This window comes from Macrosteles quadrilineatus, unplaced genomic scaffold, assembly GCF_028750875.1.
Source record: "Macrosteles quadrilineatus isolate MER2022 unplaced genomic scaffold, UCM_ALF_1.0 Scaffold_9__3_contigs__length_116548681, whole genome shotgun sequence".
In the NCBI taxonomy this organism is placed as follows: domain Eukaryota; kingdom Metazoa; phylum Arthropoda; class Insecta; order Hemiptera; family Cicadellidae; genus Macrosteles; species Macrosteles quadrilineatus.
This window is the reverse complement of record NW_026542602.1, coordinates 56,431,035-56,555,766: the sequence shown is the minus strand read 5'-3', so window position 1 is coordinate 56,555,766 and position 124,732 is coordinate 56,431,035. Positions and strand designations below refer to the sequence as shown.

At 33.6% G+C, this 124,732-nt stretch overlaps 2 protein-coding genes across 4 annotated transcripts; both read left to right on the top strand.

Annotated features, from left to right (window-relative positions):
* Positions 1–4,342: 4,342 nt before the first annotated feature.
* LOC129003826 (ubiquitin carboxyl-terminal hydrolase 3-like) lies at positions 4,343–23,514 on the top strand. The gene is made up of 11 exons (XM_054432146.1): positions 4,343–4,537; positions 8,705–8,849; positions 9,088–9,231; positions 10,324–10,512; positions 12,300–12,533; positions 13,549–13,708; positions 14,273–14,411; positions 14,922–15,040; positions 18,647–18,834; positions 20,305–20,345; positions 20,829–23,514. The coding sequence occupies exons 1-11, from the start codon at positions 4,459–4,461 to the stop codon at positions 20,945–20,947; spliced, it is 1,557 nt and encodes a 518-aa protein (XP_054288121.1). The 5' UTR covers positions 4,343–4,458; the 3' UTR covers positions 20,948–23,514.
* A 2,865-nt stretch (positions 23,515–26,379) lies between these two features.
* LOC129004150 (ras-specific guanine nucleotide-releasing factor 2-like) lies at positions 26,380–121,284 on the top strand. Of its 3 annotated transcripts, none has more exons than XM_054432590.1 (29): positions 26,380–26,440; positions 38,007–38,194; positions 45,520–45,651; positions 84,675–84,781; positions 86,571–86,718; positions 90,423–90,679; positions 92,254–92,483; positions 94,488–94,681; positions 94,821–94,946; positions 96,050–96,152; positions 97,975–98,098; positions 99,198–99,286; positions 102,300–102,481; positions 103,058–103,207; positions 104,647–104,849; positions 105,599–105,693; positions 106,390–106,491; positions 106,832–107,002; positions 107,579–107,846; positions 108,060–108,219; positions 108,830–108,981; positions 112,153–112,173; positions 114,736–114,955; positions 115,141–115,320; positions 116,145–116,242; positions 116,452–116,536; positions 117,118–117,315; positions 117,866–118,063; positions 118,591–121,284. In XM_054432590.1, the coding sequence occupies exons 2-29, from the start codon at positions 38,036–38,038 to the stop codon at positions 118,801–118,803; spliced, it is 4,365 nt and encodes a 1,454-aa protein (XP_054288565.1). In that variant the 5' UTR covers positions 26,380–26,440; positions 38,007–38,035; the 3' UTR covers positions 118,804–121,284. The 3 variants fall into 3 exon arrangements, with proteins under 3 accessions (XP_054288565.1, XP_054288564.1, XP_054288566.1); XM_054432589.1 differs by having other exon boundaries at positions 99,198–99,304; XM_054432591.1 differs by lacking the exon at positions 112,153–112,173 and having other exon boundaries at positions 99,198–99,304.
* Positions 121,285–124,732: the final 3,448 nt, after the last annotated feature.

Below are 124,732 nucleotides of genomic sequence, written 5' to 3'. Positions count from 1 at the left end.
ATTATAAATTAGGATAGTCTATAACACCTTTTACAGTAACTTGAAGCTTTGCTAGTACCTTTTATTTAATGATTTAGCACTTTTTTTTAATAGTACATAAAGTTTCTAAATAAGCATGGAGTTTCGTGTCTTAAATCGAGGAACATCAGTTAAATTTAACTTACCGGTACAAAAAAATAGTATATTAAAAAAGGCTGTGGCTATTTCAATTTTTATCATTTTATAAATTTATAACCAATTAAATAACATAGACAAGATTATTGTTGAAATTCATTTTCATAGCCCCAGGATTGCGTTAATATGACAAATAATGGTTAAACATACCTTGTCAGACAATCCTTAATATGTAGTGTCGAAATTGCTACATATGTTTTGGCGGCTTTAAGCATCTCCGCCATTGTCAGGCAAACAAAAGAATCCACTTGATGTGTCGTCAGCAGAATAAATAAAACACATTTTACACTAAACATAAAAAACTATAGTGATAGGCCTATCAACTACAAGCACTGCCGTGGACATGACAGGAAGCAGACTAAGAAAAAAGTATTGACTTTGTGTTGAAAAGTCACAAATAAACCCAAAACACAGTAGAGTCAAATGATTGATACTTTACAAATCCATCGCAATACAATATGAGTGTGTTAAACAGAAATTATTATCATCAAAATTTAAGATAAAAGACCATTTCATTGCGAGACAGGGTGTTTATTTATACAGAAACATCCTGTAGAGTTTAGCGTATTGTTCCGATTGCCAAGCGTGGGAGCAGAAATGCCGAGATTCCTAGAAAATTTGGTGAGCCAGTTGCGCATTGTCAGATTATCGGTTAATGTAAGGTCGGATAAGATGGGGTCTACGTCTACTGTAATCCTACTCAGACTATTTACGTTTTTTAGCCATTATTGACCACTTCCAACTCAATATTTGAGCGGTTGTTGGTATGAAGTTATTTTTTTAAGTGTTCAGAAACATATAATAAATATTCCTAATTTTTTTAAGAGGTTGGCAGCTTTTAACCACGCATTTGCTTGTCCGCATATGCTTGGGTCTGTGTGTGGGACGTATCCAGCAAAGCAAGGAATGAACCAGTTAAGTACAAAGGTGAAATAAACTTTAAAGTAGTGGCAGGTACCAGGACATGCCTTGAGCCTGAAGTCCGTGAAGCTACCATTTTTATTAAGCCATTGACTTGTCTAATGATGAACCTAACACTATTTTCTTACATTAACAAGTCTTCGTCAAACCTCTAACAAAAAGGCAAAACATGTCTTTTTATTAAGATGTTAAGAATACTATTTATGCAGACTGAATTTGAAAAGAGCGTTTTCTTGCAGTCAAACCAATAATTACCTCAAATGTAATTTTTTTTTATGTATATTTTTATAAAGCTATAAAAACGATTTGGAAATAGTTTTAATCAATTCAAGATAGTGCAGCAACTATTTTACTACATGGTAGAAACACCATGATTTTACTAAATGATAAAAATTAAAATGATTCAGTCAAAATGTTATTAACAGCTGAATAAATACTATACTGTACCTTGTTTCGGCCCCAAGTGACCAGCTGTGTACTACCATAGATAAAACAGAGGAGTAGCCTATGTTACGTAACAGAAACTTTTTTTGTGACCGGGGAAGACATTTTCCTTAATGACAATATTATTGGTCTTATAACCACCCAATAAAGTATTCAAATCCACACACATAAATAATTGGTAATAGTATATTTCATTACTAGGACCAAAAGTGGCATTTCCGGCGTGCGCTCAAGATTCATGTGTGAGGAGAAGCCGAGCATAGGAAAGTTACTTACGGGGCAAGTGTCGGAAAATAGCTTAAGTTTGAGACAAAGTCGAAAACTTGAAACGATCAAGAGCTGTAAAACTATTTCGGTCCTCGGTACGAATGCTATTTTTTATGCTCACTAGTGCTAGTGGATAAATGCAGAACAAATCAAGAACGAGGGGAAAATAAGCTGATTGATAGTTTTCCCTTTTTCTCTAAATTAGAGCTTGAGAAACTACTTTTTTTAATATCAGCTGTTTTCAAAAATAGTTACTTTTGTTAAGGAGTGATGAAATAAAAATTTCCCAGACGATTGTTAAGTTTTAAAAGTATAAATAAACCACAGGAAGATGAATGATTGGACAAAGTAAAAAGGTAGACTTTATTTGAGTTTGAAGCGGGAGAAAAAGGAGAATAAACCCTGGTCTAGTGAACCGATGACAGATCATGGCAACATGTAAGAATTAAAAATAACCTGTATGAAATTTGGGCATACTGTATTAAGTCGGGCCCTGTTTCATCAAAGGTGACAGGTATATTTGACATATCTACAATTCTACAAATTACTGTTTCATATAAGTTTTAAAATTTACAATTTTATGTCAACAATTTTTTACAAATATGTCAACGGCTTGACAAATTTGTCAGATCTCTGTTTCATAAAACTTTTATTGTGACAGGTGAATGTTCACAAATTGTCGAGAAATGTGTTGACAATTATGTTTATGAAACTGCTCAAAATTAAAGTTTATTTTACAATACGACTTTTTTGTCAAATTGTCGGAATAAAATTGACATAGGGTTCCGTGTGTATCAAGCTATTGTCATTAGTGCTTAGTAGCATTAGTAGTATGAGTATGAATGTAAAAGGTAATGTTACAGAATCAATTTTAACTTTAGTGTGGATTTGTCATAATTCAAATTGATGCACCCCATGAAAATGAGGCCCCATTAGTGGATATGTATGATAATCATTCAATACTATGGTTGTTTGTGGCCCAAATTTAGATTTTTTTACGCATATAGGCTACCCAATTTTCATCTTGTCATTAGACATCTTGCACTGGAATATGTTACAATAAATAATCAGCAATAATTGTAAATGTAGCTAATTCTTGACATGTTTTCATGACAATTGTAAACTTTATTAAACTGAAGTTAAAACATAAGACAATTTACAATTTTAAAATTGTCACCCTGTCAAATAGTATTATTTACAAATAATTAATAGTTTCTGACAAATTTGATTTGTCGGAATTGTCATACCTGCCACCTTTTATGAAAAACAGGGCCCTGGGGCCTGTTTCATAACCTACTGTACAAACTAATATATTATTATTATTAAATCAGCTGATCAACTAATGTGAATCTATAATGGAATAACAAGTTACAGCTTGTTATGAAACAGGCCCCTGCCTGGAGTAACTAAATCAAAGTTCTTATAAAACTAGTGCACCTGTTGCTCGAATTCGAGCAATTGCAAAGTATTACAGGCGGTTTTTTTTTATTTCAAAACTAATAACAATCATAATTTCCGATGACCTAAAAGAGTCAACTCAAGATAATGTGTAATCAATCACTCCACTACAGTTATCGACGAACTCACTCTGAAAACGAAACGCTCTTGTTTGTATCATGTGTTTACTATATGTTCAGCTGTAATTAATACAAATTATTCGTCTGTAAACAAAATCTTTTTTTTTATAAGAAATACATTGGGATTTTGATGGCCTGCGAGGCAAAGCCTCAGGACTTTTATTACATGAACTAGCTATTTTGACACATAGCGTATGTAAAAATCCGTCCATTATTAACGGAGGAGTAGTGTTTCGTAGAAATCGCCTTCACGTATTATATATAGGGATTCATTTGAGGTTTTCTGAAAATTAGATTATGCAGTATCCATGTCAAAACTCTATTTTTTAGAGTTAATAGCAAAAGCAATTTTTAAAAGGCAGGAACAATGCCCAAGAAGGAAGAAGACAAAGAACGTAAAACCTTGAAACTCTGGTACAATTAATTATTAGACTTTCTCCTTCCTTGCGTTCTTTTACATGAATAAAATTGGGAAACTAATCACGCCCAATCACGCATTATTTTTTTATGTCTCGATGTTCAGAAGTAAAAAATGCAACATGTCTTCATTATTAATTGCTTTACTTAGGTTAAACTTAGTCCCAAAATTTCGTTTAAAGAAATTGGGAGATAAACTCGGAAATCAAAGTGCGTCGTATTGATTATGAATTTTCCCTGAGGTTAAAAAACCTTCAATTATCAAAGCTGAGAAGCTGACATACCATTTCTTTGCCAGTAGACTATATCAATACGTTATTTTTTTGAAATAATGTTGTTCTCTGTTAATGATAAATAATAACGTATAAGAAATTGCAAATTAACGAACATTTTCTATTCTAAAAGCTAAAACTCCCTAAGATAACTTTTTATTTTGGACTGCGCAGTGATACGACAGGCTGAGCTGAGCCCGAAGTGGTTCCGAGACGGGACGGAGTTTCCGAGTTAATTCACTCGGATTTCGTAGCGGTAGTTGTCAAGGGAGTAGGAGGTTGGGGTTTCAAGTTTGTTAGTACATTATCTAACTGAAAAGTATTTCTGGTGGGTAAGGATTAACTTAGATTTTACTTGAATTAGAGGCTTTGCTTAATAAAGTGAGATGGAGTGTCCTCATTTGTTGGAAAATGTCAAAATATCGTCTCCTGCCCAGACGGCAACAAAGGAGTTGGCCTGCGCAGGTAAAGTATAGATCTGGTTTTAGATTCACTTTCAAAAATTGAAACTTGGCGACATTGCGTCTTTAACACTATAAACTAAACCTCGCACAATTTGGGTTCGGCTTGATTAGTTTACTAACTTTTAATTGATATTTTTCTGGGCCTCATAAAAAGTATGGTCAATGGTCTGCTTCTCTAGAGATGGTTACTTGACATCCTTGGTGGGGCCATTGACAGGCCTTTGGCACTGAGTCACATGAATCGTAGAGAATTGATTAATCTCAGCTAGGCATATTTAGCTCGATTATTTATTTTTTTATTCCCAATTTAGGTTGCAGAGCTTGTTGCTTTAGGAATAGGCCTAGGTCCAGCCTATTTGGCTGCAAAATATTATGTGGACGACTAACTTAGGCCTAGGCTAGGTTTTTAGGGCCTATTCTTTTTTTCCTTTTTAAATAGCCTATTATTGAAAGAATTCTGTTGATTTAAGTTAATTAGGCCGTGGCCTAACTAGGCAAGGCACTAGTAATTATTGATTTTTCATATGAGTGAGTAGGCCTACCATAGCTTAGATTTTCAATTCAGATTTTGTAGCTGGTGAAACTAAGTTAGGCCTAACTGTTTTTGGATAGGGTAGGCTACTTATATGTTGTCAAAAACAACCGAATGAAAATATTGATATTTTATTCTAGCATTTGGTTAGTTAGCCTAACTTAACCAACGGTATATCAAATTAAATAATTGATAGCCTTAACTTATATCGTCTAAACTCGTGTAAACTTACTCTTTGGTTAAGTTAAGCCTAGTTTACACTAGATTAATTTATTAGGCTATTTTGATTATTAACAGTCAAGCATTCAGTTTTGTTTTCCCTCTATTTAGGCTGATCTAAAACCATAACTTAGTCATCGCTCAATTTTTTCAAATTACTAACTTAACCCTCCGAGTGTCCCTTGTTTTGGCCTTAATGTCTGCCTATTTTTTGCTCATTTGCAAGGTTTTATTAAAACAGATCTGAGAAGCTTAAAAACAATGTTAATTATACTTAGGCCTAAGTTACTGTTCTATACCATTTTGTTTGGAAAATCATGGGCTTCAATATTATATAGGCTATAAAACATAAGGAACATTTGTTAAAAAAAAAAAAAATTTAGGTAAAAAAAAATATTTTGGAAAATTTGCAAAAAAAAAATAAGTTCGCGCTCAATGAAATTGTTTAAATTATAGGCCTTTTCAAATATTTGAAAATAGCCACTTTGTTCTAAATTTTATGAGGATTACAAATATATAATCATATAGTGAGGTAAGTTATCAAATAAATAAGTTAAGTTATGAGTGAAAAACAGATTTCAGTTCATAGCGTTTAGCTAAGAATGCATAGCCTAACCATAGCTAGGAATCTGGCTGATAATTTACATCAATATCACTACCTACTTCTTCAGGATCATCAACCAGCCCTTCAAAATCACTTAAATCTTCTTATACCTAATGCACCACGTATATCACTAAGTACTTTTGATTTTTAACACTAAAACAATGATAAACGTAATAAAACACATCAGTCATCGGTAACCAAGCTGTTTACAAATACGCACGTCAGCTGTCTGCTACAATATTTTCAGAACTAAAATGAAAAGCCCTTAGAGACAGACCTCCGGAGAAAGCTCTGAATCTGTCAAATAAAACGATACCTAACTCTATCCAGTTTATTTTATTTTATTTTATTTTGCTTCCAACGGTCCAAACAGACCAATTTACAATTATTTTTTTTTATAATGCTTACTCAATGTTCCTATAACTAAGGGTCAAGCCAAACATGCAAAGGGGCTTAGAATCTACTTAATGAGAGAACTTGACAAGACAACAAGAACAACAACTAAATCTGAGCAATGTTGACTAACAATGATAAATCTTTGATATAATTAACATTGAATAAAAATGTGTAGCCAACAAAGATAAAGCCTCGTTCACACGGTGCGAGTTTACACGCTACTCGCCAGCGTGTTTAAGAACCCGGCGAGTTGGCGAGTCTGCTTGTATTCGTTCACACGGAGCTTGTCCACTCGCCATCTCGCAAACGTGTAGAAAGACGTCGGCGAGTGCACTTTTAGTCGTTCACACGATGCTTTTTCCACTCGCTCAGTAGCTGGCTAGAACCAAATCCTCCAACATCTTTGAGTAACATGCGCACAAGCACAAGCAACTGTGTTCACACTGGGCTACTTTACACGCCTACTCGCTCAAAAGCTGGCGAGTTGGCGTGTAAAGTAGCGGCAGTGTCAACTTTTTCCAGAGATTTTTTACAAGCAGCTTTTGAGCGAGTACGTCGTTCACACTGAGCTACTAGCTGCGTGTAAAAAAGCCGACGTGTAGCTTGTAAACTCGCCCCGTGTGAACGGGGCTTAACAAAAATAATAACAACAACAACAAACAACAACAGCATAAATTACAATAGCAACAATAATAAATAACAACAGGAACGAATAATGACAATAGCATATAACAATAATAATACTACAATAGAAAATATAACAATAGTAATAAATAAATAAACTGATATTTTACTTAAACAACAAATCAAGGCAGCGCCTCACAGATCAACAAGTAACATCCTTTTTTTCAACGACTCGCCACTGATGGAGAAGAGGTCGATATCTTCTGGTAAGCTGTTGGCCAAGAGTTGGATGCGGGGAAATGTACTGTTGAACATGTACTGGGTTGAGTACTGGCGTCTAGCGAACGGATGAGTTTAGCGCAGGTGACGGGATGTGCGGAAGTTCAACTTATATAGTAGATCAGGTGCATCAATGTCTGAGTTAATTAGCTTCCTCAGGAACAGAAGGTCATTGATTTCACGTCGTGCAAGTAGTGGCCTCAAGTTTAACTGAAGTTGTAAATTCTGGATAGGAACGGTGCGGTAGTCATAACCCATCAGCACACCAACCAGACGAATGAAACGGCTCTGCACGTTCTCAAGACTCTCAATCTGCCCAATCAGGTAAGGGCTCCAAACTGGTGATGAAAACTCAAGTAAAGGCCTGACTAGATGAATGTAGAGGATTCTCAATGCATTGATAGAGAACATGTTACGACTGTTCCTTATAATGAAATATAGGGCAGAATTTGCTCTCTTGCAGATACAATTTATATGCTCTTGAGGGTTTAAATTTGGTGAAAGTATGACGCCAAGGTCCTTGATCCTGAAAGAACGTGGGAGGGGTTGACCGTCAAGTAAGTAGGGGAAGATAATGGGTGTGCTAGATCTGGAAAAGGATATCACAGAGCATTTTGAAATATTCAGAGTCATTTCATTATCACAGCACCACTTCATCAGCGAATCAATACCGTTCTGCAGAACTTGGCAATCATCCAGGGTTTTAATTGTTTTAAAGAGTTTAGCATCATCAGCAAAGAGCAAAATGTTCAATCCGATTTTGTCAGTCACAGAGCCTTCGCCGTAAACAGTGTTTGTGAGTCGCTGCAGCGACACAAAACACTAATGTTATGTGTCGCTGCAGCGACAAATAACACTCGGAGGGTTAACCCTATAGCTGGCAGTCATTTTACTCTGTAGTGGCAAGGGTTTTTTAGGCGCCGCGCAACCATTTTTTAAAACACTTAAAAAAATATATAAATAACCCAGAAAACACATTATACTAGGCCTATATATCATTTTTTTTCAGCAAAAAACAAGGAATAATATTATATAAATTTTAGATATGAAATTTTAATTTACAAAAAAGATTTTATAGTACCTATATTTACTAGGCGTAAACTTGTTTTATTTATATGCATATATAGGCTAATTCCGTAATATAACACAAAAGACTTCTCTCCACTAGTAGTGTAGAAAAAAACAAGTTAATTTAATTGCTGCATCTAGAGGAAGACTTTGGTGTAAACATGGCTTAACTTAAGAGTTATATAACTTTGTTTACTCCTCTCAACATTGGTTAGCTTTTAAAATGTAATGACTTTCAATATATAAAAATCCCCTTACAACAAATAGTAGCCTCTCTATTCGGTTGTCGACTCCTTTTTTGTAGGTAAATCTTAGCCTAGAGGTAATTCTAGGTATTCTATAGGCCAATGGCTAGAGGAATAAAAAAATATAAACATTTAAACTAATTTCCGGTAACTGGTTCTTTGAAATGTTTTTGTTAAGCAAATAAATGTTTTTTTTTACAGTTTGTTCTGCCACTGATAGTCCTTGGATGTGTCTTCACTGTGGCGTTCTACATTGCGGCCGTTACGTCAACGGTCATTCACTGGAACATTCAAAACAGCAAAATCATCTTGTCTGCATCGACTGTAGTTCACTTTCAGTCTTTTGGTAAGCATGTTTATTATTGTTTTTCATACCGGTAATTCTTTATTTTCAATAATAGTCTAGCCATCCCGTTCCCTTGCTTTGACAAGAATTTATTTTAGGAATTAATTGCACTATTTAGCCTACTCAGTAGGAAGTAAAACTGATTAATTGTTTTAAACCTAACTTATTTAATTTGTTCTTTGGGGACTCAAAAGAAAAGTATATTTCAGCTGAGTGACTTTGTTTTGTGTGATTTCAGCTATAGCTGTGATGATTTTGTCGTGAATGATACGGAGAACGGTTGCCTAGCTCGTATTAGACAGCTTATCAAGGTCGGTGAGACATCTCAAGGCTCTACTGCACATGAAAACAGACGGAACCTACGCCCCCGATCTAGGAAAAGGTAAATACTTAGTAATTGATTTCATGGAATTATTTCCCTAAAACACACTTTCCCTATTTTGTAAGGATTTTACCACAAGGGATATTTTTATTTTAATAGTGCAATTTTGTAACCTTATAACGATTGCTAGTTTTTCCTTGTTTTTTTTTTTGTGTCCCACCTTCACATTCTAGGCTGCTAGTTCTAGCCCGTAACCGTTTAACACATTACAAAAGCCTAGTCCTAGAGGGTTGCAGCATTATCACATGGATAAAATCTATAGGTAATAGACAGGATTTGAACCTAAGACCGTGGGCACCAAAGCCCTGCGCTCTTCCACTAGACCAGCTCTCTCCCCATGATTTATGATTGCTAGTAGGATGTGTTGATTCTCAGTACGGATTCTCGATACCACCAATAATTGGACATTGGTATATTTCTGCAAGGTTGCGCAGTTGAAAAAGCCGTCTTTGGCCCATGATGACAATGATACGATGATAATGTTTACACAACCGCGGGATATGTTCATGATTTTGCTGTGACTGCAAGAGACAGTGATGATTTCTACACGAACGCGGGACATGATCCAAATTTTGCTGCGATAGTGGAAGACCTTGATAATGTCCACATGACCTGGGAGAGGAATGATGTCAAAACAGACGTGGAAGTTGATCATAATTTTGCCGCGATCACGGCAGACTGTGATGTCCACACGACTGCGGGAGATTTTTATAATGGCGTACATTACAAATAGGCCTACCGGTACTTCGAGATGACGAATAGCAACTAGGTATGTGTCTGACAACCTTTAGATTGGAAGGTGATCACATTAATTGTTACACCATTACAGTTACACAAGATTAGTCATAATCGATGGTGAAATTTGAATCCAAGGAGTAGCCTAAATTTCTACTAAAGATCTAACATATAATATTCTGTTATAATTCCTGTTAACAGTAGGCCTTCACTACCACATTAACTTTGTAGAGTTAATTAAACCCTTTACATTTAATGATAAGAAACAGAGGCCTGTAAATAAAATCCACTAATTATGAAAAGCTCCACAAAACGATTGCAGATTGTGTTTATCTTGATCACTAATGGTTGTTCTAGGTGTCACTCGGCTGACAGTAGTACAGGGAGCACTGAAAATGGAAGTGTAGAAAACGAGAAGGCCTACCCTCGAAAAAGACGGACAACCAGCAACACTTACCTCAAAACTGTGAAACGTGAAAAGAAAGTGGTAGGACTTCGTAATTTAGGGAACACTTGCTTCATGAATGCAGTTCTACAATCTCTCAGGTAATACAGAATCAATAATAATGATTAAAAATGATAGTGTGACCTGGCAATTGTGTTATGGATTCACTATACCTAATTTTTAAGTTTCAATTCTTTTCTATATCTATATCATCTAGTCCCGGAGGTGTGTAATAGAGTAGGCTACAATAGGGTGTCCACCGACCTGAAAATCCGGGAATTATGCGTGAATTTCGTATTTCACCAGGAATTTTCAATTTTCCGCTATCAGGCATGAAAATTACGTGACCGTGGGAGACTACGATCACGATCTGTGATCGTGGGAGATGACGATGGTGTTTCCGTGACCGCGAGAGACGACGATGACTTTTTCATGACCGCGGGAGACGACAATGACATTTCTGTGACCATGGGAGGAGACAGTGACGATTCCGTGACCGCGGGAGACAATGATGATGTCCAAACTCTTAAGTGGCCACGGGATTTTTTAGTGATTTTGCCGTGATTGTGCATGGCGATGATGGTGTTTCCGTGAGCGCAAGAGACGATGATGATGTCCAAACGGCCATGTGATTTGTTATAAGAATTGATGATTACTTTTCTGTGATCGCGGGAAACAATTATAATGTTTCCGTTACCTCTGAACAATATCAGGATTTTGTCACAACCACGTAAGACAGTGGTGGTGTTTCCTGTTACTGAGGGAGATATTCAGGATTTTTCGGTTATCAGAGAAAACGATGATAGTGTCTGTATGACAGTGGTAGATCAAGATACTATAACCTTCTAAATTTTAACAATTTCTAGAAAGTTTTATTTTTATATTTTTTGTAAAATCTTCATTTATACCTTTAACGTGATATTTATTAATGTGTTTAAAACCTAAATTGTGGCTATGTGAAATTTTTGTAATTTCTGCATTACCTAATTATTTCTGTAGGCCACTTAATTCCATAACTCCATAAGAAAAACAACCCACAACTCCAAAATTACATACCATATGAAAGTACATAAAGACGGTTTGGTGTAGTATTCCTTACAGAAAATTTGGTAAAATATAATTATCAGTAGCCTATTAACACTATTCGTGCTATCGACATGTTTGAACATAAAAGTTGCATTTATTTCAATGTTAAGCAATTGCGGGAATTCCCGTCATCAGCACCCAACGTGTTAAGAATGTATTTTTCAGGTGTCGGTACGGAGATTCGATAAATTTTGGTATCGACATAACACTATTTCAAAGAAGTTATTGATAAATTGCAGGATTGAGGATTAGTTTTAAATTTTCTGATTATTTAATCAATAATATATACAAATTGAATACTTCTGTCATGCAATATTACAGTAGGTACCGGTAATCATAAATTTTGTTTCTTTAACTGAGAATGCTTTTTTCGATAATTAAAATAACAAACTGTGTTAGCGCTAAAACAGCATGGGAGTTGGCGCAAAAACGTGTTGGAAAGTTTGGTATGAAAATTAGGACCTGAACTACCTGGAATTACCATGCATATTTTTTCTGGTTGGCCTGGTGGACACCCTGTACAAGATACTTAGTGAAACCCAAAGAGAATAAATCTTGATTATGTTAGATTGTGTGCCTGGACATGATGTTGAACCATATCAACCTCAGAAAGCAGCCTTACATTGATTGTGTACAGTACCCAGTTACGCCATGTGAAATTACTTAATGGTACCAGTAATTAACATTCCAGTTGGTTTTTGTATTCTTTAAGTGCAATTTAATGAGTTTAATAAATTGTTAAAATCCTTTTTACTCTGAAATACCTGTATTTTAGCATCTTAGTCAATCATTTTAATTGCAGCAATATAGAAGAGTTTCGCGTGTACTTCAAGAAGCTGCCGTCACTAGACAACATCAAAGGAGTGGGTCGGAGCAAGGTTTACCAGTCTCGCAGTTTCCGAGAACTCAATGACGCCATCATGGCGGAGGAGCTGCGTAAGATCATCATCAGCCTGACGGATAATGGAGCCAGCAAGTCTGCTATTTCGCCAGAGTCTCTGTTCCTCGTCATTTGGAAAGTTGTACCTAGGTTCCGGTAGGTTTGGATGTTTTCTGACTTTATTTTTGAATCATTATCATAAGATTTTTAAGCAACTGGACACTTTTTCCTTGTGTTTTCAAACTTATTATATAGGCCTAGTGTAACTTAAATTTCTGTGATAAAACTTCAGTTGCAATCTTTTAGAAGGAACTTCAATTCAATAATATTTATAACTCACTGGGAATACAGTCTAGAAATGGTTTTTACACCCTGACTAATATTTTACTTTTCTGATATAAAGTTACTTTTCTGAAGCAAAGTTGTAACATAGCCTACAATAGATGCCTAATTTATGGCTCTAATGCCATTTTATCGTACATTTTACTTAATCTTGGCTTTAAAAGGGAATCTACTAAGAGTAAAAACTGTGTGAGCAAAAGCACGAAAGATGAGACTGAAAAAATAATAATGGTTTTTATAATTTAACTTTGCTAGTATTTTTGATCTAAGTTTAGATCAAAGTGTAGTCATATGTATATATATAGGTATATTTTTTTGAAGCATTAGGGGTTACATCATTTTTAAGCAGTTTAGGAATACCCCTCCTCATGCTTCCTTGTACTGAATAGTATGTTAAAAATACCACTTAAAAACTCCTCAACTAAGCTCACAATAAAAAAAATGTATTAAGGGGGGATCGCTGGAAATAATTATTGTTTCGCGATCGCAGGAAAATCTTAAAACATCTCCTGCGATTGCAAAGACGTCATCATATTCGTCTGTGATCACAGTCAAATACAGAATATCTTTTGTGATCTTGTTGATCCCAACATCGTTTTCATCATGATCTTTGTTTCTCACGTTTCGCGGAAAGTGTGAATGTTTGCCAAGACATTATTGTAGCCAGTGATCGTGAAGACCTCGCAATCATGACATATGACTATGTCAAGACTGAGCAAAAACTAATAAACCGAACCCAAAATTTTCAATAAATTCTTGGTTTTAGTTTTTGCTAAAGTATTGTAAAACCGACAACCGAAACGGACATGTCCCTTACTGTTTGTTACAGAGGCTATCAACAACAAGATGCTCATGAGTTCCTGCGCTACATGCTGGACAGACTGCACACAGAGTTGCTACATCTACTGCCTGAGTCTCCGTATTTGCTGGGACACAAAGGGAAATCATCCATCGTCACTAGTGTCTTTGGAGGCACACTACAGAGCGAGGTACTTTACAACAAGTGTCTAAAAAGCTAGTTTTGTTCTAGAATAGGGTCTAGGCCAGAATTTTGATCTGTTGAATGAATCGATGGCAGTTAGCTTATATTAGAAGTACTTGAAGACCATATAAATCACAGAAGAAATAAAACACAATATTTTGTCCCCTGGGGTAGTTTTCGAGTGTAGACAAAGAGACATAAACCATTTTGAGACCTCCCTTTGGACCTACAAAATGTATGTTTGCTTACCAACTTATAGTCCTTGCAATCCACAACCTTCAACACATTAAAAATAACGGTTCTAAAACTAATGTTAATTTTATGATTTTCCCCAAAAAATCCTAAATATCTCAAAAAAAACAAAAAAAAAAAAAAAAAAAAAACTACAGACTTCACCTGTGATGTGATTTTAATTAAATTCGGGATGTTAGTAATAATCCAAGGTATTTTCTTGCACTTTTTTAAATTTTAATAATGGACAATTTTTAACATTTTTGAAGAGAACAATGACCAAAAGCAAACCGATAGGAAGAAGAATGTGTCAGTTTGTTGATAGCATTTATTTTTTTAGGTCACATGCTTGAACTGCAATGTTGAGTCGAAGAAGCACGATCCGTTTCTAGACCTCTCTTTGGACATTCCAGAAAAGTGTTATCAAAAGAAAAACAGAGATTCTAGTGATGAACCTATTTCTCCGTGTAATATTCTAGGTAAGTTAATATTGGGATATTGAATATCACTGGGATAAGAGTTACATTAGGCATATTTGATTTTACATGAATAAGATTGTTGAGTTGTTTAATTACACTACTACAATTACAAGATTTTTGTGAAAGGTTTGATAAAAATATTTGTAAATTGTGATGGTAAAAATAAATGTCTGAAGGAGGTTCTACAGTTTTGTAAGCCAAACTCGATTTATGCAACTTCAAAACATGGACCATTAAAAAAACCATAAAGATTACCAATTACCTAAACACACACAAATCAATGATTTTTTTTAAATATTTGTCTTTTCTATCCTGAGGTTGGTATCCATGGCTGAAAGATCTTTCCAAATTATTATTCCATGTTGCATAAATATGGAAGTTATCCTCAAGGCTATGATGGGTATTGAAGTATTTTTACAGCAGCAATTAAAAGCTAAAAACAAAATAAAATTTTGAACTATTTTTTCAGGATGAAGTAAAAGACATTTGATCATAACTCTTAAATTACAGACTGTCTCACAAGCTTCATTCAAGTAGAGGAGTTGGCGGAAACAGAGCTTTACTACTGCAACAACTGTAAAAGCAAACAAAGGTCTACCAAGCGGTTTTGGATACGCAGACTGCCAAATGTAAGTTTTCGATACGCATACTGCCTTCTATCCAAGTAACTGTTTCAATGAGGATTGAGGAAAACATTTGTCCCAATCCAAGATCAGGATGACTGGAGAAACAAGAATATCTGAGAGTTAGATTGAATGAATGAATGAAAATCCTTCTTTATTGAGGCGAACTTAGGACCTCATGGTCCTTTCTTACAGTTAACCTCTCAACAGAAATTGTTATGTTACATCAGCACGCTCTTGAGGATTTAACTGCTTTTCTTGAATAGTAGGGATGGACGAGATTGGATTTATAGTTAGAGATGAGACGAGATGGGATATTTTATTTTTCATAAAATTTCGAGACGAGATTGAGACTGTATTTCCTTTCTCATACACATCAGAAAATGCATGCTCGCCATTTTAACCTGATTTTGTTAAATTTTAAATACCTACTGATTTATGAGAGACTGGTAAATTATAAAAATAAATGTGTAGGATGAAGTTTAGCTACATTTAGCTTGGTTTATTTAATCCAAGCTAGATGCTTTTTTTCTAAAAACAAAATATAAAAAAGAATTAATAAGCAAGAATATTTAAAATCTTTTAATACAAAACATCAATAAAAAACATCAGTATAAGAAAACATATACCATTTAGGACTACCTTGTTAAAAATAACTATTACACATAGGTAGGAAACATGGTGATATCAGTTAGGACATAGTTTAACTTTGATAAATACAAAATCTTTTTGTCTGAAACATCAGTCTTACGTGTTAAGTATTAATTTACAATAGTAGAGCTTTGAAAAATACTAGTGGTGGGCAGATCCAAGAAAATGTCGGTACAGGATCCGGATCCAGATCTTGAAAAATTTGTATCCGGATCTTCGAATCCAGGTCCAGATATACACTGTCATAAGGGCGGGTTAAAAAAACCGTAATTATAAAAATGTAAATTTAAATCATACTGTTTAAAATTAAATTGGTAATGTGTAAAGATTAATACATCTTATGTACAGAGTAATCTCCAGTTGAGCCCATAATCCCTAATTTTTTCGGGAAACTTTTCAAAATCATAAAATGAAACTTTGTCCCAAGTTTGCACGACCACCAAAAGGATATCTGTGTGTATTTTACTATAGTTTGATTTTGAGTATGCTATATCGAGGTCTTTGAATGCAGCACCCAATTTATCTGTGCCTGAATCACCTCTTGTTAATCTCTTCCTTAAGTTCGTTCCAGGTCCACAGTACTCATAGACGGGTATGTGAAGTTCTACAGGTAAAATACCCTGTGTCTGTGTTCAAGAAGACTGTACTGTGTTCTAACTTAGAAAAATATTAGATGGGGGAGTCTTGACTTTTTTATTTACCCTTTATGGACACAGATAATCTTCTTGTACTCAGACACAGGGTATTTTACCTATAGAGTTTCACATACCCGGCTATCAGTACTGTGGACCTGGAACGAATAACAAAGAGAGATAAGCAAGGGGTGATCCAGGCATACAAGACCGATGTTTTCCCGATTTTATTAGACCGATTAACCGGATAACATGGTGGTAAACATTATTACCGGTGTAGGGCCTAAACATTACTACCGGTTATTATTACCGGTTTGGTAAACATTATTACCGGTGGAAGTGCATTTGCCCAGCTATCATTACAGTGGACCTGGAACAAAATTCGGGGGTAAAAATTATTACCGGTTGAAGTGCACATGCCCGGCTATCATTACTGTGGACCTGGAACTAAATTCGGCGGTAAAAAATATTACCGGTTGAAATGCATATGCCCGGCTATCATTACTGTGGACCTGGAACTAAATTCGGCAGTAAACATTATTACCGGTGGAAGTGCATATGCCCGGCTATCGTTACTGAGGACCTGGAACAAAATTCTGTGGTAAAAATTATTACTGGTGGAGGATGCATATGCCCACCTATCATTACTGTGGTCCTGGAACAAAATTCGGCAGTAAAAATTATTACCGGTTGAAGTGCATATGCCCGGCTATCATTACTGTGGACCTGGAACAAAATTTGGCGGTAAAAAAATATTATATCATTACTGTGGACCTGAAACAAAATTCGGTGGTAACAATTATTATTGGTGGAAGATGCATATATGCCCGCCTATCATTATTGTGAACCTGGAACAAAATACGGCGGTAAAAAATATTACCAGTGGAACTGCATATGCCCAGCTATCATTACTGTAGACTTGGAACTAAATTTGGCGGTAAACATTATTACCGGTGGAAGTGCATATGCCCGGCTATAATTACTGTGGACCTGGAACTAAATTCGTTGGTAAAAATTATTACCGGTTAAAGTGCATATGCCCGGCTATCATTACTGTGGACCTGGAACTAAATTCGGCGGTAAAAAATATTGCCGGTTGAAATGCATATGCCCGGCTATCATTACTGTGGACCTGGAACTAAATTCGGCGGTAAACATTATTACCGGTGGAAGTGCATATGCCCGGCTATCGTTACTGAGGACCTGGAACAAAATTCGGTGGTAAAAATTATTACTGGTGGAGGATGCATATGCCCACCTATCATTACTGTGGTCCTGGAACAAAATTCGGCAGTAAAAATTATTACCGGTTAAAGTGCATATGCCCGGTTATCATTACTGTGAACCTGGAACTAAATTCAGTGGTAAAAATTATTACCGGTTGAATTGCATATGCCCGGCTATCATTACTGTGGACCTGGAACTAAATTCGGCGGTAAAAATTATTACCAATGGAAGTGCATAAGACCGGCAATCATTACTGTGGACCTGGAACAAAATTGAAAAAACGGCCATATACAGTATTTTTTAGTGTGTATTTGCTCGACTCTCGATAGTCCGGATTTTTCGTAATCCGGACCGGACGTCCGCCACTTTTAGTCCAGATGAGCGTACATGGATATTGACAGCTTTGTGTTAGTATAAAATCGGGAAAAACTGGTCTTGTACATGGATACAGACAGCTTTATGTTAGCAAAAAAATCAGGGAAAAATCTGATCCATCAAAACCGGATCCAGCCCAAGATCCGGAATTTTTTGGATCGGAAATGGTTGTCCGATATTCGGATCCGACCATCACTAAAAAATACTGTATCAGCATAAAACATCAGTCTTACTAGTTATTAAAATGAATTATTAAAATTATGGTCAAAATCAAATCTTGTCTTGTAGAACGAGATTTTAAATTTTCTAACATTTCAAGACCTGTCCATCCCTACTGAATAGGTGTACTCAGTCAATTATTGTAAATAGATGATCTTCTGGTGTCAAAAGCGACGAAACACTATCATTCTCTGACGTTTGGCCTTGTTAAAGAGTGATTTTCTTCCGTACAGTTGATGTATCTTAATCTTAATACGTAATCATCGTTCAATGAATGAAAGTGTTTATTCAAATAGTTGTTGCCCGAAGACATAAAATTTATGCTCTTTTTTATTCTGAAACTGGCTTCTTTGACAAATGGAATGTCCACTTCTATCAATTGTGGAAGATAATTTAAAATGTTTAAAGCTGTGTCAAATTACACAAAATTCCATTGCGAAGGATGTGTTTTAAGATATTTCCAAGGTTAACACATTACCCTGGAATGTAAGTAATTGATTTGTTTCAGGTGCTGTGTCTACACTTGAAGCGGTTTCGGTGGAACAACTTCTGGCGAACCAAGATAGACATTAACATCCAGTTCCCAGTGTCGGCTCTAGACATGTCGCAGTTTGTGCTCAGTGATCTACCAGACACCCGCCTCAGTGGTTCCAACCTTTACGATCTCGCTGCTGTAGTAGTCCACCATGGGTCTGGGTGAGTTTAAAGTATAGAACACCCATGAGTATCCACGATAATGAGTGGCAGAGTGAATGGGGATAGTGCAAACCTAACCTAAAATGCCCGGGAAACAACTAATATTGACTTTAAATATATACCTAGTTAAGCTACAGTTAGTTAAGGCTTTGGTAAAAATTACGTTTTTAATGCAGTTTAGTGTAGACCACCTTATAACTTAATTTCAAAGCTGTAACTTATCAATTCATCAGTTTTGTAGTTGGTGATTCATCGGTGAAGTGAACAACGACATTAGGGCCCTCATCACGCTAAGCATCTTGATTGTCCCTGTAAAACATACATACAACTTCAATAATAAAGGTACAGTAGAACCCCTCATATCCGGCCACCACGGGACCAAGCCCCTGGCCGGATAGTGATTTGGCTGGATAAACCAACCTACTACAAAAATGAAAATGATTCATACCTATAATAATATTTAATCAAAACATGCTGTCAAAAGTATCATTTAAGTCTATTCTAGGATTATTTTTTGAAGAATTAACATGTTTGTACAAATAAAAAAAATTATTTGTAGGCTAAAGTTGTTAAAAAAACCCTGAAATTAAGATTTCAGGTAACAAAAACTATTAAACGATGGAGGTAAAAGTTACATTAAATTAGCCTTGAAGATTTTTAGGACCTTAATAGTAAATATAATTCTACTCAACTTTCTTATCCTTTTTTGTGAAATAAATACAAAGATTAATTTCCCAACCCCCAACTGTTTAGAGGTTAGGCCTAGTTCAACTGAGTTTAGTGAAACAGTAAAATGTATTGAAACAAACAGATAAATAGTTCAGATAAATAGTTTAGCTCAAACAAGTCGCAAAGACTAGTGCTTGCATCTAAACGTCTGTAAGCTTTGAGAAAAACATTTTGATATTGGCTTCCTGGAAGTGGCCGGATAAACAGAGGACCGGAAAAACCAAGGCCGGATATCAGGGGTTCTACTGTATTGCCTAAACATTAAAATGGCTGCCGTTTTGAAACCAAAAATATTTTTTTTTTTTTTTCAACTAGTTAATTGCTATCTTAAATCGTATAGGTTCTAACTTTCACAAAAATTTTCTGAATATCTCAATAACAAGGTGTTTCTGAAATAATGATACTCTAGATTTTATTTTTATTTTCATCCATAAAACCTATTCCCAAAGTATTTGTACTTACATATGGAACACCCTATATCATTTTTCAGCTTTTTCTATGTGTGTTGGCTAAACTGGGAGTGAGATGTGGCCTGTCCCGCAAAAAAATAACCAAAACGTTGATAAAATTACATTCTACAGCCTTATTAATACAAAATTTGTGACTCCTCAACAAACCTAAATACCCAAGTGAACAAATATATATTTAGAAGGAAAGCCTTGTTGCTGATTAAGGTGTGTTTAGGAAAAAAAGTGAAGTTGCATCACTATTAATTGTTTAACTTGTGTTTGTATGTTTTAGTGCTGGATCAGGACACTACACAGCATTCGCAATAAATGATGGTAAGTTTCCAAATCTGTCCAGTGTTTAGTTATGGGGTTTATTACAACAATCATAATATCGATTATTAGCAGGTTTAATAGTCTCAATACCTCAGATAAAGATAAGTTAAAAGTATCTTCAGACTACAAGTGCCGTTGTCTATCAGTTTTACATATCATATCTAACATTCAAACCCATTTAATCACTAATCCATTTTAAATGTTTTATGAAACAAACTTTGAAGAAAACTCTGCTCAGACTGTTAAAATGTGAAACCAATCCTAAACTAGTACTCGTACTTCTTCTAAGGTAATCTACCTGCTATCTCTTGATTCTACAAACAAAATTTCTGGCCTACAGCCTTCCTTGAACAAAACTAACCTTTAAAGACCTAATCTTTCACTTTTTTTCTTCCTTGTGTGTTTCTATCCATCTTTTGTTAAGGAACCACTCCCATTTCTGGCTCAAAGGTAAGCTCACTTTGATACATGTTGTGTTCACAGGCCAGTGGTGGCACTTCAACGACAGCTCGGTCCGTCAGACACAGCTAGAAGTAGTGGCTAAATGTAAGCCTTACATTCTCTTCTACATCAAACGAGAGTTCAGCGTCCACTCCTCGTGAGGTCATTCGACTTTCCTCAAATCATAAAGTATCAAATTCGTTTTGGAAGTGTGCTTACAATTCAAAGCTAACTAGGCTTTTGTGATACTTTTTTTTAATAAATAACACTCCTCGAAACGTTATTTCTGTCTGCTAGTCTGAAATCTTATCTTGGTGTACAAGATATGGTGATAATATTACTTAGCATTTATCGTTTATCGTCTCGATTGTCGCTCGGAATCCGGATAGATCGATCTATTTTTGTAATCGACCGCATATTTCAGGATCTAAGCCGAATTAGCTTTCCCGGGGTTGGTGGGTAGTTTCGGTATCTTAGCTCAAGTAGAGTTTTATGTGAATGAATTGAGCCTTACTGTATGTAGCCGCCCATTTTCTGTTAAGCATTTAGTTTTGTGGTAAACGTTCATAGACCTTAAATTGTCACTAGGAAATGTATTATTTTCATCTAGTATTTTACAGTTAGGAATTTCTTGTTATTATATATTTATTTTATTACATTTTTGTGCAGTGTTTGTTTTTATACTGAGATTCTAGTTTAATTTACAATTAAATGTTTGCATCGGTTATTTCAGTTGTTGGAATTTATTTGATAGCTTTAAGTTATATTATGTGTTATTTTTTGGCTTCTTTAAGGCTAAACAATGAAAACTTTTATTTTTGTGTTTAGTTTCTCGTCATTAAATATTTTCATACAGAAATATAAACATGTCTGCGGTTTGAGTTTGATCATTTTCATAAAAGTAAAAGAAATCAGTTTATTTTAGCTGCAATCTTAAAATAAGGGTGTCTTAGAAGATTAATATGCCACTCAAAAAATGTTTCTCTATAATTAAGATAAGCGCTAAGAGTCTGTTATAAAAATATATAGGGCTTTGTATCTATGGACTTGTAAGTTCAATAATACTCTTATGGATGTTAAGCAAGCTCTTAGATGTTTCCCTAGCTCTTAGCTGATAATTGATTAGGTAAGAATATAAAATTTGCATATATTTGTTTACACAGATTATGTCTCACCGATTCAAATACAGATGTACTAGTTTAACTAAAAACATTTATGTAGGCCTAATGTACAAAATTTAACGAAAAGATCAATACACAATCTTATACCTGTGGTACTTAAAATACATGTTCAATAAATACATGATATAAAATAGTTATTAATAAGAACAAAAGATCCGGATCACAATTTTCCACATATCCAACTGACAAACTTTTAACCTCAACGAGGGTGTTTATGTGATTATTATTCAGAACTAAAAAGCTACAATAACTCCATATTAACTGGCCAAACATTTTATCAGCCCACCCTGACAAGAATATTATATTTCATTACAAGTACAAGGGATATTTTCTAATGCACATTTAAGTTTTGTGTGTGATTCAATACCGGAAAAATCACTTTTGTTTCAAGTTATGGACAATACTTATCACTACACAAAAAAACATACAGAATAACAGAACTCAGTAAAAGTAAAACTATTTTATTTCTGTGGTGGAAGGTTTTCTGTCATGTCTGAATCTTTTCATAGAATTATAAGGGATGTTAGATATATTGGAGGCATTTTTTTAAGCACACTATGCTAAAAATACTGCAAAAATTTGCTTTTGCCTATTTAGTTTACATTTAGATGAATGAACAGTAAAACCGGCTGATTTATAATAGTAGGTGGTAAAGAAACATTAATGTTTTTAGTAAATGGCGAACTGATTGAGAGCAAGAGAAAGTAAATTTGGAAAGCAATTTGCTTTCTTTGACAACAGCTGATATCGGAAAAATAGCTTTTTTCTGTACGAAGTGATGAAAATATTATTACCTCTTAATCGGCTATTTTAAAACAAAGTACTGCATTAACACTTAAAGTTTATTAAATTGTAACGTTAAGACTGAAAAAAAAAACATTGTTTATCAGTTATTCAAATTCAAGTAATAATATACCATTTTGTTAACCAAACTCTTAATTTATCAAATTTGTGAAGTTTTAATGTTAAAATCATTATCAGGCCTCAGTCTTGTTCCTGAGGTGGCTGGTTGACAAGAAACCTACTAAATCAAAATGTTTATAAATTCAGTTTTGTTTTTTCAATTTAATATTGAATGTATTCTTTGATTCCAACATTGAAATAGTTTCAATTCTAGTAATTGTAGAGATAATTTGTGTGTTGATAAAATCATTGGAAATACAGTAAAATTACAACCAATTGTGATCTTAAACTAAAAAATTAATTGTTTTGGATTTATTTATTGCATGATCATCCTAACTAATTTGATTGTATTTTGGATGTATCATAATTAGCTGATCTGAAAATTGAAAGTCAAGTTTTGTTGTGGCGGTTAATTATAAAAGGTTTAAGAATCATCTGCATAGTTCATGTTCATGTAAATAATTGTACAAATACTCAGGTTTCCAATAAAGCTTTCATACTAATTGGTTGGGAAGTCAACATTCCGAAAATCTCCAGTGGTTAATTTCACTAGATGTTTATTTGGGCAATTCATTTACATTATAGCCGTAGTACATATATTTATCATTGTACATATCTCAAATAAACTATTGTTTATCTAGAAAGTGAACTGTTCTTTTACATCCTCGTCTTGAAATTCTTTGTTTTAGAGAAATATTTTTGTTTTTAAGCAGTATTTAATATACAGAGTTTTAACTTTGCTAATATCATTGACTATTGGATACAGAAGAATATCATGTAGACAAAATATGTTTATTTCTATCATTAGTTTGGATAAAAGATGATTTTTAAACCAGAAATGTCTTTATACCAACAGGTTAATGTAGGTAATGTCTTGTTTGTAGGTACCAGATATAAAATCAATAATGTTCAATCAAAATGAGGCAAATATAAAATATTTGATGGAATAATTTATATTTGGTGATATATGGTGTCAAATATAAAATATTTGACAGAATAATGTTCAGTATCTCAGTATTAAAAAGTACAGTTGATACAAAAATCCATCTAAATTCTTTAGACAGAATGGAATTCAGACCTTATGAAGCAGGCATTTGAGGTACAATTTTCCTTATACTTGTATATTGTGCAACTGTCAAACATAATAGTAGTTGTCCGGACCATAATTCCCTTTCCAAAGGGAATCAGGAAAGGTCATGAAAAAGTTTTCCAGGAAATAAAGTTATCTGCAAATCCAAATGATGTTTAACAAAATACATAACATTTTCAAGTCAGTCATCTTCATTCAACATTCAAACTAAATTGGTATTCCAATTAAACTTTCTGAAAAACTTGGTTTAGATTTGTTATTTGTTTATTGAAGTGCAGTAATTTATTGGTTAATGATGGTTTCACATGCTTTTTGGAAGCGGTCCAAGCTAATACAGGGTGAGGCAATGAAACGGTGTCCTTAACAGCTGGTATCGGAATCGTGTCGTTTCACTGCCTCACCCTGTATAGTTTGTGGGTATGCTCATGAATATTAGAACATGAGCTGGGAATCAAACCCGTCCCTCCTGCACCAAGTTTGATACACTAGTAGGCTAGCAACACACATCTTCAAAAAAACTTCTCATCTTTTTTCTCAGAATAGAACCGGCGACCTTTTGATTACTAGGTGAGCACTATAACCACTCAGCTACATCTAACAGTTGCTTTTAAAAGCATAGATATTTTTTAGGGTAGTGTAGAACAAATACTTCTTTCCTCTTTGAATTTATTTAAACTAATTTATGACTCGTAGTTTTATATTGATCAGTATTTATTTTAAGGCAAGTTAAAATTACATTTTATTCAGGAACATGTTTTGGTTTTCTCTTAGCTGACCTTACCACTTTTCATTTTCTACCCACTCGTCACTAGTAAAGTATCTGTCATATCACAAAGTATTAAAATAGCAATAACAGTATTGATACTCTAAAAGTAGCCGGCCGGCGTAAAAATAGGTTGCCGTAACAATAAACCAAGCATCAAAAGGTTACAAGTTCTTTGTCATACAGCCTATCCACTCTTCAAGCGGTGGGTGGATAATTGTATGCTAGATAGGGGGGGGGGGGGGTATGCAGTTCATAAAAGTTTAAGTATTATCGATTCTGTTTTAATTTACATTGTATATCTGTAAAGATGTAAAGACTGCAGGAGAAAATATTCTTGCTAGAGAAACGTCCAGAATTGATTCAGGAAAAATATTCCCAAAAGAAAAATACCCAGAACTACTACCGGTAGTCTATAGGAAATATACGCATACTAGAAAATGGCCAGAGGAGAAAATATTACTGCTAGACAAACGTCCAGATGATACAGAAAATATTCCCACTAGGCAATCTTCTAGAACTGTTATAGAAAATATTCCCATACGGCAAACGTCCAGAACTGTTACAGAAAAATATTCCCCTAGGCCAAAAAATGTCCAACTGCTGGAGGAAAATTACATCTTATCAGGATAAACACGTTTAAAATTGATGAATATGGTTCAGTATTAGCAAATTGTTACGATGGGGAAATGTCGAAATCCACTACCAAAAGCTGATTCCGGTAACACCATCAGTTCCGCAACACAATTGATTTATGTAGGTCGTGCAAAGGCAACACTATAGAATGATTGTTTTCGTTATAAATATTCCAATGAGACGACATAGGTAGGCTATGTCGCTAGGACTACAACAGGAAATTCATATTTTTTTCAACGAATTCGACTAGAAGTGTTACAATACGGGAATATTACTAATAAGCCAAATACATTTCACGGGATAGCCAAACCAGTTAAGTTTGAACAAGTTAAGTGATCACATTATGTGATATAGAACAGCTTCAGGAGGATAAAATTTATACTAAAAATATTAACAGAACTAGAAGAAAGAATAATGAATAATTTTACGAAGCTTATGTCCAGAACAGCTTCCGTTAACGCATTGACCTGTGAGACATTACACCCAATAAGAAATATCCCTATAAAAAAGAATTTGGAATCGTTTCTAGTTTTTGTGATCAATATCCCATCCCTCTAAGATTATTTGAAGTTCAGGACTCCTTCTGATGATGATGAATTTCATGAAAAATATGTGAATAACCATCTCCAACAAATATCAATAACGTATATGTCCGTAACCAAAATCCCTCACATAGCGATGCTTAGGTCTATAACCGACCAACTACAATACAGTAGGTTGTTAATCAGTTGATGAGACTTGTCGATTCAATATTAAACTCAGTTCATGATTGTAGCTGATCTTTCAGAACTAAAAAAAATTCTATTGACATTTTACCCTCCAAATTTGAAAACCAAGAAATATGTGGCGCTTCAAACGAAGCGTATCAAAACGACATTTTAGACAGAAACGTACTTGTTGCTCGGGATGATTTATTAAGCGTGTATTATTGAGTGGCGTAGGTGCGACGGCGCGCTGTCGACCAATCAGCGAGCAGGGCAGTTCTGACGTCACGGCCGCCACTACCTGTTGTGCGCCTTCGGAGGTCGGAGCTGCAACATGTGATACGGCCAACGCCGACCACGGTCGCTGCGTCCCCCTGGTCAGTAACTTGCACTTTTGTAATACAAAATAATGGTCAAAATGATGACACTAAAGTATTAAGGTTAATTGTAACACTAGCCTCAAATTTGATAACTGATTGGTAATAATAGTGGAACTTCTTTCGAGAGGGTTTTTGTAGGTGTCAGTTCCTGACCCTGGTTAAATATTAATCTCACTTGCAAACTAATTTGTACCAGAAGTAGGCATAATCATATACGTTAAATTTCGAGTGGCGAGTCTAAAGGTTGATAAAATGTTTATAATTATTTGGGTATTTGTATCTTTTGATCTTTGAAGGAGTCTTGTGAACAATGGTTGCAAGTAAATCTAGAAGTGATCATAATTTTGCTATCTAGTGTTTTAAAGGTAATACAATGTTTGTGTTTATAGGGGCTCTGGAGGTTTTGTATTGGTAGGTTTCGTTTTGTAAAACTGATCGCAAATCAGGCTTGCAAATGAATTTGAATCTAGAAGTAGTATTAGTTTGATAAAGTCTCAAGGTAAGATATTTAGACTTACGTGAGTTCCTTTAGCACTTTTTGAACTTTTAGTAGTGTTAATTTCACCAGGTGAACCCTGGTCAGCACTTTGCAAATTGATTTATCTATAAGTGATCGCAGTTGGTGAATTAGGGCTTGCTTGAGATTTTGGTTTTGCTATGAGGGAGTCAAGGGCTTCAAGTTACACTATGAGGTCAGGAACCTTCTCGATTATTTGTCTCTGCTTGTTCTGAATTAATTCAATAAGTAAACAGTAAACACTCCTATTGGGATCTTAAGATGAATTAACAGAGTTTGTGGTATCCAATCACCATTGTCAGGCTATCGATCTAGCAAAAGAAAAAAAGTCATCTCTTGGTTTTGTTGAGAAATCTTTGGGAAAGCTTAAAAGGAATTAAATTGTTTGCATATTAAAAATGTTTATGACTTTTTCTTTGAAAGTTTTTTGTGAATATTAAATCTGCCCTCAACCATTTTAAATACCTTAATTGGCCTACTGAAGTGGTTTGAATTTTATAATAAACTAATTACGTAAGTGCCTTCGTTCAACTTGAGTTCCCAATTTTAATCTCGACACTTAAAATTATTTCTCAAATATACGAGAAACAAGAAGTTTAAAGCTTAGACCCAATCAATTTAAAAATCCCAAATATGTTTTAAGGAAGGTATGGTAAATTTAATATAAAAAAGTAAGGTTTAAAAATAAATGTTTTTGATATTCTGTTTAAAATTCAATAAAATATAACAGAAGTATTGCTCAAATATTGGTTTAGAGCGCAGAATTTGTGACTTAAGGACTTGGGTTGGATCCCTTCAATCGGCAGTTTGTCGATGTCCCTGTGGTTCTGAACCCACTTTAGGTCGAGGATCCAATGGAGAAAGCTGTATGTTTTTTGAAGATCTCTGACCACATTTCACATGTTTATTTTTTCCTACTAGTTTTAATTTTCGTGACACTATAACGCATACTTATTCACTTTTGTGAATCATTAATTCAAGTGTAAGAGCACAGAACGGCGCAGGATTCAATGACGAATGAAACTGTGATAAATGGGAATGGTACAATCCTTCATTGTAGTCTCGTTTTCCAAATGGATGTTTCTCAGGACGTTTTCGAGGATTGACGAGATTTAAAATGGATACTTCAGCATTTGCTGGCGTAAATATGGGTGTCAGCTTTGTCAATTTGGTTAACTTTTGTTATATTTTTAACTGTAAATAAATGTTAAGTTCGTATGCTATTGGAGGGACTCTTTCAACTCCTAGTCTTTTTACTACCTAACGTCGACCTAATTATTGTTAAATAGCATCATTAATATTGATAGCCTAATAATAAGCAATCTGGGTTTAGAGACGATATTTTTTCATGTACTAGAAATTAAACCAAACAGCTGTTTTTTATAATAGGATGTTTAATAGATCCTTGTTAAATAAACAGCTGATAGTAATTAAAAAGCTTCACAGGTTATTTCACACCATTCTATACTCTCCTAGCTTTATTCAGCTAAAATACGCACTTTATGTGTGCATCGCTATTTCCAAGTAATAACACCACATGACGGGATTATATGTCACTAAAACACATCAAGGTAATGTTAGTTTTCCAGCACAATGTGTTGAAAGTTGAAACATAATCAGTTCAACGCAAACAAGCTAATCTATAAACTAATGTTTACAAAACATTGCTAAATCAACAATGGAATTCAATCCTAAAGTGCAGTATGATGCATTTGCTGTACCTCATTATACCTAATGTTATTAAATAGCAGAGGACGCATTCTTTGTACGTATGGCATTGTATTTTTTTTCGAGAGGTCGTCCAGTGGTCGAAACTCGACCAAAGTAATGTAATGTACTCACTTCTCTATTTTAACTTAACTTATAAAGGGATTCTGCACATCTATTATCATTACGGATTATCACAGACCTATATAAAATATAAAATATAAACATATAAAATATAAAATAATAAAACAATAATTATGCATACCGTTAGAAAGCTATTTTCCTGTAGGTGTGCAGAATCCCTTTATAAATTAAAATAGGCTCAAAAATAAGCACAAAAAATTAATTTGAAATTTTAAAAAATTAACATGGGTCTTATGGGTTGCTATGGTGATGACGAAATAACAACAAAATATAAACAGAAACATAAATATAAATAAACAGAAATATAAATATTGACATGTTTTTGGTGTCATTGGAAAGAGGGTAACGTGAAGTTGTGCAGGAAACTTTCTTTTTAGGGAAATAATGAGATATTGAGGCCCTGGAGCCCTTTAAAGTTTCGTATTTCTCCATAAGGATAACATGGGAGATAATTTTTATTTACAGAAACATATGTTTGCTACTTGAAAATAGTCAAAGTCTACTACATAATAATTGCTGTGTATTATGACTCTTAATGTATACCTACTACATTTCAATCAAGGATTGTGTACCTTAAAGTTTACCCATAATGGATCTTAATACTTTATTTTAATGCTGGGAATAGTAAAATTTAGTGGAGAACAAGTTACCATGATTTAGAAAACTTTACTATAATAATTTATGTATTGAAATCACAAATCTTTGACATTATTAATTCATTTGATACTAAACAGCTGATCGACAAATCAAACAAATCATCTACTTCATGTGAATAATGTTATTACACATAGTTTTTTTAACCATTCTTTTTTACTTGTGGGTGTATTTTGAGTTTGCAGTTATGAAAGCACCAAGCCAAGTAACTTTTATCTAATTTTCTTTATAAACTAACAGTATTATTGAATTACTACATGAACTTGACAAGTCAGGTAATTAATTGTCAGTATACCAAGGGGAAGAAGAGTGGGTCCGTAAAAACAGACGAAGGCGGAGACACCCATCTAGAAAATCCAACTGAGTTTTTAAATATAGAGGTCAGTGGATTGCCAAGAAACAGATTAGACTAATAAAAGGGGGCAGTGGTTTTATTGATGAGGAATATTAATATATCAAAAAGGGCCTTATTAATGGCACAAGGCTTCATGTGATCAGAATCAATGGTTAACAACTTAATAGAATGTAAAGTCTTAACTGGAACAAGTGAGTGGAGACATATTTTGATTTCGAGGATAAAAATGTACCCGTCTGAAACAAACTTACCTTTCAAAATGGAAAGATACTAATTTCTGTTACCTTTGGCATTTGCAGCGCTGTTCTTACCCAGACCAATTGAGTCATGAGCAACTATATTATATGTTGTTTTAAGTAAGGCTACATCTTTTAATAGGATACGCATATTCGTTACGGAAAACTCTGACCAGGGTAATCTTTCTGAAGGTAACTTTAAGGCTAAAATCGTAAAATTCATGGAATTGATTTTGTGATAAAAAATATTGTTTTTTTAGTGTTTATTTTTAAAAGTGTGTTTTCTTCAAGCAGCATTTTTATGACCCTCAAAATATGCTACATAGGCCAATTGGTTTGATATGATAAAATGTTTTGTTAAATGTGTTTTAAAAATCTTTAAAAAATAACTAGGCCTACCCTATAACCTTGCTCACTGCCTATAACATACTTGAACCTGAACACTTATTAATTTACTAAATATAATACACATACAGCTAGAGAATGGCTGAACTGCTTCCCTTCCAAGGCTTCATTATTACTGCATTTAATTTTCGACGTCGAGTCAATATATAATACGATGAATTTGTTTTCTAGATTCATATGTCATTTTGCGGGGCATTGAACCGCACAGGTTCACTAGTTAAATTAAAATACACACCATCAAACCTCCAGACTAAACTAGTTTCTAGTCGCTTCATAAGTTTTATTCAAATGTGTTTCAAAAAGCAGTCTATTTAGTATTTTTTATATTTATATACTCTTACTCTACTATGGATTGGTATAGAATCAATAAGCAATTTTGGTCCTCATTTAAGTTAGACTGCTAAAAAGACCACAAAATCGGGTTTCGATTAAATTTCAAATCCTATATGAAATGAAGCAATTGTATAAATATATACAGTTTTTTCAAGTAACTAATATAATGATCGATTTTTTATTTCGATCTATAGCTAAACAATCTTTTTATCCTCTATAAGGATCAATAACTTTTAAAACTAAATATTGTGTTTATCGTTTGTAAATATCTGTAACCAATAAGCTTAGCATAAAAAATACCTTTAAGTAAGTTTTTTTTTATTTGAACAAAAAAACGTTGGGCCCCCTACCCAAACCCAATTTGTCATACCGAGCTGAGAGATGAACATTAATTTAATTGTTGATTTTCCCGTTTGATCCAAACTTCAGAGAAAACCTGGAGAATTTTCTATTGTAATCTGGTATCAAGTAGCTGTAAAATGAAACACGTCTGTTAATCAGTTTCCAATTAACGTATGTTTATTTCTGCTTTGGTGAACATTCCTCTTATACATCTACTGAATTTAACCCCGTTATACCCCACTCTAAATTATATTCTACTCAGAGCACGAACAAAAGGTCCGTCATTATTTTAACAAAACAATCAGGTTACCATATTGGAAAATTTCCCTTTATATCACATTTTGCATGACCCCCCCCCCCCCCCATCCAAATCAACGATTATGCAACCCCCACTCCACAAAGTAGATCCATTTGACTACTAAAACTGAGCCTTTGATTTGTACAACATCTAATATAGTTATCATAACTTTACTCAGTAGAAAAATTACACGAATTTTCAATAAGAATCTTAAAATATCCTTCTCATTCTCGTTTACATGAATCCCCATATGGTAATGAGAAAGGATGGTTCAAAAATTTGATTACCTACCAGTACACCCAATTCTACAGTATAAGTTCCATAAATAATTTCATTTTTTTCATTACAAGTAAACCTTTAATCTGTAGACTAATAAAGTTATCGACGTTTTAGACAGTAGAAAAATGACACGTATTCTCCAAAGTCCCAAGTTTGTTTCATGAGACACTTCAGAGTTTTCCTTTTTTAGAGGAATCCAACTTGATGTTACTCAACTCCAGTGTCTTATGTCGAAAGTTGATAAAAAGTGACAACTTTTAGGAGCCATCTACACTCGGTCTTACCTCACTTTGACATCGAGACAATTTTGACGCAAACTGTAAGACAACCCTGACATCAAATTTCTAGAATTAATCAAACTTAACCGGATTAAAAGTTGTTGGAAGTTTTCCGCAAATAATTTTCTTTATAGGCTAACTTTTTTTAAATTAATTAGCTCTACTTTTTTCAACCAGTGTGATAATTTTTTGTAATTGGTAAATTTTGAAACGTTCAAACTGATCGTGTTCTTAAATTAATCTTGATACTTTCGAAAATCATTTTTTTATTTTTTATTTATGCCACATCAAGATTTATCTACAGCCGCGGATTACTGTTAAATTCAGAAAAAAATTGCTAATACATTTTACTATCAATTTAATGCATTCAACTATCATTGTCACCGAGAATATTCTATTTTGAAATAAGCATATATTGTAGCCTGTAGCCATATTCTACTTTCTCGAAAGTGGCTAAAAGAATGCCAGAATAGAGGCAGATTCAAGAAGTATTCAAACGGCTGCCATTTTTGACTCGGTTGTCCGTTTAAGTTCGGATTTGTGGCAATGTGTTATACTAAGACCTTTAATTTGATACCAAACTCGACCTATGCTGCTATTTAAGAGTGTTGTCAGACTCATCGTGGGCCACCCCTCCCCCCCCCCTTAAAGTGTTAAAAAGTGACAATAGCTTAAACGAGTAGCCATTTATGGTTATTGATATACCAAGTCTCATTACTTTTTACCTATAATGGTAAAAAATATATTACACTGTTCCTGAACTTTTCAAACACACTGTATACAGTAAATCTATAAGATTGAAAGAAGTATAGCAAATTAGTAAAATAATTCAGTATGGATCACGAATATTTGAACAGTAAAAAGTATGGATCAATAACATAAACAAATGATGTCACTGGCCATAATATGAAAGTAAGCATGTTTGTATATCAAATTTAAATGAAACTGGTCGAACCATATCTTAATGTCTTCAGTATATTATTTGGACCAGTGACATCTTTTATGATTATGATCTATATGGTATGAATCTATCACAAAGTTTAGGCCTATATCAATCTTAGTTTCAAAGTTTAACTTTTAAACTACTTCGGTCAAATCCCATTGCTTAATAAACATCTTGTTATCTTACCTATAAACAAATCTAAAAACATTTACAATTAATAAACTAAAGCTGTCAAGCAAAGACAAGTTAATTTCCCTGTATGATTATGACAGGTTCTATACAAAACGCTGGATTGACGTTACAAAAATAAAATATAAAAGCAAATTTGTTCTAATGAATTGGTAAAACCAAAATATTCGCACAAATGCACCCAATCAGCATCAAGTAATCCTGTGATGGAAACCTGAGCTTTTAATAACGCAATTCAGCGCTTCACGGACCTGGTAAACATATTACATTAATTATATACATATTTTAACACTTTTAAACCAGTTTTCACTTATTTGTGTAAAAGAGTTTGCGTGCAAATACTTTTGCAAGCTTCTTCATCAAGTCATCAGAGATTTAGTGCTTTTATTATGACAATCGATGGAAACATATCCATTTAATAGATTAATTGATTTCACGAAGAAGGAAAACAGCTGTCTTACCATAGTGATGTAATTTGATTTAATTTTACTACATTGAGTGATATACATTTGAACTAAAAAGATAAGAATATATTGTGTTTTTAAATATTTTGTCAATCAGTTATCCATTCTGATTTCAACTACAACTAATTTTGAAGGTTGTATGGATTTGAATATTTAAACACGTTCACTTACCTTCAAAGCGAAAATTATATAATATTAGGATTAAATAGAGCAATATATAGTTGTTGACTAAACATAACTGGACAAGAATTTCACTTCGACCGGGCTCCAGATTTTAATTATTTATTCAAACGGTAAACATAATTTTTACAACACCATTTTGATAAATTCACACAGTGTTAACAAGTTGCGTGCAAGTTTGAATTCGAAAAAAGATAATACAACGGCAAAACACTTTTCTGTTATGTTAAGAGTAAATATACACTAACATTTATTATTGATTTGTATTACATATGAAACAAGACGTACAATATTCGAAGTGATTGGTATCAGACTTGCCTTCTAAACCTAAGTTTGCCGGTTCAACCCTGACAAAAGGCAATAGCTTTTTGATTGTTAAAAACTGAACCAACTGCCAGATTATTAGGCTTTTAAAAATAGTCTAAGCAGAAGAACCAGCTGATTTTAGTAACTAAGCTACTACTTGCCTCATTCAATAGTCATCCTTATTCATCATTGCTTAATAAAAACGCGTCCTGGTACGCCAGTGTCAGTAACATAATCCATCACCCTTATTGATGAGGAAAATTCGTCCATAACCGCGGAGAGACAAAAGTGGCAACACCGCAGCCCCGGCCTACCAAAACAGCTGTTGCACTAATAATGTAGCGTATGTGAACGTTTATGTTTACACGTTATTGCAGTTACTATGACAACAGGCCGGTGCGACGTTTTTACACACCAACACCACGGCCCTGTATTTAAAGTGATGCCAGAACCCAGAGCACGTGAGAGCTTATACAAAGAAACAGATGAACTTGACTGACAATTTGTGTTCGCACGCGATATAGCATTGCCGACTCTCCTCTAGGAATACCACCTCTAGGAAATATCCTAAACAGCTTAACAAGGATATTGGATATTTTTAAACTATTGTTATTTTGCATATCAATAGTGTTATTATATTACTAATCGATATTAAATGTAACTTGGCGTATTTCTACCTCAAGACGTGGAAGATGAGTGTGGAATTGAGTGCACCTTGTGTAGCTCCTTTAGTGAATAAGATCAGCTGTTATTTAGTCAAATCAAGGACAGCTCGCAGCTGTTTAGAGTTTCGAATTGAAGAAAAGTTCTGACTGTCCTCAGGATCAAGCGAGATGTTGTTTGTTAGACGAGCACTTTAACCAATCAGCTATATTTGGGAAGTTGCATATAATCTATAAGCTTGACTTATGATTGAACTACAAACGTCTATCACATAGAATATACTCTACTTTACTCAAAAGGCAGTAACACCATTTTTTCTTTTGTTGTGTTGTAGAGATGTCATACTTCTATACCTAAAAGACGTTTTGAAAAAGCTTAAGCCAAACAAATCTACCGATTCTAGAGATATCTAGGTTGTTCAATTCAAAACAGCAAAAAAGGAAGGACTGAATAAAATCTTTCGACAAATTATTATTTTTTGAAGAGGTGCAATGATGTGAAGAGGTATAATAACTCGTTTTAGAAAACATTGTTTCAATATAAATTCATGTAGACGAGGAAACTAGAATTTAATTTCAACATTAATTTATGTTCTCTACTTGAAAGAAGCATAATATCTGCAATTTTATGTTGGTTTTTCTAAACATATAACATGACAAAATAACACTTTTATTTCTAGATGAAGACAAGATAAATTATAAACATTAAATAAGTTAAAAATTTAAATTTGTTTATGGTTTACCTCAACTTCCTAAAATAGGAATATAAAATTATTTTAAAAGGAAAATTGGAACTCTACTTGAGACTTGTATTGTTCAAGTTTGTTTTATATAAGTGTTTCTATTTCTATGAGATGAAGAATGCACTATGTAGTTTGTTTTAAAATAGAAATACTCGAAGCTATATTGCTACGACTGTATTAACTTAAACAGATGATTTTATTGTGCTTTTGCTATGCAACTATTGTAAAATAAGTTCCCTTATTCAAAAAGTCTGTATGTAAAATATTGATAAACAATCATTGATTTGCATGTGTTTTACCCAACAGTAAAATGTTCAGTTGATTAAAACAATTCTCTAAGGTTATAATTTTAAATGGGGATGCATGTTAATCGTCGTACTTAGATTTACACACAAATATGTTCGTTCTCTCTCTATACATGGTATTTGGAGAAAGTACTGTTTTCGTAAAAATTTCTAGTTGGGGTTTTAAGTTTAAATACCTCTTTGGGCCCCCAGAACTCTGTTTTAGAAGTGATGGTTTTGGTCTGTGTATGTGTGAGTGCATATCTGTGTTTAGGTGTGCACATCGATGTATAAAGTTTAAGAGCTAGGTACACCTGTGGTCCGTCTTTGGTGAAATTTGGTATGTTATCACTATATATCACCAGGCATTTATTTTCCATTTTCTTCGAAATTCTCATTATTAATAGTGATTTCTCCATACAATGAGTACAACCCCCAATACTTTATTAATTAATTATGGTTCAAAAGCTAGAATGAATGTTTTAGTTTTCTGATACCCTTTAAATATTTTGAAATTGCAAGCTATGTAGCATGTAACATAATTTTAAATGTGTCGTTTACTGAAATCTCTGCATTTTCTCACAATTCAGTATTTTTTCCTTAGAATACGGCCTAGGGTCTTTTTTAATAAAAATGTAGCTATAGGCCTATTAACAAAATGAACACTTTATAAAGACTTGTTGCAGGTCTACAACTATTAAAATAGTGCCTTTTACAACAAACGAAAGCATTATTGGACGTAACAAAGAGAGAAATTCTCAAATAACGATTCCTACCGCTGAAGTTTCACTGTTTTGTTTTTGATATTTTCAACTTTTTGCGTCTAACAACTCTTGACAACTTTATTGGTTCATTCTTTCCTTTATTGTTTGAGGTATTTTATATCAGCAGTTTTCCGAAACACAGAGCTTTCGTCAATATTTCTGCATTGTTTCGTGAGAATGTTTCTAAACATTATAGCTCGTAGAATGCTATTTCTTCTAATACAGAATGAGCAGAGAGTTGGAGTGAGATTGCGTTTGTAGCTGTGTTACTAGTTAGGAAGAGGGGATCTGGACCTTCTCTCGATCAATCTAAACAATTCTGATATCTCAGGATCGAACCAGTCACCTTTTGATTGCTAGGCTAGCACTATAACTTCTCAACCGTCCAACCCGTTGTATCAAGGAAAAAACACCCTTCCTCTTCCCTTAACTATAGGTTCATTGACTTTTGTGTACTGAAGTAGACATACCATTATTATGGACGGCTGACACTAATTTTGTATCCAAAAAAGAACATGGTTGAGCGAGCCAGTCACAGATTGCGCTAGTGTCTTCTATTGTCTACCTTACTTTTCGTTCCTATTGAGATAGTTGAGGTGACATAAAAGATGCTGTACAAGTCGTTCTATCAGTCTGTCTTGGTTAAAAAGTCCGAATATTTGACAGAAATCAGTCATTTACATCAACGCAATCTGTTGGTGACTCACTTCAACTATGTCTATTTTGACAAGACATTGGAATGAAACCTTCACATATTAAAGCAGACTCCTACTTCATATTATAATTCATCAGTTCTTAAAAGGGGTTTCTACAGGATGATATGTCTTAACTATCAAATTTCTGATCTTGAAACATCCTGGACACCCCACAGTTTTTTTAAAGAACCAAATTATTTCAACAAAATGCAAGATTACATTACTGGAAAATTTCATGCTTAAAACAAGAAAAAGGTACAAGGTTTCAAACCAATATAAACAATTTCCTGAAACAAACATAGAACAAACATGCATAGAAATAAATGAAAGAGATCAAACAAAACCAGCACTTTTACTAGGTATTTTTTTTATAAATCTACTTACATAGGCTTCTTCTAAATCAAAAAATGCTTTTGCCCTGTACAAAGGGTTTGCCAAAAGGAGCCCCTCAACCCCTTTCCCCAATTTTTGGACGCTCCGAACTACAAAAGGAAGTTTATTAAAACACTTGTAACTAAGACCATCATTTGACATCTGAACCTTAGGTACTTAACCTAGCATGTTGTCATTTCAGATCATTTCCCTACGTATTGTAGAAATGGATGTCACCTCTTAGCTCGAGGGAGTCCCCCCCCCTCTTGATTTTGAGCGAGGACTGAAAAATATAAACGTTATAAACCGTAATTATGTTTTCAGCTACTATTGTCCTACAATAATCCGAGTAGTGAGCACCATTTTTCTCAAACATATGTCAAATATACTAATATTACACTGACTGTTCGCAGGTCAGCTGAAGTCTGGCCGACGCAGCGCCATGTTGAGCCCCAAGATGCAGCGGACGGTCCGCGTCAACGATATACAGCTGATCATGCTGTCGGAGCGCGCCAGCTACGACCATTCTGTCAAGGGTTATCTGCACAAGAAGACAGCTGACAGCACCAAGTGGCAGCTTCGCTACTTCGTCCTCTATCAGGTTGGTAGACCTGGTTAACATGTTGATGTTGGGTAAGAGTGAAAATGTCAAGATGAACTATCCATAGAGTGCGCTGATTGATGTTGAATGTGGTAAGAAAACGACTGACTGCACAAAGTGGCAACTGTGCTATTTCGTCCTCTATCAGGTTAGTACATCCATAGACCATTAACATGTTGAAGTATGATAAGAATGTAAATGTTGAGATGTACCATGGTCTGAGTGCGCTGATTGTTATCAAATGTGAAAAGAAAAAGGTTGACTGCACAATGTGGCAACTGTGCTATTTCGCCCTCTATGAGGTTGGTAGAGCTGATTAACATGTTTAAGCAGGATAAGAATGAAAATGAAAGTTAAGATCGTCGACAAAGTGTGCTGATAGTTGTTGAATGTGGTAAGAAGATGGCTGACTGCACGAAGTGGCAACAGTGCTATTTCGTCCTACACCCGGTCAGAAGGGACTTTGACTATGGTGGTTAGAAGTAGATATCCCATTCTCATGTTAAAACATTTTGTTTTAACGTAGGTAGGAAAATAAATCATTATGGTATATATCTACAGTCGCAATCTTTGTTAATTAGTTGTTTTCATTATAAAATCTGCCTTTATAAATTCTCTTCTGTGATCTCTGAAGCCTATAAATTTGCTCAGTTCACACACGGGTTCCCTCGTTTTATCAATGCTATCAAGAGAAAATAAAATAACGTAGCATAACGTCATCAATGAACACATGAAAGACGGCGTTTCTTAAAATCTGAATAGTTCAAGAAATCTATATGAATAAAATTTCAATTTCATAAAACACTTCAGATTGATTTATTGTTGACTACCTGAAGCTTTAAAGCTAAACTAAAACGCAAAGAGTAAAGAATTCGTTTTTTGAAAGTCGGCATCACTTTTAATCGTATTAAAGTAATATCAATTCAATTCACCGATTGGATTTGATTTAAAATTGTCTATTGAAATCCCTTATAAAGGGGAACATTCAGAAATATCGGTAGCTCGGTACAGTCAGGTCCGCTGCAAAGAGACTGATTAACATCTCGGTTCTATTGTGTGGATAACAATAGGGACAGTCTGTGCACAAACACTCTAGACTCGTCGATTGCAAACTTTGCAAATAAGAATTAATAGTGTTGAAATGAGTGGAAGGTTTAAAGTGGTTTGATAAGTTTAGGTGGGGATTGTTTAGTCACCAATTTTTCATATGGTGTAAAAACATGTCTCTAGGACGTTGGGATGAATACTTGAAGTATAGTACTGTATAAACCAACAGCGAGATTCACTAATACATATGAAAGTGGTAGACCTTACAACTTTAAAAAGTATAGGGGTGGAAGAAATGTTTCTTTGTCTTTAAGATCTAAAGAGGTAAAATATATTCCAGGATCTTCCAATTAGATGTTCCTAATAAGTTTAAGCTATGTTTAAAGTGACGACAAATCACCATAATCACAAGAAGGTCTACTAAAAATAAAATGGCTCATTTGAATAGTTGATAACTGAAACTGTAGGATATATTAATTTGAATATATGTTTTTGGCCTCTGGGAACTCAAAACGAAAAAGTAAATCGGTTCCGGGTCTTACCATAAGACGGTAATAACATTTTCCCTATATGGGAAATTTGCTAAAAAAAACGGGAAATTGTTTTAGATTTTTTAGCGAATTTCCCTATAGGGAAGTAGCTATTACCGTAGGTGGCACGGTAAGACCTAGACCCGGGACCGATTTACTTTTTCATTTTTATGTCCCCAGAGGCCAAAAACACCATTCGTTCAAATTTTATATATGTATATGTATATATATATATATATATAGACTTCTATATATATATACGTCCGTGAACGCGATAACTTTAGTAATTTTTGTCCGATTTTGATGAAATTTGGTTTAAGGGTGTAAAGCGGGACACACTTGAATGAGTTCGCGAACGAGCATGATCGGACCATGGGAACGGGGCTTTACTGGGGGTTTTATGGGGTAAAAATTAGTTTTTCTCACTTTTGACCCTCAAAACACAAAATTTCCCAATTTCTCTTTAGACCTTTTTAAAGAGCTTAAAAAAACAATTAATTTAGTATATAAAAGTATATTTGTTCGGTTAATAGTAACGGAGAAAATTAAAAAAATTGTAAATTAAAAATTCCCACGTTATTCTTATGGAGAATATTGTCAAATGTTGTAGTTTGCTTGCTTATGGATATATTTTGTATTTTGATCAAATTTATTTATTTTGTACTAAGCTATCAATATTTTACAAAAAAACAAACTTTATTAATTTCCTTGTAGCAGCAAACCTAGGTACTCGTTAAACCTAATGTTATTAAAATATATTTAATTGAAAATCAATTAAGACAAATGGAAATTCGCTTAGTCGGCAGGTTTGCTGCGGCGGGGGTATTTTAAATCAACTAGATTGTCAGGTGAAACCTCAGGTAAACATATTTGGGATCTGTGAAGAATGTTTAAAATATGTGTACATCACAACGTCTGAATCCACCATGTGACATTCACACTGCAGACATCATTAACATCAACATTTAATTGCGATAATGTTCATTAGATGTCACAAATCAGCTGTTATGACAAATCAGCTGTCCGCAATGTTATGTGAATCGATATTTGAAAACCATCCATATCACATGAACTAATGAATTCTGAGGGAGTGGAAAGTGATATTGACATTTGACATCGCATGATATCACATTGTAAGTTTGATGGCATGCGACGATGTTAAAAGGTTTTAAGTAATTAACAATATTTAATTGTCCTCTGTGACCTCGCTTTGCCCTGATGACTCAATGGTACTTATGTTACGTTTTAATTCATGGTTAAATATTAATACAACTTTATAGTAAAATCGAAGCACTCTGACCGTTGCTATTGTAAAGAGTTTGTAGTAAAAATTCCATATCGACAACTATTATTGGTGTTATAACCATAACTATATTATCCTTATTGAATAGTTCTTAAACACAAATATCTCTTTTGGCACGTCAAAATTTTATATATTTTTAAAAGTAATGTTTTTCCGTATAAGAATACTACATCAATAATGTAATTCACAACAATCATTGGAAGACCTACATATCAAAATGCACCTTATGTTTCAATATTGGAAGAGATCATATAATACATTCTAGTACAAGAAAAGAGGTCTGCACAGAAGAGCTATTTTTCTTCACTTATTGTTTTTTGCTCTTCCAATATATTGAGTTTTTATTACCTTAAAATTCAAATTAGGGCATGAATAAACTTTCTTTTATCATTTTGAAACACGTTTAATTTGCAGGGAACTAATTGAGATATACTCTGATATATTTTTGATAGTGTAATAATTTAAAAAGGTTTTTTATATTAAAGTTGCATAGAGTGCAATTATGCAATATGTTAACAACAAACCTTATGCGTTGGATATTCTATAACTCTTACAAGAAGGAATCGAGTAAAAAAATCTCGGGGATGTTTGGATTTATGAGGAGAACATTTTTCGAATAGTTATTTTATTTTCGTATTTCAGAAAGTATCTTGTAAAAATATATTTTAATGGCTTCAAATTACAGCTTAATGTCCATTTCATGCCTTTAACTTCCCCGACTATACATAGTGAAAGTATCGTTTTCGTCAACATTTTCGAGTTTCAAGTATTGGGTTGAATTATCCATCTTACGGTCCCTGAAACCCAAAAACTGATTTCGAAGTTATGTGTAAAGTGTGTGTGTCCTTTTAGTATGTTTTAATAATGTTTATTTATTGTAAATATATATGTTGTGGCTCTTTAAACTCTAAACAAAGTTATAAAACTTTCAATTTTGTAAGAAAGGTTCAAAAGTCATTGCATTTTTTGTGATTTCCCTTATAAAAAATCAAGTTACTCCCACTGCTTACCCATTCATTATAAGGGTTGTTGACAAGCTAATTGGAGAAAGTATGTGTCAATTTGCTGATACAATTGTTCATGATGTCATCGCACCTATGTATAACTTACCTATGTACACAACTTACATTGTGTATGCATCATCCTTCCAAATCGGTATTTTTCTAAAATTACAATTTATTTCCGCCGAAGTAAAAGATTTTCTTCAGAATCTCGTTCAATGTGAATTTTCCGAGCCAGCTACCTTGAGGAGCAGCGGGCCGGAAACGTAGTTGACAAATACCTGCTTTTGTACAACCCTCTTTCTCGTACGGCTCCTCTGGTGTAATAATATTTTCTATAAAATCCCTTTCATGTCCAAGTCAGCGTATTGACCAGACTAGGTGTTGACAATTGTTGGTGTTAAATCTACAGAAGTATAAAGAAAACTGCAAAAATAATATGTGACAATAATATAATAATAATATTTATGGCTTTTTGTATGTTTCTAACCATACAAATTTTTAATAGTAGCATACATCTTACAAGACTAAGGTTGGAATATTTTATTCACTGCTAAGAATAGGAACAAAAAATAAACTACTTTATGGATAAGTATCATAAAAACTAAGTAGGCTACTCGTGAAAGATCTAGATGATTACAAAACACAAAATTTATATTCTCTCAAGGCTTGCTGTCATTTAAAATATACAATAGCTATAACTGAGTTAATTAGTTAAATATGCTTTTTTGATGAATAAATTTAGAAGTGTTGTGTTGATAAAATTAATTGAACAATGTGTTTGATATATTAAAATATAACTTTCGAATAAAACAATTAAAAAAAACTACCTAATGTAAAGAAGTCAAGTAAAGAAAGAATTTAAGTAAAGTAAAGAAGCTTATCATTAGTGTGAGGTAGTGGAGAGAATAATGGTAACGAATAAGAATACCCATAGGGCTTCGCCCACTTGCGTTTCATTTATTTCTAAGGTTCGTTTAAAATTTGGTTTTTAGTTTAACAGCTGGTCTATAAGTTGAATGTTTAGCCACAGGTTGTAAAAAAGATCAAAGAATTGAATTTTAAATAGGACACAGAACTTTTTTGAACATGTTAACCTGATTGACATAGGTCACTCTTTATGGTAGAGATATAAAAAGTCAACAAATCTAATTTAATATGAAATATTAGTTATTTTCACACTAATAATTATTGCCTTAATCAAACATCACCTTATTACCTTAATTACCTTAATTGTTAATGCATTGAAGGTGTTTGCATTGGGTTCGTTTTACCTCGGAGTTTAGCACTCTATTAGAATGCTAAATTTACACATGGTCCACTTCGTTTATAAGTCTCAATAGTTAAACGACAGCTGATTTTAATTTCTCACCATCAAAAACCATCTGGGTTTGCTCGTTTTCCAATATCAAAACATTGACAAATCTGTGTTGTACCACCACAAAATTACTTCGTCTTTCTAAATCATTACTGTACGTTATGGAATGATTCTCATTTAATTTCTGTCAACTTCAGGCGAGTATTTACAAAACATTTTCCTCTTGTTGCGTCAACAAGTAAACCTTTCCGCAAAGCCGACACAAATCTCATTTAAGCAATGTCTTATGCGGTGGCAAGTTTTTGCGCAAACAGCGAATGTTTTTAAAAACATGCCAATCTTTATTAAACAAAGCAGCTTAGTCTAAATAAATTGCATTACGAATGCTAAAACTTAAAACCTTTGCTGATGTATAAACAAATGACAATAATACACTTAACAAGATATTAAATCAATTATATCAAAGAATTGGATGCACCATTATTTTACCAAACCTAAATATTATTAATTTGTTTTAAGCCCGAGAAATATGTTGAGTAGAGATTGCTCAGTAAGCCTTTATTTGATTTTTTGTTATTCCTTGATCTTCCCTTTCTACAAATAGTATTTAAACTTTAGTTTGAACCATCAATTCATCTTCACCTCCTGCAAGAGAATCTACTGTTTTACTAAAATGCAGAATATTTCAACGATTATTATTTAATCTCCTGTTTCTTGACCCCATATTCTTCAATTCTTCTAGCATGTTCATTGTAGTTGTTATTCCTTCCAATCCAATCGGCAGAAGAAGAAGCAGTGAATCTTGCACGTATCTTCTAGGATGCATACTATTGTAATGAATGCTTATGTATCCTGTCCAAATACCGGTAGATTTACTAGAATAAAATATCAAATCAAATCAATCATTTAATTTTGTTTGAGGTTATTTAATTATTATTAGTAAACCGCATTATGCACCGATTAAATAACTTCCGCAACTTAACACCCAGCGTCTATAAACTAATATTATTAGTTAATCAGCTGATTGCCCAATGCAAATCTAATGGAAATTACAATTTACAAGTTACAAGTTACAACTTGCAGCGTGTAGTTTATTACGAAACAGACCCCTGCTTTCCATGAAAATCTAATTCGTTTAAAAAATAAATTTTAACTATGTTTTACCGTGGTATTATTTTGAATTTAAGATCTCGGTAGAATTAATCGATTTAATTCTACCGAATTAATCGATTATAAGAGCGAGAAGAAAATAAGTGAAAAATATATCTTTTGTGAAGATTTCTTTTATTGCGATATTTATTTATACCATCTCTTCCATTGTTGGATCATGAAGTTTGTTTTGGTATGTCTTCCATTGATTGTGGGGAATGTATTTTCGAAGCTGTATTCTAATAAGGAAAATGGTACAGATCTTACACATACAAAATGTTATACACCTTAAGAGAAAATTGTATTTTTAGCTGCATTTGTAAGTGAATAGTTATAAAAGTATTAAGTTACCCAAATATTTGTTATCAAACCCTAGTGCAAATTTTACATTTTAAAGAGCTCAAAACTCGTCTCAAATGCATGCCAAACACTGTATACCATTTTATATTACAAATATTATGCTTGTTTAAGCCAGCTATCATGCGAACATAACTCCTAATTCACCAATTCCTGAATAAATTTAATTTGTTCCTTGTGGTTTATACCTCAATGATTGATTTACCAACCCCAATCAGGTTACAAAATATACAATATATACTGTATATACTGTATATATAGAAGCCGGTCTTATGTGAAGTCCGTTCTCACAAACGTTTTGTCTCTTGTGTACTATCTGTGGTTAAGAATTCAAAATAAGTATCAGGGGGTGAAGCCCTAAATTACATCACCATTTTGGTTAAAATTCCACACTAAATCACAATGTTTAAAACAGGAAAACCCGTATCGTATTAAGTACGAAGTGCATACTACATATTTGTTAAAAAAAATTTAAACTGGTCTCCAGTTTCAAATATGTTGCATAGTACCACTACAACGAATTTTCTAATTACTATTCATAGGGTCTTGTCTCAAATCCTGTTATTCTAAGCAATATAGACGTAAGTACTCGTAATAAGTAATTCCTCGTCTTGTTTCAGAACATTCTTTTCTACTACGATACAGAGTCCTGCAGTCGTCCTTCCGGAGTGGTCCTTCTAGAAGGATGCTACTGCGAAAGACTGATCGCTTCAGGAACTGGCAGTAAAAATAAGGACCTATCTGAGAATAAGGTAAGTGACCCTCTCATGCAATTGCTAAACTTATTAATCTTCGAAATGAGGAAGTTATATTAAATTTAGTCTTGAGGAATGTCTTAAGAGGCATATTCCATGAGATATCTTTTGGTTCTTAACTTTAATCTTTGGTTACTTTAGGAAATTCTTCTCTGAAATTACTTATTGTGTTATTTTGTCCTCATTCAATTTAGTACATGTTAACTTTTAAATGATGTTTCTATTTAATATTTACTTATTTTTAAGGAATAGTCACCCAGTATATTAATACATGTTTACTTAGACAAATAAAATTATTGTATATCCAGAATGTAACCGATATTGTTATAGCAGATCTAGAACTCTTTTTCCGCACACGGGCTTATGCCTATGCGGAAAAATATATTTCTTTATAATTTGTATCTGCTTACTGTTTTGTTTAACTTTTGGAAATAAACGATTTGACTTTGACTTTGACTTTGAAAAGGTTTCTAAAGTATGAGTAGACGCCATGAGAGTTGAGGACAAATTTACCTTAGAGGTCAATGATCTTTGACCTTGGAGGTCAATTGCCTGTGACCTTGACATTGGAGGGCACTTACACGTGACCTTGACCTTAGAGGTCAATTACCTTTTACTTGACCTTGGAGGTAAATTACCTTTTAACTTGAGCTTGGAAGTCAATTACCTTTGACCTTGACCTTGGAGGAAAACAAAGCTATTCCATGCAGTCCATGGTAGGTTATGTCTGAACCGTCCAGTGCATAGAGAAAATTTGTTTTAAAACTTTGGTTGGTTGATTATTTCGAGTATGAAGTGATTAAACTATTCTTGACACTATTTGTGGAGATTTTAATGTGAATCTGTTACACATATTGATAGAACAACATCCAAAGAATGGAGTTTATGGATTAATCAGAGGCTGAAACTAGATTTTGTTTATTTAGGATTATGATTGACTTGTCAAGGAGTTTCAAACAATATATAAATCATTGAATAGGAAAAGTGTCTCTGAGCTTTCTATACGAACTTCGTGTTATATTCCATGGTATTTATAAAATATAGCCCTTGCACCAAACCAAGTAAAAGTAATATTTTTTTCTCATTTATCGTTACATTCAAATTTGTGTAAAACACGAAACAAAATATACTCAAAAAATTACACAATTGCGTTTCTGAATAAGCTGAATTCCAATTCCTTTAATTAAAAACAATTAACATTATAATAGTTCGTGAACCATTAGTCTCTGCAATATTTTTACAAGCAATGACGTTACATAGATTAACACAGATTTGCTGTTTGTATTCCTTGGTAGAATTTTGGAAGAATTAATAAACCTCATAAAAAGAATTTAACAAACACAACCTGGGAGTTTTACACTCTAAAAAGTTATCAAAGTATTTTAATTATGTTGCACAAAGTTAATGTATTACTTCGGAGAAAACCAAGACCTCAGTGAATTCAAGGCGAGTGGATAACTTTAAACGAGTTAGAAGTTTTGATTGGTTTTCTCGATATATTGTTTATTTCTGCCGCGATATTCGAGTTATATCGAAAATAAACTGTCGATTCCTCGCGGATTCTCAGTACTCTTCTCTTTGAACCGAATACTCAGTATTCTTCTTTTAGTTAGGATTTAATTCAAAAATAGAGCTTTTGTCTATTTTTAAAGTCAGTCAATATTTGAGAAAAATTTAAACATGCTTTACTATGTGTGAAATAAGCTTAACTTTATGTGTGTTCCTGATTGGAACGTAAGTGCGCGTATGTTGAGAATTTGTTATTAATTTATGGTGAATCTCACAATTTGTTCTTTACTTAATGTCTGGAATAAAAAGCCAATGCAATGGTATGCGAAAGTTACGTTATTTTATTTGTTTGTGACACTAATAATTTTATAAGACTTTTCAAAGAAATAAAAGGCATCAACACAAAGATCACCAAACATAAACACACCTAAATATTGTCTTGATCTAATCCATGATAAGGGGAGCGACCTGGTCTAGTGGTTAGAGCGCGGGACTTCGGTACAAGAGGTCTCGGGTTTAAATCCCGCAACCAATGGATTTGATCTAAGCGATAGTGCCGCAACCCCTAGATCTAGCCTGAAGTAATGTTTCAAAAATCCCACGCTCGTGCATAGCAAAAAAAAATCCATGATAATGACAAAACCAAAAGGGAGTAGTTTTCAATCTAAGATTTTTTCAGTATTGATACATACGAGTATATAAAATTATAATAATCTAGACTATTTAAATCAAACTACTGTATGAAGTTTAATTCACCTGATTTGTAATTGTTATAGAAAACATTGCAACTATATGAATTGCACTGTTTTGCTTTTGCTTTCAATCACACAGCTGATTAACATGCTCAATGTGTTAAACATCACTGTATCAATTATAAAAATCAATGTTCATTACCCTGCCATGAACTTTTTTTTTATGAGTTGAAAATATTTTGTAACAAGCATTAGTTTTGGAACTTTAAAGCCTCATAGGTTAAAATATGTTTTAAGTCTTTACACATTTTAAAGAGAAATCCTCTAGGAATTATAAATGTAAATACATGAAATAAAAAGTATGACTATCTCCAGAACTCAGGTTTGAATTGTAATTTTCTATCATGATTAAAATGATTATTTTTAGACAGGTATTGATGTGAATAATATATAAATTGAGCATATTGAATTGATATCCCACAAAATTTCATATACAACGCAAAAACAGGAAAATAGGTATTGTGCTGGTTTTGTGTTGATTTCATTTCCAGGAAGTAATATAGTTCTTCTTTGAAATTCGTTGTCAAAGGATTTTAGCTTTTGATTAATTCCATGTATTGTAGCGGTATGTTTCTTTCAACCTATGAATAAGTTCACACGAATCGTACAATAATAATTAATTAAACTTTTGTATTAATGAATGAACGGCTACAAATAACTGAAAAATGTACAACTGCTTTTATAAAATTAATGGTCTCCTAAAATTCTAGTAATATTTTTAAACGAACAGAATGCAGGTAGTTTTAGACTTTGTCTGACATTTTATTCAACTTATGTAAAGCAATCTCAGAACAAATATACTTATTTTGTTGTCAAGTAGTTAATGTTAAATTGTATCTCAAACAACTTTTCAAAGGTTGCAAAGGTCAATTCTTTTTAAAGAACAAACTATATGTTTGGTTCTAGTTAAGGGGATTTTGAAGGAGTTTTTATTAGATTTGTTTACTAACAAAACAGAAATGAACGTAAAATTGAAAAAGGTGATGAAAAATAATGGTATGTTTCGTTCTGTTCATTGTATTTGTGTACATGAAGATTTGTTTCTTAATGCCATTTGGTTAATGAGCAGGACTTTTGCATACTTAAAATGCTGGTCCATTATAAACTATGAAAATGCGTGATAAAAGAACCTTAATAGTTAATTTTCATAATAATTGTATCTGTTTTCAATCAACAAATAAAAAAGAAAATTAGTATATTCCACGTTGTATAAGAAACTAAGTGTTTGAGTACCTGTTAACAGATGTACCTGGTAAGTTTATGATTGCTACATGGTAGATATGACTGTAAAAGTTATGTTGACAACAAGGGTGGTTGTGGGGGAGTGGGGGGAGGGGGAGGAGGGGCAAACACCATAAAACACCTCTCCCTCTAGATCAACTACAACAGTTTCACCCCCGTGGAAAGGTTAACAATTTCCCATATTTTGAGAGAGGTCATTTTATTTTTGAAATGTTAGTTGCATCTTTGATTATTGATAAAACTAGATATTCCATCTCCAATACTGCCGTTTATTTCTAAATTAATTGATTTAGTTGAAGTTATCTTAGAAATATTATAAAAATATGACGATTTATCGGCTTAAAGAGGGAGATTTATTTCTAGAGATTATTACAGCCAAGTTATTCGTTAGGTCTAACGAGGTAAAACCTAACGATGCTGTGTTGTCTCTGATGAGTTTTCAGATTTTTACAATATTACTTACTTCACTGGCCTCAAGTTTTTAGGATTTTGCCACTAAAAGATTATAAAGTACCGAATTTAATTTGAGGAATTTGGACAGTTGATGGTTATATATTTCGTTTATCAGTGGTGCTGTTATTTTAATTTTTTCAAATGAGGACAAACACTGTTATAAAATACTATTGTTGAAAGTTAATTTAATAGAATGAATTTTAAATAAACTAATAAAATGGTCGATTTTTAAAACAACAGAAAACCCTATGCACAACAAAAACATGTGAATTCTCATAAGGAATTCATAGAGCTCTAAATATAATAAACATTGTCCAATATTTATTATATGCAAAAAACGATCTTTTTTACCCTCACTTGAGCAAATTCGACTTTTGAAACGGACATAAAAAGCTTAGTATAGTACAATACAATCTGCATACTTTGGGTTTGAAAAATAAATAATAAATTTTCTCAACCAGCTTAATGCTGCTAGAGTTAAAAAATAAATATGTGTAACAAGAAAATCTTATTATTGTCTTAACAACATAGTTGATCCAGGTACTGATTAATAACCAAATATTTTCTGTCATTTCAAAACTGAACCAATACACTGTACTATCAAAACCTAATTACTTTACCAATGCAAATGTTTTAACTCATATTTGAGATCTCATAGCAGCAAATGCTACAAAATATTTTCCTCGACTTGTTTCAAATAAACAAATTAATCATGTGGAAGTCATGAACTATAAAACGGTAGAAACTGTTTCACCGCTCGCAGCAGTGGCAGGGGAGGTTTTATGGTGTTTGGTCTCTGACCCCCCCCCCTCCTAACCCTCCCCCCTTGACATAACCACCCGTGTAGTCGACATAACACGTTTACACATTAAACTATGTCCAGCTGACCTGTGGAGGGATATCTCAACTACAGGACTTGGTACACTGCAGAGTTCAAAGTTCAAGTTGTAATTTTTAACACTAGCAAATTTGATGCTGTGACAATTTAGGAGGTTTTCTTGATAACGTGAGTTTTATTATTTTTTGTACTTCCATATGGTAAATTTACAGCATTGTAGGTATTAAGATAAAACATAGTTCCTTAGTAGATTTCCCATCCTCATGGAACAGCTGAAGCCAATTTTATTGCTAGTACTGTCCAGTTTTCTATAGATGTCGTGTTTTGTTTACAACTTGGTTCTATTATTTTAGGGTTAGTTTCTCATTATGTGTGTCTCACTGTTTGGTTATATAGCTAGTGGACAAGTTATTGTTTATGATTAGATCGTTTTATTTGGTTAAACGAGGTTTTAATCGACCACAACACGAAACAAATTGTAAACAAAACACGACCTCTACAGTGCACCGGAAGAAACTAACAATAAAATTGGCTTCAGCTGTTCCATAAGGATGATAATTCTACTAAGGGAGTATGTTTTATCTGCGGTTTGATTCGCAAGCTTAAAATATAGAACTTACAAAACGCTAAGTTGATAGTTGTTTCACAATAAACTCCCAGTAACACTAAAACTCCTAGATAACTATGCAACGATGCATATCAGCTGATTGACAATTAAATAAAGCAGGGATACCAAAATGTGAGCTTAAAATAACGATACAATATTTGCGTATCTCGGTAGTAAAGTTCAATGAATATCCATTGGAAAATATCGCTGTAAGTTTCTAGAGCTCAAAAGCTCCACGAGATCTAAATAAAATAAATATTTGAAGATAAAAGATATATCTCTTTGAGTGAACGAAAGCCGAGACTGACACATACTGTATCGAACGTGGAGTCGCGTGCTTGTAGTAGACGTTTAAGATTTATTTTTCTTCAGAATTCGAAGTATTAAATAGTGTATTGTATTTCTGATTACTACATGTAGAGTGAATTTTTAAAATAATGTAGGAAATATAATACACAGGTATGGAATCATATAATTTGAAGACAAGCTAAGCGTCGACTTAGGAGGTTTTACCACATGAAATGGTTATTTTAACTCCCAACTCCTCAAAAAATAAATTCTTTATGAACAAATTTCTTAATGTGATTTTTTTTAGAAATAGTTTCCACTATAGTTAGCATAACACTAGATTCAATTTATAAGATGCAAGACACCATGGTGCGTTTTTTAAGGAAATATGAAGGATAAGTGTTGAAATAATTAGATGAAAGCTTTGTTACTAACTAGATCAGTTTGCTTCTAGATCACTGCTAGAACAGAACTATCAGTTAAAATCTCAAAGAACAATTTCAGCTGAGACCAGACCATTGAAAGCTAGTGACTGTTCATAATCGAACTAGCAACCCATTGATTACAAGATGTGAACTTTCTCCATCCAGCTACTCAGCTAACTAATTAAACCAGTAAAAAAAATCTTTACATAACACAAATTTCAATTCCTCATTTGTATCTAATCATCGATTGAATGCACGAACTCCCTATTCGTTTTCTTAATTACGTACCAAAATGCATTTTGTCAATTAAAAACAATCGTAGTTTACAAATACATTTGGTTGATCAATAAAGCTTGATAAAATGTTGCCAAGGATACGAAACACTTTGGAAAACTATACAACTCTGTTGACCAACTCAAAACTCCCCCCTTCCCCGACTGATTTTTATTTTTAGGTTGAACTCAAAAAACCAGGATGTCATAGTTAAGGAATTTAATAATAAGGTTTGCAGGTTAATTTAGGATTTCTCCAATAAAAGGTTTTTTAAGGTGTTGGTGGTCACTTGACCTTGCATTTTCCGGTGAAAATGGGCATTTGGCCTGGGCCTTATCAAACAAAGCAAAGGGTGAGCCGGGACATCACAAGAATACAGCTTACATCTAATAGTTACGTCGGAATTAAATACGCCGATGCAATATACTTCTACTCGTGCTACCAACTGATTTTCCGTCCATTTAAAAAAGTAATTCCCTACCATTTCAGATAGTAATTGTAATTTTCCTCATTTACATGTAACATACTTACCGTGCTCAACACGAGAAATTGCTCAAAGGGAAACTCAGCAAGCTTATGTGTAATTGAATCCCTTATGTTTAAGCTTCAAGATGTTAAGCAGCTTTCGCTTTTCAATTTATAACGAAATATCCTGTTAAAGCATGGTTCTCAGGGCACAATTTGTGTTAAGAATCGACTAACAATGATTTAAATACTAAATCAGTCAAAAATGTATTATGTTTCTATGGAAACGGTTCTTTTCCCTGTTAATAATCTAGCCAATTATTTCAGGGATTACGTACAACGTTATTGATGTTGGTAGTATTTTTTAAACTATTTTCTGGCGTTTGACACAAATATTGTTTCATGAATACATAACGTGTTAACACAATCTGACAGCAAATTGCCTACATGCAATCATTGTTGTTTAAGATCTTTGTATTCCCATTGCTTCGATTTAGTAGGGTGGTTTGAGTCTTTTTTCTACTAATGAGAGGCTGTTTTTGTATTCCAATTAAAAATCATCAAGCCTTATGATGGTTCGAAACTTGATGTAAGTAAATTGAGTTTAAATAAATGATTCTTGGTAAAAAAAAACATCAGGCCTCAACAATAAAACAGCTGATTTTCGAAAGACGTAACAATATTTATTCGGGAACAGTTTGGTAAAGGAATATGCTTTGAACTGCTTTCAGAATAATAGTAGCTTTGGTTAAATGCCACGAATGAAGATTCAAAATGAGTTATATCAAAACAAAACTTTGGACTTGGGGCAAGCCGCGAAGTTTGACAGCCCCCGAGGCGAAGAATCTTACAAGTTTTATTACAAAAGATGTATTTCTTGATTAAAGAAATACAAAATAAATGGCGCCTTGGGACTCGAGTATGAAACTCATTCAAGTTTCCAAGTATATCATTGGTATCTTAAATATAGAGTTGCTTACTTAGTTGTTCCGGTGTTTGTGGAAATGTTTTGTAGCCTAAAGTCATTTTTCAGGAAAGTAGTTCGGAATTTATATATAGATAACGTATCAGAATAGTAGTAGATCGCATGGAAATTTTACGAATAAATTTATAAATATTGTATAGACTGGTCAGCATATTACACCAATTCTCATTGAATTAAAAATATATTAATGTCACAAGATGATTATCTACTAAAAAACTATTTTAAACTAAATTACCTGAGTGTAAACAATATTAGACATACCGGTACATATTATGGACAATTAAATTTACAGTATATAAATTTTGATTAGCCTTTTTCGTGATTATATAGCAGTCAATGGACTAATTATCAATTAATAACTACATATTTATAATACTTCATATGATAAAACTAACTACACGGAAATAAAAGACAATTTCTCCTAATAAAAAAAAAATATTTACTCACTATTTCAAATTAGATTTAGGCCTGATGTATTTAATAAGTTCAGTCCTTACCAAAAGATAAAACTGCTTACACACTTAAACAAATAAATTAAATTCCAACCAAATGTTCAAACAATTGACACGCCAAACTATATTTTCTCTTCGTTATGAAAATTTATTCAAGGAAAAATAAACCCTCTGCAGCTGAGAATTAAACAATATTGTAGCAGTGAGTGTTGCTCTCTCAGTTGTAAAAGATTCAGACATTTTACTGTGCATTCTCTGTTTTCCTCAGGGAGAAAAGGATTCAATCTGAAAGAGGCCACATTCTTCCCTCAGTTATGTCTCAATCTTATCCAATTTCATGGCTGTTTGGGTATAAGATGTCACTTTTATTTCGCTATTGATTTGTGTCCTTTGTTTTCGATTGAGAAGTTGAAATGTATTGATATTGCTTGACTCCAGGTATTGTAGAGAGCAAGAGTAATAGTGAAGACCAGACAATAAAATGTTGTGTTAAAGTTTAACCTCAAAATGTTTTATCTCCATGAATCTCCTACAGGCCCTGACATACCAGACATGAAACACGTTGAAATATGCTTAAGTTTTTACAGCATGAAAAGTGTACTTTTTCCGGACCTTAACATCCTATAACATTAGGTTCTAGCCCAAACCCGTTTAAACATTACTTCAGGCTAGGCCTGAGGAGTTGTGGCAATTAGGATAAATCCAGAGGTGATTGGTGGGATTTGAACCCGAGACCCTGGGGACCGAAGCCCCGAGCTCTACCACTTGAACAGCCCACTTTCTTTATGTGTACTCTTAAAGTGCACTTTTAGTGTATCTTCTGTGGGAGCGAGCTGGTGTAGTTGGTTAGAGTGCCGGACTTCTGTTCCAGGGGTCCCGGGTTCAAATCCCACCAAATCACCAATGGTTTTTTTTTCTATTTGATAATGCCACAACCCCTAGGTCTAGCCTGAAGTAATGTGAAAAAACAATTCCGGGCTCGTGCCTAGCGTCCTAGGACAAATAAATTGTAACTTGTAAATTTTGCTACGAGAACATTAAAAAGCAATCTAAAGAAAAGGGCATTAACATGAACAATTACACGTTTATTTTCAAGAACGTAATATTGAAGTGTGGAAAATAAAAAGCCAAAGCTAGTTTTTCCAAATTATTTTATTGCGAACATCGCAAACTATACAGCCTATTTCGGTGATTTGTGCAGCTTTGTGATTACAGTAAACATTGTTTTGACACACTTATTGATGGAGGACAAAATGATTGTGCTCTAATTAAATAATAAACTTCTAGCGATATTATTTACCTTCTGATTCTCACAAGAGAAGTAATACAAACTGCTAAGAGTGGTAAAAAAAAACTAGTTTTTGTCCTCAAAAGAGATTGTTAAACCATTTAAGAATATAAAATATTTAAAACGAGCTATGCTTTCCAATGACCCATTAATATAAAAAATCGGTCTAGTAGAAGTCTAGGTTCAGTTGTACGAAGTTTAACAAAAATACCTCTAGCTCAGTATTTTGTCACCACTATAAATTCGGAGGCTGCTTAGCTTATTTGCAAATAACCTTTTAAATGGTGAGGAAATTTACAAAAAATGTGATTTTCTGAAAGAGAATAAAATTGTCTACAAATTGATACTATTCGATTCTTGAAAACGCTCAAAAAAGGGAGTCAAAAGTTGCCTCAAAAGAAAAAGATTTAAACCCCTTATTTCAATGTATTACTTAAGGAAAACCATTTTTTTTATACCATAAATCTTAACAAAAATTTTTTTTTCTATTTGCAAATCTCCTGGAGAAGATGGTATAGTAGCAGAATTATTTAAAAAAGGTGGCAGGACTACACTAGAAAAACTCCATGATATAATATGTAGAGTATGGAACGAAGAAAAAATGCCAAAAACATGGAAAGAATCTATAATAGTGCCAATATATAAAAAAGGAGACAAAGGAATATGTGGAAATTACAGAGGAATATCTTTGCTCAGTCATGGATATAAAGTTTTATCAAAGATTATTCAAAAGCGACTCGAGGAATACACAAGTAGTATAATAGAGGATCACCAGGCAGGATTTGTAAAAGGGAGATCTACAATGGACCAGATTCACATACTTAAACAAGTTATTAGTAAGCACTGGGAATACAATAAAGAAGTACATGGGCTTTTCATTGATTTTTCGAAGGCCTATGATAGCCTTGACAGGGGAAGAATATATCAGCAGATGGAAAAGTTTGGGATCCCCAGAAAACTAATAAAACTAGTAGAAATGTCCTTGAATGAATCAAAATGCAAAGTAAAAATAGATGGAGAGTTATCAGAAAGCTTTGAAGTAAGAACAGGCGTAAGGCAAGGTGATGGAATGTCACCTATACTATTTAACATAGCCTTAGAAGAGGCCCTCCAACAAGTAAGACAAACAAATATAAGTTTAGAAATGGGAACAAAAATAAACATCCTAGCTTTTGCGGACGATGTAGTAATTCTGTCCAAAAACAGAAATGACCTAGAGGAGCTAACCAGACTGTTCATAAAAAAATCAGAAAAAATGGGCCTAAAGATTAATGATGAGAAGACAAAATATATACACTTCACGAGACAGCCAAATGAAGTGAGGACAAATGAAATTAGTATAGATGGACATACTTTTGAAGTTGTTGAACAATTTAAATATCTAGGGGTAATTATATCAAGCAGCAATAGTGAAGAAATGGAAATAAATTATAGGATTGCTCAGGCCAATAAATGTATGTATTCTTGTAAGAAATTGTTGACTTCAAAGATTCTCTCACATAAAACAAAAATAAAAATATATCATAGTATAATTCGACCAGTATTAACATATGGAACTGAAACTTGGATTTTAAATAAAAAAGAAGAAAACAAAATGATTGTTTTTGAAAACAAATTTTTAAGAATGATATATGGACCAATACAAGAAAATGGGGAATGGAGGAAAAGGCATAATAGGGAGATAAGGAATATGTACAATGATTATGATGTAGTTGCACACGTGAAAGCAAGGAGAATAAGGTGGGCAGGACACGCACTACGGAGAGAACGAGGTTCACTACTAAAAGAAGCAAGTATAGGAAAGCCAGAAGGGAAACGACCATTAGGAAGGCCCAAGAAGAGATGGTGGGATAGTGTTTCCAAGGACGTCAGAGAAGTGGGGGCAGAAGTGCAAGAGGCAGAAGATCGAGAGAGATGGAAAGCAGTTGTTGGTGCGGCCAAATCCCGCCTTGGGCATAAATGGCCATGGGAGTGAGTGAGTGAGTGTATTTGCAAATCTACACGAATTAAGTTTTTTTCCAACGACCCATTAATTAATAAAATCGTTCTAGTAGAACTCTAGATTTAGTTGTACAAAGATTTGTAAGCTGAGTTATATAGATAGACAGATAGATAAATGCTACAAATTCACTTTTCCTTGAAAGTCCTATAGTGTTTGTAAATAAATCACTACGGTCAACCCCAAAGTACAATTGTGGTGGTAAGTTTATGGTGTGTTAAACTTTACTGCTGTATAAAGATGTCATGTCCGGTGCAGAAGTGGTGGGAAAGTGTCATAAAACAGTCAGTAATCCCACTTAAACCTCGCCAACAGTGTTGCCACACGAACAACATTGTTACTCATGTTGTGAATTTTGAATGGTGACTTTGGTAACAATGGACCAGGAAGATTAGACAAGTGTTTAAATAGCTCTATAACTGTACGGGGATTGTATTCTTTTAGGATTATGAGGAGAGAGTTAATAGTTTTGATGGTTTAACTGGACACGGTTTACCATCGGGATGAAACTCAGATGTTCCTTACTTAAGAAACAGCTGATTTTAATAAGTAACAATGCTACAACAATATTATCACTTTATGAATACACCTCCCTTTGTATTTATTCAGCTTCAAATTCACACCTAGATGCATGGCGTTGTCTTAAAAGTAATCATTATGCTATATTATGATATTTAATGCTATTTTGGCAAAAACAATACTTTCTTCATATACCAAGTAAATGAACTCGAGTAAAAAAAAAAATAATTGTTCTGTATATTGTTAACTGTAGGTATAGGGGAGAAAGCAAAAAAATTATAGTTGGAGGTTATAAACCTATATTGTATAGGAAGATACTCAGGCCATGGCAATAAAAGTCAATTTCCCATGGGGAATTCGTTAATAAACTTCTATTTTCGCATTCAACGTGTAATAACTTGAGTGTCAAATAGTTTTGATCGATGAGACAGCAGCCAACATGTCTTCGTGTCACCGAGGATGTTATGGATTACACTTGAATAACTCTTGCATGTATTATCGGTATAAAAATACGAGATTACTCTGCTGAATTGAATGTTAACTTTATACATTTTCGATTTTACAAGATTAAATAAGTGTATAAAACTGCTGTAAAATCTTGTATGACTCCTCGCTGAGGTATATTTTTCCAGATAGGACTAATAGAAATTCATTTCCAGACAATTGGGTAATTGTTATTAAATAGTGAATGGCCATCGGAAATTAGAGAACTACGTAAAATGAAAGGGTAGCAACCTAAAGTTTTTATTTTCCAAAATAAACAAAGCTAGGCTACATAAAAATATGTCTATCACGTTTAACAAATTTTACTGTCTGCGTTGTTGTGTATCTTCTTAACTTTTAAAACACGAAAATGTTACGGCGAAGAAACGATTTAATGATTATAGAAACCTATAAACTATTATGTATCATTTTGAATATTTTATTTATTTGTATCGGTATGTTATTGTTCTATACATTATTCTGTACACTGTTGGATCATGTGTGGCATTCACCTCTACGTTCGTGTTTGCGTGTGTTGATTATGCACGCGTGCAAATGATGTCAACAGGTTTAGTGTAATCAAGACAACGGTAGGCCTGTTGGAAAGTAAATCCAGTTTTCTTTGAGGGCTTAAAAAATAATCCTAGCTAAACCAAGGCCCCACTAGAAAAGCTGATCTTAACCAGTAACGAAACATCATAGATCGTCCAATACTGTCTACACTTGCCATGATTTCATATTTAAGGTCAATCTCTTAATTAGTTTAAGTTAGTAGAATGTTTGGTTAGAAAATAACGATTCCCCAGGAAGTTGTTTTTATACAATTTCCCACTGATGACGGTTATAGTCCTGGATATAGGTACGAGGGTGAAGGGTTCGATTCCCGACAATATCCACAACTTGTGAGTTTTTACCCTTCCCCGAAAAAAGGGTTTTCCCCTAAATGTCTGCGGCGTAGATACAACATTTAAACTCATTCGTAAAAACACACAGTTTTAGTACAGTGCTTTAGTATCTTCGGTGAAATATTCTCCCCAATAAATCATTTGGGATCCAAAAGAATTTAATATAAAACAAAAATCAAAGAAGTTTCTTCAGGATCTCTGAGGAACCAGGAAACAAAACGTAGAGAAACATTCCTTCAGGCAAGGGCAAATATTTGTTCTTTGATTTGACAAAAGTATCTTTTAGATGAAAATCAAAGAAACTGGTGTTTGTGATCTAAGTAACCAAAATAATGTTTAAAATTGCATAAGATTTGAGGAGTACGTTTAATATTAACATAGTGGCATTAAGTTTGAATTTTTGTGGATGCTAAAAATATTATATTATTGAAACAGTCGTATGGAACTGGTGTTAAAATTGCTAAGCTTGTATAGATTAATTTGTTTTTGTTTTCTGATATTTCATATGCTTCTAAATTTGCGATTTTGTTATATAAATACAATTTAGGATACTTAAATCGCTTATTTGTATTGATTCAATGAATCAAAATAGTTATAATATTGAAAGATAAATTTAGCCTACGTAAAGTGTCTAATTAATGTCGCAGCTACTCAAACTAATAGCAAAATAAACAAAATAATTTTTAGTATAGAATAGGTTGTAAATAAATACTTGTTAAAAAGATTTATAAAGTCCATCAGTAACAGTTCAGTAAAACATTGTAATATTAGCATTCTTAATTTATAACCATCCATAAATTAAATTATAATTATTTACCCTCTGGTACAGTTTCAGTTGGGCCTAAATAATTTAATTAGACATGTAATACTTTTTTAAACACAACCATTATATTATTGTTGCTTGTAACTTCATCGTTAAATGTAAAATACAATGTTCAAACTGACGTTTATAAAATTTTTTTTATGAAGAATTAAATCGATAATGATCAAACCATAATTAATTTTTAGCCTGTTTAGCTGTGGTCGAACAAGCAAATACAATCTGGCGTGTATTTAATTAACAATATTACCCTAATGAACCAACCGATGGTTTTAATCCGACATCAGCTAGACTCTGTTTTCCAACTTGGTTGAAAATTGTTGTTTCTTTAGCAAGTAATTTAAAAAACATTTGTTAAGTCAATTTCTATTCAGGTCTACCAAGAAATAATTTTACAAGATTATTACATTTTTGACATTACCAATTATCTAAACAGCTGTTTTGAGTTTTTTTTTCTAGTGCTAGAACCATTGTAAAACCCATGTTTAATTGTAACTAGAGGTCGTCCAGTGGTCGAAAACTCGACCAAAAATATGTAATGTACAGACTTCTCTATTTTCACCCCACACTGAAAATAAAAAATTTGATTAGATTTGGAACTTCACAATTTTTTTTTTATTTACTGTTTATATTTGGCTGTTATTTCGTCATAAGCATGGCAACCCATCAGGCCCATGTTAAATTTTTTAAACTTTTAATTCGTTGTTTGTGCAAATTTGTAGCCCATTTTAATTTATAAGAGGATTCTGCACATCTACAGGAAAATATCTTACTAACAGTATGCGTGGATTTTCTCTGCGATGCACATGGGCTGAGAAAAAAGGTTTTAAAAAACATGCTTTCCTATTCATAGACAGTTTGTCCTTTTGGTCTGAGTCTTTAAATGTGATAAATAAAACAGTTGATTTATTCTTAATTATTTTCTGACAAGGGGAAATGTAATATTGAGAATTAGTTTTTCATCTCATATAAAATTAGGTTTATCAACTCAACTGAATAATCTGTTCGCAATGTCATTAAATATGCATTAACATCAAGAGTTATTCACTACGAGTAGGAGCAAATTAATTTGAAATTAACTGGATATATAATACGTATTTTGTTGCCAATTGTAACTTAAATACGTTATAAAATACAAAGATTGTGAAGTAGTAGAAATTGGAAAAGGTTATAGCTTTGCTTTTCAACTATGAAAAATAAGAATTATGCTTTCAAGTTTTAGATTTTTAGCTTACCGGGATTATCTAAACTCCATTCATTGTTGTTTGAATTAAAAAATTGTCTTACACAAGAGATGTACAATTGGATTAAAGCCTACATCCGAAATAACATGGGTTTTATAAAGTTTACTATTTATAAGAGAAAAAAAATACGAATTTTATAAACATGTTATTTATGGACGGATAATCACCATACTTCTGACTATTTAGTATTTATCAGTATAACATGAGGCTAACTACGTGCAGTAATTTTTGTATCTCAGTCTGTCTACATCAAGCTCGGAATATTCATGAAATAAGTAACTTTTTTATCTGATTCTAATCGATATACTCCCTTTTGCAAAAATTCTACAAAATTAATACGCTATACAAATTTAAATATTTTTGAAAAAATTATATACAGCACAAAACTTTCAAAATACATATATAACTAATGGTAATTTTCTCCAAAGAGCTATTTGATATTGTAACGTGTCAACGGTATGGGAGGGGCAGTTTCTTTTTAGAATGCGTTACAAAGATATTTTTGCACTACAAAATACATTTAATATTCTGTAAATAATAATGACGAATTTATTGCTTAAAGTATTATTTAACAAAATGTTAAACACAACAGAAATGGTTATTACAAAAGGCTATTTACGTTATAGAAATTATTATTACAATATATTAAAAACATATAAACAAAATAAATGTCGAAGAATAATTTTGCACGGTTTTTAAAAATTAAAATATTTTTACTTCGCAGAGCGGAACACCGTTATGTTTTGCAAAAGTTGAGAATATTCGACGGTGCTGTGCCGCGACACTGTCCCCTTGGGGCCCCGGCGATCCAATTTGGCGGGAAAATGTGTTGCTTTATCTCTAGCACGGTGCTTTGCAATTTTACATTACACGTTTAAATTACCCTGCTTGATATTAGCGCTTTGCGAATACTTTGTTTACATATTATCGTGTTCATGTAATTATAAGGTAAAGATTTGCCGACAGTTCTACCATAGACTAAACAACACATGTAGACTAATCTAATTGTAAATTTGTAAGCTCGTTTTTCGTAAGTTCATGTCCGGGGACACTGATCGCTAGTGTCGATATTTTATTTATATTTTAGGGTTAATTTCGTTGTTTGTGCTTTATTGGTTGGTTGTATTACTAAGGGACAGGTTATTGTTTAAGATTAGATCGTTTTGGTTAAACGAGGTTTTAAATTGCTGAAATAACAAGAAACAACTTTTAAACAAAACATGACTTCTAAAGTGCACAGGATAGAGCTAACAATAAAATTGGCTTCGGCTGATCCATAAGGATGAGAAATCTGAGAAGTCGAGTGTGTATTATCTTTGGTTCTACTTTACACTTTTAAACGATATGACAAGGTATTTCGGTTATTTAATTTGCCCAATAGCCAATATAAATGTCACCACGTTTCCCTTCGTCGTAGTTGGTCTAGTTCATTTGAAAATTTGACAATGAAACAGTTCATGTATTTAGGCTTTACAACGGGAAAATTAATTGTGAGTAAAGTCTTTTAATGGTGTATTTTACGTATGCAGTACTGAACATTCAAATCTAAATTCAACGCCACATTACTTTATAAACATATGTATTACAGTAGAACCTTGATAACAAGACTCTCAGGGGGATTATCAAATAAGACTTGTTATCAAGGTTGACTTCTTATCGAGTTTTGCAATAACATGTAACTAATGGATAAAATAAATACAAGGGGATTTGAAAATGACACTTGTCATCAAGGGTTACTTGTTATCGAGGGTCTTGTTATCAAGGTTCCACTGTATAACGCTTATCAAGGTGTTCTTGGCTTCAAAGTAATACAGTCGAGCGCCCGACTAGCCGAACTAGGCAACACAGATGCTGTAGTCATATTGCGTTGTTTAGATTGCAGGCGCTTAAACTGCCAGGTTGAGAGGCAACTACTGTAAGCACTTTCACACGATTTTTTTAACTATTTAGGTGAAAAACTCAACTAATAATTTAAAAATTTTGTGTAAGGTAAATGTTCAATATAAAAAACAAAGACCTAATGATAATTAGTAGATAATTAATTTCTTTACAAAGCCATAGTTATGAAAGAGTAACCTCATAAGATATCATATAAAAACATCATAGATTTCACTTAATTGAACATTCAATATAACAAGATAATATAACCTCTAAAATCTGTATTCCATGTTTTTAACCAACTTTTTAAATAGGTATGGAAAACATTATTTTTTACTCTGTCTACATAGCTGAAGCAATAGAGCTCTTTATTTCGATCCTGAGAAAATCGGCAGATTTTTATATTTTTTTAATCTGCCACTCAGTGATCATTAGGGGCGAGCTGGTCTAGTGGTTAGAGCGCAGGATTTCGGTCCCTGAGGTTCTGGGCTCAAATACCGCCAAATTACCACTGCGTTTTATCTAATTAATAATTCTGAAACCCCTAGGTCTAGCCTGAAGTAATGTGGAAAACAATCCCGGCCCGTGCCTAGCGTGTTAGGGCAAAATAAGAAAACCAAATCTCCTTGATCATTCACTTTTTATCAACGCGCTAGGCTATGAAATCTTTAATATCAACCATGACTAATAAGCTAGGTTAAAAGAAACAGAAATTGACTAAGCTACATAGGTAACTAAGCTACTGGGACGGTGGCGACGTCCTGTAATCCAGCTACTAGGAGGTCACAAATCGTGGATATTTATAGGCATGCACTGTGGATGCGATACTCCCTGGTGTGGATTAACGTCCATACTAGTGAGTACTACGACAATCCGCAGTACTATCCTGATAATTAGACCAATTAGTTAATACCAAGGCAAAAATGTGGTTCGGATTCCACTATAAACTGTAGGTTCCTTAGTTGCCATTAGCTGCATGGGCTATTAATTAACAGCTGTGTCTAAGGAATGTCGGCCTTAGTAACAAGACTACAAGATCGCGCCACGCATACACTCATCTCCATTCATACTTGGCTTAAAATACCTACTTTGTATGGTCACCATTTCATTGAAAAGTATTAAAAGTATTATCATGCATATCCATGTTCAAATATGCACCTGTGTACACCATTTAATGACAATGACGTAATATTGTTGATCCAAGAAGGAAGATAAACTACTCTCGCAGGTAAAGTGTATAATATTTCACCCATTATCGTCCACCGACACAAGCGCCGTCAGCAAAGGTGAAAGAAGATTATTTAAATTAATTGCTGAAGGTTCGCCTTGTCGTGCGAGTCGTTACGTTGGTGAAATAGAGAAGACAATTACTCTTTTTAGACTCCATCGCCAGGGTGAGAAAAAGTTTAACCTTTTTATATAAATTATCGCAACTTCACTGTGATGCGTTGTTGGAAATTCTAAAGTGTTTCGTGTATTGTGTATGATCATTGACTATTGGATACAGTTGTATTGTGTATGTGATGTACTGACAATCCAACTGAATAGTTTATTATTTAAAAATACCCCCAGCAAAGCAAACATGCATACTAAGCGAATTTACATTTACCTGATAAGATTTTTCATTAATATTTTCCTGAAAATATCAATTTGATTCGTTATTTCAATGTTAGGTTTCATAAATACTGAGTTCTGCTACAGGTAACCTATTAAATATCATTTCGTGAAATGTTATTAGCTAGGTATGAAACAAATAAATTTGCTAAATTTCACCAAAATATATTCATTAACAAGTAAATTACTTTTTTCTCCTTTTCTCCATAAGAATATCATTGGAATTTTAATGTATTGTTTTTCATGTAGCATATGATCCACAACAATGCTTTATTTGAAAAAAAAAACATATGTTTTGTTTTTCATGCTCTACACGTTCAACGAGAATTGAGTATATCCTTGGCATAAAGATTTTCTAACATTTTTTGTAATTTATAGAGCCATATAACACTCCGTAGTCCGTTTCTATATCTCGGTCTTACTGGTTTGCGACCCAATTTTATCCAGACACATTTGTGTCGAGTTTCATCAAAATCTGAACCAAAATTACTCGAGTTCTCGTGTTACTAGTCACACGTCTTATAAGTGTTTAGTCTCTGGGGCACCAAAATGAAATAGTAAATCGGTCCCAGGTCTAGGGTTTTCCGTGCAACCTACGGCAATAGCTTCTTCCTTATAGGGAATTTCGCTAAGAATTAAATGTGGTTGAGTCATGTAATGAATTGGAGGTCTACGTGTAGAAGATTTTATTGAAGAGTCGGTTAGAACCCATACGCCGGTAAGCATGAATTAAACAAATTAAACTTACTCTCTGGATTTATCAAACTCTAAACCAGTCAAAGGTCTGTATATTCCCGTTCAGTGTGGAAAGCGTATATCAACCCCTACGTTACCCCTGTTTGAAAAAATATTATCGATTATTCCATACAGATTTCACCAAGTTATTCATAGCACATGCCAAATCTAACAATTATTTAACTAGTAGTACAGCGGGGAGCGAGCTGGCGTAGTGGTAAGAGCGCGGGACTTCAGTCCCTGAGGTCCCGGGTTCGATCCCCGCCAAGTCACCAATGGATTTTATCTAAGTGATAATGCCGCAACCCCTAGGTCTAGTCTGAAGAATGTGAAAAACATTCCCAGGCTCGTGCCTAGCGTCCTAGAACATAAAAAAGTACAGCTAAAAATTATAAAAAGTGAAAAGGTAACAGCTGAAGTATGTTAATGCGAAAAGTTACACCTGTAATAAACAGCTCGTGGTTTGAGGGATAGAATAAGTGTGGACAAGTATAAGTACAACAGGTACACACGTTGCGGAAACCCCCTTTATACCCCTCATACCCCTTCTATACCCCTCCCTACCCTTCATACCCCTTCCATACCCTCTTCCCAACCCTCCCGGGTGGTGGTTTGCTGCCTACCCTCACACTGCTGAAATCATCCCAATACCTATTTTATTTATCGATCTTTGCTTCGCCAATTAATTTTAAAGACTGGTTTTTAATTGGATTGGATATGTTTTGCACATTACGTTGGTATCGCAAGCTGAATCAAACCAACAATAGAAAGTGTCGATGTAAATAACCGATGTCTATCGCGAAAATCCAACTTTGGACCAAGTAAAAGTACAATTTTTTTTTAATATAGCATCTTTTATAACACATCAGTTACACTGTGCAAGTATCAAGTACTAGAAAAATAGTGTTTAGAAGCTCGTTATTTGATAGAAGATTATTTGACTAAGTTCAGTTTTGAATAAAAAGTAAATTTACAAGTCATTGGATGTTATAGTTAGCCAGGCCTTAATAGCGTAAATTCTAGGCCTTGATAGAGTCGAAATTTGTCATTTTAGCGAATCTCCCATATAGAGAATAAGCTATTACCGTAGGTCTCATGGCAAGACCTGGCCCGGGACCGATTTACTTTTTTCGTTTTGAGGTCCCCAGAGGTCAAAAAACATCCGTTCAAATTCATATGGGTTTTCCCATTTTTCAACCGGTAAACATAAATTTTTGCAATTTCTTTCCAAACCATTTTGCAGAGCTAAAAAAAAAAAACAAACAAATAATTTAGTATAGTGAAGCATTTTTGTATCTCTAACGGTTATGGAAAAAATCCCAAAAAAGTGTAAATTTAAAATTACCATTTTATTCTTATGGAGAATAAATAAACTGTTGTAGCTTGCTTGTCTATGGTCATATTTTAACGAAATTTTAAAATTTTGTTTACTTCATACTAAGCTATCAGTATTTCAATAAAAAAACCCCAATTTTCTTTCCTGTAGCAGCCAACCTAAGTACTCATCAAAATTAAATTAATAGTATTTAAATAGGAAATAAATCTGACAATTTTAATGGGATAATTTAGTGGAATTCCTGCCAGGAAAATGCAAATTCGCTTAGTATGCAGGTTTGCTGTGGCGGAGGTATTTTATTTTATCACGTTATGTCATTGTTACTTTATTTTGAAACCTAGCATATTTTTCTATACTATATTTTTTTCTACATTACAAACGGATTCCGTCAGTCTAAAAATGACTACTTCTGAGGTTTTGCAAAATTGACCTGTAATCCGCGTAGTAATTGTAAACTATATACGTTTATAAGTAAAAAATTAAAGATTTTACAGCATTAAACACATCATAGAACCTAAACCTAAATTTGTAATAGTAAATATATACTGGGAGAGCAGATTTCAGAGGCAAATAAAATAAACGGCATCGGCAAAATGACATACATTCTCCCAACTTATTAACAACGCTTATAATGGCTAAGCGGTGGGAGTAACTATGATATTTTGCGGAGAAAATCACAAAAATTTAATACCTTTTCAACCGAAATATTTACATTAAATTGTACCATTTTGTCAAGTGTTAAAATAACCATAACATACTAAATTTTGATCAAAATGTTTCGCCGTTTTTTGTAAAAATCTGATATTTCCATTATTTTTGGGTTTTATGGTAAAACACCCATTCAAAATCAAAGTTTCAAAATAAAAAGATAAATAACATATAAATGTACCATGTACCCATTCACCGAATTTAATCAAAATCGTACAAAGGTGTAGGTTTTAGCTCTGTACACATCCTCACAGAGCATCACTTCGAAAACCACTTTTTGTGTTCAGCTTTTCGAGGAACTATACCCAAAACGTACATTTCCACCCAAAACTCAAACTCGAAGACGAAAACAATACTTTCTCCATACCATGTAATGGGGGGGGGGAGTCAACTGTCATACATTACATTGAAGAACACTTAATCCTAAGCAAAGCTGTACCATGTACTTTACTGTACATACATAAAGTGCAATATGTAAACCATGTAGAAAAGCCATGTTTAGTTTTCATTGCTGTTGCAGGGTTGGTTTTGTCATTTGTTAGTTCCTTGCTCGTGTGCGAACTGACATTGTAATCTGCATACAAACTCTCTCTCACCCTCTCTCTCTCCCTCTCTCTCTCCACACCTACCCTCCTCATTCCTCTCCACCAAATACTAACAGATAATTATACACACACATACGCACGCGTGCGAAACTAATAGTTTTTCAGGATTAACCTAGTATGAGGCTCAAGGGGCACTGGTACATGTTTATAAATACTGTTACTATACGATTTAATTTCATAATATAAACAAACCGTAAAGTGTACCTACTCACTTTAAATCCTATACTCTAATACGAGCAATGTTTGCTTGTATGTATGCTTGCTTGCTTGCTTGCTTGCAGAAAGATCTCGAAAACGGCTCCGACGATTTTCTTCAAATCTTGTAAATAGTTTATTTTTGGCCTAAAAACAAGTTTCATGCAGTTAGAACTGCCAACAAAAATCTAATTACGTAGAAAAACGAAACTGAAAGTCACATTTTTTTAACATTAGTCTTATGGGTTGCTAAGTAACCAGTTGGTTGAATTAAAAAACAAGGAAAAGGTAAACAAAAGACTTGAAGTTGTAGCACGTGTTCATAATAAACCAACTACCCACAGTATACTAGCAAATTACAAATACAGTACAAAAGGAAAAACATCACTTGTTAATATTGAGCAAAGATTATACTTAAGATTACTCGAGACATTGTAGTCAAGGGTAGCAGTGCGAAGTCTAGGATCTGTTTATGACGAATACATTAAGGTATCTGCAATCCTAAAATGCTATGGGAAGGGAAGGAAACAGGTCCGTGACGTAGTAAGTAGTGAAGGAAGTAGTAAAGGCAATCATAAAATGCTATGGGAATAGAGGGAAACAGGTCCGTGACGTAGGAAGTGGTGAAGGAAGTAGTCAAGGCGAGCTGTCCGGAGTGTGGGAACTGTTTATGACGATTAGATAAGGGTATGGGCAATCCTAAAATGCTATGGGAAGGGAGGGAAACAGGTCCGCGACGTAGGAAGTGGTGACGGAAGTAGTCAAGGCGAGTTGTCCGGAGTGTGGGAACTGTTTATGACGATTAGATTAACGTATCTGCAATTCTGAAATGCTATGGGAAGGGAGAAAAACAGGTCCGCTACGTTGGAAGTGGTGACGGAAGTAGTCAAGGCGAGTTGTCCGGAGTGTGGGAACTGTTTATGACGATTAGATTAACGTATCTGCAATTCTGAAATGCTATGGGAAGGGAGAAAAACAGGTCCGCTACGTTGGAAGTGGTGAAGGAAGTAGTCAAGGCGAGCTGTCCGGAGTGTGGGAACTGTTTATGACGATTAGATTAACGTATCTGCAATTCTGAAATGCTATGGGAAGGGAGAAAAACAGGTCCGCTACGTTGGAAGTGGTGACGGAAGTAGTCAAGGCGAGTTGTCCGGAGTGTGGGAACTGTTTATGACGATTAGATTAACGTATCTGCAATTCTGAAATGCTATGGGAAGGGAGAAAAACAGGTCCGCTACGTTGGAAGTGGTGAAGGAAGTAGTCAAGGCGAGCTGTCCGGAGTGTGGGAACTGTTAATAACGATTAGATTAAGGTATCTACAATCTTAAAGTGCTATGGGAATGGAGGGAAACAGGTCCATGACGTAGGAAATGGTGTAGGACGTTGTAAAGGCGAGCCGTGTGGAGTTTGGGAACAGATTTATGTATCTCCGATACTAAGACTGCTTTCAGAGTGAACTAATGATTTTCTCCGAGCAAAGCTCGGTCCCCAGGTACTACCTATTAATATCGCAAAATGGCGGACATTTAAATCTTTCGTCAGGTTGAGAGATCCCAAGTAACCTAAATGTATTTTCAATGAATTTTACCCTGGCTACCAAATCGTACTGGATTGAGATAGATAGCTCTGGTTTTCACTGATAATACACTTTTTTACATATACCTTTCAAATGATGTATCACTCGATGAGGCTTTACGTTTGAAAAATACTAAGCTGCCCCCCTAAATATCCCCTTTTGTGGTCCCCGGTAAAACTTAAATACCAACCAAAAAGTGCACTTATATACCATAAAGGTGTACAAACTATAATTATCCTGACCAATAGGAGGTGTATCCATACTTTTGCCAACACAAGACTACACTACATACAATATTAAAATTAAATTACAGCACTTATTTTACGAGATCTAATCACGCATCTTAAAAAAAATAATAGGTAAATTAGTTAAATTATAAAATACAATTTCCGTCTTACCATGTAATGGTGTGTACAGCGATGGTGTGCTATATAAAACTCGGCATCTCGACCCCCGGGAATACACACAATCCAATTTGGTCCGGTTGTATTCCAGACTTTGTTTCTCTGGAATAAAAATTAAGGATCCGTCTCACGAATACTGATGAAATTCTTTATTTAAAAAAAAACTCTTTCCTCGTTTGGATGGTAAATTATTCGGGAGTATGTTTAGATTATTTTCAGAATTTGTGTTGTTTATGTAAACCAAATATGTAATATTCCATTTTAAAGTTTAACTCGAGAATTTTTTATCTTTAATGTTATTTTTTTCTAATTTTTGGTAGTATAGATATGTGTTTATAATTTTACTTTACCATGTGATTGTGAAAACCTCTGTTGGTTCTAAAATACTTTTCAGAGCTATGTGGATTTATCTATAGTCAATTGTTCAACCTTATTTTTGATCTTCAATAAATACACAACTCAACAAAAATATACATGCTCATTTACACATTTTGTTTTCCAAAAGGTCTTAGTGCAACAACAAAAATTATTCGTGGTAAGCTGTATATTTATGCTATTTATAGAACAGAAAATTATAAAATACAGCCTGACCTCTTGGTATAGTTAGAGTAATTGCTGGGAAAAAACTTTCTGTACATGTTATATACAACGCTTATCATTATGATATCATAAAATATGCCCATTTCTGTTAACATTCATATAAAACCGACTGTATATAGTCAAAGTGGCAAAAATAAACTCAAAGAAATAGCGCACACAGAGGGAAAACTAATTTGGAACAAGAGAAAGTAAATTAAAAGGAAGTGGAAACCAGCCGATCGTTTTTAAAGGCTTGGAATGTAATCACAACGAAAAGTAAATTGGTACCGAGTTTTTGCCATGAAACCTATCCTTACAGGTTTTTTTCGATAAGGATAATTTTTTTAAAAAAACTTACAAAAAGAAATTAAATTTAAAATGTCTTTAAGGAAAAATAGTAATCTTTAAGCTAGAATTTTTCCAGAACTCAATATACTTCTTTTTGGTGAAATATATCCTGGCAAAGCCTCAAAGTGAGATCAGGATAGAATATATTACAGAGATATTTCAGCCAGGACCTCTTCTAAGGATATAGATATGATGAGTTGCTTGGCCAGTCGCCAGGAGCGCTAGTGATGCTAGTACCTGCTTAACCATTCATGAGGTTGTCTTGACCTGTGCTCACTACTTGGCCCACCTACATCCTACTGATAGATAGGGCGATAGAATATCTTCTATATTATTAATACGCTACATGAAATTTTGTGAACAATAAGGCTTTTCTGTTTTTAGATTTAACCCCACATATTATATAGCAAAATGTTCGTGTGGGTGTGTAGATTTGCGAAATTACCTTACATTTTTGAAAAAGTCCCTTGGTCTCTCCCAGTGGCTTTTAAAGTTCCCATGTTATCCTAATGAAGAACATATTTGTTTAGATTACGATTAGCAGGATAATTTAATTTCTGTTAATATTTTAGTTGCAATTTAAGGAAACGTGTGCTAAAACATTTACTGCCTTGGTCGAAATGAAATATTTACTATTTGAATTTGGGTTGGCGTAGATGTAATAGAAATAATTTTATATTTTAGAATTTATAATCGTTATTATGGACAACCTAATGAAGCTATGAATGGGAAATGTTTGTTGCTAAAAAAATATAAGCTTTTGAAAAATGATAATATATTTACAATAAATGTTGATTATATCGATCTGTTATGTGCATCGTAGGTGTTTCCACAATCTTTGAATCAACTCTTTTAAATTAATCGTAAACTATCACTTTTATTCGTTTTAAAATAACGCCTTTCATACTTCACAATTGCTTGAATTCGGTCAAAAGGTAAACTTGTATAAATTAAAGGAAACTTGTTGTACAGTATAAGAAATGTGACATCTGTATTTATCTTAGTAGTATAGATACAACATGTAAGATGTATATTAAAAACATATAGCTCATACTTTTGCTTGGCAGAGATATCCGTTTAGTGGTCGTGCAATCTTAGCAGGAAGTGTCATTTGATGATTTTGAAGTGTGCCCCAAAAATGGGGGATTTTAGGGACATATCTAAAATTTCAAAATCGTAAAATGAAACTTCCTGCTAATATTGCACAACCACCAAACGGATATCTCTGTATATTTACTTAGAAAAATATTATATGGGTCTTGACTTTTTATTTGCCCTGTAGGATAGCTGAGTACGTAAGAAAACGCCCAAGGTTCCATAATCTTCTATGTTGTTATCTAACGACTATGTTTTAGTCTTTGTTAAAGGCCGTGTTGATCGCTGATGTTAAGAGAACGCCGACGTGATCAAGGTAGCAGTGGTGTATTGTCAGAGTAACAAACTGTATTTGACATCGCATGCCAACCAGCAGTCTTCATTAGCTTACACTTCCCAGTAATTGTTTTGGAAACATTGCATTATGGGATTACTCACCAAACATTAAACTCTAGCAAATATTGATTGTAAGCTAAAATGCTAAGTTTTTCCTGATAAAAAAGTCTGATTAGTGTTTATCGATCATTAACTTGAGGTAAAAATTATCCGATTTTGATTAAATGTGGTATAAAAATGTGAAATTTATGCGATCGTGTGTCGCGAATCAACATGATCGCACTATGAGAACGGGGTGGAAATTGAATTTTCTCATTTTCTCATTGAATGTTTCAAATTATTTCCAAACTATTATGTAGAGCTTAAAAACAAGTGATTTAGTATTTTGAAACGTGGTTATGAGTTTAATAGTTCAGGAAAACATTCCAAAGGCGGTAAACGTAATTTTCCTATGTTATTCTTATGTAGAGTAACTGTTGTAGTTTGTTGGTTTATGAACATATTTTGATCAAATGTGGTAAATGTATGGTATTTATTTCATTCTAAACTGCTGGCATTTTACTGAAAAGACTGTTTATTACTTTCCCTTTAGCTGCAAACTTAAGTTATAGTTAAGCTAATTTTATTTAAATAGGGAATACAAATATGACATTTTAAAAGATATATTTTAGTAAAAATCCAATCAGACAAATGGAAATTCACTTGACTGTAGGTTTGCTGCGCCGAGGTGATGCATAAAATGTAGATTTACAATTTACTTAATTTTATTTATTGAAGGTTTTATTTTATTGTAAATGAACAAAATATATTTTATAATAGATACGAAATAGTAAAATGATGGTATATTTGGTTTACGTGCAAGTAATTGAACCAAAATAATACATATCAAGGAGCATTGATGAATCACCTGAACTTAAAATGTGTTGCAAGGTATTTTTGAGGGATACTTATGGATCAAAAGTTTAATTTCCGAAATCTGAAAACGCTCTTTGAAAATAAATCACAATTTAAAACTCTCTCGTCTCGTAAATCGAAAAAAAATTATCATTATTATTCTTTTTGCGGAGTAAAGATGGTAAACAAAAATTATTATTAGCGTTTTATTTACATTTGTTTGCGATTTCATTCAACACAAATATTTGTGTTGTTATTCAGTGAAATTATTTATTTATTTTAGTTTCATAAATTGTCTATTTGTGAGAAATAATTTTGTCTCCTTTCTAAGAGATCATTCATAAAATATTTTAGTATAAAGTTTGAAAATGCCAATTTTATGATAGGAGACAGTACAAGAAAACTTAGGTATATCTGGGAGAAAGTATAATTTAAAATGTTGTTTGGAATTGTCTGCACAATATAGACTTCAGCAAAAATGGGATTAAAACATTAAATAATGAATGATCTTTAATTTAATAGGAGTTTTTAAAATACAAGGAAGTTTTTCTATTTCAGTGATATTCTGACTATCAGAAACAAAATATTTTACTTATTTCTTTAAGTATGTCAAGGACCAAGATGTCTTCAAGGGGCAGTAAAATAATAGATAATAAGTTGATTTATAAAATAATAAGGACAAGGAGGAACTAAACTGAAGCCAATTCAATAAGATATAGATATTGCAGTAATTGATCGAGTTTTACTGTTTCTCATTTCAATTATTTTTATTTATTAAGACCAATGTAGTTCTGAAAAATAGCATGTACTGAGAACCACTTCATGAACAGGCATTTTTATTTATTTATTTATTACTTATTTTTACTATTCAGTACCCTTACATTACAACCAAGGATATTTAACCTATCATCAAAAGACTTATATAAAATCTATTTGTCCATAAATGCAATTTTATTGAAACATAGATTTTAAAAGAGCACGCACCATCCAATACAATTAAATTTTTAGATCACCATTGTTTCACCTTTTACTGCAACAAAATAATCTAACCTTTGTTAGATTAACAACCGAATAACTAAATTGTTAAAACTAATAAATCAATAAAACTTACTATCTAGGTAACCAACATTTTCTAGTTAACCAACTAAAATTGGATAATACATCAACTAAACTGTTACACTAGGTAAATTGGTTTAAAAATCACCTAAACAAATCAACAAACTAAACTTGCTACATAATCAACTAAAGCTAGAGAACGTGTGCTTGTAAGTTTCGTCCACTTTGGAAAGGTAAGTACACATTTTCTCGTTAATATTTCATGAACCAATCTCGACCACTGCGAGAATTGTAAACATAAGGCTGTGGTAGCGGTTCGGACACATTTTCTATGTGAATGTTGATGGAAAATCAAAACGTTTAACAAAAATCAACCTTACATCGTTGGACATACACATTGTGGTTTAAATAAGTATAAATTATTTCACAATGAATAATAAATTATGATAAATTGTGATGGAATGGTGTTTGGGATTATTGTGAGCATTTCCCATTAACATGGTAAAACTAGTTTTTACAACGTTTCGGGATTCGGAATCTCACCCCGTCCTCAGATGAAAAAGTAAATTAAGTAAATAAAGTAAATTAAGTAGCGAAACTCCAACCAGGTAGATGGAAAATTGCTTAGACTGAAGGTTCGCTGTGGCGGGGTATTTCACTTGCTTTGTATTATTTAGTAATTGGGTAAATTTCTTTACTTGTACTAAGTTTTACCTAAGGTGTATTCTTAAAGCCGTGTCAAACACAATATTAAATTTAATATGAGGTGGCGAGCTATTTAAAATAAAGCAGGTACCGAAAATTATTTACAGCTTGTCCAAGGTAAAGCCAACACGATTTTATTTTACTTTACATTTTTGCAACACAATTCAACTTGTGAAAGGTGCAATTCGACACCACCCTCGACTTAACCTCCTACGCAGTTTCAATTAATAAGATTCTTGAATTCTGCTAGTGACCTGCACGATTCGACATCACCCCATCTTCTAACTATAATCTCGTTGAGTAAAAACCTGACTAAAACTGTTACATACAGTTTGTATTTTTAATATCCAAGATAGTAGGTCTAGTAGAGCACGGGACTTCGGTCCCTGAGGTCCCAGGATCAAATCTTGCCAACCGCCAGTGGATTTTATCCAGTGATAATTCTGCGACCCTCTAAGTCGGGCTTGAAGTAATATTTAAAACATTCCAGGCTAGAGCCGTCCTAGGATGTGAAGGGACAAACATATCCAAAGTCAATGAAGTAAGAGAGAACAGCTGTTCGAGACACATAAGTGTTGCGTGTTGTAAGGTTGTTTACCAGATTGTCTTTCCGTGCTCTTCAACCCCCGATGTACATCATGTTTACATGGACTTCCCACCAAATCCACTTAACTGCCACAGCCTTAACACTTGAAATTTTATCTCCATTGATCAATTCCCATAGTTTAGTAGATAAATTTGCTCGAAATTCCAACGGTGAGTACAAAGATCAAAATCAAATTGGTTTTTCATTTTTGGATGAAAAAATGTCTAAAATTACTTCAATGTATTTTTTTTTTTATATACAGCCCTTGTAAAACCTGAACTAAATAAATTTGACTACAAGAAGAATGTAATTTTAAACAACATAACGTCCGCTATATATACCCGAATGAATCGTAAATTTCAAGCATGTTCATCTAAACACACCCCTTAAACGTCGTAAAAAATATGCTACAATTACAATTTTCTCAATATTCTATTGTAGTATTTATATCCACGTACACAAGGACATAACCGTGACCATGACAAAGTACAGGGGTTGCGGCAGGGTAGGGCAACTCTTACAACCACGGTAGTAGGGAGAGGGGGGAGTTCAAGGCCCTACAGGTTGAATTCGATCCACCCCCCTTCCCCCACTTGCTGCAGCCGAACTGCAGGCGTCAGGGCCTGTGCTAGGGATCCGTTAAAATTAACTATGTACACGAGCTAATAATTAAAATGTATTCGTTTATGGTATACAAATTGCATAGGGATAACTAGATGGAATTGTCTGTGCTTCACAAAGGGGGGATGTACTGAAGGGAATAGTGTGGTTCTTTATACAGACTAGACATTGACTATTGAAAAAAAATAAATTTACAGCTTAATTTAATAAACAAAATAGTAGGCCTACCTTTGACTATTGGCAAAACCAGACAATTCACCCCCATTAGAGTTTTTGACCGTTTTAGGAAAAAAATATCATATAGTTGAAATAGAGCCCCTCACTTCTAATATTACTGATTTCTGTAAAAAAAAGTAATTTTTTATCCAAGCTAAAAACATAAATATACAATTTGTTTAAATATAGCTTAAAACATTATTTTTGTAAATATAATTTATTGAAATGTTTACTGCTTTTGACTGTGTTCATGTTTTGTTAAATTATTGTTGTAAACTGCTGGTACAGAAACAAAATTGCTTATATCTTAAATTCTTAAAAGACACATAAGTTATTACTCAATTATCTTATTACCATGTATTTTATATGAAATATAAATTTAAAAAAATCCTGAAGAGAGCGAATTCGCTTTTATTTACTTCAGCTCTTTGACGTCAACAAATAATACACTACCAAGCACGTGTTCACATTTTTAATGCAAACAAAAAATTAAAATGTAAATATACTCGTGAACTTTTGATGCTGGTTAAGCTTTTCCTTGTGAACTTAATCAGCTGTTTTGCAGAAAGGGAAATTAGTTATTATTTGTGAATGTTGCTAGCCTAGTGAACGTCTCGAACTTTACTCGACTCACGTCACATCAATTTTAAAGTTTTACTTTTGAATCTTGAAACTCGTTTATAAAAAATTCACTGACGTTGACACTGTCAAATAAGCCTTGAAATCTCGAGTAAACCATAAGCACTGGAAAATACACAATAACTAATAGAGCATAAACTTGCTATAGTTACAATCTTGGCCATCATAAAAACACAATAAAACACTTTGAAAGTATAAACTGCACGAGGTTATTTTTAGACGGAACGGACACTGGACAGTTCTCGGATACAATTAAGTAATGATAACCAGGTTGATAGATTGGTAAGCCTGTTGGGTTTAATCTTAGGAACCATTACAACTTTGTCAGCAGAAGTTGCCCCAGGGATATCTTCTCTTAGCCCCCCCCCCCCCATTAGTTCCCCCTCCATTACACCCCCCTCCACAACCACCGCGGCCACAGAACTACCAAGCATCTATCTTGGCAAGCAACTCACTCAAGTGTATCACTAATGGCAAATTGTTTCTGATTGTTTCTTGGACTTTTCTAAGAAATTATGTAGTTTTACTGGAATTCAGTGTATTTCTGGGTGGCTGTGTGGATCAAATGTAAACTAGGACTAAATATCCTTGACCTAGAGTTCCAATGAAGGACACTTCTAAGAGAAAAAAATCATAATGAACTGTTCTCGCTGTTCTTAATCAGTAAAAATCCACACAGTTCACTTTAATAAATTCTACTTTCCTCAATAACTCATATTTGGGTTAAAATACACCCAGTAGCTACTCTATCTATTTGTAATAATTATAAGTGATAAGAATTTTACCAACTGTAAATTATGACAGCAAGTATTTACAAGATAAATGTTTGTTCTGTGTGAGATTAATTGTTATACGTGGTTTACCAGGTTTTTTAAAGATATATTTACAAGATTTTTTTAAGATTTATTTAGTGAAGAACCTAAATTTATTCTATATTTCATTTTTTTTTATCATCGAAGTATTGTGCGGTAAATTCAGATCCTAAATGTATTGTGAGTTAAAATTAGATTAACGATAAGTTGATAAAAGTTTACGGATAGGTTATTTTGAGGGAAAGGTTAAACATAGAATTGTTGAACCAAAGTAATCGGGTTCTACATTACTTCCTAGGTTAACTTAAGAGTGTATAGTACAGTAAAAATCCTAAGCCGTTATTTAATAACGAATTGTTTTCTGTAATTGAATAAAATAGTAACACTGTAAAATGTTTTAATGCTTCATTGTTCAACGAATTTAAAATATATCTAAATCCTTGTTAAAGTGGTTATTTTTATAGATACAGAAAATTTGAAAATATGTTGTACTTAGTTCTATAGAAAATGTATATGCTTTGATGCTGTAGACCAATTTAAAACTATAGATAATCTACTGATTGAGATTATGGTTGCAAAGCAGCGACAACAATGAAGATATTCATGATTCGTGGTTGAAACCTAATGAATTAGTTTTGAGTCAACAATGAATTCCGTAAACAGCTGATTTTCTAGGGATTAAAGCAACTGTTAGGTACCGTCTCCGGCCAACAAACGGCTGTTTGTCCATAAAATTACGTTCCAAAATCAGCTGCTAAAAGCTACTAACTGTAGTTTCGATATAAAAAAACGTTTTTTGTATTATATTTTTAAAATTATTTTGTAATTTAAAATTGGATAAAAGGAGCATAGTGAATTTTTATAGAATATTATGTTGTTGAAAAATTATTTAGCACGTAGATTGAAATATAATTCATGTATTAAATATATCTTACTATGAGGAACTGTTTCCAATATGCAATCAATAAGTTATTTTAGAATGTAATCAATATTTCAGAAAATATTTGAATAATGGTTATGGAACGATTAATTTAGGTTTTGGTGAAAGGTTTATTTTAGTTCGAACTAATATGTGTTAAACCTCAGCAAATAAAGTATTTTCATAGAAATTGTATGAATATTTATAGGAATTCAACTAACCTAATGTATAAAAAATCGAGATACCAAGAAATCGTCCAACATTCAAACCTATACGGAAGTAGCCTTTTTGTGCAGTATCTCCATTGAAGTAAAACATACCCTGAATTGCTGAAACCCCAAAAATACAACTCAATTGCTATTTTATAATAAGTGTATTATTGTTTGAAAGCTTAAGAAAGTTTTTCAACGTTTCCTAGAAATTATACCAGCCAATTTTATAACAGTAGATAGAAGGTTTTCCCCGACAAAGCTTGTTCCCTGTACTGTATTTTGCAAAATAAATCTAACAAACTCATCAAACTAATGATTAACAACGCAAAAAAACTCTGAACATATGTTTCCTATGACAACATTAATTTATTAAAGAAACTCGATCACGCCTGCAACAAATTAAACCTTTTAAAATAAATCTATTGCTATTTCCCAAAGAGTTGTCTTCTAGTGATAATTTTAAAAAGGTTTTAGAAATTCAACCCCCGTTACCCTGGCATTGTAATAATACGAGATATAATTATAAATTTATTGAATGTGTTACCCCTAGCAAGGTCCGGTGCCAGAATATATACCAAGATTGCACCAAATAAATCGAACAATAAAAAAAATTGATGTAATCTTAATATTTTAGTATACAAAAGTGGATCTAACGCAATTCCCATTACCCTTGGTTCTTGGACCCTTTTTTTAACCAAATAAATCGAAAAAAAAATATTATTACTCATACAAAAACTTTGTATGTATCAATTTAAGTTATTAAATAATGTAATTTAGTTCCCCTGTCAAAGTCCGATTCTAAAATAAAATTACTGTAATGATATCATAAAACGTTTGTTGAATAGCTTACAAAATAAATTTGAACCACGCCAAAAAATCCACAATATTAATTTAGGATATAACAATAGATATAAATTTTCCATCTTGAGTTCCCAAAATATGGAGATTATATCAATAAATCGAACAATTCACCAAAATAATTTTTAACTACTCACAAACTCTTAATATCAATTTGGGGTGTAACAATAGATAGAAAATATTGTCACTGTGTCCTCTGCAAGGGCTGGTTCCCAATAAGATCGTACCAGAAGATCGAACATTTTAATAATAACTACACAAATATTCCAAAAACATTGAGGTACATTATCTTTGGTATAGTGTCATCTCATCTGGAATAGCTGATGAGTCAAATCGATCCAGAGAGAAAGACAGATAACGGGGGGAGGGGTAAGGGGGGTTGTTCTACAGGTTTGCTGGTTTGCAACAGGTCTCTCTGGTAACCATGGCAACCATGACGTAACGTATGCCTCCCCCCTTTTGCTCCCGGATTTAATATTTTACCCTTAAATGACCCCCCTCCCGTGTCAAAGCCGCTTACATATTTTTCTTTACAAATTACTTTTCTTGTTTGGTATGGTTAGTTTTGACCTTGCTCCTTTCCAGGATATTATTCCCGTAGGGTGTAAGATGTGTATATTGTGGCGTATGGATGTTATACGTATTTCAATAATCGATGTAATCACATTTGGAGTGTTAACAATAAGGACTGTTAGAAACAGAGGTGAAGAACAGATGTTAACTGTAAGAAAGGGCCATGAGGTCCTAAGTTTGCCTCAATGAAGAAGGATTTTCATTCCATTTCATTAACAATTTATGCAAGACTGTAAATATGTGGGTGCTACAATGGTGGTTGATTTCGACCAGTCGAAATGTCATCATCAGGCCAAACGAAGACACAAAAATGCTTTTGAGAAAACAGCGATTAAGTGTTTTCAAACGCCCCCAAAAGAAATACTTTACAGTCACAGTATGATGGACATTCCGCCTTTTTACCCTGTATGTTTATAATAAAAATCGTTATATCTTTGAATATTACACTTTCTCTCCCAGGTCAGTTTACAGAACATATACAGCTTCTCAGAGCATATGAACCCGTCACAAAAAGAATATTTTGGACATTCTCCGTTCTTTCCTCTCTGTTGTCTTCAAATGATCGATGATGATTGATCGTAATCAATCGCTATTGTATGAGAAATTTTATATATTTACCGTCTTTATAGCGCAGAATTTCGGTCCCCGAGTTCTGGGGTTCAAATCCGGTCTATCACCGATTGCTAAGTTTGTTGTTAGTCCGCTCTAAGCTTCAGGTCCTTTTTCTAAAAGATAAAAAAATTACACGGTTCTAAGCGTGATGAGAACTTACTCTGAATTGGAAAACTATCTCCACCAGGTCGTACAGGAACTTCTTTTTTACTCTGCCCCCCATATGGAAAAGTATTGCTTTTGTCAACATTTCTGAGTTTGTGTTCTGTGTGAGTCCCTTTCTGTGCGAACCCAAAAGTCGTTTTCGATGGTTTGTATGTCAGTGTGGATGTGTACAGAGCTACAGACCACTCCTGTGGTCCGATTTTGATGACAGTTGGTATGTGGGTACTAATCCATGGTATCAAAGGTGATAAGCCCTTTTGGAAATTTTGATTTTTAATGGGCATCTATCCATAAGAAACCCTAAAATGACAGGGAAATCTGATTTTACAAAACCGACTCAAACGATTTCGATTAAAATTTTGTCATTGTCTTTTAACCCCAAACAAAATCATACAACTCCCATAGCTGTAAAAGAACTGTGAGAAATTTGTTGCATTTTTTGTGATTTTACCCATAATTAGGTACCCATTTTACCAGTGTGATTTTACACCTTAAGGGTCATTCGCAAGCTAATGGGAGAAAGGAGAAAGTATGTGTCAGATTGCTGATCAATTTATTTACAAATCTTTATACTGGATCGCTTAGCCATGAAGGATTTATTTGAATAACCATATATTCTTACACAGTTTATATTTTGTGTTTGCGTTGCTCCTACATTAAATTAATTAAACGTCGTCATTTTCAGCCTTCCATCATGTTCAAACTCCCTCTGGGAAATTATCCAAAACGACACTCTTGAAATAAACAATTTAGAAACAACCTAAATTCTTTTTTTCCTTACCATTTTTATCGAGTAAATATTATTACATTCATTGTCTTAGTCTTTCAAACAATAAATCATAAAAATGCAGTAGCCTAGTAGCCTAATAAGTATAAGAAGTGCAAAAATATGATTTAGTGGTTGAATAAATAAACTACCATTGATCAAATGTGTGGTTAAAAGCACATAAATCTTAGAGGTTGAAAGTTAACACCTCCAAGTCTAAGAGAACGTTAACGGGTTGGTGAGGACCGTGCTGGGGTGATTTACAACAAAGGTTAATGGGTGTAAAACAAACGCCAGTTGGTACAACATAATGTAGACAACACTAAAACACTTCCTCCCTAACTACACTTGCAGCAAACTACTTAGAGGTAATATACAACATTGTTTCATCTGAACAATTTGTTAAGGTAAAATTTAGCTATTTCACTTTGTTTTTGGCGGATTTGCCATTAGGGAATGAACTATTGCCGTAGGTCTGATTCTTATGGGAAGACATAGACCCTGGACAGCTTTACTTTTTTCGTTTGAGGTTTCCAGAGGCCAAATCGCCATCCGTTCAAATTCATATGCATCCGTTAGCACGATAACTCAAGTAAAATCATCCAATTTAAATTAATTTGGTAAAAACCAAATACGTATTTAAACGTACGTTTATTCGAACGAGTTCGCGTACCAGTGTGTTTTTTGGACATTAGGAATTCGGCTTTTGGGGGGTTTATCATGGGGTTAAGGTGAGGGTTCACCCATTTTTGATCTCCAAACCATAGATTGATCTCTTTTCAAACCATTTTAGAGCTAAAAAATATTGTTTTTGAAGCGTTGCTGTACACCCAATAGTTAAGGATGACATTCCAAAAAACTGTACATTTTTTAATTAGCATGTTCTTTTATAAATACCTTAACAAGTAAACCGTCGTAGATTGCTTGTTTATACGATGTACTTTATAAAATTTTGCAAATTAAATTATTTCATACTAAGCCATTACATCTTCATAAAAAAATACAAATTATTTTATACCCTTCCTTGTAGCAGCACACATAAGTACTCATTAAATCTAAAAGTATTTTTTAATAAATATTGAAATTTTTTAGGAAATATTCAATTAATAATGAACAGCTTTTGTAAGACTAGAATTTGTATCAGAGATAGAAAACAAAAGTTAATCCACACATCGATTCTATGTTCGATAAATTAGGCCAGCTGAAACTAGGTTTGTAATTTAGGAATCGTTCCTCTTGTGAGAATGGGGTTCAATCAATTCTACCCTTAGTTTGTAACAGATGTGGCTAATCCACGCCGATGAGTGGTTTTATCTATATAACTTTCTCGTACTGTAAAAACAACTATGAAGTGTTATTTGTTTGATTTTATTCCGATTTGTTTATATTTATTCTAGTTGTAGTAACAATATACTGTATATTCTGATGGTTGAATGGCATTGACATGTTTTTTCAGGATTTTTGGAATGGTTGAAACTTTGGTCATTTTACTACACAACAATAGGTTTACAACCAAACATTATAATAATGAAAATGCCAAAATAACATAATAAACACTAACTATACAGCTCAAAGAAACGATAATGGGTATACTTTATTAAAATCGTGTTAAATGGCATGTCAATACGGAGTAATTATTTGGAAATTGATAATTCATATGTAAATTAAAAATAGTAGGCTACATTAATTGTATAAAATAAAGTGCCTAGAGCTTTGCTCAACATTTTTGCTTGTCAGATGTCCTAAAATTAGGTGAAAAGTACAACTCTGTTTCAAAACTGAAACCAGCTGATCTTGATCATGTGTTTTGAATGAATGGTCCTTCCTATTATGTATAACACAGCTGATCGTAGTCAGCTACACCGGTCATCACACTATACACTTGTACAATCATACTTAGTTTCAAAAAGATACCTACATACCAATGCCAAACAAAGCGATCTTATCTTACTTAACAAAAAATGTGGTAAGCATAACATAATAAACTCAAGGAAAAGTGTCAAGGAAAATTCAGTTTGCTAAAGCTGCTTATTTCAAGAGTGACTTTGATTGGTTTTAACCCTTTGCCTTGATATTTTTCTATTCCGTCCTCAAAGATGATGCAGTATTTTAAACTTATCAGAGTATTTTTATGCTTTTCATACGACTCTTCATCTAATTATAAAAACACAGAAGTTATTGAGCCATTATTTTATTAATATTGAATGTATAAAGAGGGAAAGCCATCAAGAATTTCCGCTGGCCATTTCTCCAGTCTTTCAGTGGTTTTCTTTCCATTCACAGTTTCAGGGAATCTGGAACCTGTTGCCTTCTGAAATAGTCGTGATCGGATTCTCTGTACTCGATTCTTCTTCTTTCGTAATGATTCGGTGGGTACTTACACGTTATCTGCTCCGTGGGTTTCATGTTTCATGTGTACTTTTGTTTCAGTACTGCTTCGCCATCTCGTATCGTAGAGAAAACCAGCGACAGTATGAGCTGCGGGCGGCTACAGAGAGCGACTGTAAGATGTGGATAGAGGCTATACGAGAGGCTAGGTGAGAGTTACAATCTAGCCTTGTAATTAATGTTGTTACAGTTATACAGGGTGTTCAAAAAAGGTGGAGACATATTTTACCTAGTGATTCCTTGGGTCAAAATAAAGAGAAAATTAAGAATAACATTTTTTCCAAAATCGCTTCGTTAACCAGATATCCACCATTTTGTATTTTTTCATAAACATTATTATTTTTGACGTTTTCAACCGATCTTTATTAAATTTGGTATGTAGGTTAAGGTAGAAAAGACCAATGCTAGAAACAACATTCATCTTGATTCAATTTAAAATTTCAAAATGCCGGCCATTTTATTTTTTTAACTTAAATTACTCAAAAACGGCTAATCTTATGAAAAAATGTCAAGAACACTTTTATTTAGCAGTTTTGATTCCCTATCAAACTATACCAAGCTCAATAAGATCGAATAAGAAATAGCTGAAATATTACGATTTTTAGTTGTAAAATGGGGTAGAATACGGCAGAAGCTAGTCCCCATTTTACAACTAAAAATCGTAATATTTCATCTATTTCTTATTCGATCTTTTTGAACTTGGCACCGTTTGATAGGTAATTAAAAATGCTAAATAAAATCGTTTGTTGCATTTTTTCATAAAACCAGTATTTTCGAGTAATTTTTTACTCGGCCATTTAAAAGTTATAAATGGCCGCCATTTTGAAATTTTAAGATGGATCGAGATGAACTTTTTTTATGACACGGGTCTCGTCTTTCTTAAACATACATACAAAGTTTCATAAAGATCGGTTTAAAACCTTAAAAGGGGAAAATTTTTATGTAAAAAATACAAAATGGCGAATATCTGGTTATCTAAGTGATTTTGGAAAAAAATGTTATTCTTGATTTTCTCTTTATTTTGACCCAAGGAATCACTAGGTAAAATATGTCCCCACCTTTTTTGAACACTCTGTATAATACCAAACTCTGTTTCTGTTTCATATTGGTCTGTCAGTGCATGTCCTAGCCTATACTGTATAAAGCCAACTCACAGTAAATCATAATCTAGCCAATTTGAATGAATGTAAATGGGAACGATGCAATTTTGGATACTCAGTCACTTAAAGACCACAACCCGTTACGAAAACCATTTAACTTTATATCAAAACTGCAGCTTGCTTATGGAAAATATGGGATTAGGAGCTGTGATACCTAACAAACTTTGTATATGTATAGTCCGGCAAACAACCTAATTCCCTTATATGCTACTGGCCTTAAATTAGCCAAAGCAGAATAACAAAATTATTCGTACGATTGGTAGACTTGTTCAGCAAACAGGGGTTCAAGTCAGCTTGAGCTTAGTTTGACTCCCAGTCCAGCTGTTTGATTGTTATGATTTTGAGTTATCAATTCAGGTTATTGAGTTTATTCAAACAAATCTTTTTACCTTTTTAAATACACTTTTCTTTCGTAGTCTGTGTGGTCAGTGATGTTTAGTTAATTAATTATTGTAGTAAAACGGTAGGTAGTTGCATTTAGTTTGTATTTAACAATAAATACGTTATGGTATCCCTTTTTATCAAACCCATGCTATTAGCATAGCCTAGATTAAAGGAGTAGACAAATCTTTGGACCCAAAAATAGCTTTTTACCTAAATTTAACATTGTGTGAGGTATGATACCTCAGGTATCTAGGTCTAGATTAGCCTACTATTTAAACTTACTTGCTCTTAGTAGTATAAACAAAACATACATTATTTCTTAGTTCATATTTTAAACACTGTACATCAATCTAGTAGGCCTAGTTTCACTTCCAAATATTTTCATTTGTTCCAGCTTCAACAAACTGTTGCTCCAAAAAGAAGAACTGGAGCAAAAACATCTTCACTTGCTTCAGATTGTGGAAAGCGAAAAGACAGCAAAGTGGCAGTACACTCAGCAGTGCGAGGAGCTGGCCTCTGAGATCAAGAAACTTAGAGCTGAGGTAAGTTTAACTTCTTAAGTTAGTCTTTTTAGCTTTTTTTAGACATTTTAGGCCTAAGTTTATATAATTGTTTTTTTTAGGTATGCCATTATCATTTTTAGCGAATTTCCCTATAGGGAAGTAGCTATTACCGTAGGTCTCATGGTAAGACCTAAGCCCGGGACCGATTTACTTTTTCATTTTGATGTCCCCAGAGGCCAAAAACACCATTCGTTCAAATTTTTATATACAGTATATATATATATATGTGTCCATCCGCACGATAACTTGAGTAATTTTTGTCCGATTTTGATAAAATTTGGTTTGAAGGTGTAAGGCGGGATAAACTTGAATGAGTTCGCGAACCAGCATGATCGGACTATGGGAATGGGGGTTTTATGGGGTAAAAATAGGTTTTTCCCATTTTTGACCCTAAAAACACAAAATTTCACAATTTCTTTTTAAACCATTTTGTAGAGCTTAAAAAAACAAATAATTTAGTATATTGAAGCGTTATTATGCGCCTAATTGTTACGGAGAAAATTCAAAAAAATTTTAATTTTAAAATTCCCACGTTAGTCTTATGGAGAATAAGTCAACTGTTGTAGTTTGCTTGTTTATGAACATATTTTGATCAAATTTGGAAAATACATGAATTTCTTACTAAACCGCAGTAGGCCTACCTTTTAATATTTTACATAAAAAAACTTTTTTACCCTCCCTGTTGCAGCAAACCTAAGGAGGTACTCATTAAACTAATTCTGTTTAAATAGGGAATAAATGTGATATTTTTAAGGAGACATTTTAGTTTAAATCCAATCAGGCAAATGGAAATTCGCTAAGTCTGCAGGTTTGCTGCGGCGGGGGTATTTTACCATAAAACAATCCAAACTTGGTTTTTATTAATACGTTCCACAATGTCTACCTTTTATTAGACTGCATCCTTAATAGCCCCATGACTTTTATCTAATATCCACAGCCCATAGATAACCTTCAGATGTTAAGGCGAGCACTATCCACCACTTGGACACCTAGACATTTTTTTGGTTTAGGCTTCTATAGGACCTTAGTTAATTCCTGATGGGGAAAATTAATAATTGTGTTCAAGCTAACCTTGTTTTATTCAGAAGGTTGCCGGTTTGATCTCATAACAATTTATTCTATTTAACTTAACAACTTTTTAAGAGTCCTCGGAGGCTATAAACCATCTTGGATTATTTCAAACAACTGTTGAAGAGTTATTTAAGTATCATCGAAAAATATTTTTTTCTCCAAGGACTCTCAACTGTTACAAACTGGACCCAGCCCCCTTGATCATTGGATATTAATGAACTGTCTAGAATTTAAAAATACCGGTAGTTTATTGTAGTTGATAACAAGATATATATCTTTTCATTTTAATGAAGTCTCATACGGTAAAATACTTCACTTACCTTTTCCTCAAATTTTACACCTAGATATCAGCCAGAAATGAGAATATGAATTTGGGGAAGGTATTGGTAGAGAGCGGTAGGCTAATAATTTGAACACCCCTCAATGCAAAATTCTGTCGGCTTCAAATGCGATTCAATCTTTTACCTATGCTCTATACAAAAGAAAAAACAAGATTAAAATAAAACATTAATTGCTTATTTTTGTGGTTTCGTACACTTGTAGGAAACTTCATAAACTAACCCTGTCAAGCAAATAGTCTGTCTAAATTTGAAAGATGAAGATTTCAGAAGCATAGCTGGACATCCAGTAATCCCTTCGACCTCTTTAATTAATCTAGAACTTTTTAATGAATAAATTATGGCTAAATTAATTACATGGTTAAGCTTATTTATGATTTATATAAGATACATTACTTTGGAGGAGTTGAGAATTAAGGACCTACAACCCATACCTTCGTGTTTCTGAGACCAACAAAGTTGTAAAGGGAGAAAGAAAATTATAAAAGATAAGTAATTAATCTTTTCAAGGGAAGGAAAGAAGCACTTCCTGATAAATTAGTTTATCAAGGAGTTCTTCCTTCTTGAATTAAGTAGCAGTAATTTAAATTAACAACTGAGTCTATTTAAGATTGACTTCACAATTTTCAGTTTGCTGTTTTTTTTATGTGGTATTTTTACCTACTAACCAAAACAAATTGATCACATTGTTTTTGTTTCAAGTCGTAAATAGTCATTCATAAGGAAGAAATAACTATCTTTTGTGGTTATATTTCTGCTAAAGAGTGGATGCAATTGGTAGGCTTATATAAATAAGACCCAAATCTCAGAAAATTGGCGAATAACTGTTAAAACAAAAATCCAACAGTTGCTGACATTATTTGAGCATACATGTAAGATTTATGTTATTGTTATGTAGTATCCAGTTATTATTAGTAACAAAATTGTTTTAGCACATTTTATTTAAGTTATCTTAGTTTATTTGTAATAAAATTGTAAAAATATCATAAATACAGAGGAGGTGGTGAAAACGATGGCTTTGCTGTAATTTTAAAATAACTAAAATAGCCTAATAAGCTATTTTTAAATATTCCTAACTTTCACTATTCATTAAAATAATCTCACATGAAATAGCCTAATAATTCTACTTTCTTAAGACATATTTTTAACTTAAAATAAACATTGTTCAACCCACCACCTTAATCCCACCATCAAACAACGTGATACTAAAAAAGTACGAGAGCAAGGTCACGTTTCAAAATGACGCAGTTAAATGCTTTAGAAGTCAGTCGAGGTTTTAAAGAATCTTAATTACTGTGAAAAGGTCGTTCCTTCAAAGTCCAAAAGCCAATTTGTTTTGTTTAAGTAATTAATTAGTTTGTAAAAAGTGAACTGGAGCTCTTTGAACGGTGCCCGCCCTATGTGAACTGAAACTCGTTTTTAGACGGTACAGATAAGTTGAAGCGACTCTAAAGCGTCTCGTCTTTCAAAAGCTACTCTTCCTGTATCTCTCGGTGGGTATTTAACATTTTAAGAGAACTCGGGTATAGAGTTTTGTAAACTATTAGACGGAAAGGTGGTAAATAGAGTATTAATTTGATGCTTTATAACTAATTATTGAGATTCATCGTAGTTTCATTTGATTAATGTATTTCAATAAGTTTTGCAAAAAGTGCCATTTTATCAGTTTTAAAAAAGGGTTACAAAATGAAAAATAACAGTTTATCTTGTTTTGCTTCGCACAAATAAGATGTAACAGCCCTCACAATATATTAAAAGTATATTTGTGACAGGAATATATACAATACCTTTTTAACACTTACAAATTGACCAATTTTTTTAGTTTGTTAGTCATAGTTTTATTTTTGTATCTAAAACAGGTTCCAGTTGTTGCAGTTAGTTCTCAAAACAAGGTCTGTTTTATTCGAGGGACGGTTGCAGATAATTTTCACAACATTTGGTATTTGGAATCTGAATCCATGAAAAAATAGTTCTGATTTCTGAAATTTAACAATTTCCTGCTTTGGCTGAGTTTTTATACTACTAATAGTTTTTTTTTACTATCTTACCCCTGAGGATGGGATCAGATTCCACTGCTTATTTAAGAGAAGAAATAATGCAATTTGACTTCATTAAGAGAAGCAATCAGAAAAACTAACTTCTTATGAGGAGCAATAATTGTATAAGCCTATAGCTTTTCTCAAACAAGTTAGTTTTTTGTATTGCTTCCTTTAAAAAAGTCAATTTTTTTATTCCTTGAAACAGCTCAGTTTAAATGATCTTTGTTGTTGACAGTTGTGCGCCCTCAAGAAGGAGTGGAGGCCGGTACCGTCGTCCTACAGCAGTAGCAGCAATGTGGCTGCGGCGACTGCTAGTGGCACCAGCGGGGCGGCACCCATCTCTGCGGCTACGGCACAAGAGACACTGGAGCTACGCAAGATCAAGAAGGTCCAGAGCTTCTTTCGAGGCTGGCTGTGCCGACGTCGGTGGAAGCAGATCGTAGAGCAGTACATCAAGAGTCCCCACGCGGAGAGTATGCGCAAACGAAACAGGTGAGGCTGTTGGTTGTACTTATTACGTCAAGCGGAACTGTGCTATTGATATAATACCAGTCAACTTTGTTCTTATCATTCTAGTTAGCTGGCAACGCATTAAACCTGTTTATTCAGCTAAATTGCACACTGCAATAGTCATGTAAGACCCAGCTCCAGATTCAAATCCCAGGGCCATTGCCTATAGTATAGGGATTGCCTATAGTAAGAGAGGACATTCTAATATGTATTTTTATTTTCAACATTTGTCTTGATGAAATTATTTTTTGGCATTGTATCAGGATTTATAAGTTCTTTGGCAATCAGGCTAAATATTTTTGTAAAAAATAAATTTCTAAAAAAATCTGTTTTGTTGTTTTTTTTAGTTTTTAAATAAATTTCCGGAAGTAATCTTATTATTTTAGTTAGTTTTCCTTCACAAACGTGTAACTTGTTTAGATTCATTTTGACTGGCAGATAAGCCCAACTGCTATGAAAGCTCACATCAATACACGTACTCTCGACTAAGGGATGAAAACATGAAGCATTCAAGAGCCTTCCTTTACGCTTTCATCATTTAAGAGCTCTACAAACTGTTTTGTATGATTAATATCGAGTTCATTTAAATTAATTGTAAACTGTTTTAATCATGTATTGTGTTACTGAGTTAGTTTTAAAGTATTATATATTGCTCTAAAATTTTAGATCGATTAAATAAATACTAACACTGTTTTATTATTGTTGTGAGTAATATTTGGTTGGTTTAAATTTTTTGGATTTTCTGTTATTTGACTAAACTAGGTTTTTTTACTATATTACGCCTTTAGATACAGTGGAAACAAAATTTGTTATTTTTGATAAAACTAATGGTGATTAAATTTTTTTCAGTTTTTATCTCTCCGTCAGCAAAAAACAAAAAAAAAATAGTATTTGGGTTGTTCTACAGAGAGTGACCTCAGATTGTTTTCAAAATGTGATGCCTCGTAAAAAATAAAATATAATAAGTAAAAAAGTGTATAATTCAGTGTAGCAATAAAAAACTAATAGCTAAAGTAATGTAAAATAGCTAAAGTAAATGTTGCACACTTTAGAAGGTAAAGGATGAATCCTCTTCTTGCTTATATTAGGTCAAGTTTGTAGGGGAGTGAGGTAGACAACCTCAAATGAAAGTTTTTTTTATGTTACAATTAGCAAATTTTTAAGGTGTTACCTTCCAATACTTAATACCTGACATGCACACAGTGTACATGTAACGTGCTACGGGTCCTGCGGCCCCTTCCTAGCACGGCATTTTTTGCTTCCTTGCACCCCCAACCCTTAAAACCTCTTGTGGCCATGATACCTGGTTGCCAAAGTAATCCATGGTTGTCTGAACGGCACTTGGCTTAAAATACCTACATTGTATGGTCGCCATTTCATAAGAAAGTATTGAAGTATCGTTTGAAGACTTTTTGATGATCTAGGATTTATAACATCATGGCTTAACGCTTGTCAGTGACAACCGAGTGTTACTCTGATAACAAGATTCACCTCTTGTATAGTATAGTAAGCAGATGCTTATTTACTAAATGTTTTCTACCATTTGCATTTCACAGCTTGGTGTTCCGCATGGTGGAAGCAGAAGAAGAGTATATGGAGCAGATGGAGGTGTTAGTCTCGTGTTTCCTGCGACCATTCAAGATGGCCGCCTCCAGTAAGAAGCCTCCGTGTTCTCACGAGGACGTGAACTCCATCTTCCTCAACAGCGAGACTGTTTTGTTCCTACACCAGATATTCCTCAAGGGTCTCACGTCGAGAATGGAGAGCTGGCCTACTCTTGTACTCGGTAGGGATCGTCTTAGAGCGAACTTTGAAAATTATGCGTTTACAACTAGGTATGGAAAGGTAGAAGTTATTGAAAATATTCTGAGTATTTACTTTGGTATAAGAAGATGTAGATATTACAATTCCATGCTAAAATTGAACTCCTTTTTATAAGAAATTTACTTTGTCTTAGCAACCAAACAGAGTGTGCTAGTATTAGGGATGGACGAGATTGGATTTTTAGTTCGAGACGAGACGAGACGAGATTTTTTATTTCTCATAAAATTTCGAGACGAGATCGAGACGAGATTTCTCTTCTCATACACAACGGGAAATGCACGTTCAAAATTTTTACCTGATTTTGTAACATTGTTAGATGACTGTTTAAATACTAAAATAATGATAATAGGCAAGAATATTTACATCTTTCATTAAATAACATCAGCATAACATTTTTTTATTAATCACGCCTAACTTATTAAAAATGCCTACGATTAGGAAACATGGTGATATCAGTTAGGATAGAGTTCAACTTATCCTAAAATAAAATAAATCATAAAATAAAAGCAATATTAATTTTTATAAAATAGTTACTTGTTTTGACTTTTTTTATAGTAATAAAACATTCCTCACACTGCTTTACACTTAACAAAACTTCTCAAATGTTATTAAAGTAATATTATTAAAATAATGAAAGTAATATTTACATTAAAAGAGTTAAAGTAATATTTACATTAAAAGAATTAATTAAATAAGAACGCCTTCGAAAAGGAAACGCAACTACAACACGCTCCTGTATTGCGGGTATTGCATTGACTTTCTGCAGGCGTTTTTAATTTATTTTTTTTTTTTTTTTTATTCTCGTCTCGATAAAAATCTCGGCCAAAAAGTAATCTTGTCTCGTGTAACGAGATTGAAAATTTCCCGAAAATTTCCCGAAATTTCGAGACTTGACCATCCCTAGCTAGTATCAAATACTGATTTCTGGCATAGTAAAAAGGGTTGGATATAATTGTAGTCAGGATCACATTTTGTGAGTGGTTTATTCAAGTATGTTCTTTCTTAATACCAAGTCCTCTTAAGCTATTCCTTTTTTATGGGAAGCCAACACCAGTCCTGCTAATTCAAAACATATGTTTGGGAAAGAGATTATACAGTATCTAAATTTAAAACAAAGTTACAAACAAGAACCCTGGACCAGGGTTCATAGCCTACCACAAACCTGGGAAACCACGAATTGTGAATTTTGATGACCGGGAAAAGTCTGTGGATTGTTCAGGAGTTTTTATGGAACCGAGAAATTTGCAATAATTGCAACGCTTCTCTGACTGAGCATCCTTTCAGTGCTAGTATTCTCTTTTTAAGGTTGTGTAAAAATAATACAATCACGGGAGATGATTACCAGTGTTGTCATGATTGTGGGAGCAATATAGAGCAATACAGTTGGGCAATGCAGTGGTTAGCGTCTTCAGTGTGGTAGGGCCGGGTTCAATTCCTTGCATATCCATAATACATAAGAGTTTGGACCAATTTCCCTAAAAGCCTTTAAGTACTTCCTCTTGTGATTCCTCATGTAAAAATGCCATTGGCGTGGGCATAAAGAAAAAAATACATGGCTATAGTAATAATATATTATATTGTTTTATATGCAACTTTACTGCATTTCCAGCTAATCTGCAACAGGAGATTGTCCCAAATAGTTTGAATGGATCGGTAAATGGGCCTCTGGTGTGCTTCAGTAAAAGTCAATGGCAGTAACGAGCCCAGAATTTAGACTGTTCCTTTACCCTCCACGGCGCTTAAATGTCAATAGTGTAAAATACACAAAGACTTGGAACCCAAATTTGAATGGATAAGAGTTTTTTCATTGGCCACATATGGTCCAAAAAGATGTTTATTTCAGTGTGCAAATGGCTGCAACAAGAACAGGTTTTGGACAAACAATGTCAAAGGTATAGAAACACGTAACGACTTAATACCCAAATTAGTCTGGATTGATGAGGATTTTATGTATTTTTCTGTTCAGGTGACCTGTTTGACATGCTGCTGCCGATGCTGAGCATCTACCAGGAGTATGTACGCAATCACCACTATAGTCTGCAGGTGCTTACGGAATGTAAACAGTCGCCACAGTTTGCAGCATTGTTGGCCAGACTGGAGAATAAACCTGCCTGTCAGGGAAGATCTCTGGAGACATTCCTCACCTACCCGATGCATCAGGTGAGAATATCATCTAGAAAAACTATTTTGTATACAGTTATCTTAGAGTGGCTTTTTGTTCATTTAGTCTGCAAACAACCAATTTATCCAAATTTAAAAAAAAACTGTGTCTAAACTAACTAATTAACGTCTTTTTCAGGTGCCCAGATATATAATCACGTTGCACGAACTGCTCGCTCACACTCCTCACGATCATGTTGAACGGAAGAGTTTGCAAAACGCTCGTCAGCAACTTGAGGACCTTTCTCGTCAAATGCATGACGAGGTACGCATCCTTAGTTTGTCAAAACACTAAACGTGACAATATCTAATTTCTCATTATTGAAATCCTTACCTCTTCCGTTGCTATTTAAATTTCCCCTTTTGTCAATAGTTTGTCTTCCGTTATCTTCGTTATGTTTTCCACTTCCTATTCCTTATCCTCTACCTCCATGTAATCATCTTTGTCTTGTCTTGTGAATTTGTTTGTACTAATAATACATCTTTTGTATTTTCTCTTTAGGTATCAGTTTTCATTACCAAACCATGGCAATTTTATTCTTTTGCAGCTTTGCATATTTTGTTCCCAGTTATATTCTCTGCCTCTCTTTATGTCCTGCTCAGAAGCGATTTGGGAAAAAATTCTTGGTACCAAGTGTTGTTATTTCTATATTTATCTTAAGTATTGCAGAGTATTTCATGGTTGTGTTGTGTGAAACCAAAAGCTCACCTTTTTTAATTTTTAAGATTCATTTAAAATTTAATTCGCAAGAAATTATCAATGCTGGTATCAATTTTAGTTAACAACACCTGAATGGCTTTGGACACTTTAGAGATATAACTTTTCAAAGGGAGGTCTTCTTTTTGTTCATTTTGGATTTTGTTTTAAGACACTTTAAGTATGTTTAATAACATGCAAGTATATTACTGAATTATTTACATAATTTTGGGTGCTGTATGGAGCCACATGGTATTATAAGTTCTTAGTAAACAAAAATAAAGTTGTAACTCGTTAGATTTAAGAGAAAAGGGTAAATATAAAACCGAACCTGTTCAATATAGACCGGTGCATCAATTTTAAATCAAAATAGGGGTGTAAAGGTTTTCCGATAGCTATAAATTGTGCTAAAACCATTTCAGGTTTTACTTAGGCTACTTAAATCTTAGGCTCATATTTGATTATTTATTGGCAATGATTAAATCATTTAACACAATTTACACTACATTGTTGTATCTTCAGAATTCCTTGCTAGGCAGCAAGTATCAATTTGGGACACATAGTAAATGCAGAGTCGAATCATCTTTCATGCGAAGGCTTAACACTTTAACATAAACTCCTCATCGTTCACTCGCAATACAGTATAATCGTGACATTGTACATCTTTACAGGTTAGTGAAACGGAAAACTTGAGAAAAAACTTGGCTGTAGAAAGAATGATCGTAGAAGGCTGTGACATCCTGCTAGATGTCAACCAAGTTTTTGTCCGCCAAGGTACGATCGGCATCTATGTTTGTTGTCTCATCACTTCTCCATAAACTCATTTTACTTTGGCTTCTCACAGAATTCTTTATCTTTGAGGTTTCGCAGTATGATCTTCCATCACTTCCGCTAAAGTCTTCATTCCATTTCCACTTGTAGTGCATGTATAGTGTTTTTTTCTAGATCGGTTCGGTATTTAGATTCAGCTAAGACTTTTTTAGGTTAGTTTTGAGTTTATAACCATTTCGTATGCATGAGCATTGTTCTAGTTTTAAATGCTGTTCTGTGTTGGGGGATATTATCCAAGGATTTCATTCTTCTCGATGTTTTATGTGTGTAAATGTGAATTATGTAAATAGATGTGGAAGGTGTGTTATGAAAAGTTACAAAATTATGTACCATATTCAAATTACATAAATTGGCTTAGGAGTATTGTACACTTGTCTTCATTTGATCAATTATATTTAGGCCTACTAGAATCAATATTACATAAACCCTGGCTAGGTTTTTCTAAAGATATTTGATAAATGGTCATCTAAAACTCCTCGAAATTTAAGGCTGTCAAGTTGATGATCTTGACAAATTTACCAATTGGAAAATATTCTTTGAGGATCCTGTATGTCTTCTGCTAATTTTGTCCAATCGGCAGCATAGTACCTAAAAGCCACTCCAAGTATTCATTTACCATACGTCAGGGCGTCACACCAACATAAACATGAAATTGTTACATATACAAATTCGTAACAAGTCATACCAACAAATTCAGTCAAATCAACTAATGGGATCTTTAGCTCAGGGGCCATTAGTGTTTTAGCTAGATGTATTATTCTCATTCTTGGGTGTTTTTAAGAATTGACTTTTAAGGCATTTGACAGTACGTTGAAACTCTTACTTAGGTGTAAGAATAGAGCTCTATTTTTGCTATTCTCTTTGTTTGATATATATACATATTTTATTTGTTTTTATGTTGAATGTTTTATGCATGCCACTTTTAAGGGTCCATAGAAGAGTGGTATAAAAAGTTCAGTGTTGGTATGGTAAACACAGTGTTTCTTAGCTCCCGAAATTTTCCAACTATTGTATATCCAAACTCGTATAATGTTTGGAAGTACTGTAGTAAGAAATAATTTGTCATTATTTGGAAAAATGTTTACTGTACCAACAACGATAACAGAAACGTCAGAAACTGTGATGACTGTACAGTGTACAACGCGGAGTACTGAACCATATGGATGACTGTATATTTGCATTACTTTACTATACATAGATTATGGCACTGTTTGGGTGACAAACCGTACAATGACTATGTAGGGAGAACAATGGCGTACGATGATGGTACTTTACAGTGTTCACATACCTTACATACAGGTGACTGCCCCATCACAGAGAAAAGGCACAGAGGAAACATTCAATGGTACACTTTAGTGGTGTCTTGGACTATCTGGTGTCTAGGGAGAAGTCCAATACCACCCCATTCGCACTCCTGTACTACAATGCTCATGCTGAAGGAAGACCCTGTTATAGGAATTTCTGCACAATGATCACCTCTCCGGCTCTTCCTTGTTCGTCACAAGTATATTTCCCGCACAGTTTACTAGATCTGAAAGCGCACAGTCGGCATAAGCGTGTTTTCTCCGTACCTTCTTAAGTCTCTGCGATAGTACAGAGTCACTCTACCGTACAAATTGTGGTTCTGTACTATTAATATTAACAGTATACTAATTACTGTACCATACAACTGACAATATTGTATTGTACAGTTATTGTAATAAACAGATAAGAGGTACCACACCACCCCTTGTAAGAAGTGGCTTATAAATCTTTTACTTTCCAGGAAGCCTGATACAGATTCCCACTGACAAATGTAAATCCCAGCGAAGCCGCTTCGGAATTAAGTCTGAGAAAGAAGCTCTTCGCCAATGTTTTTTGTTCTCCAATCACCTTATTATTGCTACAAGGTGGGTGATTTTGCAAACTTAAGTTGGCTAAAGCCTGTAATTTTACAGTTTGAGGAATATTGTACTACTTCACTTGGTAGTTGGTGCAAGTAACAAGTACCTAAAAAGTGATAAGTTCTTTAAAAGTCTTTGAGTAAAAACGCTAAACATAGTAAACATAGGTTAAATTTAGTAGTTTTTCAATAATCCCAATACCACCCTGGTTCCACTAGTGTCGGATTATGAAGAGTCAATTGTAGTATTAACGAGAAGCACTATTCCATTATTTTTAGCATGAAAAGCAAGTTAAGCGTACCTTCACTCAAATAGTAGGTTTACTACAAATCATAATGATTCAACTAAATACTACACAGATGAGTAATTGACTATAGATTCCTAATTAGACTTGGTAAGTAGAGATGGTGGGTCATCAGCTCAGATGATTGCCACCAACTCTGTGAAAGCAAAGATAATTTCTGGTGTGCTTGATAAGTTCTACTCTTGACATTAGTTAGATACTTAACTGATAATTGTAGATTACGTTCCCTAGTTTAGCATTGTCTTTATGTACTGAGGTAGACATAGTAGCTATAGACCAGCTGTTGCTAGTTTATTCAAAAGGAAAGTAGTTAAATGACCCCTCGTAGAGTGTACTTCTATTAAAGTGCTGTCGTCTCTTTAGTTTCTCACATTGATACGATAGTTGATGGCCCATAGCACATTATATTATAAATGGCTCAATTTTAACATGCACAATGGAATGTCTACCTCACAAGAGTATCCAACGAGTTTTGTGTTCACCCGAGCTTTGAGTTGACCTGACTTTTTGTACTGATCCAAGTTTTGGGTTGACCTGAATTTTTGTGTTGACTTAGTTTTATGTTGACCCAAGTTTTGTGTTACCTCGACTGTTTGTGTTGCCCTAACTTTTTGTGTTCATCCAAGTCTTGTGTTGACTAGAGATTTGTGTTTTACCAGGAGTTTCCTGTTCACCCGAGTTTTTTGTTGATTTGAGTTTTTGTCTTGACACGAGTCTTGTGTTGATCCGAACTATGTGGTGACCCTATTTTTGTGTTAGACCAGAGTCTGAGTTTTTTATTGACTCGGATTTTGTCCACAGGACCTCCGGGGGCAGGCTGCACCTGGTCACAGACGTAGGCAAGATCCCACTCGCAGACGCCATCCTCATCGAAGATCCTAACGATCATGGTGTGAACGATGATGATGGTAACATTAATTACGTTTATTCCGGTGGCCTACAACTGTGCCGCTAGACGCTTCGGGTGACACCCACCTATCTCGCACTCGGCTCTGCTTTCTTCTTCTTCTTCTATTTCTGCAATATTTGTTTGAGGTCGAACAAGAACAGGACGGCCGAGTTGGATGCTTAAAGTTTTTAATTCATGATTTTTTTGTTTTATCATCTGATTTTTAAAGAATTTTTTTATTTACATGCTCTGCTAAAAACATTTTAACACTCCAATAGTTGTGGAAATAACAAAAAGGTCACAAAAAAAACTAATAAAATCAAAGATCGAGGCTTTTAAAGAGTTCAGAATTTTGGGTTTTTACAGTGCCATTGAAAACAAGTTTTATTATTTTCCAACGGTAACGCCTAAAGCTTTCCTTGTTTGCTTGGATAATAATATGTTTTATAACAACAACAAAACCTGGTGTTTTTTCCATTGTCAAGTGTAGTTTTGTGTTAATTGTATTTATTGTTTTTCTTATTGAAGATAGAAAATATTCCCAACTTATTTTTAAAATAACAATACTATGACTTTGGGGTTTTGTTTTTATCAACTAACCCATCAAATTCTAATTCTGTACTTTTATTTTAAAGCCCTTTTATCTTTAACAATCAATCTTTACAATTAAAACATCAAATGTATTAGGAGCGCTTAACATTCGCAAGTAGTGCTTAATCTTGTCAAAACACTTAATGTAAAATTAATGTTCCAACCTTTTTTTTTACTTTTAACAACCATACAGTAACTTGATTTTACAGTCAACTAAAATAATGTTGTAAAGGCACTCGGAAATTGTCTTTGTGTATCTGCGGGTAATATTTTGCAGTAAGTTTTAAATTACGTACGTATGAGGAGCTTTTAGCAAGCTAACAAGTAAAGTTTTACTTACAATGAAAAATACAGTAAAAATGGGCAGTAATGGATAAAAAAGTTTTCTTAAGTTTAGTTATATTGAGGCTGTTTAAGCACAAGGGAAATCTTGTGATGAGCACAGTAGTCGCAAATGCTACCACTGTTGCTGTTACCATGGTGATTAGAGGGGCGTAGTGTGGGCCATCTTAATCGCCCACAGAAGGCAATTTTTCAAAGTTAAGGTACAAACCTACCGGTCAAAAGAAACCACATGTTAACTCAAAGAAAATTGCATCAAGTAAATTATTGTGATTATCGCAAAATTATACATTTTTAATTAACTAAAATTGTGTCTACGTATTTTTAACTCAATTTTAAAGTGAACTTTATTTTAGTTTTTTAACCGCAAGGTAAAATTTCAATAATTTTCTGTTGCATTATTTGTAAGTTTTAGGTAGAGCCCCTGAATTTGCACCAAATTTGACAAAATGGCCACTTTCAAGCCCCAAAAGTCCTACATTATTCGTCAGAATCATTTAACAATCTTATGTGTCAGTTTCTATTTTAATATATACCTAATCCAATCAAATAAAATTGTTTAAATTAATTTGTTCACCAAACGCACACTATTTTTATTTGTTTAAAAAATTAAACCATAGGCCTATAGACTCTATTTTTTCACTACTACCTAACCTTAAATAAATTATTGTGGATGCCATCAGTCTATTACATATTTTGTAATATATTAACTATTCTTATGATTTCATCAACATAGCATGGATTTCATATTTCCTTCGTCATAAGTGAGCATGTTCTATACATTGTTCAATGGCATGGTGATAGGTTGAAATCGTTAGACAACATGTAACACTCTTGAGCATGGTTATCATTACGTAAAACTTTACATTACGTAAAGCTTACTTTTCACATTTCTTCATGTAAAGCTTTGTTACATTACTCTGTTTTGTGTAAATTACACTTTACAATTTATATTTTCATACTTTGTAGTAAAAAGATTAATTACTAGGGGATTTTTTAAAAATTTGGTAAACTAAAACATTTATGTTGACGTCTGATAATGTTCTGGTTGTTAATCATATTTTTAGTGGTGATTAAGAAGAAGTACACATTACAAGTCAAAAAATTACCAACCAGTTACGGTATTTGAAGGAACAGTCGCCTGTTTTGGTTCTAATCAAAAATCAACACGTGAATGGGTAGTGGATTGTTAAAAAGGGCTTAACTTAAATTCCAAGTATGCTGGTTGGATCCTATGAAGGATTAACTGGACCTAACCATTCTTACCATTTTCATTTGAATAATAATTTATGATGCTTAACATTACGATAATGGAATGGTTATGGTGCTCACCTGCAGGGTTGCCTCCTTAATGTTATGGAAAATCGGGACATTTCCCCCCCTCCCCCCGAATTAACATAGGCTTATATAAGGGCATATGGAACCAAAATCGGGACTGTTCCGGCAGAATCGGGACGGGTGGCAACCCTGCCTTTAAGTCTTAATGTTGTTTATTTTATGTCAAGTGTGTTCGATTCAAGACCCTGATGTCATTTGTCATTGAACTATCCATTAATAACCTTTGCAACAATAAAAGGCCAATGATGGATTGTAACAAGATTAGAGTTTGGACCGTTCCCTAACAAAGAACAAAAATATTTCCAGTGGCATGGAACTTGAATAAAAACGGAGGCTAAAGTATTACGACCGAGTTTTATTCTGTACCCTGACAAAAATATTTTGTAATACCTTACCATTTATGTGAAAGTACAGGGAGGGCAAAAAAATTGCTTTTAAGTAAATTTCTAAAAGAAAGCTATCTTGACAAAAAAAACGTAACTTAACATTTTACTTAACATCTCCCCAATGAAATTAACAATTGGGTGTTTTGCTAAGCTAGTAGTTAGCGTCTCGTACTTCAATAAGAAGAAGACAAGTTTAATCCGTGGTACCTACAAATATTTTATAGTTTCTGACCACTTTACCCAGTGTTTGTGACTCCATTGAAAATTCCACTGGCATTAACACTAACCAAAATTTTTTTCATAAGTACTAAGTAGTACCTAGCTATGAACAAAGTTAACTCCATAATTCGTTTTCAGACTGCTCAATGTCCAGCCATTCCAGTAGCCATAGTGAAACCTCCAGCACAGGATGCAATTTTCAAAACAGAGACTTCAAAATTATTTTAGACATCAAAAGTGGTAACCAGTCGCAAGTGTCTGTTCATTTGGTGGCGCATACCCTGCAGGAGAAGGCTGCATGGGTCAGTGACATTAGCCAGGTGCGTCATGAACAAATAATATATGAGTAGAGTAAATGTAAAAGATTTGTTATGCAAACCCTTACTCTGGTAGGCTGTGTTTAATGGTAAAACTTCGCAGATTCCAGAACATTATGTTTTGTATTCATTTTAATTCCTTCAGATATCTTCAGGGCTGCTTTTATAAAGTACAGTTTTCTTGCCCTCAGGGGCGCAAGAGAGTTTAGGTTTGTTGGGGACACAAGGAAGAGAAAAGTTACCCCACAAAGTAGGTGGAGAGAGGCGCAATCACCTCTCGGGTCCATAGTGCATCACATGCAAACCCCAGGCCTGGATATATTTGATAAAATATACTTTTTGATATAGCTTACAGAGATTTTTCACATTTGTAAAATTCAAATTTGTAGTTTTAGTAAAATGAATAAAATTTATAAAATAAATAACATTTAAGGATAGACACATAACTATGCCACATACTACTGTGCATTATTAAATGAGGAAATATTGATTGTATGATGTCATGTAGCCGCAAAAACAAGCTCGTATGTTCGAGTTAAAAATAGCTTTCCACATTTGTAATGTTGAACTTGTCCACAGTGCATGGACAATGTACACTTCAACGACCTTCTCCACAGTAGTATGTCCGATACCTCCTCCGTAACAATGCCTCAATCGATCAAGAACGACCCGAAACTCTTCAAAGACGATGTTGACATTCGATTCAGCAGAACTCTAAATTCCTGTAAAGTGAGTATCTGCATTATCTTGTTTGTTCCAAGATAGCTATCATAATATTCAAAACTAACAAGATTTTGCATTGTGATTAGATGTTTAGTCTTTTAAAAAGACTAAAGGTGTTTCAATTTTCTACAAAGTCGCATACAATAACTGGGTAGTTGTGGTAAATAAATGTCAGTTGTTTGTGTAGTAAAAAGTTAACATTTCATGTAAGTGATTTTGCCATACTGATGTAGTGATACCAGTCGTATTTGCTGGAAACATGTAAAAAATGTAAAGAATCCTAATTAGTGTATTATTGTTGACTTTTGGATATAAGAGTGGTTTTTTTTTATCCTAGGGCGCTAGCACAGAAAACATACTACTATAACCCAGAATGCCAACCGCATGGTAAAAAGCATTAAGTGTTTTGAAATAGCTTTGCCTGTCAATTCTTAGGCAGCGCCACCAGCGTTGCTATGGTGGCGCTGCCTACGAATTGACAGGCAAAGCTATTTCAAAACACTTAATGCTTTTTACCATGCGGTTGGCATTCTGGGTTATAGTAGTATGTTTTCTGTGGCGCTAGGCACGACCCTGGGATTGTTTTTCACATTACTTCAGGCTGACCTAGGTGTTGCGGCATTAACACATGAATAAAATCCATTGGTGATTTGGCGGCATTTGAACCCGGAACCTCTTGGACTGAAGTCCCGCGCTCTAACCACTAGCCCAGCTCGCTCCCCCTGGATATAAGAGTAGACATTGCCTGTATATGAACCAGCTGTGGTCATGAGTTTATTTGAATAGAATATAGTTTGATGAGCTGCTCACAAAGTGCTACTGTCAAAGCATTTTACTTCTCTTCATTTTCAATTCATTGATCATCGAGGCTATCTGATTGGCTTGATTGGAGAGTCAACGTAAACGTTACGTCATTAACAGCAATACACTATGTCAGTGGCTTAGTTCGACTATTTTTGTTTTTATTCTAAACCTGACTACAATGTAGGTATAAAGTGTCTTCTACTCTACATTGTCTAAGGCTACATTCAATAGTTGTTTTTTCCCCTACAAAGTCACAGTAACCACAGAGAATTAAAGTACAGAGGAAACCTTCTTATGTGATGTTCTTGTGCTTTCAGCTATAGTATTTTGTGCTGGAAATATACTTGTGCTGAGCAATGAAGAGCCCAAGCAGTGAGCACTGTGCAGAAATTCCTGTCGCAGAGAGCATAAGGTCTTCCTCCACCGTGAGCCTTGTAGTACATCTTGTCGAGGAGCGCGGTGTTGGCATTTGCCCTAGACACCACTAGAGTGTACTATTGAATGTTTCCTCTGTACCTTACTTCTCTAAGCAGTAACACAATAATATAGCAAACAATCTATTAATACCTCTACAAGAAATAATGATGCTACGGTACATAAAAACCTAAATGTAACATCTGAAGACTAAATTGCTGTTCCAGGTTCCACAGATAAGATACGCCACCCCAGATAGACTTCTCGAGCGCTTGACAGACTTGCGTTTTTTATCCATCGATTTCCTAAACACGTTCCTGCTCACTTACCGAGTGTTCACGGACAGTGTGAAGGTTCTGGAGGCTCTCAAGAAGGTGTTTTACAACTCAGACCCTCCTGAAGCTCAGACATATCCTCCAGGATCATTCATGTGAGTTCAGTCTGAAATGTTCTTGAAAATTCATTCAAGTCTTTAATTGATATTTTCTACTGAGAAAGGATTTTGATTTAGTCTTTGTAAGACATAGAGTTAAGACATATGTATCACACTTCTACATCTATACTCCATTCTGCGTTCACCATGCAGTACCCGCCTTATAGGAGATAGCCGTGTGTCATTACTGGAAACACCATACGTTAATTGTCATGAAGGTTGCATCCAACTGCCCTCATAAAATCATTTAAGCATTTATTTGACTTATTTCTCTACCTCTATCCTTTGTACAGAGATGGATTGGTATACTTACCCAATGATTTGAATTTTTACTTTGGTATATCCACAATTGGTTGTATACAGTTTGATAATAAATTTAGAGGTTGTTTTAGATGGCTATTGTTGAAACTCATACCACTGCATGGTGAGCGTGGAATGGAGTATATTTTGTAAACCTAATAATAATCGCCAAGAAAATGTTGGCAGGCGCCAATTTATGCTTGATTCAATTGCTGCACATACAATAGCTTAAACAGTTAAATTAAACCTTTTGTTTTGTTTTAGTCTAAATTTCTTTAGTGAGTAGATTGGAAAGTTATGTGATAATTTCAAACCTAATTTTACTCTATATGCATGAAAACTAATAACAATGATCAAATTTTTAGCAAAAACTGTTTCTACAATTCTACTTGAGTACTACATCATTTGTGGTAAAATTAACACTAGGATGTGGGAATTTTTTCCAGGGATGAGCTGACATCATCGCTACAGCTTTACGACCCAGAGCGGCGTCGGAGCAGCTTCTCCCCTCGTCGCTTTAGCGGAGCGAGCTCGGTCTCGGGTAAAAGCAATCACTTACACAAGATTAAATATCCTGCAAATAAGATTAAAAATACATTGAGTTAAATTAATTATGAATTATATATTCAATATTTTTGACAGTGGTGAAACTGTGATGTTCTTCTGTAGTTTTGAGGTAACAAATCCTTAATTCAATTTTTTAATAGGTATGTGTTATGTAAACTATATTACCCAGTATTTTGTCACGATTGTCATCCAATTTGAAATCATTTTTGACTTTAAAAACGTTGACCAACTAAAACACCTTTGAACTACAGAGTTTTCGGTGAGTTGGAATTTGTGTGAATAAGAATAGTTCAAATATTTTAGCAACTTGAATTAATTGGATTGTGGATAAGATGTCATGGATTATTTGCATTTTGCATCCAAGTTTTCTCAGCATTCTGGGCTGAAATAGTTAGAAAATATATATGAAAATGTATAAGGTGATTCTTTACAAAACATTCTTAAACTTCCGTTGTTTGAAAAAAAATCACACATGAGACATTGATTTAAAAATAAATAGAAGCAATATCACTTGTCTTAACTAATTTATTTTTTTAAAGAAGTTCTGAGAAATTGTTCAGCTTGTAAGACAAATTTAACTTTGTAAGTTATTTTGTCCCAGCACCATTCTGTTTTCTAAAGTGTACGTTTTTTTCAAACTATTTCGTATTCTACAATGAGTTGTTCTCAGGTTACGGATCCGAGATGTCAGACAGTCGAGATCGAAGTCACAGCTACGACTCCCAGGCTATGTTCCCACCCAAGTCACAACGACGATGCAGCTTTAGAAACAGTAAGTAATCTGTAACAAGTTAAAAAACTTAAGAAATCAATACAAACTTGGCTTTGACATAAATTTAAAATTGGTGAGATTGTTTTTATTCAGGGCGGAAATAGAGAAAATATGCTAAATCATCTTTACAGTACAAGAAGCTATGCAATGTAACATTAAATAGTTCAACCCCTTTCAATTTTCATTATGTCAACCAGCTGTTTAGTAACAGATTCTGGCCTAATTATTTTTTCCTGGTCCTTACAGTGTGACGTATTGATTAGTTTCAAGTTCAAACAATACAACTCTTTTGCCTATCATCAGTGGTTAAAAATTCAATCTTATTTCACTATTCCCTCAGTTGAGGAGGAGCAGCTCACAATGCCGAAGATTGTGAAAGACCCGGCAGCCTCGCTTAGTCCTCGACGCAAAGTCAGCATCCGAGTAGAGGAAGTTGACACCAACACTAATACTTCTCTGCTAACCATCCCTTCTACCATTGCTGGCAGCTCCAGCTCCGAGACTCTCACTGGTATGTGGAACTGGTCATCCTGATACTCAACCCTTCCCAAAATTAAATACCCCCGCAGCAAACCTAAGCGAATTCCCATTTGGTTAATTGGATTTTCACTCAAATATTTGTTTAACTTGTATTAATGTGTATGAATTGGAACGGATGGTGTTTTTGGCATCTGGGGAGATCAAAACAAAAATGTAAATCGGTCCCGGGTTTTAAGACAAGTTTCTGCAAAGCGCAGAAAAAGAGCACCAAAAGATCATGAGCCAGTTAGTTACAGTGCAAATACTAACTAGTCTGTCTACAGAATAGGGGGAAAATCTGCTTCCTGTCGTCCACATTGATGATCTTTATGCGGATATATATCTGTCATCTATCCTGGAAGTCATTGATCACTGAACCTATGATATGCTATAATGATAAAAGCATGTTAGGTGTATTTGCTAAAAGTATATGACTTATATAAGGTATACACTGAACAATTTGTTATGGATACAACACTGTAAATTTATCGACAATGTCACCTGTGTCTAAATGTATGTGACAATAAAGATATTTATTTCATTATCACCATGCTATACTTTGTTACAGACCAGACGGTGATTAGTGCTCCATCATCTCCCAGCAACCAATCGACAGCCACTCTCGTACCTTCCTCAGGCTCTGACTCCAGCCAGGACCACGCCAAGGACCAGCAGCTCCCTTCGTCACCTCCCACCACCGACCCCTCGGACCTTCCCTCTAGTCCCAGGGTGACCTCCCCTAAGTCTACGTCACCATCAAGGACATCACCCTCCAGAGTCACTTCCCCGTCCAAGACACCTCCGGGGCCTGACGGAGTACCCAAGGAAGCAGAAAGGTACAGTTAGTCAATTATCTAACGGATTATTGGATCCGGGAATGTTTGGGCATTACAAAATGTAGTCAAAACTTTGGATCGTGATGGAAAATGTCCACATTTATTTCTTAAACAACATAAACTCAAACTCACGATTACCAAAAATTAAATTTAAACAGGTAACTTATTTACACAATCAAAAATACATATGACATAGCTGTACCTGTGTTGCAGCCGACACGGCCGTAAGAGGTCCAGTTTTGAGAGCAGCCATCGCAAAAGCAGCACTGTAGGGTTGTCTGAGGACCGAGCTGATTGGCCAGATGACGGAGAGATTCACGGACCTCTACCGTACAGTACTACCTCATCTCGCTCAGCGTCCATCGTGATGCAGGTTTGTACTGTACACTGACAGCCTTGAGATTGATTTATAGCACTAGGGCAGACTGTAGAAGAATTTTATAACTTGTATAGCAGTTAGTTCCCTTTCACATTATTGTGTTCTTGAAGAAAATCCGTCAGGAATAAGAAAATAATTGGACAAGTCCAACACACGTTTTGATTGGATACACTTTCTTGTTCACCTCTTCTTCACTTGGTTGTTTCTTCTAAGTTTTTGTAATATTTATTTCTCTCTTGAAATTTTCTCCCTAGTAAAAAACCCTTGATAATCTTAGATAAATAGTTTTCTACTTTGTTATTACAACTTTTGAACTTTGTACATGTTTATTATAAAGGGAGACTTAAATCAGAGTAAGTCAAACGTTGAATGGATAATAAACTGAGAGTTTACAGGAAAGCTGTGTTTCAATGAGATCACAATTTAGAGATGAATTTGCCAGCTTGTCAACCTAACATACAAACATTTTCCACAACTGTTAAAAAAACTAAAGTTTAAGTTTTTACATCATTTAAAGCTTTTTGAAAGTTATATCAGACGAGACAACTAATAATTTAAACTTACTTAATTCAATCACCTAAGTTTTTCTGTATTCCTCACACAGAACTACTACAGCGCCCGGCGATCTCTCGTGTCAAACGCAGACGGAGAAGGCATCGGAAGTGTTTCACAACGAACGAGTTTTCAGCACGACTCTCCACAACATTCCAGCAAAGCAGGGGTCGTCATCACGTCTTTCCGTCAATCCCAGCGGAGGTAAATATAAGCTGTTAACTGTCTAACTAAGTGTATTACCGCTTGTAACTGAAATAGAAAAATTAGTGAAACCGTGGTGTTCTGTGTGAAATTTAGTTCAAACCAGAAATCAGAGGCTTCAAATTTAAGTTTGTGGTGATGCTTGCTGAGCATCAAAAATCAGAAACTAAAGTTCTGTATGTGAAGGTTCTAAATTCTGTTCATATTAAAGCCTTAAAAACATCAACGTACAAATTTATTTTAAGACTTTTTTGAAGATTTTTTCAAAGAAGCTGTTCAAAGAACATTTTTGCCTTTTTGAATTACACTACAATCATTAGAGAAGATTTCTGGAAGTTGATCTTACTAAAATAACTTTACTCAGACCTTTTTACACAATCTGTTAATTTTCCTGTAACCTACCACCGCAAGTGATCTCTTTAAATTGTGATGCATGCAAAGCTGTGTTTACATGAAGCCAGTTAGCATGTTATCTGCCTCAGATAAATTGAGAAGCAGGTAACCTGCCTACCGGTCTCTTATAAACACAGCTTAACTCTTTTATATTTTCTGTGGCTGTGCCATTTAATTGTGGTCTCCATTTATTAAGTTTATTTTGAATTACTTGTTTTTCAGTGGACAACTTAATTTGGTTTATCGTATTTTTTTATTTAATTTACTCTCTTTCTTTCTTGTTTAATTATTTCCTTATATTTTACCAAATAATATTTAGAAATTAATCAAGAAAGAACATGAATTACTTTTCTTGGTTGTATTTTTATTGTTTTGAGTATGAAAATAAAATAATCCATTTTGTAAAAATAAGACTTTTATAAACCCCCTACTTTCAACAGTTTGTTAAAAGAAACTCGACATAAAGATAGAAAAACTTGATAAACTTCCAAAAGAGTTACTCGGCATATAAAAATCTCTCAAATTATTAAACTATGCCTAAAGTTTTATTTTACTTTTTATAATTATCTGAATAGAAAGTATGTTTAATATATAAATTTGTTCTACTAATGCATGTTTTGTTTTCTATTTTACATTATTTCTATCTTCTGCTTTCTTCTATCTTTATATCTTCAACATCTATTCTTACATGCATACTACTATATGTACGAATGAGAAAGTCAGCTTTTTGGTACTGTGTTTCAAGTTTTATGTATGTTTGTAATTCTTGGATAACTATATATCTTTGATTCTTATAAGTTTACCTATCACGATCATAACAACCCTGAATTGTGTTTTTTCCCCTTATTGTCTTGCTTAATAACTTTTCAGTTTTCATTATTCATTGACATTGACTTTTTTTAATTTTTTTTACTTTTCTTTTTAAATGAACATAAGTATGCCCTGTAGTAGTACCTATTCACACTATTTTTTCTGTTTTCATCTTCTGAACATATTTAAAAAAAAAAATGTGTTTTAAAATATGTCAATAAACCTAATTATTTATAATATTTTAGAATTTGTTATTAAAATAATGTAATGTAGTTTCTTTAATATAATTTAAATCTATCAATGTCAAATTTTATTAATAAACAATACAAGTGGAAGCTGATTTTCAGTTTTAGTATTATGGCTATAATGTCTAATTATTTCTTAAATCATCCTGAGTTAATAATTAAACAAAAATTTGTTTATTTTACAGTAATGTTAGTTTGTAGTTAATTTACTATTTTTTTTTTTTTTTTTTTAAGTACTGCACTACTGTTTATATCTTTAGTATTGTAGTAGTGTTAATCTGTTTACCCTAAAAGTAGTAAAACTTATTTGTTCAAACTAACAAAAAACATAACAGTACTTTAAGTTCTAAAATAGTCAAATAACGTATGTCCTTTCATTTTTCAAGAAATATGGTCCAGAACTTAATAGTTTTTTTTATTATTTTTAAGATTATTTCAGTTTAGTATTTTAAAGTCCATTTTATTATGTTTAATTTTTTATTTTCGGTTTCTCTTTGTAGTTTTCTACCACTTGATTTTTTACTAACTCAAACTTGAAAATATTCTTATTCTGGTTTACAAGTGAGGTTTGAGTTGACAGATATGGAATATTACCTTTACTATCTATGTGCTGTATTTGTTATTTGTTATTTGTTCCTTAACCATACAAATGCAGAAGGATACTTCAATACTTTCTACATTTACATAGTTTATAAATATTATTTCCATGTTGATTTTACCATCATTAACGTCATTTTCCTAATTACTGTTCATTGCTCGAAGCTTTGATTGTTTCTTATTGAAGTCACTGATATCAACCTTGAGATGGACTTGAAGGTTTTTAAAATCCAAGATAACTTTTAGATTGACAATTTGTTTGAAATATGGTTAAGGCTTGCTAGTGTGGAAATATCAATCGTTCAAATGAGTTTCAAATTTCAACAACATTTAGAAATAGCCAATTAAATTTATTTAAAACCCAAACCGATAAGAACACTCAACTTAGTCCCTTTGTTAGAATTAATTAGTAGATTTTATAATGTTTTTCAAAGTTTAATGAAATGTTGAATTCACAAAAGCTAAGTTTTTAAATGTTAAAATAATGTTCAGATTTAATGAGCTGTGGTAAAATAAATCCAACCTTTTTTTAGTGATAAGCATAGTTTTAAATTATTGGGTAACCCAGAAGTTAGTGCCTTAAATTAGGAGATTGTTTCATTGTTTGACAATTAAAGAGGAATGGTGTAAAAACCTGGTTATGGACATTTTAAATACCTACATCCTTAGGCTCTACAGGAGGATTCACTATTGTACCGGTAGTCGTTTTCAGGGTTTATTTGCTACACTATCATCAGCTTAATTTTTTAGTTACTGTGAAAATTATGTCACTAAAAACACATCAATACTGTCACGATTTATTTAAGAATAACAATAAACTGTATAGTCTTATCACTTGGGGAGAGAGCTAGTCTAGTGGTAGAGTGGGGGGTCTTTGGTCTGAATGCCCCAGGTTTAAATCCGTCAAATCACCAATGACTTTATCCATAAGATAATGCCGCGACCTTCTGAGCCCAGTCTGAAGCAATGTGTAAAACGATAATACTAGAGCCTAGATTCCTATATTATGAAGGTGGGACAACAAAATGTTTAAGTATTTTGTATCTAAACTGTCTCGAGGATATTTCCGCACTAGCGTTGGCAGTGTTTGCTGTTCAATGTCGTATTGAATGTTTGTTGTGTCAAGCTTCAGACATGAGCCGTTGTGGTGAGTAATATCTCTTTCTCTCTCTCACTTATGGTGAGTAATGTGTCTCACTAAGCTAGCTTTGTGGTGAGTAAGACCCCTGTACCTGCAGCTTTGCTTTGAAGCACCGTCGTTGTCTTGCGATTGTGGCAAAATTGTGAAAATCTCTCCCCATCTTGTTAAAATTTATAACATCTCCGGTGTGTTAGATCTCAGACGATGGGGAGCATTTCACACTGGAAGATTAACGACAACTAGTGATGGTCGAACCAGAAATTACAAATCACAAAACCTAAACTGAAACTTTAAAAATCAAATCTCATTTTTACTTTTTTTTTTTCAAAAAAATACAAATTTACAAAACACATACAATTCCAAGCCACAAAAGCCAATATGGCTTGTCTGCAGCAATATGGCTTGTCTGGTAAATGTAAGAAAAATATACATGAGATAGATTAATAAAATTTTTTTCACTATGCAATAAAAATAACTCATGGCCCATTTTATAAAATAAGCCAGTTATTCAAACTATTGTAGCTATGTGTCACAGTTCTTTCAAGTTTCAAGTCGTGAAACATCAACCGAAAAACATACTTTTTACGAGTTAATGAGATCCTTGCCTATGCTAAAACAAAATTTCATGATATTGAAACTACAGACCAGTGTTGGAAAAGTTCTGCCACTTAACAGATCTTTACGAGTTACACAATTTTAGCGGTGACTACATTGGCCATTCTTTGTTCTCAAAAGTTGATCTAAAAAAACTAAATTTCTAAAACAGCGTACCCTCAATTTCAATTTCCGGAAAGAAAATTTGCAACATAGTATAGGGGTCTGCTGCATCTTTTTCATTTACTTCCTCTTCTACTTATGGTAAGTATTCTGTCTCTATCTCTCTCTGTTTACCCGTGTTCCAATCCTCTTCTCATTTGTAGCTTGCAATCTCTTGCATATCTACTTTTGTGTTTTACAGAGTTAAATTTGCAATTTGTTTGTTGAGTTGTTGTTCGCTTCAGATTTTGTAGTATTTTTATGAGCACTTAATCTCATGAATACGTCATGAAAGTTCATTTAGTATATTCTAGAAAGTTTGCATAAAAATGTTATTTTTCTGAGTAACCGTGTAGGGTGTTTGTGTTATGGTCTTGTAGTTTTGCTTTATGTTTTAATTTCAAACATGTTCTAAAATTATATAATTTATTTGTTATTAACATTCATCGAATAAACTCATAGAGAATTCTAGATTGGATCAGTTTGTTTTGACAAAAATGTGAATAATATTTAATGTGGTAATTTCTAGAGTCATAATCTCTTGGTTGATAACATAACTACTTATTTAGTTTGATGTGATTGCCTTATGTTAAAATTTGTAACATGATAATTTCAATTGATTAAAACACCAGGCACAACTATGTGCAGAAATTTAGACACAGAAGTGTATTTATTTAGTTATTTGTTCTTTTTAGGTAATTAAACTTAATTAATACTTGTGAAGTATTTACATTTTTTAAATATTTTTTTTTAAACATTTCTTGATTAGTAACTAACCATACAATAATTGTACGGTAATTACAGTATGTACGTATAATGAATAATAAATAATCAATTGATAAATAATTATTACGCTGCACACCCTGTATTAGTTATATATAGTAGTTAGTTTTAGTTGCACCGAAGTAGAGATTTTATATCTTATGGCAATGGTTGTTTGAATTTTAGTATGACAGTGTTCTTAATTGCATAAACACATTGCTAAATTTATCTACGTATTTGATTAGCTTTTATTTTTTATATATTTGTCCAATATAATATGATTCTGTATTATTTTTATATGTAAGAATAACTAAGTTATGTGAAATTTAAATGTATCTATTTTCTTATTAGGTTTTAAAAAAATGCATGGAGTTTATCGATATTTCTTTTGAGGCCTTTCAAATATTAAAGCATTTATAATGACCTTTCATGAGGAAAATATAAAATATATTACCTTATATTTAACATACTCCCTGGCAGATATTTCTTTGTTATATCTCTGCTTTTTCCAGTGGTTTTAATAGGTCTACATATTAATAATTTAATAGGTGATTGTTATTAAATTTCTATTGTGATTAGAACTTAAGGATTTCAATTATTTTTGTCAGAATTTGTTTTACTCAAAAAAAGTGTTATATTACAATTCTTACTCCATTTATCAAACCAAATATTAAGTGCTGTAACAAATTTGATATTTTGATTAAAGTTGGAGAACTTAAGATTATTTTATTTGTATGTGTCGTAATTCATTGTACTCATGGCACGCTATTACAATAATTTGTAATAGCATGTATAATGTTACCAACTTAGGTGTGTTACTAGCCTAGTGGTTAGCGTCTCGGACTTTGGTACGGGAGGGACGTGTTCAATTCCTGGCACATCCACAAAACTTAAGGGTTTGGGCCGCTTTCCCTTAAAAGCGTTAAATCTCATGTTGTCTTAAATTAAAATGACTCTACCGTAGAAAAAACACCATAGATTTACGATTTTACCAAATTGATGGTTTAAACCTCTTTCGCAAGCAACAAACGTAACCTGTTGATTTTTCAGGAGCAGCACGTCAACAGCGGCCACAGCGTTTGCGATTGCAACCTGCGGCAGCAGCAACCCTCGTGACCTGTCGCCTGTAACCAAAGCCCGAGACACTGGACAACGAGGCGGTAGTTGTCGCGACCGTGAACGCAACCGCCGCAAGGAGAGTGTAATGAGCACCGCTGCGACCATGCGAGTCCTCAACGTATTGAGACATTGGGTTTCCAAACACTCTCAGGTAGTTCAGCCATTACGTACGTTACAGTACAAATAGGCTAGGTTATTAACAGACTAACAAAAGTAGAGACGATATGGTAGTCCGCGTTTCACAGCGATTCTAGAACTATCCGTGTTTCTCTCGTAGACACAAAATAAAGATAAAGATTAACAAACTTATGAGATAATGTTTGGTTTGTTGTTCAGGACTTTGAGCAAGACAGCCGATTGAAGAACCTGACGATCGAGTTTCTAGACGACATCATGTACAGTCCCAACCTGTTGCCAGCGGAACACAAGGCAGCATCTCAGCTGTTACGACTCATTACCAAGGACGATCCTGAGAGCTCCAAGGTCGACCTGGACTTGCTGCTGGCTCCTCCGGTGGTAAGTGGGGAACTAAGGAAACTGGGAAAAGGGTTTGGATGTTTTGTTGTAATCCCCGGTACTTGCCTAGCCTAATCAGGAAGTTAGGGAAGCTAGTCGGTCTTGTGATAGTGGTCACATAAGTGTGGTGTACTTTTACGTTATTAAAAATTGTATGTTCTACTTGATTATACAGTAGAACCTTGCCAATTTGAATTTGGGAGGAAAGACAATATATTTTTAACCATAGGATGTTTGAAATATAGAGAGTTTGAATTATAGAGGTCAGTATGAATAAAATTTGAATTATGGATGTCCCAGTTTTCAGTATAGAGAGTTTGAGAGAATGGAGACTAATGATGAACACATCGTGGGAACATCAATAAGAGCGTCAGTTCATGTTTCAACAGGCGTATTTTTGTCCTGAATTCAAATTACAGAGGCTTACGGTAACGCAGTTCAAATTGTAGAGGTTGACTTCGAATTTTGGTTGTAACAGTTTGAATTACGGCAACAAAATTAGAATTGTAGAGGCTCAAGTATATTCAAATTCGAATTGTAGAGGCTGAATTAAGCGTAAAAATCACTTTGAATTATCTCTATATTATTCTCCAAATTTTAGAGGTTTTCTGAGGGGAACAGACAAACATTACTAATTATAGAGGTTTTCAAATTATCGAGGCTCAAATTAGCGAGGTTCTACTGTAGTTTTAATATTGAAACTAGATGGCTCGTCAAAATACTCTAAATTATATGAAAAAGGTTTAAATGTATAAAAGCCCAACACCTCTTGTGTTCCAGAGTTGAGGTCTTGTATGAAATCTAATGGGTTTTATCTGTTTCAGACTCCAAGTAAGGAAAGCATTGAAACTCTCTCTGCGTTGGAAATAGCTGAACAAATGACGTATTTGGATCATCAGATATTTGTGGCTATTAGAAGCGAGTAAGTATTTGTAAATTTTTCAATTTTAAAGCGGTTTTCTTTGTTGAGCTTTTGAACATTCATGCTTAGCTGATAAAGACACATTCTTAATTGTAAAACAAATTATGAAAGTGTCACTATTAATTGGGTGAAAATAATTCTAATTAATGTGTTTGTGTTTGTGTTTAGTGGTTGTACTATTTTATTTTAATTAAAACTGTTTTCATCAGGGAGTTCCTCGGCCAAGCTTGGATGAAGACTGACAAAGCAACCAAAGCTCCTCATATCATTCTGATGACCAGACGCTTCAATGAGGTAATATAGCACTGTTAATCAGCTGTTCATAACCCGATCAGCTGTTTGAGTTGTTTGTCACACTGACTAGCTGTTTAGGCCTTTATCGTTGTCCTTTCTCTTGCGCTGCCTTCATTGACTTTTATCCTGGCCATATCTTTATTCACCTCATCCTTCCATCTTTACTTCAATCTCCCTCGAGGTCTTCTCCCCATCGGATCACAATTCCACACTTGATATAGTGTTTGTTTTATTTCTTCTAATGATGTGGTTCTTTCCATCAAAGTGTCTTGCTTTTAGCATCTGCAATTACATTGGACTCCTTGAAAAGGTCACTTAGTTCTTGACTATGTTTAATGCTCCATGTAATTTATTTATTTATTCCAACGGTTTCTCCATGAAAAGATTTTGTCATTACTGACCCCAAACACCAATATCAATTCACTAAATGATAATGCCATGCTGTGGTGGGGAGCTGACCTTAAGTCAGTAATCCGCATAACTAGGACGGAAAACATAGATAGCTTTGACAAGTTGAACTCTTGCTGTACTGTTATCTTACTTAAAGTCACTTAGTTTATTTTTGTCAACTCTATGTACAGGTATCCCAGCTGGTAGTGTCTGAGATTGTCCGAAGATCCAACATCAACGCTCGTATCAACGCTATTGAGAAGTGGGCCGCAGTCGCGGATATATCACGGTGCCTCCACAACTTTAACGGAGTGTTGCAGATCTGCGCAGCCTTCACCAACAGTTCTGTGTTCCGGCTGAAGAAGACTTGGGAGAAAGTCTCTAAAACTGTAAGCTTTTAGTTTTCAGAACAGTTATTGTTATTACGGATTAAGTGTTAGTATTATGGCTGGTTAGGTGGATAACCATCTATAAAGCTTATAAAGCTAATAAAGCACAGGTTTTGATTTTGAAAGTCAGAGCTTAAATTCAATTTTTTTTTACTATTCGGCCTTAGTATTGGTTTATATGTTTCTGATACGCCTTATATGACTCAGTGGGCTTAGCCCTGTTAATGTTTTCTCATTTCTAAATGTCTAGTTTTATGCGCTATCACTTTGGAGAGGCACAAAAGTTATAAGGTTTGATGTATAAAATGAATATAATGTCCATTCAAATTGTGTTTCATAAAACAGCATTCCGTTGAAATAGTATGTAACGATGTTGTAATATTCCCAAATAATTAACAGTCTTTCTTACAATCAAATTCAAGTAAACATATCAAGAATGTTTTTACTCAAATTAAATTAATTTAAAATGTAGTGCCCAGAGCTTTTGTTCCTACATAAAACCATCACTTGTGTTTGGTTCCAACTGTTATGTGAGTTTTTTTCATTTCAGACAAAACAGACAATTGAGAAGTTGCAGAACATAGTTTCCTCCGACGGGCGTTTCCGCAACCTTCGCGATGCTCTTCACCGTTGCGATCCTCCCTCCATACCCTACCTGGGCATGTACCTCACCGACCTCTCCTTCATTGAGGAGGGAACCCCCAACTTCACTGAAGATGGTCTACTCAACTTCTCTAAGATGAGAATGGTGAGTAAATCATTTCAGTTGTTCATCATTTCACTTAATCTGCAGGTTTGCTGTGGTGGTTTTTTTAACATTTTTACATTGTAAATTGAGGAAGTTGTAACATAAGATTAAACTTCGACTATGAAGAGAATTAAACATCTTACTTTCATGTTAAGGGATTTAAATCCTGTTTAGAATAATGTTAGGTTAGGTTAAAAGAACATAACCTATAACAGCAAGTTATGAGATTAGATTAGATCGAGTTATGAATGCAATCTATCGATTTAATTAATATTAATGGGGAAAATCACTTCCAAATTTGTAAATCTAGGCAACAATAACTTATAAAATACCACCAAAGAATTCTTAGGTAGTATTATCTGTATCTATAATATACGTAATTATTGGAATGGTGTTTTGTTGAGTACAAATTTAATGGTATAGTATATCTGTATATCGGAAAAGTCCAAAAATTGGCTTCCGCTCATCCAAACAGATGACTGCTTCAGTATCGTTAAATCAATTCTAATACCAACTGATTGTTACAGATCGCACACGTTATCAGAGAGATAAAACACTACCAACAGACTCCGTACAAGATTGAGCTGATCACCAAAGTCACCAACTACCTGCTCGACCCTTCGCTACTGCTGGACGACGACGAGCTGTACAGAATGTCGCTGGAGATTGAACCACGAACGTCACGACTCAGCGTAGCCAACATCGCTACTACCATGCCTACACCGCCCCCCAGGCCTTGAGACAACGCCTCCTTTAAAAGGTTCAAGTTCAAAGTGTAAAGCTAAGCTTCAGGAAGAGATGTTGTTGTTGGAGTTGTCAAATGTTTATTTGTTTAGAACGGTTTAGTATATTTTTATAGCGTAGAAAAAGGGCTGCTGTAGATTCTCTTCTGAAGCGGCAAATTTAGTCTATTCAACATAGTAAGCTAGTTTCACAGATAATTGCAAATTGTAAATTGGAGCACAATCAATTGTTAGATCTCCTAGGATCGTAGAGTAGCTGTATTATACGGTAGCTGTTAAACAATCATTGAAATTGTTCAAGTTTTTGCGAGTAAAGTTCACACACAGATATTGTTAGTGTTGAGAAAATCAATTGCGCAAAGACGTAGGTTATATTGTTAGCAAATTTGTTTGTACACAAACAAGCATTTTACTTGTGTTAAAAAGATTATTTAAAAACAAATTTTTTGGTAATATTGACAATATTTATAACCTGAATGTAACCTTAAGTCAAAAAGTTAAAGAAACCGTATTTCCTCTTGTTTCAAACAATCTTTTCAGTACAACACACTTCTAATCTGAAATCACTTAGAAAAGTTGTTTAAACTGCTGATACCATAAAAACTTCTTTAATTCCAATTGAACAAAACCATTTCTTTTACACTTTTTATGATAATTTTCTCAGTTGAGTAGATCCAGTGCTCGATTTGCAGGGGAAAGCGGTGGAACGGTGTTCCGGTACCTCTCTTTTGAAAAGATAAAATTAGTGGCATAAATAGGTACTAATCACATTAAATAGGTTCCAGTTCCGGCAAATCACAGCAAATCAAGCACTTATTAGTAGATCTCAAATAAACTAAGTGATGTGAATATTTTTTAATTATTTACACACGATATCTGAATGAATATTCCCAACTAACTGAAACTGCATATTTCCATCCATACCATTTTACATAAAAAGCATCCTTAATAAATCTGGATTATTTTCAATTTTAGCAAATTTCCTTAAGTGTTTACCGAAGGTGTTGTGAAGAAGACAATTTGTTGGAATTGTAACTGTGTTGCTCTTCTTCCATAAACAATGTAGGTATAAGTTTAAAAATCGATAAAAACTCACAAAACTATACTCTTTAGCCTTATTTTCAACTCAACAGTGTTTTAAAACATTTTCACTTCAATGGTTTTAACAAAATAAATCATACTTTCTTAATGCCTTGATTTAGTTCATACTGTCATTTCAGAAGTGATTATAGTTTTGAAAACTTTATTTTATTGTATAGGTTTCAATCTGGAAAGTAACAATGTCACTTTGGTCTAATAACAACTACGGTAAAAACTTCTTCCCTGGGGAAATTTACTAAAATACACAATATTCCTCTAAATAAGCAAACAAAGTTATTATCTTCAGATCTCAATATTGCTGTGATGTCTGTGTGTTTATCTTTACTCAATATTTAGAATTATAATGGACTTTCTCAGAAATCTCATCTAAGTAGTGAGTAGTAACTTTAGACATTTAAAAATAATCTGAGAAAACAAATACAGTATCCCTGGTATAAGCTTTTGACTGCCATTTTAAAATATTGTCTAAGCTTATATTCTAGATCACATATCTATAGACTTTATTTTCAAGCAATTTAAGACATATAATTTCGACTGTGATAATGAAATCTGATTGATCTCCTTAGTTTTTACAAATGAGTTACTTTAGTTGTGTATCAAGTAATTTAAACTGTGTTTGTACCTACCTAAAAAAACCTCGTTTAGTACTCTTAGTTATTTGTTTTGTGGAAAATGTTTTAAGTCACAATGATAATAATTGTGATTTTCTAAAATTATTTTTTATTCATACTTTAAGATTGTTTTCTTTATTTTCCTTTGTACAGCGATCCATTTATACAGACATTTAAAAAAGAAGATTTGTTAAGTCTGTTGCATACCGATTATATTTTTCATCTTAAGTATTGGTATTTATAATGTTTTTTCTTTGAAATACTAATTTGTCTCTAATCAGCAATACACTCGTTCTGACCTTTTAAATCAGTTTAATCTTACAAGACTGTCCACTTATTATACTGCCTGATATGTAAAAGCTTTAATGATTATTCCATATAATTTCCTATCGGGCTAAGATTGTTTTCACTTTAAGTGTCAAAACACACTCAGGTAATTAACTTGTTGTTCAAATCAGTTAAATAAAAGTATACAAATAATTATTCCAACTGGTTTAGGTTTTATCTACTTTCGTTTTAGTTTTGAATTTATGGTTTTAATTGTTACTTGATATAGGTGATGAGGATGTTTTTACCTGAATTAACCTAAGGCACACTTGATTGTAGTATTTACACTGTTAAATTGCAGAAGTTTTTTTAGTGGTGAGTTAGTGGGGGAAGCTCTTTAAAAAAATACATATTTCTAGCTTCATATTCAATAAGGGAGAATATTGCAATCTTACAGCATTTCTCTGATTGAAATTTAATTTTACATCAAATATAGAAAGAAAGCAAAAATGAATAGAATATATACCTATTTCCAAAAAAACTAATCTTTTCTTTTGTGATTAATCAGTATTCCAACTAGTTCTTTTAATGTTATCGATATTTTCATTTTATTATTTTTTTTACGGCATAACAATCATAAATTTGTATTTTCAACAATAAATTACATAGTTTAGAAATGTATACACAGTTTTTAATTAAGCCTGTCAAACCGAACATGTTTTTCTTTTCAAAATTAAAATCACTTTCAAATGTCTTAACAACCTCAACGAAACTGTGCTCTTGAACCTTTTAGAGGAGTAAAAAGACTTAAAGATCGATGAAATAAGTTTAATTCAGCTTTTCATTCGACTTTTTCCTGTAAAAACTGTATTTTTCTCTGTGGTAAATTCGTATGTACAATACTTACAAAGTCAAGTCTATATTTTTATAATTGCGATCGTTTTCGCTCTGGTTTTCGGAGTGTACAAGAATGGAGATACGTATTTGTGCTTTTAAACCAGATATATATGTGTCAACCCGTTTGTTAGTAAATAAATACACTATTCAGGTATTGTATATAAACTATATTTTGTTAGGATTACGTTATTTCGGTTTCCGATGCATTATATCGTTGAGATTGTAAATTAATATGGACATATCAACCCGGTGTATTACTTCTGGAGGTTGCTCAAACTTGAGGTTCATATCACTGTAGATAAGCTATAGTCAATGTTCTCCTTGAAATGTACATACTTCGTATGAGATACAGAGTGTTACTATATGTTGTGGTCTTAGGTTTGGTTCAGTTTTGAATTACAAATTTTAACTGTATTCCACACTGTGAAAAGCAATAACTTGTGTTTTTATGTTGAATAACGAGCCCCAAATCCGCTTTATGATTTCAAAAACCGAATTCATAATATTGTAAAATGTATGTGTCTCATGATTTTTAACTATGTTGTAGAATTTCGTTCAAGCACCAATTCCAAATCTGTAACCGGACTGACGCAACTATTTTGATCATTGAAAGAGCTATTTTGTAAATGTAAATCAGTTTTTACAAAGTAATGTCATTTTGAACTAAATTTAGTCTTGGTAAAAAAAAAAATATTAACTTATAGCCTAATCGACAACTTTAAGACTACTAAATATTAAAATAAATAAGTATTTACTGTTTGGTTTAATCAGCACTTCTTGTTTTGTTAAAAATAAATTTAGATACAGATCAGTGAATCACAATCAAATAGCCAAAACATGTTAGTAAAAAATAGTTTATGTAAATCATTATTTTTACTATGTGTAAATTATAATTTCAACTGTTAAATCGTTACAATCAATTTACAGGGTATTGTTGTGTGAGTTATCTACATACTTTGTAACTGTCAAATTAATTATCTGTAGAAAGTTAATGTTTTAACCAAGTCGGCACATAGTATTATTTAGTGATATCAACCTACAGCATTGTTGACTGGGCAAGTAAACTTTGTGCAGCGTAGATAGTATTTAGTCTATTTCCCGGGTTTTTCTGCAAACTTTGCTGTCTTGCACATGCCTACATTGCGTAACTCTACTAAGCATTTTCATTGAGGTCACAGTAAAACAGATTACCAATCCTATCTTCAGTTATTAGAATAAGAGTTTTAACATAAAACAGACTTGTTATTGAAAGAAATAACTTAAGTTCATACACATGGGAGAATTATTTGTTGTATAATTGATAAATGACAATTATTAGTGATTGTTATGTATAATGTAAGGATTATTTAGTTCTATGTTGACATATTAATGATTGTCTTGGGTGTTTGTACTTATTGTAATTTGTATTTTCAATATCACCATAAATTCTCGGTTAGTGGTGAACTAATATGAATTGTGTTGTAAAATATCAAACTAAAGAAGTTTTTGGCTTTTGAAATAAGTATTTAATAGATAAGAATAATCCAACATTTTCAACCTAAAATATTTCAATTATATTTTTTACTTTGAGGGCAATCTTCTCCAGCTTAATCTTTCTGGAATCAAATACTCAGGCAGTTTTAATGTGTAATGTTTTGTTTTAAAAAATGAGATGGAAATTAATTAAGGCATGGTTAAAAAAGTGTTAACATATGTTTTTATTTAAGTACCAAGTGTATAAAACAAAAATGGAGATTAGAAAATAAATCTAAAATCACAGTTGTAGGGAAGGTTCATTAAAAAAGTACAAAAAGACCAAGTGTACCTGATATAGTCTTTTGGTACTCACATTTTTTTTAACTTTAAAAATTTGATTGTAAGACAATCTGTAAAACGCTAATCATCAGTATCTTCTAAAATTCTTAAAAAACTATTTTTTCATGCAAATTTTACATTATAATTTTTTGCAAAAATTTTCCCAAACAGTTACATAAATTATGAACTCAACTTCTTTATTGGTCACAAAACATTTCTTTTGGTTAAAACTAAGTTGGTGAAATGGGTGATAAGACTAACTCGTGTCAATAACAATGTTTGAGGATTTTTTCACATAATAATGCCTGACTATTTTTTTCGCATAAGAAGCTTGACGATTTTGCTGGGGTAGTTGGGGAGCGGCTGGTCTAGTGGTCGAGCTCGGTGCTTTGGAGCCCATAGTCCCGGGTTCAAATCCCGCCAATCACCAATGGATCTTATCTGTGTGATAATGCCGCAACCTTCTAGGACTAGCCTGAAGTAATGTGTAAAACAGTTTCGGGCTAGAACCTAGCGTTCTAGGATGTGTTGGTGGGACATAACTAAAATATTGTCGCTGGAGTAGATTGCTTTCTTGTGGAGTTAAATGAGAACTTATTGAAGATCTCTTCACCACCGCAACTGCCATTCCCTAATCATCTACATATTAGGTATACTGTACTGTTGTTTCTTAGAATGTTGGCTATTTCAGACTCATTTTATTAAATACCACAAAGAAGTAAGGTACAGAGGAAACACGCTTGTGAAAAACTTGCGCTTTCAGCTCTAGAATTTTGTGCCGGTAATATACTTGTGACGAGTTAGGTAGATCCCGAGTGGAAATTCCTATCGCACAAGGCACAGGGTCTTCCTACATACGATGGCAAGGGGGTGGTTTTGGAGTTTGCCCTAGACATCAGCTGCCAGTGCTAGACACCACTAAGGTGTACCATTAAACGTTTCCTCTGTACCTTACGTCTCTGTGTAAATACTAAGGCGATTAAAATATTTTTGGTAAAAAGAGCTTTTTTCTGTAGCCTACGATATTAAAAATTCTTTTGACAAACAGCAGTTAGATCTTAATCAATATATCATAAAAAGTATTCCCAATATTCTCTTCCCTGTACAAAATATATCTTCTAAACGTAAATTATTTAAATTTTAATTGATTGCAAAACTAAATGTGTTAAAGAATTTAAAACTTTAAGAAATCTATGTTAGATGATCTTCTGATTTACAGAATGAATATTACTAAGTCAGTACTCTATAATCTTATC

Bases quoted from the DNA above. Each gene is read 5' to 3' on its own strand.
- LOC129003826 (XM_054432146.1), top strand. From the start codon at position 4,459: ATGGAGTGTCCTCATTTGTTGGAAAATGTCAAAATATCGTCTCCTGCC. The intron at 12,534-13,548 runs GTAGGTTTGGAT...TGTTTGTTACAG, and splicing joins AAAGTTGTACCTAGGTTCCG to AGGCTATCAACAACAAGATG. The intron at 18,835-20,304 runs GTGAGTTTAAAG...TGTATGTTTTAG, and splicing joins GTAGTCCACCATGGGTCTGG to TGCTGGATCAGGACACTACA.
- LOC129004150 (XM_054432589.1), top strand. From the start codon at position 38,036: ATGTTGAGCCCCAAGATGCAGCGGACGGTCCGCGTCAACGATATACAG. The intron at 96,153-97,974 runs GTACGATCGGCA...TTTACTTTCCAG, and splicing joins CCAAGTTTTTGTCCGCCAAG to GAAGCCTGATACAGATTCCC. The intron at 102,482-103,057 runs GTGCGTCATGAA...ACTTGTCCACAG, and splicing joins GGGTCAGTGACATTAGCCAG to TGCATGGACAATGTACACTT.